Below are 142,232 nucleotides of genomic sequence, written 5' to 3'. Positions count from 1 at the left end.
CACACACAGACGATTGAAAGCTGTATTATACTGCCTAGGTGTGGGTTTGTGGCGTGTGTGTGTGTATGTGTGTATTTGCACACACCCCACTAATACTTAACATGTATGGATCTGACTAGGTGTGAAAAGCAGGCAATCATAAAACAATAGTTTGAGAGTGGGCAGCTCCTGGCTGCTGAATAAAAGCCATTCCCCGTGTCAAGCCCACTTGTACCGATGCAAACAATCCTCCTGTGCTCAGTTAGCAGTAAGTAAATTGCTCTGGGATTTGTATTGCTGGAATGCTTTAGCAGGTAATTCCTCTCTGTCTTTCATTTTGTTTGTCTGTGTTAAATTCCCACTCTGCCCCCATCCATTCTCACATCCAGTTCTCGGTCCATCCATCAATGGGCGCACTTTGTCAGTGCTGACTTCATCCTGGCTGCTGCAATCACATCCGAGCAGGGCCCAGCCGCCACTGGGGAGCTGTTTCACCTCCCATCTGCATCTCCCCGATCTGCTGACGGGGCCCCTGACGAGACGTGTTTTGTATTGCACAGGCAAGCAAAACAACACTAATGCTGCACCTCATTTCTCCAGACTACTCCCCTTCGCCGGCCTCCCTTCACTACACTACACGGAGGGGGAGAGAGAGAGGGAGAGGGGAAGGGGGGAGAGGGAGGGAGGGAGAGAGAGAGAGGGGGTGAGAGAGCGAGAGAGGGAGAGAGAGAAAGAGGGGGGGGGGGGGGGGGGTGAGAGAGAAAATTAGGTAAGATTGAAGGAGGCTGAGTATTTTCAAAAAGAATTCTCTCTCCAGTCAGACTGTAGCTCAATTTGCCTTCCCTACTCTCACGTACATCAATAGACTTCACAGAGAGAAAATGTATCACTAATTAAGGGTTGATGAGCTACAGAGAAGCAGAGAAAGACAGATAGGGAAAGAGAGACTATTTTACATTGTTGGGTACCTGTTAGCGCTTAGCACCAGATTTGCAAGGCTGAGTATTTTCAGACACCTGATGTTAGGTGAAAAATGTTTTTCACAAGTGCATGGTCACTCAGGATTCTTACATAATAGCCCTGGCCATGTCAAGTCTTATTTAAAGGATACAGTCAACATGCAATACTCAGCGTGCTAAAGCATGTACAGTATAAACAGTCAACGGCCCACAGAAAAGAACAGACAGATATAATATCATGTGCCTGGATGTAATCAAGGCGCCTAACATCATCCAGTTTAAACAGAGTCGAAAACAACAATGACAACAGCAATCATTTCCCAGAGACAAATCTATAAAGCTCTGCCAGTACCGAGTCCTTTACATCAGAGAACACTAATTAGACGGCGATGGAGGGTTATTAATAGGCTGGACATTCCAGAATGATCTTGTTATAAATGGGGCCTGTCAACCCTTTCCTCAGCCTCCAAATGAGTATTCTCACTTCACTACCCCCATCCCCAAGCATCAGCACCAGCGCTGGATAACAAATGATTGCTATTAACCGGATTGTTAGTAATGATGGCCAAAAAAGCAAACAAAAGGCCATAAATAACACACTGCAGGGGAAAAAATGAACCCATAAACTAGATGGATACGCAGCTGAAGTGAAACAACTGACACATGGGTCCCTGCAGAGCCTGGGATGAGGTTGTTTGTGAGGGAAGAAAGAAAATAAGGCGAGGTCTAGAGGTGTAATAATCAGTCCGCCCTCCATGCAGAAAAGGATTGGGCTAGCACAGTATGGGCATTGTATGAGCACATTGTAAGGGGTTTCCTATGCAGGGGTGTAATGTTATTTGCAGATTACAGCTTATGTAACACAAAAAGCCAGAGAACAGTCAGCCGAGCGGGCTTTAACAACAAAGCGGCCGTGCTAAAGTCGTTTAGCCGGACACAAAGGCAATCTCTCATATTAATTAAGCGCTGTCACCGCTGCGCTCGCTTTCCCTCGCCAAGCACACGTCCGCCGTGCTGATATGTGGGTTAAGTGTTTTCCCTGATGCTTCACTTTCAGCCTGCTTTTCACATAACACCTCCCCCAGTAAGACTCTCTGTTTACAGAGTCAGTTCCACTTACGTAAATCCCCTCCATGTAAACAATATCAACGCAGACTCCACGGGACTGACGCTGGATGTTTATGGGCCTTAAAAAAAATGTTTATCCAATTAAGCTGAACTTCAGCAACATAATCCTAGACCATAAATGTGTTTAACAAGATTACATGACCCGGAGTGAGAACACTGTATACACATGTTGTGATGCTCACTGGTTAAAGAAAAAATACATAATTCGGCTTTAATCTAAACCAAACCTAAATATGGTTGAGTAGGAGCAGAACATAGTGCTTTTTCAACAGTAGCTACCACTAAACACAGTCTAGCAAGGAGACTTCTTGCAGTGAAGGAATAACATATGACAGTTCAGACATGTAGCCAACATGACTCAACAAACCCACAACCAACACCACCATTCTTTGCAGTTACATTGATTCTTCATTCATCCAAAGAATGTGTCGTTCCCCCATCTGGTGTACACCCACCGCAAAAAAACATATGAAAAGGAAAAGATAGAATTGCTTTAAGTCTGGCCAGAAAACACCCCACCACAGACACAATTCAGTAATTCTGAGAACATAAACCAAAGCAAAATAATAGGACACATAAGACCCTAGCTCCATATGATGTGAAGTACACAAATATATGAGAGAGACAGTGTGTGTGAGAGAGAGAGAGAGAGAGAGAGAGAGTGAGAGCAAGAGAGAGAGAGAGAGAGAGAGAGAGAGAGAGAGAGAGAGAGAGAGAGTGAGAGCAAGAGAGAGAGAGAGAGAGAGAGAGAGAGAGAGAGAGAGAGAGAGAGAGAGAGAGAGAGAGAGAGAGAGAGGCATCAAAATAATGAAAGATTGTTTATGTATCCTGGCATGAAATGGGAGGGTGTTGTGAAGATGGGAGCGAGGGAGGGGAGATGGTGACGGATGGACAGGGCTGACAGTGTGGTATTCATCCTGCACGCTACAGCGCTCGTCCTGCTAGTGGCACTCGACAGAGCAATAAATCACAGGCCCTCCGTCCTGTATCTACAGCTTATTACATCCACCATGACAAATAAATAATAATCCTTGTCAGCGCAGCCCTTTTGCTCAAGGATTGAGTCTGAAACCTTTTGCTCATCACTCCTGCTCCTGAGGGAAAACATTGGAGCAGGGGAATTGAAGGCCATGGTTTACTGGCCCCCTGAAACTTTGAAAGGGGGAGAGGAGAGGCGTCGCACAGTAAAATGTCGGAGAGATATGCCAGGATATGACACTACCAGAGCAGTGAATCAAGTGACAGAGAAGACAGCCCATCTGAGGGTTAGGAAACAAAGGACCACAGTGTACTCAAGTCTGTTCCATAGATAATCAATAATCAAGCCCTCGTTTTGACAAATAACCCACACTGACAACATGCAGGAGTAGGTGAAGGACTTCAGGTCAGAGACACACACACGTCAGCACCTTGAGAGAGAGCGAGAGGCTCGAGGCCAGCAAACATCAAAGAGACGACGCACATGACGGGCAGGCCTTAGCCAAATCAAATATCATTTTTTTTGTTTGGATAGGTCCAGCAGTCATCTAATTGTTTAATCGATAGCTGTGCAGAGCTGTTGGCTGTATTGTTCTGATCAATACAAATTGATTTATGTGTGTCTGCAGAGTGACACATCACCCCCCCCCCCCCCCCCATTCCCCGTTCGCCGTTCTTCGTTGCCGTCACCAGAGTGCATGTAAAGCACATTTGCTTTTTCTGCCCACGTGCCCTTACGTTTCTGTAAATTGGGTTGGACCATTTAATCCTTCCTAGACGAGGAGCCATTTACTTTGCTCTGTCCTTCAATAAAAATTAAAAGCTCCCATAAAAAAAAAATAAAAAAAAATAACACGCATGTGGAAGGGGAAAGCACTGTCACCTAAATTACGGGCATCAGTCTTTTTGCAAGCTGATCCTGAATATTTCATGGCCCTATTTTATTCTGACATTTGTAGATGACTTGTAGTGTTACACAGGAAATAAAACGCTGATGAAAGAGTCCACTGTCATAAAGGTTACTGAATAGTGAATGGGCCTACGCATCTTGACTGATACTAGGAGCAGAGCAGTAAACATGGTGACGGATGTGGCTCCATGTCCTGGACGCTCCTTTAGGAATAGTATAAACATTAATCATGGAGCTACCGGGCCTTGCTTAATTGTGAGTTATACATCATGCCGATCAATTGCAGGACGAAGGAAACTCATTATTGCCGTCTCATAACATTGAGGGCTTCAATTTTAAACTCCTACGCACACCTGAGGCAAATTTCAAATCAGGGAAAAGTCATAATTCATGGTCTGACAAGATCATGTGAAGCTATCACCATGCTAAAAGCATCACCTATGCAATTGGTAAACGATAGAGCGTGACCAATGAACACGCCTCTCGGGCAGTTCAATAATTCGGAGAGGCAAACAGGCGATTATATTTCTGAAGTAGCCTATTGTTAATGTACTGCCAATGCCAAGAAAATAAATTAAAAGCTATGTCAATAGACAAGAAAAGGAGAATAGCAGATATTGCTTTTTATTGTTCTAGTTGGGGCTCTTGACAGTTTTGTACAGCTTAATATTAATCTTCTTTGGACCACAACTGAAAACCTACTTCACACAAACATCGAAGCCAGTGCATGTGTGAAAGGCCCTTTGAATACGTTATTAGAAATAATATATCAACAAGAAGTGACAGTTGGTAATTAACACGTTTTCGGCAAACTGTAAATCCAGCCCACAGCAAACATTGCTCCTAAATTCTGCCTTGGTCACAAGAAAGGCCAAAATTCCACACAACCTGAAGGAGTACTTTTGGCTAACTCATGAGTCTGTTTAACCTTAGACGATACTTCAGGGAAAGGTACGACCCGTTTAAATTATATATTTGGATTATAAATGTATATATTTTACAGCTACTTCCACACATTGGGGATATTAAACCACGATGCTGCTTGGACAATTTGTATTTACTAGTCACAATGCTAAGTGACCACGTCTTAGCTGCAGGCACGGCGAACAAGAAAAAGACTTGCCTACTACAGTGTAACAATAACATCTCAATTATAGTAGCTAGCTAATTAATGTAGGGTGAAAACAACACAATTCCACAGTGCAATATCTCAATTCCTCAACTACAGTCTTATCACTACTGTAACGTTTAAATAACGGTGTTACAGCAAGGAAGCGAAAGTGCGATCGCTTGCCAGACGGTGTAACAACAGGATCTCAAATACAACGTGCAGAGAAGGCAAATACAAATTTGCAGGTATCACAAGAAGTCATCCACTGCTAAGTGCTGCTTTCGGAGCCCTTAGTCCAAAAGAGAAGCTAGTTGAGGTTGAGACAAGCTCTTTCATTTGTTGGCCCTGCTTCTGACAAACTTTAGCCTACTTGAGTTATGTAAACAGTGTCGGCAATTATATGACTTGTGTGGCCATTGTTGCATCAAACATTTTCAAAGGCAAAAAATAAGGGATGAGATGAATTATGCCATGATATGATTTAATCAAAACGCTTCTTAAAGTATTTTTTTTTCTTTCCCCCCGAACATTCCTCTGATTTTTATGAAAACAGCTGAGAGATGTGGAGTAGGGCTGTGAGCCCTCGTGAATCCCTTCAACATTCTGTCCCCTCGCTGACACGGCCGTGAAAGGGGTATGGGTTACATTCAATCCCTGCTGGACAGGGTTGAGGAGAGGCCAGTCTTACCACCTGGGGAGGGGAGGGGCTGATGAGGTCCAGGTTCTCCACGACCTGTCGTGCATTAGCAGGGTCAGGAGTTCACACATGACACCTCAGCCCTCCAGCCCGGGATCTGAACCCCCTACCCACTGAGAGGGAGGGGTCAGCCACTCTTCATGCACAGTAGCTGCCTGCTGACTCCATGCCAGCACAGCACAGAATCCATGTACCAGTTAAGCCTGATACCATCTCCCTATAGGAGGAGCAGTTCAGCCCCCCACCACCACCACCCCCTCTGTGTTTATGGCCTAGTCTCTCAGTCCCCCCCCCCCCCCCCCCCCCCCCCAAACCATAAATCATGTTAATTGGTTTACTGTTAAAAAGTTTGTCAGGCTCCACTCTCATTGTGCCATGGCATCCTCAGTTACTGGTTAATCCCAGTCCTGCAATAGTTCATCTGTTTAACTGACTGGAGGTGAGCATTGTGGTGGAAAGTCTCCTTCTTTCCCAGTCAGCACACTGCAGCGTGAGATGCAAATGCTAGTCTTTGCTTGGTCGACATCAGTGATGAATGAGCCGAGTTTCAGAAACGGCTAAAACATGGACAACAAAAAAAGACATGATTGAGGATGGATTCGGTAATCCTTTAAAGTTTTTCCTTTTAAAAAGGTCTCATTGCGGTGTCATTGCAAGTTTAATCATCCTCTAGTGTAACATACAATAACAATTCCCTCAGACATAAACAAGTGTCACTAATTACTATTCTTAAAGCACCTTCTCCCGATTCAGCTGAAGGTTGCTCTACCACTTCTTCAGAGATGACAATATCTCATGATATAAACAATCAACACCGTCACTGGGACAGACACTAACGACAGTGGGCTGAAGAGAAGACTGCTTCTCTAAATGAAATGCCTTCGTCTGGGTTAAGACTTCTCAGTAAATTGTATTGACTTTCTGGCAAGGACAACTAAGTCCTCAGGCCAGACCTGTCCCCCAACCAGCAGATCGACCTCACACAGCCTCTCATTTACCTGTCAGATTAACTTTAGCAATGACTCTGCTGCAGGTCATATTTATCATGGCCGAGAACCAGGAATTGTACTTAGACACAGAACTATCTACCTGCTTTGTCAAAGCAAATTAATTCCAGTCAACCAGGCAGTCAGCAGCATGTATATTCAAAGAAGAAGTTGGTTTCTTGGCCTGGACTCAGAGAAGGTTTCTGACGTGGGTGTCTTTATAGCTGCCTGTCTGTCTGTAAGGACCTGGTTTATTTGTGTTATTTGATCTGGCATTGATTTTTTGTATGATTAATGGTTTAAAAGAATCTAGGGGAAAAAAGGTCAACCTGACTTGAACACTGCAGCTACAGAGGGAGTAATTAAGACACTTGTGTAAGCATGATTAATAACCTCAAACTGGCACTGTGTTCTGTAAACAAGATACAACCAGATGGTTTGCATATTCCATGCATAAATATTGTATACATTATCTTTCCGGTACACACTCGGGTAAGAAGTCAGTTGACAAGATTCCAATCGTGCCCAGTAATATCTCTATTTGCTCTAACACAGTGGCCTCTAAACTACAACAGAAGGAACAGAAGTCAAAAGAAGAGGTCTTGAAAAAAAAATCCATCCTTCCCTCCCGCCATCTCAACCCTTTATCTCTTCTCCTCTCTCCATCCATGTAACTGGCAGTATAGAGGTATCTGGTCCAGCTTTCAGGGAAGGCATGGAGACAGGTGTCAAAACGGTCCAGCAAGCAAATCTAACCCGTACTAATCAGCCCTGTTGTTCTTCTACAAGCCATGTCTAGTCCGCGAGTCTCATTCCGTATGAAAAACAATTACAGTGGTTTGAAGTTGAGCGTGCACTAACTCACCTGTCTCTTCTGATGAATGTAAGCCTGGAACAAAGAGGAGGGAAAGAGGAGAGGGCAGGGAGACAGTGCTCTGTGGTATACTGTAGGGCAATCCAAGTAGGGGAGATGGATATTTCACAGAGCTCAAAGCAAGTGCGCTTCCGTAGAGGCAAAGGATCTTTTGCTTTAGTTCAGCAATATGACTTGGAACTGCATGCTAAAGCAATAAAACCATCCGAAAACAATCCCAGCTCACGCAGGGGTAGCGGCTGAATGTCACAGGGATAAACTGACAGTTTACAACCGCTTGTAAACACACAGTCGATACACAGTATATAGATTTTGCATGCGACTAGCACCTCTTTTGGTGGGTCAATGGGTTGATCCACCAAACGTTCTATGCGCCCACGTGTTTGGAGCCACTGAGAATTCGCACTTGTTAAAAAATATCGGAGTGCCATCCTTTACAGTGGAGAGAAAGGAGTGGTAATGTAAGTACATGCACAACATCTGAGGTACGGCGCTTCAAAGGCGCTGGTATCAGGGAGCGCTGGCGTGTCGGGGTGAGCTGGATAGGGGAGCTTCAAAGAGAACAGGACAGACAAGGCTCCACACAGTCATGTATTGAAATAATAGCTGACAAAAACCCTCAGCATTTGTGTCAGTGTAATGCTCAGTGGCACCGAAAGCAGCGCGACTACCAGCCCTCTCGTTTAATTCGAGGTGATGGGCCTGGGACTCTTGCTGGGTCGTGGTGGTTTGCTGATGCGGTCCGCAGTCGTGCCTAATGCACGGGGTTGATGGGAGATGAGCGAGGGGGGGAGTGGGCCGGGCGGATGGGAGCTTACTGGAGAAGGACCACCGTGACAGCCAGCAGCTGGAGGAACTTTCATTCTCACTCGACAAGAGTCAGGAGTGAGCGAGGCCCTACTTGAGAGGTTTGACAGGGGGGTGTCGCAATGCTGTGATGACATGGCGTCTACGTGTGGACCTATCACCTATGCTCCTCGTGTCCGGGGGTGGGGGTAGGGGCAATCGTTGCCGATTGACCAATCAGGAACGTGACCCAATTTCATTGCCCAATTATATCATGCTGAAACTAACTAATTGACGATATATTTCAGCTGGCGCCATTCTAATAAACATGGCTGTGTGTTCACTTAAAGATTCAGACCTGCAGGTTTTTCCAAGTCATCCTTCATATTTTCTCCTCATGAAGTACACCTTTTGGTTGACAGCATCACTAATTCACATGAGTGGAGAATGACTTAAGACGTCAGTTGAATAGTGCCGCCTACCTAAATGGATGTCTGACCTGACAGGTGCTCTGCCAGTTCTGACAAGCTCTCCATAGAAAGCCGTGGATGTTGTAAAGCTTTCTGTTACCCTCTGCACCTTTCAGTAGCTTGGATGGAGAACTACTGAAGGCGCTGAAGAGTAACTCACTCAGAACAACAACAGGTTTTTAAGCTACGGTTGAAGTGCTTGTCTCATCATAAACCAATTTGATAACAGCCTTAAACTTCTTTCAACCTGTAACTTTTACATCTTACACTGCCGTTTTATCACAGTTTAAAGACTTGTAAAAAAGGAAAATTGTGGATTCCCATAGTTTTGGCGAAGGACTGTTTTTATTGTGTTTCCGAATTGTTCAGTGATTTGATCTCCCTCCCCACTGAATGGAACTACATTTTTCCCAAAGTAATTTCAAATAAAGTGATATGAAATAACTGAAAGTGCTTTTTAAGAAAACGATTAGTCTGGGTGGTTTACAGCATTGGAAAACATGCTTGGACGTAATTAGATGTTTTTTGTTTATGCTATAAAAATAAATAAATATATTTTAGGGGGTTCTTCCTTCTTTATTTAGAAACAGAGGAACAGATGACAGGCAGGATATGACCTCCGTGGTATCCACCCTACCCAATAAGCAACCAGCACAGCCTGTAATGTTTTTAAGGGAATTCAAAATGGCCATTAAAAATAAATAGAAACACATGATGCAGAGTGGTAAAGTAAAACCAGTCTGAGTATGTGATGACAGTGCGAGTTCTGTCGAACAATTTAGCAAGCCAACAGTAGCCTCGGCACAAAAATCTATGAAATTATTCTTCACACGACAACTAAAATCAGACAGTGTACACACAGACTCACGCTAGAGGAAACACACAGCTAACTCTGTGGGACGACTGCACTTACAGGGTCAGCAGACTTTCCAAAGTAACAAGCTGAGCATATGCCACAGCAGTTCCCCTTCTGTCCCAAGAAAGACCCAATTAATTCATCAATCTGGAGTCCTCTGTCACTGCCGACTTCACTTCAGCCCCTTACCAGTGGAGCGCCATCCCTTACCGGGGTCCCTTTCCCCTCCCTCCCTCCCTCCCTCCCTCCTTCCCTGTCTCTCTCTCTCTCCACCAGCCCGGGTGGTTCCATAATTACACTTTGCCTTGACAACGCACATGATTGTTTTTCTAACAGTATATTACTTCATTAGTACTTCTCCACACGGCCTATTTTTTTAACTGTCACTTTTCGCCAGACTCGCTCTGATCCGCACTCGTCTGTATATCATAACAATCATTAATAACTGTCACTCCCCCTCGTCAGTTCGACGAGCTGGCTGCCTCATTAGCATGGCCCAGCATTTGTTCTGTGGAAAGGCTGATTATTTTATACAACAGGCCAAGCCAATTACTTTACTGAAATGGTATCACATAAATCAAAACTTAACAAGATGGCAAATTTGAAAGTTATCTGATTCCAAGAGACACAGTGACTAATATGTCACTGTCAGGAATACTCCATGCAGGTATGCCCCGGTCATACCCGAAATGTAACATCCCACAGGATCACAGGTGGCTCCCTTTCTGTGAAATGATCATAGTGTGGAGTGTGTAACGGATCTTAGGACCTTACAGCTAGTTCTTTTACTGTCTCAGTTAAGCCACTTTACAGAAGGAGAAACAGTTGAATAGAGACTGGCGCTAATGTGTGTTTGGGCCGGCAGTGGCATGGCATGTCTGCCTTCTCGTAGCACTGAGACCTTTCTATTTACTCTGCCCTTGATTATGCTCATCCATCACCGCTTGGCAGCTGCATCAAACCTTGTAGAAACATGCAAAGCCCAGCAGTCTAAAATATGCTGACGCCACAAAGGGCTACACACACATAAACTACCTTTTCTCTCTCTCGCTCGCTCTTTTTAACTAGATTTTCCATCTGAGGAGGAAACCCCAAAGCCCAGAACGTGTGATGAAACACGGCTCGCTCTCTTCAATGGGCACACCAGAGAAATAGCAGGGGCTCAAAAACGAGTTTCTGTTTGCTTGGCCCCGTTACTCACAGAGGCGATGAACGATGAGCGTCCGACTCTCTCGGTGTCCGTTAAACTCAGATTACCTTTTGACTAAACATCCCCCCCTCCCATCATCATGGTTTCATTTGTCCCCTCCCCCTCCAACACCCCCCCCCCCCCCCCCCGGGATGAGCTTCTCCGTTCATTGCTCATTTTTAAGTGAAGACGGAGCAGATGGATGCAAACTCAAAGTTTCCTGATCTTTAGCAGAAGTTATGGAGGGTTATCTTTGGCTGTATATCTCGCAGCTCTGGCAGTGTTCCCCTGGTGATGAAGGATTAAGCACTGCAGCTGTCTCCTCCCCCGGATGATGCAGTGCACTGCTCCACGACACGACAGCATCACTTAATCTTAATGTCCGCTCCTCCAGAGCGGCCGCACAGGACAAAGCCAATCAGCATCACATGCCACAGGGATGGACCCACAGCTTGGCCCTGGAGTTTCTCACCTCCGCAGGCCTATTAATCAACTTCAGACACACCAATCCCAGAGTTCACTTCTCGCAAACCACAGCTGAGCCGGGCAGTGATGTATAGAGCGGGGTGGGGGTGGGGGGGGTTGAGGGGTTCTGGCGCACGGTAGAACACTTATCAGATTGCACATTATGCACTGCTTTGTGTTCCATGAGAGAGAAAAAAAACGGAGGGGTGGGGAAGAGGCAAGTGTAATGAATGCACTCCTTCAGCGCAGACCACCTATTTGCTGTGTTTAAAGAGATATCTGCTCAATAGCGTCCCAGCATTCAGGATGGGAAAAATCTAGAATAATGATCACTGCTCATTTAGATAGATTGCACTGGGGGGAAATCATTTGTAAAGCTCTGGATTCAGCTAGAGGCCTGAGAAGAAGCCGCATCTTCAAAACACATGGGTTCATTCCAGCAGGCTAACACCATAATCCAGTACATATTGTGTTTTTTTCCCCCTTGGTCTACAGAATACCATAACAGTCGCAAAGACCCTAAGAGAGACATATGTTTGTCATTTACTCACCTACTTAAAGCAAAATATTCTCATACAGTCATCACATGATGTAAGGCATGCAATATTCCTGAAGGTTACATGGTAAAGCTAGACAAAGACCCACAAGAGACAACGCATGCAATATGAGGTTGAGGTAAAAAACATTCGTAAAGGGCCATTGAGGAGAAATATTTATCCAATATCAGGAGGCCCGGGCCAGCTCTAAAGCAAAAACAGATCCGGCCTACTGTCAAGTGAAATCAAGAGTATCACTGTGGACATGATACTTACCCAGCCAGACTGCAGGAAAGAGCTCCTAGAGAATACACTGTGGTAAAGTTAGATCATATACTGTACTAACGTAGACTAGAAATATGAATCAGTGAACAATGTGATCCTGTGACATTAGCCTTCCCCCTGTAAAACAAGCACCTCACTGATATAGCCATCAGCCCCCAGTCTAAAACCGATAATAAAGAGATGACACATTTATGATAGCATAATTAACAGCGCTCTAGGATGAAATTAAATCAATATGCCCATCTAATATCATTTTCTCTAGTTATGCAAATCAAACATCCAAAGCTCCTCGGAAAGTGATATGAATTGCTTTCACATTTCAGTTCACACATATTATCATATCAGACCTCTCGGGTTTGATGACACAGAAGTCGAGGAGAGAGGGAGTCTTAACGATCTGAGGACCATGGAGAGGAGAGTGTTGAGCAGTGACTGCTGATTAGCTAGTAACCCACAAGACGGATGGAGACGGGCTCAGACAACTAGATAATAACGTGAAAATTGAATCTTCCAAATAAAAGACACCCAATCTTGCCTATTCTGAAGGCTAATAAATTATACTCGTTCGTCGTGTTGTGAACCATCTTTACCACAGAACTCAGTGGTACCTAATGAATGAACATTGCAGGGTTATTTAACAGGTGTAGATTTTGGTTTTGCATTCGGACTAAATGGAAATGGGGTCTGAGAGAATACAAAAACGGAAAAAATGACAACAGAATTCCCTAAAACACATGCTGGAGTCTTTTCATGTGTCCTCCTGTCTCAGCCATGAGAGGAGAGTTGGGAGCAGCAGGCCTTTCGCTCACAGAGAGACAAAAGGGAAGATTTGATGGCCGGGCGCAGACAGGGCGACCAGGGAGAAAAAAGCCTAATGGCCGTGATTAATGACAAGGGGCCAGAGGAGAGCTAGGACACAGGCGCTACATATATCATCCCTTCTCATCAGTCTCTGCACCTCCTCTGTCCCTACCCTGCAAACCTGCACACTACTGAGAAAGAGAGAGCAACACACACACAGAGACACACAGAGACACACACACAGACACACAAAAAAACAACTCCAATTCTCTCATCTGATTCCAGTCAGCATACCACCAAGAACACATTTCCTTCACATTCTTCATGGGCCCTGCCGATGACGGCTGTGCAGGAACACAACATGTAAAATAAGATGTACAGTAATGAGCATGCGGAGACGCCGCAAGCGTAATCGCTCGTTTTTCATGAACTGAACTCTTCCAGCGCGCTAAAGTCACATTTTCAAGGTCTAAAAAGCCATATGGAGAGATGAGTTATGGGTATTTATGAATAGGGGTAATGATAAATGGCGCCGCATTTATCTGCATAAGTAACTCAGACGTTCATGTTCAAGGCGCTGTAATGAACACTGCTTGCACCGAGGGGCAAGTCATTATTTATGAGTCTCGTAAATGTTATGTGGCCATCATCGCTTCTTCTCATTCCTTCAAAACAGGCCATGTGATAGGCAGTATCCTTATTCTACAGCTATCTCCTAATATCACCTATTCTCACCAGGCGTCCAGTGACGATAAACAACTAAATGGCATCAGCTATCAATTGTTTTATTTTTTTGTCGGTAAATATCCACGGGGAGTCTGTTACATCTAAAATCTGCGATTTTAATTACGAGGTGCATAGCTGGATACTAGTTAGCATATGACTTCTAAGAACACTGTAAATTCCATACCGAATGAAAACACTTTATGACTGTAGATTCGGTCATTATCAAATTCAATTCACTTTTCAAAAAAGGTGCCGTTGAGAGACTGGATCAACGTGACTACTGTTCTCTGTTGTGATAGGTGCAGAGGCATGGTAGGTCCAGCCCTACCCGATTGAGCAGCAGCTGAGCTGCCCTGTGCCTGACCTCCACAACCCCGACTCTTACGGCTCCCAACAGAACCCTGAAGCAGGCTTTATGGTTCAAATTCATAATAAAACGGCTCATCTTTCAGAGCTAGGCACTAAGTCAACTTTACAACCTGCCCAACTGAACAGTTTGACGATTAAACCTGACATGCACTTATATTTTGCCTGCCAGCTTTCTACATATACGAAGAACAGCAAATAACGTGAGAGGAATTAGCAGCTAGGACAGGATCAATAGCCGACAGAGTGCACATTAGAAAGGAAATAGTAAATCTCCTGCAGTCTGCCTCTTGTGGCGCTATTTAGCCTAGCCGTGCTTTGCTAGAGAAGCTTACAGTAGGCTACTGTGGACCAGCTCCAGGGCAGCCAATTTTTCAAAAAATCCTTTGAGTGAAATTAGGTGGGGCCAACCAAAATTTTGCTGCGTACAAAGCAACCCCCCTCCCCCGAGACGACATTTCAACTGCACCTCTTCCTTACCCTGGCTTGATGCCGTTACTTCATCCTCCATACCGCGAGGGACTCGGTAATGGCAGCCGGCTGCTTATCCTTAGGTCTTTTCATTTCTGCATATTGATCAAACTGAAGGAAGACAAGGTAACTCTTTGTCTTCCTGACTATTTTAGTTTTTTTTTTTACTTATTTGCTTCGCCTGCTGAGTATAATTAATATCTCACCAGAGCCAGGGGTTGTCATTTTTCAAATCGTTTTCCTGGAAATGTTCTACACCTCTTAATGGCCCTGCTAATGCTGTAGCTGTCATGTTTTGGACAGCTGCACTTTTACAAGACAAACTCAGCTGTGCCACGGGCCTCTCTGTGGATCTCTTCACTCCTGCCTCAGAGACTACTGCTGCCAGCTGGTGATGGCACTATGAAAATGTGATTAATTTTTACCTTGTGTTCATGACTGGTGAGTCACCTTCCAACAGCATCCCCAAGTGCCTCGTATTTCTCCCATTGTCTGATGGATGATGAGCTAAATGGCCTCGAAAACAAATGAAACCATAAGACTAATTAAAGGTGGCGTTGTGGCCAGAGGAGCAGAAAGGTGGGGTTTTTTGGCCGGTTGCCAGGGAGATTGGAACTTGACATCCTCAACGAGCCTTGTTACTCAGCTGGAGAGGAGTGTGAATCTATCTGACCGTGTGGGAGAACTCAGACGTAACCTGTCTGATAGACCACAAGCACATGGCATGGCTGAAAACAAAGAACAATCGAACTGATGACATTTTTTTTTTTAACCCAAGACAACATGACAACCCGGAGAGAGTGTAAATCAACAAGCTCCAAGATATGATCTCCAGAGAAGCACAAGTGAAGCTGTTTTCTTCATTTTCAACACTATCTCTTTCACTACTTTCATGAAAGCAGATACTGTTACAGAGAGATGGTTATCATCAATTATGGGAGTTCATCCTAAGTTCATAACAGATGTTTGCATTAAACAACAAACACTTCGCAGTCTGTTATTTCCTTATCAGATGATGGAGGACACATGAAACCATTGTTTAGACATGTGGTTGAGTGTATGAGCATGATAGAGATAAAGAATTTGTTCTCACATCTTGGGTCATGGCAACAATTTAACACTTGATCACTGCAGACTTCTGGAAATGGCAGCGTGCTAGTCATATGATGCAAAAATAAACAAGATCAAAAACTAATTTATGAAGGGTTGCGAACCCTACAAATTCTCTTGACAGCTAACCCCTTAGAATAGCCTTTCCCATCTGAATATAGCATCGGCTACACATGCTGTACTTTCCTGACTATCTACAAACCAGAGCCTTACGCCTAGGCCTACACCTCCATCTGTGATTTCGGCTGAATGGTGGCTGTTCAGCTCTCATCTATGAGAGGCTTAGACGTGGTTGTTTGATGAAGGCTTATCCCTCTGCTGACATATTATCGTTGGACAGGCCTCCAGCTGTGCCAAAAGAACAAGTTACGCAAAGGATTAGCTAGCACACTCGTGCTAATGCAGTCAAACTGTCTTGGTGATCAAAGCTACTCATTCCAGATTAAGACCAATTAAACCAGGTGGCCTTATACAAAGTAAGAACGAGAGCGCTCACCTGCTAAAAGGGAAAAACAGCTCACCTCCTATTGTTTGCTCTAAGTCCTCTCAACTAAAGAACTCTGTGAAAGCACTCAAGTTCCCTGCATTAATGAGCGATACTACTGTTCTAACAATAAAAATTTTCTCTGTATTTAGCTGACAATGTACACTTGGGGAAATGCAATGTAGTGAGTCAGGGCAAGGAAAGCTTACGTAACAGAGTGCGTTTGAGCAAATGTAAAGCGTTAATGGACGAAATTCTGAAGGGAAAGTCATTTCCTGGACTACACAGAGCGTGGAAAGGTAGAACTAGTAGCATTAAACATGGCACTTTCCTGTCCTCCTCTTCTGCTAAAATGGTAGATAGGATAACACAAAATAATTATGTAATTGCTGCCTTTATAGGAGCGATTTCACATAAATGTCACTTTGCTTAGAGACATAATTTCCTTTATTAGGTTTTGATTTAGCTTTTACAGTTCTTCACATTGTGTTATATTGCGCTACAATGCCCTGCAGAGAGACAGTTCTGAAAGCTTGCCAAATCCATTAAGTTCTAGGCAACATTAAGCACAACGTATTACTTCATCCTCATTGCTTTCCCCCCCTTATTCGGCAGGAGAAGGTCAGGATGGCTCTCCCTTCTTCAAACTATTTCCTTGGATGAAATACTGAGAGGGAACCAGGTCTTGTGGAGTGTGTCATGGTGATGTAGGGGTTAATAGTCCTGGTTATTACAGTAATGTGAATGTCTCTCGGTGAAGCATCTGAATCACAGCTGGCCAGACTGCAGGTCAGCCTAGGGCCAACAGAGGTTCCTCTGATCAAGGCTCTTGCCTGCGACGGTTGGGTGAATGATGACTGGAGAGTAAATGCCAAAACTATAAATTTCCTCCCACACTGACCCAAAGCTCCTCTAAAGTTTATTTACATTTTTACATAGCGTCCACCCTCGAATGTCCAGCGTTGAAGTATTTCGAGGCAGGATGAATTAGTGACCCGTTGCATGCTTTTCTAAAACACACATAGCTGGGAAAGTTTATTCTGCTCTGACATGTCTGTTGTGAGCGCTGCAGAAGAGTCAACTGAAAGGATCTTTCATTGACTTGTCTTTTCTAGTTATTCTTCCCAAACCAAGCGTAGGCCTAATCTAGCAACACTGAGTAGAACCGGGTGCAGTGTCAAAATGGCCCATGAAATACAGCCAAGGTCCATAAATTACTCGCGGTAATGAGCGAATGTCTGCTAAAGGAATCACAAAGCTGCTGGTTGACACATTTTTTTTTTTTTATGTGGAAAATAAATAAATAACTCAGACACCCTGTGGTTAACTTTCCAATGAGCTTTGCAGGGCTGTGTTTGATGTGGACGCCTACAGGAAAACTTGTTTGGACAGTCACAGGGTGGAGTTGCCAGGCTTTAAACTGGCCCAGAGAACCCAGCCCACCACGGCTCAGCACAGGGGGCCCTGTGTACCATCACCTGGGAGAGCGAGAGGGGGCACGGCAGGAGTACTTCCTGTTTAGGTCAAATGTTTAAGTGAAGCGGCTTCTAAAATGGTATCTTACACGTTCAAAGGTTTAGCTTGGACTAAACTGTGACGGCTACAGAAGATCGGCTGCATCACCAACTGTGAACAGTAAAGCAGTTAGTACAAACTATAATGCCCGTGTGTAATACATCAAAGTTAGATTTCCTTCTTCGTTTAACAAACCTTTTAGTCTTTTACTGAAATTATATGGCAGGTCTGCAGCCAGGAAACAGGTGTAATGAAATAATTTCAATGAGGATCTGTCAAAAATAGGGGGGGAATATATATTGTAATATATTTTGTGAGGGGATGGCGAAAAAAATTATATTGCTGCCATTTTATGATGTGGGAAGGATGCATGGCCTCGTTTGAAAAAAGGGAACATGCTTAAGTTATTACTACAGGAAGGCAATCTGTCAAAGGCAGGCTGTTTGGCATAGCACATGCCACTGCCGAGATCAGAGAGTCAGATTCTGCTTGCAATTACTGCTGAAGGACCTTGGATGCAGGCAGCTAGCTATTAATTCAGCGCCTGGCCTTAGATACTTCGACACATCAAACACTCACTATCCTCTCCTCCCTGATACACAACATGGCACAACAGACCTCAGCGGCCAAGCCTCACACTACAGCAAAACTCTTGCCATCGCGAGGGTGATTAGACTCACTCAGCTCACAGTTGGATATTAATTACTCTGCGTCGCATGAGAACTTAGTGCTGTGACATTTCATAAAAATATTGCACTTTTCACTGAAGAAAAAAGAACAGAGCCTGTTTGAGTGTATTCAATGTATTTTGACTCTTTTCAAATGATCCGTAGTGCCGTGTAAGACAAACAACGACTGCGCGCCAGAAACAGCTGACGCTCTCGTAACTTCTACATGGTCCCTTGTCTTGAAACTGAACACTCATTGTTTACTGTACAATGAGTTCACCAACATTTCAGCGAGAGATACAGGGAGCCATGAAGAGGATTACGATGTGTCAGAAGGTAGGGATTGGTCATGGTGTCCCCCCCATAACACCTGAGGGAAAACCTGCAGATGACATTGATCAGGTGAACGTTACTGTCAATGGCCGGGTTTCCCGGATTCGTTAAGAAGCTCTTAACGCTAAGAGCGTCTTAAGAACATTCTAAGTGCGCTCTACAACGCTCTTGGAACGTTCTTAAGAAGATCTTAGCGTTAAGAGCTTCTTAACGAATCTGGGGAACCTGGCCTATTGTGGTGAGACATCTTTCCTAAGGATTTCAAAGCTTTGTGTTTCTGATCACAACCATTAAAATATTATCTAAAGCCATGATTTGACTCACACATTGACTTTGAAGTACAAGAACCTTAGGATGTATAACATTATAAATTAGATAAATTCACATTATATCTGTGTGCCAAAAACAGAGTAATAAGTCTTTGAAAAACTAGAACTGTTCAAATGTGTTGGCGCATCTAAAATCTCTGTCAATCCTGTTGTCAAAAAAAAGGTTACATGACAAACCATGCAGAGCAATAAAACTTATTGTGGGGAATTTGAAGAACTGCTTTAGGGAGCTGTGTGAGCAAGCACAAGATATCCTGTCATGCTGGAGCATCTGAATAACTAGCATGACTCTCATGCAGATGGTCACAGGATGTGACCAGCTCACATCGGCTGTTCCCATCAATCTACTAGTAAATAGCTCCACTGACACCCTTGCCATTCTCTCTTTCCAAGGCTTCTGACTCGACCACCGCCATCTTGTAAACCTCAAACGGGGAATGAGGTAAGGTGGAGGGTGGGTGGAACTAGAGGGTAGTAAGCCATCGGCTTACTACCAAAAAAAAATGATCTTGTTTCAATGTTACGCAGCTTACGTAACCTATACATCCTCCCGGAACTTTTGACCCATTTCTGGCAGAGCCATGAGTCTTCTTGATATCGTTCCTTTGAAATCTTAATGTCCAACTGCCCTTCTCCCTTGCCCCTGGTCACAGCTAAATCAGATACAACTACTGTCCAAAGGCAGGGATGACAGATAGATTAATCTTCCCTTCATGAGTTTACATCTCTGGCATCTGGACTGCTGATCTGGCCCTAACAAGCACTGAGGTCTCGGCTTGCTGTCTTTTAAAGTTGATGTGTTCGTGGCTGGAGATGAATTACACTGTCATAGGAATCTATTTATACAGCAGTTAGAAGGGTGTGCCACCAGAACCAGGACATGGTGGTTCCACAAGGCCGGCAGCATCTGTTAAAGCAAGTCTACCACTGTCAGGACTGATGGACTAAAGTACATACCAGGTAGGTAGCTACCATCTCCTGATACCATCTGCAATGACAGTATTTGATATATTCATCAGCAGCAATCTCAAAGTATACATATGCATAAGAATCCAGACACCAAACACAAAATTTTAATCTCTGAGGCACTAAATTCATCATGGATCCCTTGATTTCCGTATGTGTATCAATTAAACACTAAAGGGCAACACCAACAGAAATGAATGGATTCATCCTTGTTTAATTAACAGGTTTACAAATTATAGTCGATGACAGCTGGGAAATGTTTGAAGAGGGATTGAAAGACAAGACCACCAGGACTGAGGTCTTCGAGCATGTCATTGTGGGTCCACCCCCCTCACTAACTAACACTCATCTCCAGCACAGGAACACCCTTGTCACCATCCTCCACTGCCTCCCTGACAAAAGCCACTTTGAAGTCATGCTCCCCTGCATTCGTGCCTCTGTTACCCAGCAAGCAGGTAACACTTCAACCATTCTTTTACGGGAGCACTGTGGCCCTTTTTCTCTTTCTCGTGTCTAATAACTAATCTGGTGGCGCTAGTCTTGAATGATGATAATATGACTGAGCTTTGAGCCCCCTCTTTTATATTCCAACGCCCCGAGAACCCTCTATGGGGTTTTAAAACTTCAAACAGTACCTCATGAAAAAGTCAGGAGGTGTCAGACTCGTGTCCCTCCCCAGCGCCACCCTCCCGCCCTCCTGCCCCCCCGCCCTCCTGCCCCCCACCCCGCCGGCTTGCCAACACCAAAGGCCAGAATAGATTTTGTCTGAAGCAGGACAGGCTCCTCCCCCTTCAGGGATCACCCGCCTCACCCCCGCCTTTGGCTCCACTCCGGTGCTCCTGCCAGAACTCACACAAGCCGCCGGAGATAGCTAGCTAGTCCAAAAACGTAAACACAACCACGTCTCTTCAAGATGGAACATTTCCAAATAAGTTTGACTTGGCGTTTTATCTAAAAAGGATGTATATTCCACGGTGTGCGCTCCTGTGTGGGGAACATCAAAGCAAGCCGTAAATGGTCACGGTTAACATTGCTTTAATTCCGGGAGGATGATCCTTGTGTATGAGCTAATAAAGAAAGGTTTATGAGAAACTCAAACACAGATTACCTGTAATAAGGGCACAGGCCTACAACTGAAGCTGAGCTTTAAACTTAGTCCTGCGGTACCAAAAATGCAGTTCACAGGGTCATAGAAAAGCCAACCAAGATAAAATCTGAGGTACCTTGCTTGTATCCTGATCCATATACAATCCCCTTTATATTAAACATTCTTTCTTGTCCATATACTTAAGCAATGACAGTGAATCCCTGTCATAGATTGCACTTTTTCAGACATTCCTTATTATTTTGTTCCCTATTCGAACATCCCTCCAAAAGAACAACACAAATATGTGGGGATCCTCTATATGCCCCGGACGACGTGGACGCCATGGCGACGGAAACGTACGCGGGGATAAGATTCTAGCCAGGTAGGATTTTTAGCCAGGTAGGTCTGTTTGCCTTACCTGCCAGGAGCAGAAAGCCCATCTTATGCCATCATTTCACAGTACACAAAACACCCTTGTAACCATAGGTTGCCTATGAAAACACATCATAGAGTGATGAAAAAGTTCAGAATGGAACATAAGGGTTTAACTGGGTGTTTAAGTAGTCAATTATGTACAGAAACCACATTTGAGTTCTCGTTATAAAGTCATTATTAAGTATTAAAACACTGCCTTATAAAGCAGAAGCATATAATAGCCTCTTTGTTTCCATCTTGAGGAAATGGCAATAATGGATTTTCGGTCAAAATGTTCCAAACTACTGAGATTCAAGCTTCAGTTTCTATGACTTCTAGTTGGCCTTCTGACAGTTTTGACAATCATTTCCCACGGACAAGCGGTGGTATTTACAGTATAAACATTTCTATTAAACCACATATGAAGCAAAGGGTGTACCAGCCCAAATAGGATAAAACAAAATAACTGGACTTGAAAATGGCAGAGATTGTGAGGTTAACTTCCATGTTGGAAACTGGCTTCCTGGCTCCCTTGGTGACTACCATTGGCTGGGTGTCAACCTTCCTGTCTAATGGACAGCCACAAAGCTGACAGGCAGTAAATCATTGGGACTATAGAAGGCCATTAGTGCAGCTATACACAATAAAAAACGGTAATGGTCTCATAAACCCAGCCGCACTACACAAGAGACATTCTGATGTTACTTAGCACGCTCTGACAGAGCCGTGGATGAAATAGAGAAAACAATTTCCATCATTCCACGCGGTCCTTTACATGATTATCAATGTCTTGTTCTGTAAATGAGAGCTTGGGGCTTGAGTGTTGAGACAGTGCATGTAATCTATAACGAGTCACCTGTTTGTGAAGAAGTCAAAATGAATCACGCACTACAGACAGCCCATTGATTAGCTGAGAGCTAGTCATAAATGAGAAATTAGTGTCAAAGTATCAAGTGAATTGCATACAATCGTCTGCTCAAAAGCCCACAGAGTCTGATATTTATAGTCTGCTACCTATATACTGCTATTTGATTTTACATATCGTCAATAACATTGTTTACGTACGTTCTAATGACAGGAATATGATACTTCAGTCATCAAAAGCATGAATATTTACGTTTCCCCTATTAGCAATATAACATCAAAACAAAAATCTGTAATTTAAAACAGATAATTCAGCTTGAAGGATAATGAGCTCAAAGGAAAACGGTCCTGATTATGCAAAGAAATATCACCTTTAATTGGACCTGAATGATCTGAGCAAAAAATTAAAATGTCTTCTAGTTAAACCTACAGGATGACTTGACACATTTCAAAATGGTATCCATAACATTTCAACTGACATTTTAGCTTCACTGAATGACAGGTTTCCCTCTGTTCGTTGTCACTTCCTTCCTCCAGACAGACTGCAGTCTCCTGCTGCTCTCTGCCAATAATAGCTGTTTAAAAAACAAGGCAACACTTCTTAGCACTAATATAAAGGCGGTGGCTTGTGTGAGGGACACTCATTTAAAGTCTCCTTTTAACACTTACGACTTAAGAAGCAGCGTCACAAATATGTGATTCTAACGTTCCCATTTCATATTTTCCGAAAGACAAAAATTGTGCGACAAAAGCTTTAGCAGGGTTTCCCGCTGCACTTTGCAGTTAAGGCGGCCGCCTTAACAACACACGCCTGCCACCTTGACTACGTTGTCAAAAAATAATAATATTAAATAGGGATATTCGTCGTGTTTCCGCCAGTTTTCTCCCTTTGATTCAAATGGCAGTCTCCCTTCTCTAGAGAACTTTGTATTTGGAGGAGAACCCCCCACCAACCCACCCCCCCCACCAACCCCCCCTCCCCCCCACCAACCCCCCCTCCCCCCCACCCCCACCTTGACTAACACATTTTCTGCGGGAAACCCTGTTTAGTATGGCTTCAGAATGTACTAATTAGAAGGCTAACAAGTAACACTAATGGTAGTAGCATTGCTACGAGAATCAAGCTAGGTAACTTAGCCCAGCAGCTAACTAAAGCTAGCTACTGTTTCAGAAAAATAACTCACTCGGCTAAGAAACAACTGAGGTAATGTACATGAGAGGACAGGTGAGGCTACAGTATAATAATACGGGCTTTCGATCGGAATACAGCTGACACATCTAGTAGGTCACAGACCCGTGAGGTTTTATTTTATTCAACACTTCAGTCATACCTCTTACTTTGTCTTGTTCTGTTTCCATCAGGACAGTAACATCTCGTTTTGATAGCCTGGGGACACCTGAAGCACTTTCATTTAATATGCAAGAGAGCTTACTTAAAATGCAAGATGACAGGGGGATGCAGGTTCTTTATACCTCACTTTATCAGCAAAATATATTGAGAATATTTGTTACAGCTTTTTCCAACTGTCCTAGTTTAATAAATAGTCTTATCAGTAACAAAAAAAATGATAGTCAAAGGCTAGTGTCGATAGTTCAAAGTGTTGGCTAATATGACCCCTGACCAAGGTACGTGATGCAAGGGAGAAAAATGGAGCCAAGACTTGCTGCTAGCGTTCAAGCCTTCCATCTGTCATGAATACCTTGCATGCCTGTCTCTTCCATGTGGGCTCTAATACCAGAGTGAAGCTTTCCTCCCGGTTATCCCTAATCCTGGATGTGAAATGTGACAAGATCATTCTTTAGAACTACTTTAGGCTGAATAATCTGCCTATCAGAGACATTCATCCCAACCTGCACACTCCTTCCAGTGTCACAACATGCTTCCTGTTCATTTGCAGTCCAGCTTTACCACATAAATTAAAATCTTGATGAGTAAATATGAGGATCTGTGAACGAGGCAGTACTGGATCTCCTTCATGTTCCTCGGTGGACCCCAGTGCAGACGAGAGGGTGGTCTGACACCGCATCTTATGGAGAGGCATGCGACTACGCTTCCAACACAGTTTACAGTTGCTCTTGCACTAGCACACATTACAAAAAAAGTGTAATCAAATTCATTAATCATCAATTATGGCAATCAAATTCCAAGTCCTTGGAGACCTTGAGAAGGCCGTCTCGAACCAACCAGTGCCATGCTTTGATGTCATTAAAGGAGAGCCTGATTCCATTTCCTTATCTCCTAAGGCTATTAGGGAGAGGAGATAGGTCTTATAAGCTTCCTGAAGTTTCCACAAAGTTCTGAGAGCAGTAATATGGCAGCTGTCGCATTCAGATGCAGCAACTGTGCAAGCCATTGGTTCCAGTGCTAAGAGGGAAGGAAGGTGAAGTCAACTTCACTCGGCAGCATGACTGCAGCATGCCAAGTTCCTCACCCACCTGGTGGCAAGTGGACGACAGCGTAATCTCCATAGGCTTTCCTACGTAGCGCCAAAAGCTTTTACGACCACAGCTTTAGCTAATTGATGAGACACTCTGAAAAAGACCCTTCACAGGTGTGATGTGGGTTTCACCTCAACTTTTCTAACTCTGTTAAAGTCATGCTACACCTCTGTCTTATCGCGAGAGTGAGTCTCGCTTAATATCAGCTTGGTGGTGAGTTTTTCCAAGTCATATCAAGGCAATTTTGCAAAGGGGGGTAGGTGGGGTACATGTCACACTGCAGTTAAGGTGAATGGAATGGGTATGGCTTCTAAGTATATCTTGTCCTAAAAGGATGGACTAATATATGTAATACCTCCTGACACACACTCCCAAGCATTTCCCTGACAGCTTCTGCAAGTTTTTTTGCTAAGAAGAAAGCTGTCTAGTTCCTTGTCATTTCAGCTGAAAGCCATCTCTCAACTCAGAATCTAATTCCCATACTTAAAGACAGTGATGCCTACCACATAGTGCATTAACATGCCATCAAGACCATCAGAGCAATTTCTGCCTGCCAGTCAGCCTCGGGAACATTGGAAAGAGAGATTTACATAGTGAAGGGGTTCTTGTAAAGACTGGATGCAACAATCTGAATCCGATGTTCACTCAACACCATTTACCTGGTTTTTGTGCGTAGGATTATGCCGCTAGATAATACACAGTAGGATTACTTCTCCATACCATCCATTAACTTCTGTTTTCCATCTAATGCAAAATGACTTCTAAAATCACTTGCTTTTGATTCTTACAAAAAGACTGACAGAACTCGACATCAAATGTGGTCCCATAATCCAGACATTTGGTCAAAACTATACCATCCCGTATATACGTTCAACAAAAGACTTATAGTAACAGAAAAGTATAATGCTATGCTCGTGCAAGAGACACCAGTTAGTTATGGCTGTTAATTTTCTGATAAGCGTACCATTCTGCGTGGCACACACAAGCCGTGCTTAATCATTATTAATGTGACAGCCTTCAGCGCAAAGCAAATCAATTAAACAGTGGCAAGCGCCATCCCACCCGATATGAGGCCTTTTAAGGGCGTTTTCCTGCGACAGAGAGTGCCTCTTCACTACACCTGACAGGTCAAGAAAGGTATGAAACAATAGCACCTTCTAACCATCATCTTCCCTTTTTACCTGTCAGATCAAGTCTGGCTCTCTCTCTGCCGGAGTGACATGCCCTGTACAGGCTGCCACAAGGTGAATTTTCATGTCATGTCGGTGAAATTTCTTATTCCATTTACTCCGCATTACAATGTCACATTTATCGATCAAATGCGTTCACACAAAACCAGAAGGGACTCACAGCTGCTTTTTGTGGAGTTTTTTTTTTTTGTACATCCTTCCACAAACTAACACCAACATTAAAGTGCAGGGCACTTAATGCATGCATTTGTGAGTCTGAAATTCTGAGTGGTGGTTAGTTGTGATACACCATCATGCTGATTGCAGGGTTAAACTGCAACAGGAATGTATTCCATGTGTTTCAGTGTCCTCTAGTTTTATTGTAACCATATTTTGTAGGGAATAGGGACAAAATTAGAAATGAAAATGAACCAAACTAATTGGCAGATGTATTTTTTGCCAGTGTTTTGGATTTCCACAGTTGATATTATGAAACTGCGTTGAAATAAGTTATAATTACTGGCCATATCATTGTCTGGGGAAAATCTATTCAAATGAGATAGCATTCAATGCATCGGACATAGCAAAATAAGAAAGTTACCCAACAATAAATACATTTAATATAAGGCCTAGTAACGTGTATGCATACTGTGCGTGATTGCAGAGGGACATGCCAACCACAGAGCATAAACATGCTCTGGGTCATACAACACTGACTACAGTCATAACAATAGCACCTGTCAGAGTGGATTTACATATCTACTTACCTACATTGTTAATCATTGATTGTTAGAATGAAAGCAAAGGGAATTTGCCTACATTGATTAAGTTAACAAAGAAGGCCATGTGTTTACCTCCCTTATAATATATATATATATATATATATTTATTTGGTCCCTAATGCGTCCAGCAGAAAATCGAGAAAGAATTGTGGTTCCAAATGTTCACTCAACTATGTAGTTATATTAACAGTTCATTTCAGAATAATTAGCAAACACGCACAAATGGAAAATGAAAGGTGCTCATTAACTGCAGCTACGTGTGATTTAGAATCAATGAATTCCAAGTGATACGTTTTAAATACAATCAGGTTTAAAATTATTTGACAGAAAATGCAACGTTCTTGTCTTAGTCATTCAAAAAGTTCCTCTTGCAGCTTTCAGCAACTGGTGAAAGTTATCCGTTACTCAAGCTGCGCTGTAAATAAACATATTTGCATGTAGAGAGTGATTCATTAACACGTCACCTTGAAATATGGTAGGGATTTCAAACTTTCTATTTAAATGTCTTGAATTATGGCAACGAAAAAATGTGTTCCCATTTAAGGATAATGCCGAGTATTTGGTGTCTGGTGCAATGGGCCATCCATCACGTGCACAATAAAAGGAGTTTTTTCCTGACGTTAGAAATTTATGGTCGCCCTTCTATGCCCTAATAACTCAAGCTCCTTGTCATTGCCTGACAGCCGTTGCTGAAAACAGCACCTCTGTTATCAATCACGAAATATCTCTGCACATGTTAACTTTTCTCTGATCAGCAAGATACTTAAATACGTTTTGTCTATGATGTAGATTTTGAGTTTTGATTTAAGAATATAGGTCGAACTGACATTTACGATTCTGTGGGGTTGGTATAATGACAAGAGTAGCCCTATAACATATAGGGCTACGAGGATTGACTGCGAGATTAATTATGAATATATAGTAAATAAGTGTAACTCATTCCCCTTGTACCGAAGGTCAGTAAGATAATAATTTCTTAGTTAGAGCTTTCCGTTTTGTTAAACACTTACCAAAAAAGGTTGATTTAAAATACAATTATGTGAGTGATCACGCAAAAATAAACGAAGTCTGACTTCAACCAACTCTGAAATAAACCGACTCTTAGATAGGCTACTTTATGGATTTATTGTATGGTCCGACACGTCCTTCCCCTTTCTAACTGCAGCGACTGCAGAAGAACTGAGTCCATTAGGTACAAATGACAGAAGTTAGAGTATGATTGAGAGGGGAATAAATTGAAGTCACTATTGTGCAGTAGAAGAGCTGATGTATACACGTGTTTAAAAGGAAATTAAAAACGACAAGAGATGTTATGTTAGCTAATGTTTATTTTGTGTTTGACGTTATATTTGACATGTAGCCTAAGTAAAGACTACAGTAAGCTAGACTTCATTTTCATCTTAGAGGACTTTTGACTAAATCGATATTAAATTCATACCGATGTGCCGTCAGTGAAACATCGATGTACTTATCCCCCTAAAAAAACCTTCCGTGTCTCTCCAAAACCATGTTAAGACATTATTGTGTCTGCGAAAATAAAGCTGATAAAGTATCCTTATGCGAATGTTGATATAAAAAAACAAAAATAAAATGCACGCCGTCTAAGGAATAACGTCACATTCCCTTGACCCTCCAATCACCTCAAGGTCTCATTTGATTGGAAGGCGGCAAAGGCTCTAATCTCAGGACTAATTCAGCTGCTGCTAAGGGGAGTGTGTTTTTGTACTACACCCGACGTGGAGAGCGAGCGCAGGGAAATACAGCCACTCTCTCAACAGCACCACGAGGATGAAGCCGTGCAGTCTCAACTCCGATATGTGCGGATTTTGCTCAAGCCATCACCAGCTCTGTTAAGGAATTAACTAACATTATTTATTAATCGTGTTCATAAGAGCGGTGCTATCAAGATATACTTCGACTCCTTGTCTACAAATGTATTTTTCTTCTATTTCGATGAGAATTGGGTCATGATCACATCGCCCACGGTCTCTGTCCTGAGAAATAGCACCAATCCTGTGTGGGAGAGCACCTCGTCGGCAGAGAAGGGCGCAGCTAAAATCAACAAGCCGTTTCACCACCCAGTCTCTCCTGCAGACCCATTACGGCAAGCTAATCGTCTTCCCATAAAGATTTTGAAAATGCTCACCACACGGGGAGGACACATTTTGCATCCGGAATATCTTCAACCTTTACCATCAACCCCTATCAGTCCCATTGAGGTAAGAACGGGGCGCAGAAAGGAAGACTGAGGATTTTACAATAATTATTGTTTGTTTGTTAAATAATATAGTAAGATTACTTTCTCTATACGGGTTGTTTCTGTTATCACTTCGGATATGATCTGTAAGTTGTACTTGAGATATGCAGGTTTTAAGATGGGCTAGGCGCAGTGCGTAAAGCGCGATGCGTATTTTGGCCAAACACAGACCTTTTAGCTAAATGCCTTTACATGAAGTTATAGATGCAACATGCCTTCATAACAAATACTACATATCTAACAAATGTTAAGTATCCAATAATAATTTGGATCTGTCTTGTTTTACAGCTGGATGCAAAGAAAAGTCCGTTGGCTCTTTTGGCACAAACGTGTTCTCAAATTGGTAAACCTGATCCTCCGTCTTCCTCCAAATTATCATCAGTAACCTCTGGATCTAACGACAAGGAGACAAAGTCAGGACCACTGAAAATGAGTGACATTGGAGTTGAAGACAAATCTAGCTTCAAACCCTACTCTAAATCATCCGAGAAGAAAGACTCGTCCAGCAGCGGAGATAAATCTAGTTTCCGAGTGCCTAGCGCCACCTGCCAGCCATTCACCCCAAGGACAGGCAGCCCGAGTTCCATTACCTCCGTATCTCCTTTGCCGTCAGAGGGCAAATCGGGAGACAAGGAGGAAAAGAAGGAGTCTGAGAATGGTAATAAAAGCAGTACAACGGAGAGCAACAGTCACAGTAGGATAAACGGCGGCTGTGGAGGGATTAACGTCGACGTTAACCAACACCAGGACGCCACATCTGGATCAAAGGCTATCACGTCAGACTCCACGTCTGTCACCTCGGCATCCTCCATGCTCGGGTCAGGGCTGGTCGCCCCCGTTTCACCCTACAAACCCGGTCACACAGTTTTCCCGCTTCCCCCCGCTGGTATGTCATACCATGGAAGTTTAGCAGGCGCATACGGAGGCTATCATCAGCCCTTTCTCCCTCATGGAATGACTTTAGATCCGACGAAATCTAGCAGTCAGTTATTAAGTGCACAATTTGCTGCTGCTAATTCACTTGGATGCAGTAAGGCTGGAACAAGCCCCATGGCCGGTGCATCACCGCCGTCTTTAATGTCTGCTAGTCTTTGCCGAGACCCATATTGCCTAAGTTACCACTGCGCAAGCCATTTATCCGGTGCACCCAGTGCCAATTGTTCGCATGACTCGGCGGCTGCCGCTGCAGCCGCCTCGGCTCTGAAGTCTGGATACCAACTCATGTACCCTACGCACCATTTACACGGCGTGCACTCTCCGCCATCTTTCACCGGACATCCGTTGTACCCGTATGGTTTTATGATCCCAAACGACCCTATGCCACATGTCTGTAACTGGGTTTCAGCCAATGGACCTTGTGACAAGCGTTTTTCTTCCTCTGAAGAACTTCTCAATCACTTGCGGACTCACACTGCTTTTGCAGGGACGGAGAAGTTGATATCAGGATACCCGGGTTCATCATCTCTGGCCAATGCAGCTGCGGCAGCCATGGCTTGTCATATGCACATGCCCCCCAATGGGGCTCCTGGTAGCCCCGGAACGCTGACACTCAGAAGCCCGCACCACCCACTAGGACTGAGCTCTCGCTATCACCCATACTCAAAGAGCCCCTTGCCCACTGGCGCACCCGTGCCGGTCCCCGCAGCCACAGGTTCATATTATTCTCCATACGCTTTGTATGGGCAGAGACTCACCACGGCAGCTGCGTTAGGATATCAGTAGATGAGAAATTATACGTGCATTTATAAAGAAGATTTTAAGCCTAATGAGTTTTATAATGGTTGTAATTCATGCAGGACGGGATCCATGTGGGCTCAATGTATTTATTTGCGATAGCTCCAAGCGTGATAAAAATAAAATAATTATAATATAATTTGCAAAAGGCTCAAAGTGCATTATTTCACAATTTAGATCGAAATGAACAATGCTGTTAAAGCATGAATGTATATTCTTTGCTGACTATAAACTGTAGGCTTCTAGTTATATTTTTGTATAGAAAGTTTTTTATTCTGATGTTATATTTGGGAGTGGTCTAAATATTTTGATAATACAAATCTTTCCATATGATCTTGCCCATGGAACTGTGGTAACATTTGAGTTCAACTGAGTAATTTTGCAAGGGAAATTAATTTCCTTATGAGAATAGGCCAAAACGTAACGCTACTGATTAGTCAAACATTTGTCTGAAATGTAAAGTTAATTTGTCACAAGTCTACTATTTAGGGAGACATTTCTGCGAAAATGTCTGCAAAATATTTTGGGCTACAGCATTTCACAGGTAATACTTTCCTTTCAACAGAAACCAGCTTTTCGTGTTCTCTTTTCAGAACACCACTATACAAAAGGTTTTTGTATAGCATACATATTTCCCAATTTCTACATTAGAAAGTAGGTTAGGCCACTGATTATCTCTGAAATGCAGTTGCTACCAGTTCGACAAGGTTCAATGGAGACAGTGCATGCTGATGTTAGGCCTACTTGCTCAGTGTAAAAATGTCTGACGCGGCAAGTTACTTTGCGGCTTCTATTTTGGATCAGTTTGATTAGCCATGGCCTAGGCCGTATATGCGCAGACCCAAACGGCCAGGCCACTGTGAAAAACAGTGGAAACACTTTTTAAAATACATGATATATCTGCGAGCATGGTTTGTATTTTTGTCATAGGCCATACATATACGAAATCAGTCAAAATAAGGTACAATGTAGGCTATTTCTACAATTATAATTCATAACGTTGGAGTGTTAAAGATGTTCCCAACATGAATGGTGCTATTGCCTTACAGTTCCCAATGGCTGGAAATTATAAAGCTGTTCTGGATGGATTGTTAACGCATCAAAAAATCAGTTATGGAACCAGTTAGGAAAACGACCATCTCACTGGATTTTAGGAGAAACTTCAAAAATGAATGTTTAAATGCTAATAAGCCGAAGTCGTGTGTTCCTGTGTGTTCGCTTATCTGTCTAAAATGTTTATACCGGGCTACTGATCCAATTTTGGTACTTCCAGGGTTTTTACGGAGAAATATTTAATTTCGTCCAATTATGGGGTCATGGATTAAACTCTCAGTAAAAATGGAGGAACAGGCAACTGGTATAAACCGCAGCTAAACTATGATTTATGATGACACATTTCCACAGCTTTTGTGATTGCAGTAATGAATCCGTGGACCAAGTGGCGTGAAATGAAGCAATGCCTAATAATTTTAATCAGCCCTTTTAACAGAGCTCCGGCATCAAACAAACAATGTCATTATCCATCCATAGTAAATCATTCTATTCTCTAGAGATAAGACCTACATCATTAACGGTCATATGTCATATTCATCAAATCGACCTCCACTCTCACAGATGAAGCCTTACCATAGCCTACATGATGTTTGGTAACGATGCTTGTAGCCGATAATTTACAACAGCAACTAGGCCGCTGTAAAGGGTCTTGTTTGGGTGTGATGTCTCTATCACATAGCCCATCAGTCTGAAATAGTAAAAATAAAAATATTACAGGCGCTCTGAATTTAATTTGCCTCTTTATTACTGGACAGTCAGGGCAGTTCACACCAAAATAACATTGCATCTAACACACAGGAAGCCCATTTTAGTTTCTTCTAACCTTGTAAAGTATATTATACAAAAAAAAAATAGTTGTCGAAGAAGTTAAAAAAGAAAAAAGAAAAGATGACCTGGTAAAGGTGTATTTCCCCATGTGGTCCAGCCCTGTACTCATCCAGACAGTGTGCCTCTATGTGTCCTCCATGACCTCTTATCCACCCCACACCCAGGACAGGTTATAGCCTCTCAATCACACCGCAATGACAGAGTCTGTTTTACCACATGCTCCAACCTCAAATATTGTCAGGACATAAGAGGGTGTCTGGGTAAGTGACTCCACACTGAATCATTGTAACTGCCACCTGTTTTGCTTTGAACGTTGGCACAGGGGAAGATTTCTGGCCCTTTGACCAAGGGAAGACTGCAAGTGTACGCCGGCTGGTCATAGACAAATGTTGACGTTTAGAATGGTGTACTCCACATACAGTACATACATTATGGAATGCCCGTCGCTTTGTGGACAGCTGCATGCCATGTGTCACCGTGTCCAGGAGTAGTTATTGTTAAAAGCATCTTCATCATCAACACCAAACATTGAGGTCACTGAACACACGTTAGTGTGTGTGTGTGTGTGTGCGTGTGTGTTGTGGGAGGTGCAAGGTGGTAGGTATATTCACTGAGTTTACGGGTCTGATGAATATTAAAGGTACGCTAAATGAATACAGTAAACACTGTAGTCCCTCCAAATACATGAGAGTCTCCAGTTCCCTTCACTGTATATTAATGATCCAATCAAGAGATTCCCTGTTGCTACATAAACCTCAGTGGTTTGAATAAACCTTCCACAGTTTTTATGTACTCTGGAAAGGGATTTGGATCGCTGTTTACAAAAGCTTAAGAAAAATAGATGACCTTTGCCATATTGAATTCACGAAAGAAGTGTGTCCTTAATCATCCAGAGAAACTGTGGTTAGTTTTTTTCTGGTGGATGACTTCACTTCTCCAAACAGGCTCCATATTTATTATTGCTCCATCACTTCCTCCTTCTGACAAGTAATGTAAATCTCAAATAGGTGTTAGTTAAATCTGTGTTTTACAACAATAACATTAATCGGGACCACCGGCCTTTTGACTATGAGGGGAAGTTCATCAAAAGCAACTAAGAAATCATACATTTTGGACTTTACTATAATACGCTACAGTACATCCAGTGTCAACATTAATGCATCAAGGAGTCTTTATCTGTGTGCGGTCTAAACACACACGTGTGTCTATTCAAGAGTGTGCAGTCGCAGGGAAATAAGTTTGGGAATTTTCCCTTTAAGAAAGTCTGTCAACGCAGAAACCCAAGGAAACAGCAACAGAGAGCTGAACAGTGAGCCCTTGTCTGTCAGCACTCAACATGCCCTGTAATTTACACACTACTGGCAGCAACCATTTTGAAGTCGGTCTTAGAGAGCAAACTTTTTGTCTCCAAACGTCTTGCTCTCAGCTAGCTGACTGCTGCTACGGCCGGTGATTAATGACTTATGGCCTTATTGTGCGGAGGCAGCTAATTAACTGCAGACTGACTGAAGACACGCTATGAAAACCTCCACTGATAACCTGAACTCTTTCCTCCCTTACAATCTTGGCATGTGGACACTCTTACTGACAAATTTGCAAGAAGCAGACCAGTTGAGTAAGATGAATGGTCTCCCAGAACAGTAAACAGCCTCTAATTTAACAGTACTTAAAAGTATGACATACTGGCTTTGTGCTCCTGCTCTGTTCGTGCTCTCGGTTTGGAACCACGGCCAAAGTTCCCCTGCTGCTGGTTGAAAATTAGGCTTGGCATATTCATGTAGGGTGGTTCTGAATACTGGGCTAGCGGGCATGTGTTCTTTACCTTTTGAAGAGTTGGTGAAACTCTGTAATATATCTGGGACAGGGCATTAGGTTTTATAACATTTATTTTGTTTTTAGAACAGAGAATTGTTTTTAATTCACATGCATTTAGTAAATCATGAGATTTTTAGAGGCCAGAACGTGCAAAAATGCAACAATACCAACAATATTACATTACATTTAGTCATTTAGCAGACGCTCTTATCCAGAGCGACTTACAGTAAGTACAGGGACATTCCCCCCGAGGCAAGTAGGGTGAAGTGCCTTGCCCAAGGACACAACGTCATTTGGCACGGTGGGGAATCGATCCGGCAACCTTCTGATTACTAGCCCGACTCCCTCACTGCTCAACCATCTGACTTGGGAAGCCATCTGACCCCTTAACTAGGGAAGGGGGCCATCCTTCAAGGTAACACTCAAAGCTTACCAGCCAACACATACCTGGCCAGATATGTAGCTAGCCCACACACTTTTTCATCACCTATACTATAATTAGGTTTGTTAACATACTGCCCTGTTTGCAGTTGTGTTGACGGTAACTTGATCCAGTTGCCTTCAAACGTGGGTGCTCTGCCCAAGGAGACTGTTAAAGTGCCAAAATGGACTTTTAGGGGTAGAGTTAGCTGAGGACAAAACAGTCGCTTTATCTTCCAGACTAGAATGATCTATTTTCATGTAATGACACTGATGGCAAATGGTAGTGAACACAACTGTTCTCAAATTACTTGGTATAAGGAACATTTTGCTTCGACCAAGAGTGGTACAGCATGCATTATGCTAGTTGGCAGATCATTACAGCTGATGGACATTTCACTTATCCAAGTCAAATATAACAGACTGGTATTCAATAATATACAGGAAGGGTTGCAGAATCAAGCCTACCATCTGGTTAAATGGACAGAATAATCTACCGCTCCTGATTAGGTCTAAAGAGGAGAGTTTCTCTTTAATCTCCTTCAGCTTTCAGAAATTTCCATCTGCGCCGTACAGAACATCATTTTTCTTCAAGATGAATTGACTATTTTCTCATGCTCCAAAATTAGATCAGCAGAAAACAATCAATCTTGTCAAAGCCTGGGAAAAGAATCTAGATTCAGATTTCATTTCTTTCGTCCTTGTTTTAGTGTCAACTCAGCCCCCCCCCCCCCCCTCTCTCTCTCTCTCTCTCTCTCTCTCTCTCTCTCTCTCTCTCTCTCTCTCTCTCTCTCTCTCTCTCTCTCTCTCTCTCTCTCTCTCTCTCTCTCTCTCTCTCTCTCTCTCTCTGTCTCTCTGTCTCTCTCTCTCTGTCTCTGTCTCTCTCTCACATCTTTTCCTGTTCCGTGTCTTAGTTTCATTGCATAGATGTCATACTCTTGCTCTGTTGATGAATACGCCAGGAAAATGTGCCTTAGCACGGTGATCTTTCTTCAGTTCTGTTCCCCGTGGCGCTCTACAAACAGATGGTGACCTGTATGTCTGTGACACTATAACCAACATCTACACAGAGGAGAAAAGAAAAATAACTCCAGTCATCCAGTCTGCAAATTAGCAAGACAACACAACTGTCAGGTGCCAGCCTACAGTGACAGTTGTCGCCCATTTTGGGAGCGGTGTTGTTTTCACTGCACAACAAAAGGGAAATGGGTCCGTTTTTTTATAGGAGACCTGTCTGTCAGCTGGCTCTCAAGTCATAACAAATCACCAGCACTCAGCTGAGGCTGAACATTCAGGGCGTCAGGAGAAAGATGGATGACCTGCAGGCCTTTGAAGTGCTTTGGCAGTTCAGATGGGTCCGCAACGCTGACAGAGAAATATACACAACAGAGCAACCAATAATGAGAACATTAAACATTCCAGCCACCTGACAGGCTGACAAAAACACCCTGGTCTTACATCAATCATCCGCGAAGACGTAACCTTGACAATTAGTCCCTTCTGATACTGCCAGTAACCCCTGGGCTTGCAGTGCACTGTGGCTCCACCTCACAACTGAAGGAACACTAATGGATGTTATTTAATTCGTTACTTGGATCGTAAGAAATACCAGGCCCAGAGCAGGGGAATGTTTGTTAAAGATCTGATCCACACACGACAGTTTGATATGCCTTAGAAATGGCAGTGGTGCTTGGTAACTTAAGTGAAAATGTATCTAGCATATGTTTATGATAAAGCCTGCACAAACATTTGCAATGATGATGATTCCTTAGCCTCCGGACACATCAAAGTCATACAACTTGAATTTCCAGTGGAGCCAAAGCTTGTTATGGCACTACTAGGTCTGAGAAAAACAATGTTCAACACAAAACATGGTATGGCCTTCATTATCTTTTTATAAGGTTATATGAAGAGGTACACATATGTGAACCTACTGTCAAAACCATAAACACTAACATCACTAGTTTTATTTTTTCCAGTATGACAAATGCATCATGTTAAATGACATTTCCTTTTACTTTAACACTTGCAAAAATGTTGACAACGTGACAAAGGGACAGATGGCACACTTCCAGTAAAGCACTGTATATTCCACTTCCACACTTACTGTTGAAACTAAATAAGCCAGCCAGCCACTGACTATTTACACACCTACCTGAAAGTGAGCTGCATAATTGTAGTGCCTGAGGATGATAAATGACTTCATGAGCCTTGGGGACTGTAGACTAAATGAGGACAGAGCTAATTGCCGTGCGAAATACTTTGGCATGGCCGTAAAAAAAAAAAAAACGCCGGCAAGTTTTGCGGCCAAAAAAAGGACCCAGTTGTCGTTGTGAACTCTTGCTTGGCTTTTTTGGCCTTCAAGAGTTCATTTGGCGACCATAAATCATTGGCTGCTTACAGCTGAAACTGCTCGGAGTCATCAACATGCAATAGTCTGAGTGACATATTCCATCCTGACTACATTAGCCCCCAGTTCAAACGAGGCTCCTTTTTTAACTCTTCCTCCATCTTGTACTTTACAGGAAATGAAAACCAGATGGCTTCTGAGACAGATTGTTGTGTATAACGAAGTTGGGCTCACACGGGTGTGTATGAGACACGAGAAAGGTTGAGACTACAGGGTTGAAGGGTGTGGCAGATAGGGGTTAACGAGGGTTAGGCTATCCTCTGAGTTTTTCGTTGGGTAATAAACTAGGTTCGTGGTTACCTACTCTAGGCGGTTTTAAAGAGCACGTGAATGAACTGATAGACAGGGTTGTGCACTAAGGAGTTGGGGAATTTTCTCTGTTGTTAACTGCACGTTTATGAGCTGTGTATGGAACTCACCATTGGCGTTGGAGACGGTGTTTAGAGGTCAACAAACAGTCAACTTCTGTTCAAGACGAATGACAGGAATAACGGTGCAACCACCACCTGCGGGATCAAGCTGCCGTTGTTTTTGTCATCAACGATGTTGCTGTTGTTTTTGGAGTTTTCGGAGAAGAATTAACACAATGATTTCATATAATTGTAAATGAAGCCAACATTGCAAACGTGACGAGTTGCTCAGTCAACCTGATATCCTACAGTCAACCCGTGAATAAAATGAGCAGATTCGCAGTTCATTCAGGCGGCGGTAAACTAGCCTACTATTACGCAGATGCACAGCCGTTTTACTTGGAGGGTAAACATTTTTGTGAAATTGTGAGGTGTGCTTACGTCGGTTGACGCTGAGACATTCTATTACATTTTTACAATATAACCTCCAAACCTATTGTTTGAACTAATATCAAACATCTAAACTTTTGGACGAAGATTTATTTTTCATTTGTGGTAGACTACATTTAGGGGGGGGGGGGGGGGGGGGGGGGGGGTGGTATAGGCTATGAAACGGGATGAGATATTTTTACATTCCCTTTAAGAGACGATTACTTTATTTTACAATCAAGGGGTGGTGCCTCATCATCACTGCATGAATTGAGCCTTTAAAGCAGGGGCGGTTCTACACGGGGGCCCACAGGGGCCAGTGCCCCTGTAAAAATGCCCCTGGCCCCCCCCTGTGGCCCCCCTGAGCTTTTTTTGCACGTTTTTCTACTTCTAGAAGTCATCATGAAATGAAGAAGCGACATTGCAGCCTTTTTTTGCCGCAGTAAATAAAAAAGTGAGAGAAACATATCAAGGTATTGAGAGAGCTGAGGAGCTGGAAGAGGGAGAGCCAGAGCCATTTGTATGATTTTAATGTAAAGCTAAATTAAAGTATTTAATGTTTAAATATAATTTGTTTCCATTTTTTTATGTGCCCCTCTGATTAAACACTGCCCCCCTCAGTAAAATGTGTCTAGAACCGCCACTGCTTTAAAGAACAATCTGCTTTTGATGTTTCTGCTCCAGATGGAAACACCTGCCCTGCTCAAAGCTAATATATTAATTCAGTAACTGCCCTAGCAGATGTTTTCTAGATAGCATAGCCCCAAGGCCTGTACACATGGCCCGCTTGTTTCAGAGAGTGCAGTATTTGCCAAGATTACATGATTTGTCTATCTGCTCACTAAATCTTGTGTTAGTAAAGCTAACTTGGGAGCAGGTTTTCACCACAAACATTCTCTGAGATATGTAGGCTTTAATGAACTGAGAAACCAAAGTCTTGGAGAGCTTTTGTCTAAGCTTTCATTTAAAAAGTTTCACACAAAACTTCGACACAATTACATACTTGGCCTCTACTGAAACCAGGAAGACAATAATTAACATGGGACAGGTCAGGTTCAGTTTGGGATGGTTAATTTTGCACTTTGGGACGGTACTGGGACAATGAGGAAAAAAGTAAGTTGCGAGCCCTGAATGAAACAATGTTTTATTTTATGTTTTGCTTTATTTGGACAGGCTAGTTAGAAAGTCATACACATTTGAGTTTTGAACTGTGACCAAGAAACAAAAAGGCTCACCATGATATACACATCCACTACCTTTTGAAATTCCATCTGCTAAATTGGAAAATCTTTTGGATCATCTGGAAAATTATCATGTTTTCCATAAGATTAGCTAAGTCTTATCAATTGGAAAAACACTGGAGCAATCCCTATGTGTTTGCTTAGCTATCACTCAGTGTGATCAAAGCTAGAATTTAAGAGCCTTGATGTCAGCCAGGACATCTACAACATCTTCTACTTCTATGCACTCAAGTCCTCACACACCACAACAAAAAGAGATGCCCCAAGTTATCATCCATCAAACCCAGCCTTTTATTCCCCATCAAAAGACAATGAACTGTCAGAGACACAGTGCTCGTAGCATGATATGACAGCAAATACTCCAGACAAAGATTAAACAGTCTCTGAAATGAAAAGGAGACATGGCGTTTAGATCATTAAGAAAACAGTACATATTATCTCATTAATCTTGACATGGTTTGAGGGTCAGAGGCATATAGACAAATATTATTATCTCTTGAGCTTTCCTTTCAGAGTAGGCATACAGATTAGCACAGCTATGATCAGAGTCCTCTTCAGTGGTATCCTTGGTGTCAGATACAACCGTGTCCATCATCGACTCAGATCCAAGGCATGGAAAGAGATTAAACAGGAATTCCAGAAAACGTATTGAAATTCAATCGTACCATACTTCAACAGAAGATTGTGGGCAGAGGCTGTAAGAGTCCCTGGCACAGAGAGAACACTGATGGTTTTGTACAAACAAGCAACAAGTCTTGACTCACATTGCTTTCTCCTCTCAAGTCAACCATCAAGCACTATGGCTACTGTAATGCAGGTACAGTTGCAGGGCTGCCCATACAGGCTGTGTGGGATGCACAACAATTTTGTAGACAGGGTGAAACAGAATCCCTCCGTGATCACACTGTATTCGGTCACTGATTTAGTGTGACAGCACAAATTCCCTCCAGAAGCATTGGGGTCAGGTGCCAAGGCTCGCGCTGAGCATGTTGAGCGAAACAGATCACAGTGGAAAACACAGGAGACCTACATCTAGATCTGTGTAGATAGAAGCAGGCCATTCTGTACGAATACGTCTAAGTATAAACAACTATAAACGTATGTTAAATGACTGGGTGCTTGCTAGCTAGCTTTATGGGGTGTATTACCTTACAGTTCTGCCTTTGCCGAGGCAAAAAAGATCAAAGAAGCTTATCACATCCTCTTCTCTAAGCGGAGCTCTGGAGACAGTAGCATATAGTGCAGTGTCAAACAGGGATATTTTTGCTCATGTGTGTTTTGGCAATGCCCCAAGTCCACATCAATGACCTATCGCAAAATGAATCAGTGAACTGAGCTCTGAGTGTCAACATCATTTGTCATCAGTGATCCACAGCAGTCATTCTTACGTCAGGTGCAAGGATGCTGCTGACAGAACTGTTGTAAAAATCTGCCAGAACTTTTTTCCCCCCCATAAACGAATGCATTTTGACACTCCTATCAGTGGCGCGGTGGCCTCTTCACAGCAGACAGCAGAAGCTAATCCTGGGCCCTGGCATTCCTGTTGGCTTCTCAGGACTCTTGTCAGTGCCCAGAGGTGCCGAAGCCTGGCTGTCAAAGGCACCTCAGGAGGCTGGATGAAAGGCTGTGTCTCAACAACCTCCGCATGTGATCTTGTGCTGTGTTGTACAATGGAAAAGCTTAATCACCGCTTATCGGACTGTGTCACATCACAGTGCATGACGTTATTCTCCAACACAATGTGCTCTTTCAAAGACTCTTATGACTGTTTGGTATGTGTAAATGTTGTTGTTTAATTAATTACAAGTTCCTTTTAAGGAGGTTTTTTATGGCAATAGAACTTTAATATGATGACTCATGCCAGTTATACTAGAATCCTATTTAGAGCTTTCCTACAGGAACAAGTAAGGAACATTTTAGGGGACAAAAGAGTTTGATAAGGGAAAGAAGGATGAGCAGCTGGTATGTTGCAAAAGGAGACCCTTTAAAGTGACAGCCCAGTTTAAGTTTATGGACGTCTGTTTTTGAGCTCAGCACTTTGAAAACAAAGGGAAACATTATTCAGAATAAATGCATTATTAAGGAGTAGACATAAATGACTAAATAAAACTGTTGAGAGCAACCAATGGTAGCCAACAAGATTAATAGCAGGGAGCCTAGCTTCAAGATTGGATTTATTTTCTCTTTTATTTCTCCTTTAATGACTAGCTGTGAACACCACTGTTAATATATCGCCCATGGCTCCAGATTGCCAGTGACTAATAAGGATTCAAAATGGCCGTTATCTACATTAATGTCTTTTCATTTGAAAAGTCAATACTGCCTGAGAGACATAGTCTAGTAAGGGTAACCTTGGGTAAAGTAATATGTTTTCAACTATTCAATTACAACTAGGTTTTTTAAGTGCCCCTGTCAAACATGAAGGTATTCCTGCCTCAATGGAAAAACACAGTGAAGCCAGCCACAGCATTTGTATTAATGGATTTCCACCACTGCTCATGTTACTCTTTCAGATAAGTACAAGGTTTTCTAATTTCATTTGTCACCTATGCCCACTTAACTTTCATCAGTGTATTTATTATCGCACAAACCACATCTAAATTATTAAAAGCTTAACGATGTAGACTATGGGAATATGTCGTCCTCTATTTTCTCAGCCCAGAATCAATGTTCTACATTAGTGGGATAAATTAAGTAATATTTTACCCGAGCATGTTGCTGCCTGCAGTGTGTTTTCTATGTTGGATGTATATTCTTGGAGCAGGGCTTCCAAAAGGCCTAGCTGTGGAATAAGACGATATAGATCATTTTAATGAAAGAGTCCAGCTTTGTAATGACCACAGTGATTCATGTATTAGTAAAGGAAATCAATTTCATAAGCTAAGAGCAGAGGCAGGGAGTATTGGAGCGTAAGATACACTGTACTGTGTATTACATGATGATTATGCCATTTGTCACACATGTACAAAACAAGACAGATTGAGTCTATTCTTGAAGTGAAATGGTTATACTCAGATTCAGATAAAGCATTACTAACAATAACTGGTACACAGAGAGCGTTTGCCTTAAGGCTCTGCTTTGACATCGCACTGTTCTTAGACTCAGCTATTGTTCTTGCCATCTGTGATTTAACACTGGGAAGCCAGGCAAAACAGCACCCATGAGAGGACTTGCTTTTTACGTTTCATAGTCTTTTCTACTGTACCTGTGTAGGATGATGATTAATGCACTCAAAATCCTCCCAAAGATGTTATTAAAGAAATGGTTTATCCACCCGTCTAGACTGCGCAGTATGCTAACATGTTCTAAATGATTGAAAAGGAACTTATCCTAAGTTGTGACTGATCATTTACCCAGAGCATTGGTATAGTAATTCTTCTATACAGCACAATCTGAAGTGCTCTTTAAGTGGACGGGTGACTACACTTCTGAAAGGTCATTACCATCGATACAGCAGAATGAAATAAAAATAAAAATACATATAACAGGTAGACGACCAGTCAACCTACAGTATTCATTTTGTTAAAGATTTCATTAAAGGGTTTAAGTGACAGTCCACTAGATATACATCGTACATAAACTGTACAGCTCTTGGACATTTTTTTGTGGGGACTGCACGTTTTCTTTCATTATTAATTAAAAAGGACAATTTTGAGGGAGGAGCAAAAGGGTAAAAATTTTGGGGCAACTGCAAATTTTACCCTTCTGTACCTCAGTCAAAATGATCCTTCTCAACTTTTTTTAAATGAGAGAAAAAGGTGCAGTGGCCTCCATTTTTTCCAGAGCTTACATAAGAACTGACAGACTGTTTGTGCCTGTTGCTGTGCGTGCTTATCAAATAGGACATTTCACAAGTCATATCCTTAAGTGAAGGATGGAGTCATACTGTCATTGCTCTTAGCCCCTTGCCACCTGCTTAACCTCCTACATGGGAAGCGCAATATGACATGTCTGACATTCTGGGGTCACAGTCTACAAGACGAATGCCTCCCAAAATAAACTTCAACTTAGTTATACTAAGAGGAGGAAGTGCTTCTCTGCCTCTTCCTTTGATTGATGTTTTGCTACTGTATGACAGACGGGACACCAGTTAAGCCTTTGAAGATATTGAAAAATCGTATCCAACCCTAGGCCACCAGCCAGCTCTCATAAACTCTTTTTGTAGATTTGATGTTCTGCCAACTACCGAAGAAAAGTACAAAACACCATGTTTATTCATGAATATGTTTTGTCACATAACTTGTGATTGAAAGGTTTTACCCAACACAATGGTTGACTCCAATATCAGCCCCAAACAATGTGTGATGTATGCACACGCTGTGTACATTCTCATTTATTCATAACACCTTTTCATCCATACTGTGTGTCACAAAGCAGGCTCAGAATTCTGCGGCTTTTGACATAAGTTATGGATGGATATTTTTGAACAGTGTATCATATTCACAGGCACTGTCGTCACATCAATCCACAGCTACGCTCCATCAAATAACAAGTATTTTCTTCTCAAAGGACCAAATCAACATCTTTCATCAATATTTCAAGAAATGTAAATGATGTGATTTCTCAAATTAGTTTAGCTCCATCTTTGATGTCATTATGAATTATCGCACACTACACTAAAACACACAGAGAGCTCTGGAAGCCTAATTGTATAACAGCTCTAGGTGCAATAGATCGAGTAGGTTTGTGGTGATGCCAGACTAGAGTATTAGATATAACCAAACAAAATTAATATTCAAAGAGTTTTTATTAGAGTCAGGTGGCTGAACGGTGAGGGAATCGGGCTGGTAATATGAAGGTCGCCAGTTCGATTCCCGGCTGAGCCAAATGGGCAAGGCACTTGGGCAAGGCACTTCACCCTACTTGCCTCGGGGGGAATGTCCCTGTACTTACTGTAAGTCGCTCTGGATAAGAGCGTTTGCTAAATGAATAAATGTAAATGTATTCAGAGCGAATGAGAAACCCCCCTCATCAAGGAGGAACACACTGTACGGCACGCTGTGGAGTTGAATCTGCAGCCTGGCCAGTGACTTGGAACTGAAACTGACATTGGTTCCCCAGGGCGAAACAAACAAGAAGCAGATCTCAACAAATCTACATCCTTTACCAGAAAAATACAATGTAGCATATGGAATCGGATTACAGGGTCTTATGCTTTGTCAGTCAATAATAAGACGATTGGTTGACGTTGGTGTGTCTTGTTAACTGGACATCCTCTTGGTTGACATTTAGCATTGCTCCAGGGTCAACATCTTTAAGGCAAACGTCACTGAGTTATTAAATGTGAAGGGTTTTGGTTTTTTCTTGGAGGCATCATCACACACGTTTTCACGCTAAAGTAACTAGCCTCTGCTGTACCAAACACGTCTTTGTTTAAACTAGGACATGCCGCACAAAGAAAAGGGAACAATATTCTTGAGGGTAGGCAAAAGAATGTTTCCATTAACAAGCCAATTTTTTCTACACTTCATATAAATACAACTGACAATTTCAAGAGACGCTTTTATAAAAGAGATTTGTTCTGTTTGTTTTCTCCTGAGAGATGTGATTCCTATTCTGACTGAACTGTGCATCTATTTCCAGGACACTGAGAGAGCTCTGACATCTGCTCTTAGGATTACCATTTAACATTCATACATCACCCACAAGATTTGCTGTCTTCTAATTGCAGATTGTCTGCAGGCAAAATATTGACCCTTGATTTACGACAATATTGAATAACAGAGTCTGAAAATAACTTGAAACTGGAGTCAGTTTGCAGATAAAGGAATTGGGTATTTGTGAAGCCAACACCCTTGTGGCTGAATCAGGAGCGGTACCTTTTTACTCTGTAGACTGGAGGCAAATAGGGTGCTCAATAAAAATACTGCACCGGCCCGCTCTGTTAAAAAATCAATATCAAGAGGACAAAGAACCTATAGTCATCACTTAATTCTCTTATCACTGTGATTTAAGGGACAAGGAGGATGTTAAATAACTGTAAATCCTTATCTTTGACTTTGTGGGTGGTTTATGGCAGTCTCAACAGCAGTTCACAGACAGAATGTCTATACCTTCTGCAGATAGACGATTTATAGCTTTATTACTCTTTGTCTAAAAGAGCAGAGAAACATATAATTGAAAGGAAGAGATAGCGGCCAGGGGCCCAGGGAGTCAGGGGAGGTAGCAGAATCGAGTATCATCATTGCTAGAGACATTTCATGGTGACAGCTTTACGACTGAGGAGATAGCCCTCTATTTTTGGGGCTCCTCTTTATGAAATGAGCAAGATCCAATTTTCTGATTCATCTGCAAACTGTTCTGGCTGGAGTTTTAGCATCCCTATGTCTGCCACCGCCCACGCAAGCCTGCAGAGGTCACAGGGAGGACTGGGGATGGGAGGAATCATGGGCACGCACTCGCACTGTCACAGGCCTCCTCATATGATTGGTCCTGCTGACAACTGGATTACTGTTCTCCCTGATAAGGCCACAATGCACACACAGTAATGGGAATTAGGAGATGTGTAAGTCACTGAGAAATTGGGTGACAGCAGATCAATAGATAGCTGCAGATTTCTTGCAGGCCCTGAGGGGCCATTAGGGAAGAGCACCCTTTGTTTGTCTAATGGCAAAAGCCTGGTGGCAGTGAAGGTAAGTAGGTATTCTAGGTGGAATTAATGAGCTTTGTAAACCAGATATACCATAGTCGTTGAAGACCAAAGGCAAACCAAGGTAACAGAAACCTGAAATTGAACTGAACTGACGCCCCGGGCTGTAGATTGGAAAACATGTTCCTTATAAACCAACATGGAGAACATCACTTACTGTGGTATGGTTTAAAATAAAGCCATCTTTAAAACGATCGTGTATTGAGTCCTGATGTTACCAGCATGTTCCTGGGTCGTGTGCTGTGAGAAGCGAAAGAACAGATCCTCATAGCATAGGCCCCCGCAGCCAAGCTACGCTGATGCACAATGGAAAAGCATTAGCCCGGAGAGTGTTCAGAATGATTACCCAGACCATGTGACAACTCCAATAAAAGAGATTCCCCCATTAAGTTCTTAAGGCAAATGCATATTGTGGCCATCACTGCAAGACTCTGCCTCTTAAACACACAGATGATTTGTTGTTGCATTGCATTACTCCTACTCTGTAAGTAGACACAGCAGCTAACTACAGCTGAGCGAGCAATGTGCCACAGAAAAAACAATATATTAATTAGTATATTATGATGGCGGCACATGCATTTTCAGAATTCATAAATTCCACCCCATCAAACTGTGATTTAATTATAAATTATGTAAATGGATGCCATGAATCATTTATGCATTTTATTAGCTAAATGGGGGAAGAAAATGGAGGCATATCACAATGATTAGAATTAACACTTTCCAAATGTAGACAGCAGAAGTAAGAGAATATTTAGTGACTGATCAAAACTACACATAGGGCTTTTGCTAATGGCAAAACACATTTCAGATTACAGATGAATAATTGACAAATAAAGCTGAAAGGGCCAGGTTCACTTGTAAATCCCTCTTCTGGCAGATAATGTGCCAAGCTTTACAAGTATGAACGTTAAATAAATCAGTGTTGTACAGTGTTTTTACTGTAATGCTGTGAAGGCCTGGTGAAAAGGTGAAAGCATCTGAAATGCACTTGAGTTTAAGGATATCTGCCTCATCAACACAATTCTTTTTTTCTCTCAATGTCAAGATGATGTAGTACCAGGAACAAGGAGTGTACTTAGTTTGAAGAGGGCTGTCAAATCAAACTGTCAGACTGCACTTTTTGATGGAGTCGTATCGCCCGCTCATCTGTCAATCAAGGAGAAAGACTGCTGCCAAAGTCAAATTCAAGAGTTGAGGAGTTATATGACAAGCTAATGTTTCACAGTCTGGGAAAGCAGAGATATCTGAAGGGCATTGTTAACACTTAATGAGTCTTCAGAAATACTCTGCAGATAATAACAGATTTGATGGCATTAATAACCTCGATTATAGGCCACAAATTATAATTTATTGGCACATTGCACATGCAGGCCTATGCAGTACAGCCAAACAGGAACAGTTACACTACATCATAGCATGCAGTAGCATATCACACGTTCTTGCATGTACACTAAATCATAGTATTTTTACTTCCTAAAATACTATCTTTAGTTCCCAGACACACTTAAAAGTAGTGTACCGCCTCTGGATCCATGTGTGATTTGTTGATCCTCTGTGTGCTCACCTAAGAGGAGAGGCCCTAGGCAGGCGCTTCACCTCACAAGCCCAGCCGCGGGAGCCCTAGTCCCCAGGAGAAATCCTCTATCCTCCCCTGCTGTCCACAGTCTGTCGGTAACCAGCAGCAGCTGCAGGCAGGCAGCCAGCACTACCCTGGGAACTAGACCCCGTGTCTGGGAGAAGCACGGCTGATGGGCCAGCCAACTCTTCATCAGCCTGAGAAGGTATGAATAGCTCAACCACAGAGCACATCTCGGGTGAAGACGTTGCCAGGTTTGTGTCTGCAGGGAGAAAAACATTCTCCATGTGTGATGTTATGGTTCAAGAAGACCCTGCAGTGCTTCAATACCTATGATGATGACACCTAAATAGACTCTTGAGATAAACATTGTGACCCATGTCTGATAGGGGGTTGTTGGTATTGACAGGTACTGGTAAAACTCAGTAGGTATTTATAATATGAATTAGTGATGGTACACAGTCTGGTGGGTCGACTGCAGGTACCATGCCAGCCTAGTTTAGACACTAACTCCCTCTAGTGGTTCTTCCTGGAACTACATACCTCTATTTGGGGGTGAAAACTTGTAATTTAGCCTACTCACACTGAAATTGCTCTGGATTATATTGGAAGAAAAGATTTTATGACGTTTAACAGACTTGTGATTCATGTTACTGAAATATTAGAAGAATTTAATGGTTATTTTCACAGCACTTAATTAATGCAAGATGTATATATATAATAAGGTTTTCAACACTATTGTTCCATTTACCCGCTTTAAGTCAATTATCTACACGACTTCCCTCTGACATCATGGCTAATAATGTGAGCTGCTCTTCACCCTATGCTCATGTGTTTTCAGATGAAATAGCGAGTTCCCCCTCATGACCGGCTTAACAGCAGATTTGGTGCGTGTCTGGGAGTGTTGTGAGAGCCGTGTGACACCCTCGGACCGGCTCTGGGTGCATGACCACGGCATCACACGATGTCTGGGGAAGAAAGAGAGGGGAAGAAAGGCCTGGGGAGAGGGCGACCTTTCACTGTAGATCCAGAGCTAGATCAGCCCCCGCGAGCCTGTTGTGCAACTCACAGAACAAGTTAATTATGCCACAGAGCATAAGTTTACACCGACAGTGTTATTAGGACTTTAGTTGTGGCTAATGCACCATGTTATTACAATGATACTGAAGAGAATGGGGAGTGGGGAGAAAACGAATTTCCGAGGTTTTTCAAAAATACGCTAAAATCATCGGAAAATATTTTAAAGGGGCAATTGACTGGGTTTTTGGGGTATTTCACACTGTTCCTTAAGGTCTCCAAATAGGGTATGTAACATTGGTTGGGTTGAAAATGGCCCGGGTGCTGTTCTATGCCCTCTGACAGATCCTCTGAAATGTTCCCGGGAAAAAAACACTAGCTTTTCTCCTTTTATGGTATGCTCATTAATATTTAGATAAGCTGCGCGCTGATTGGTTGGTTATCAACGAGTGAAGCTGGGAGCAAAAACGCAACACGGCCAACAGCAGCACTCGCTGAAACACCGAAGTTGGAGACTTGAAATAAAAACGCGCAAATAAATCTATTGTGTCTACACAACACTGTTTTCAACAGATTGACTATATATCATTTGAAATGATAACATTACTTGTTTCCACTTCTGTTGTTGAAGCAAACTGGATTGACTTAGGTGGGTAGAAGTTAGACTACAGCTTAGCAACCAAACCATATCGTGATTCTACTCGGCTTCAGTTAGCTAGCTAGGCTAGCTCTAGATATCTTGCTGTAAAATAACATGACAAAGATCTGGACAAACATGCATCGTGAATTGTAGATTTTCATTACACAGGTTATTTATTTGAATGAAACACAGTCAGGAACATGAATCAACGTTAGCCCCATTGCCAATAAACTAGGCTAAATTATCACACATTCTACCTATGCTCTTGCGTTAACTAGCAAGCTAAACTTGTTTACATCATGCCTACAGTCTAGGTGTTACTAGTAACAGTTACTAGCAATGCTAACGTATCCTGTATCTAGAACCTGCCTTTCTCAAGTTCTTTCAAATAGATTATCTAGACAGGCGTTAGCAATAAGCCAGACTGCAGTTCGTTTTCTGGCTATTTTTCGGAAGCTTCCCTTCTAATGCCGACTACAGCTAGTCTAGCTAGAGTCATTTGATGTGTGTAGACTAGAAACGTATTTAGCATTCTACCTGGTATGCTATATACAGGAAACGTTAGCATTGCTAATAACTGTTAGCACAACATCATACTGTCCTTATAGCTTGCGGTTGCAATGAGCATACGGTTGGAACAGCACCTCTTTCCAGGTTCAGCTTCCTAGCATATCCTGCTTGAAATTGTCCAAGGTTGTCAAAACTGTCTTGGGTGAAATGTTCAGAGCAAATGAATGATTGAGTGTCGAACTTCGCCGGGATCTTCTCATAGACAACAGCAGCCATGCCTGTTGAATGTTTGGCTCCTTGGGAAGACTGTGAGTGTTAGCCTTCCCTGTACAGCCTGGAACACAGCATTTACGATCGTGGTCCATTTTCAATATCCTTGTTATAATTCAAAACGTTCTTCTTTGTAATTCCTTATAAGTAGCCTACACAGAGCAGCGCGCAGCTAAACTAGTATCGGAGATAGACGCTACCTCGGGCTGGTCTGGATGTAAATTCTGGGGCGTGACAAAGATACAGACCAGAGCCAATAAGAGGGCGATCACCGGTCCTACGTAGGACCGGTGGCTTTGTTGAAAAGCTAGCGTTTTACAGCAAAAAAAATTCTTTTTGAGATTTGAATAGGAAAGAGGTGTCAATGGACTTTGATATTCACGGTATGTTCAGTTAACCCTCCGAACTGTCGTTTTTCAACAATGACAAGGTAAAATCGGTTTTGCAGTCAATTGCCCCTTTAACAGGAGTGCACTGACTGCACAGCACCGCCTACAGGCTACACTGTATAAATAAGCATTGTGCCCATTCATTTTGTATTCTCACTGTTCCACATTGTTCTTGAAAACAATATATTAAAACATATTTTTATTCAATTCTGTTGGCCTCAGTTGTGGTCAAAATCGATGATTACGTGACTGTTCACTTGACGGAATTTGCAAATATGTGCAAAACATGGGATAAGATCATTATTGGAAAAAGTCCAGGGGAGACTACAGACTATACTCGCATAAATTAAATCAAATGTAGAACTATGTAAGCAGACACATTTAAAAAACAACCCAAGAAACCATTCCAGTCTTAGCAAATTGATTTGTGTTTTGTTTTATGGTCATGTGTGTGAAAACGCGTGTTAAAAGCACATGACATCTTAGAGCCGGGCTGCATAACACAACGATTATATGGTTCACTGTCTCTCTATATTAAAGAGCGTCTTCTAAATGACTAAATGTATTAAGAGCGCGTTCTTCGGGGGGAATCGAGCGTTAAATTGATTATTCACCATCACAGACCCTCCTTCCTCCATCCCTCCTCGGAGGCCATTTTATTCAGTGGTCACGGCACAGTCGGCAGTTTGAACATAAGGCACCAGAAATAACTGTAAAACAAGCATCACAGGATATTTTCTGCACGCGGTAAGTAGCCTACGCTATACTGTAACATTGTTTTAGCCACCATTCTATCACCATAATTTCTATACTGGTAAATTATTAAGTGCTTCTTCATCCTATCTGTCAATAAAGCACTTGAATTGTTGAATTGTTGACCACATCCCAATGATCAGACACAATAACACGTATTCGATTATAAAAAGTTGAAGATGTCCAGAATTTGATTGTGGTTGCTTTTCCAAAGAGAAATGCTTGAATGATTATGGAAATACATTTTTTTTTTATGCAAAAAAATAATCAAAATATCACATTGTCGAGTGAAGGCTATTTAGTGTACTGAGTATTTTATGTGTCTTATTATTTGTATGTTTTTGACACCTGACTACACTGTAGCCACATACCCAGTATATGACCGTCACATGACTGCACTTTTATTTGACCAAAATCATTGTAATATAAGCGCAAGTCAATATTTCACGTCAGTGTCCACTATGGATTTTAAAGTAAGTAATTCAATGCGTCTGGTAATACGGCAGTGTGCTATGCAAACAAGGAAACGATGTTACTAGTCCTTGATCTAGTGATTAGACACGGTGCTTTTACACAATGTCACTCTACAAAGTATCGAGAGAAGCATTGATTGGATCTGCAACACTTGGGCTTGTCTTTGTTGCCGGGTACTACATCGGTAAGGCGAAAAAAGATTTGGGGTCCAACTTTGCTACTTTAGAAAAGTAAATGTCAAAAGTTAAATTGCATGTGTGGTGCTGCATGTTGGCTGTCAGATAAGCTGTGATCTTGCTGCAGGAGTGCCTTCTGTTTTACTTGATCTTACCATTCAAGCTTTTAGGGAGATACTTATCAAGCTGGCATGTCTTCCTCAGGCAAAAGAAGATCCCGAGTTTCCAGCATGGACATTTTCAAGAGCCACAGTGGAGGAAAAGATAACCCGTTGATGCAATATGTTATCAATCATTCGATGAGGGAGCATCCGGCCCTGAAAAAACTGCGGCTGGTAAATGGGATGATCTGATTGAACAGGAACCAGTGCAAACAAAGCCACCAGGAATATACTGTACATTGACCCTGAGTACTGGGGTTAAAAACAAAATAACTAATCCCTTTTAGTCGTGTTGTACAATAAGATTTGGGATTAAAATGAAGATCTTTCTCTTTCAGAGAACCATGGAGGATCCACTAAACTTTATCATGGTTGCCTGCGAGCAGTCCCAGCTGATGGCTAACCTTGCCAGACTTATCAAAGCCAAGAAAGCTATAGAGATTGGTATGCACAATATATATTAACATATATACTATACATACTTAATTAAGCACTTATGACCATGTGTAAGCCTGTGCACGATATCAGTTTGTGATAGTTATTTGAGTGATACCATTACAGTCTCAAAAATAGATCAACATTGTCGATTATGTAAATTGGCCCAATTAACTTGATCCTTGGTCACTGGTCAACAGGAGTATACACTGGCTACAATACTCTGAGCATAGCATTGGTTTTGCCAGAGGACGGCAAGATGGTGGCTTGCGACGTCAACGAGAAATTCACAAACATAGGCAAACCTTTCTGGAAGGAGGTAATCATGGGTTTGTTTCCTAAAATATAATTTCATACATTTCTCAGTTTGCTTGCCATTTTTACTATCTTTGGTGAAGCTAACAAACTAAGCTTGTGAAGATCATAAAAATATTTGGAGGTGCAATGCAATAGCACTGACTAGTACTATATTCCCACTATGGCAAGTGCTGAGTGCAGTGGATTGACTGGTTCCCAAGGTAACGGATACAAGTTCTGATTGAGACACTTGCATGTCATAATGAACGCCATCTTTGCTGGCAGAGTACTGAGTGCATCCTGACTGAAGAGTGCATGCTTTGGTGTCACGGGCATTATCAGTAACACACAATATGGCACACCTGAGTTAATCATTTATCATGTCTACCTCTAGGGATCATAATGATTAACTTTGAGACGTCATTAGCTGTGGTTATAGTAGTTTTGATGTTAAAGACCTGTCCAAAGGCATTGAATGGGAATGGAAATGTTTCTTTAAATTTTCATTTTTTAATATATATTCTTAACCAATTACTTTTCATAATCTAGAATCTTTTTGTTGCAGGCTGGAGTGGAAAATAAAATTGATCTACGCATACAACCTGCTCTGAAGACGTTAGGTACGGTATGCCATGTTTTTTTTACGCCACGACATACACTGCGACACGATCACCATGACAACAACGCTGACATGGCAGCCATCTTCCCCAGATGACCTAGTGGCCGCCGGGGAGGCCGAGACCTTTGACTTCATCTTCATCGACGCAGACAAGGCCAACTACGACAACTACTATGAGAAATCACTGCAGCTCCTGAGGAAGGGAGGCATCATCGCCATCGACAACGTGAGTATTCCTGCGTCAGTCCATATCTGTTATATAAACCTGGGTCAGACTACATTACATTTAGTCATTTAGCAGATGTTCTTATCCAGAGCGACTTACAGTAAGTTAAGTGCCTTGCGTCATTCTGATTAATAGCCCGATTGCCTAACCGCTCAGTCATCTGACCCCCCAGGATGGACTACACTAGGATGGAAGGATTGCTTTCAACCATTTGATGGGTGCTCTTGCACTGGGTTTGATGGGTGCTCTTGCCCTGGGTTTGATGGGTGCTCTTGCCCTGGGTTTGATGGGTGCTCTTGCCCTGGGTTTGATGGGTGCTCTTGCCCTGGGTTTGATGGGTGCTCTTGCCCTGGGTTTGATGGGTGCTCTTGCCCTGGGTTTGATGGGTGCTCTTGCCCTGGGTTTGTCCCACAGGTCCTGTGGAGCGGGAAGGTTGTCAACCCTGCAGAAGATGACGTAGATACCCAGGCCATTGACAAGCTGAACAAGAAGCTCCATCGAGATGTGCGGATCAACCTGAGCATGCTTACTGTTGGAGATGGACTGACACTCGCATTCAAATTGTAGCTTTTGCTTTTGTGTTTCCATTAAGTAATGACAATCAGGTAACTGTCCTTAATGGTAAGGCGGGTTTCTATTAGAATCCCTTTATTTTTTTACCATGTCTTATTATCAGGTCTCTGTTCCTTAACGTCAATGTTATAGCTCAACTGTTAAGATTGTGGATAATGTAATTGTTCCTTTGTGAGTACGAAAATGACAAGAGTATTGTGAGTGTGTACACACGGTACATCTGTTTAGTTCATGGAATACAAATATCAAAGCCTGAACGTGTCTACTTAATGTACATGGTTTGTTACTGAATGAGATCAATCTTTAATTAAATGCACCGTGACATACAACATAAACCAAAGTCTATTGAAAATGGTGCTGTACCTCTATAATACAGGTCTAGTTAGTAGTTAAAAACATTCTTGAAACAATAGTTGCTTCTGTTTAAAGACTTTATTGCAAAGGTAGACATACACACTGACTAGGTTTCTGATCAATTTCCCAATCAATTTTACACAACTATGGGTTGGGCATGTGGAGGAGGCACTCAGATCTGTACCATCACTCTAATCACACAGAGAAAAAAACCATTTGGCATCGTCTTGCAACTTCCATGTTCAACTAAGAAGCAGTTTGATCAAGATAATCGAGGTTGGGCCTACATTTGACCTCAGGGTGGGCAAGAATAAACATGTACTTATAAATACAGATCATCCAATCAAATAGTGTCTAGTTGGTAAGCATTTTTAAGTAGGAGCAGCCATGACAACAGGCAAAGCATTTTACTAATGAAATGCTAATACATGTGCAAACGATAAGGGAGAAGTAGGGTATAAATAAAAGGTAAAAAGGTGTCCACTAGTGTGCAAAATAAGTTCAGGTTTACATTCTATGTTCAGATTACATTATCACACAAGTAAAATCTGAGAATTCTCTTAGAACTGTACTTGGATTGTCTGATAAACCAAATCAACAAATACAGGTTTGCGTTAATTAGAAGGATGCATTTCATAGCAGGAACTGAACAGGGTTGAGGTACATGGCTGTATAAATAACAGACTCGGTAAACACATAATGGCGACAAATTTAGACAGTGGTTGTAAGGTAGGCCATCTAACAGTATCAGGACAGTGGGGGGGGGGGGGGGGGGGGGGGGGGGGGGGGGGTGAGGGGGGGGGGGGGGGGGGCATTGATCCCTGCGGGAGTGTGTTTTGCTGAGTGGGCTGGAGACACGCAATGCCAGTTTCTGCTGAAATTACCTTAACTGTGAGGTCACTGGGTTTGTGGACATGCTTAGGCCTCCAACTCTAGCCCCAAGCCCAGTTTGTGGCCTCCAGCATTGATGCTCTTTCCGTCCACCAGAGCAGAAAGGACAAGCTTCATACCTGCAAAACAGAGAAGACGTTTGAGTTTTCAAATTTGAGAAATAGATGTATTTATTTGCAACTATGAGGTGAAGTGTAAGGGGTGCTATGTAAACAAGAGCTAGTTTTCACCTGGCCGTAGAGTTTGAGTGTAGCCAACTCCCACCAAGCTGGCATTGTTCACTTTAGCCTTAATAATAAATTAAACAAAAGCAGCACAATTAGTTAACTAAAACATTACAAATAACATCTAAATGCAATGTACCAGACTATCGATTTCCCAATAGTACCCACTTATGACTATTATTAACTAGAAGAACAAGAACCACTTACAGATATGGAGGCAGTGGAGTCCAGCTGGTACTTGGCAGCAATGCCAAAGCGGGTGCTGTTGCTCCCTGCGGTCCAGGCCAGGTTCACAGCAGTCTCCAGCTTGTCGTTCACCTTCTGGTAGATGGACCCACCAAATTCTGTGCCATCATTACTGGAACATAGACATGAACCACAAACATTAGCAGTTCCTAGTCTGTATGTGGGGGGCCGTTGGAGATTTGCAGTCGCCCCCCCCTGCCATTTTCTATTTACTTTGTTTACCTCTCTTCTGTGAAAGACTAATGAAACGTATTCTTATTTCTATGTAAATGTTATATATTATTTTTTTAATTGCTTAGTTCTTAGAATTAGTTTAAATATTATACTTTACTTAATTTAAGATCCGTATATGTTTATTGATGGCAACTTCCTGCAACAGTAAATTCTGTGTTTGTGTAACATACATGGCGAATAAATCAAATTCTGATTCTGAAACTACATTTACATTTAGCAGACGCTCTTATACAGAGCAACTTACAGTAAACACAGGGACATTCTCCCCGAGGCAAGTAGGGTGAAGTGCCTTGCCCAAAGACACAACGTTGTTTGGCACGGCCAGGAATCGAACCAACAACCTTCTGATTAATAACCCAACTCCTTAAGCGCTCAGCCATCTGACCCCCCTCCAACTAGAAGAAGATACTTACACATTGGTGTGCAGCTGGAAGTCGCCGGTCTTGTAACCAACGGCAAAGTTGCTCTGGGTCATCTTGGATTTGGCCGTGTCGAAGGTCATCTGGTAGCCAGCCAGCCAGCCCTCGTAGCCTGCCACGGCAGCCCCATGAATGGCAGGTCCAGCAAAGTCAAAGTCTACATCGCAGCCAAGGTTGACATATTCACGCTTATAGGCGGTTTTGACCTTTCCACTCTTCTTCCTGTGAAACAGTACACAGGAAAATAGGTACATGAACGGGATCCCACAATTCACTCTGTATCCAGTACATGTATAGTTAGGTTACACAAAGCATTGGGATGGCTCCCTTGTCATTTTTCTTGCACATCCCATTTGACTGAAAGGCCTGGTGAGACATATTCAACTATGATTGATTGTTTTACAGCAAAACATACCCAGTATTTGGTGAGAATGTGGTGTCAAATGTAAGTTTCAGCCCTTTAGTAATCTAAAAAGGAGAAAAAAATTACTACATCAAAACAATTTCATTAACATTGATACATTCCCCAAACACACTCCATTGCAGTGCGTTTCATGAACGGCTCAGTCTTTTTCCTGCATACCTGGTCTTCCACAGTAATCTCTGTCCCAAGTGTGTTGTCTGTAGTCCACTTCTCTGTAAATGTCAACCCATATTCAGCCCACTTGTATTTGGTTTCCAGGTTCCCATTGACTTTGCTGGTGTCCGTGTTGGATGAGCCAGAGGTTTTGAATTCCTACACGAATAAAAGGATCACTTAGGACATGTAGAAGCTATAGTATGGCATTTTCACATTCCCCTACGTCACTGGACACACCATCCTTATTAGCTTAACTCACCACTCCACTTGAGGACTTAGTCTTCACATCAAGTTTCACCAATCCAAAACCTGGGAAAATATAACGACCACAACATTGTTCAAAGCAACTTAATTATATGGCTTTGCCAAAAGCAAGCGTTTGTGTGCAGGTTTTGTATTATATATATTTAATGTCAAAGATGACATGTTTAAAGGTCAGTCAATAATATGATCTAATTTTAATTAAACTCACCATATCCTTTATTAAAGATATCCTTCGCTGATTTGCCAAGGTCGCCGTATGAGGGGGGGACAGCCATTCTTCCTGAGAGAGAATAGTTAGAGGATTTGAAGACCTCTTATCAGGTACTCTATCTACTTAATGACAGAATTCTGCATGCCCCAGTTAGTTCAGTTCTTGATGACTAATAATGAAACTGAAAACTAGATCCGTTAACCATAGAGTTAGGTATAAAGGGCATATTTGTCGATAGAAGGTAGTAGGCGATGCAGCATTAGTGTAGCTTGTCACAAAATGTACTCACTATTGTCCCATTTTCCTGAATAGGAGATAAGATTCATATATCCTACCTATTTAATTGTGTTCTATTCATTTTAAGAGACAAGGCTGCTGTCTTATTTCCATTACATTTATCAGACTTTATAAAGGTCCCTCTCCAGTTACCTGTTGCTAGCTACTCGTTAAAAATCTCTTTTGACATGACAGCAGCAGGTTTGTCTCTTCTCCATAGGTAACTGCCCATGACAGCAGAAATGACTGTCGAGCCAGAGAGCTAGGTAGCTATTTTAGCTGGCCAGCTAACTGTAATTGTACGGTTTAGCAGTCGGTAGCTAGCTAGCGTTTTAGCGTTGCTGACCTTAGCTAAACTAGCTAGCCAACAACTGAAAATACACAATTTGGCTATCTATCTAATGTTACCACCGTGAAATAGCAGCTCACCTGCCAATATTTCTGAGATAAGATAGTAAGATAGTAACTGAAAAAGAAACTGGCTATAAATCTAGTTATGTACTTACTGACAAATGTTCGGGGAGACAGTCTGTGTTCTCAGCAAATCGTGTCCAGCTGGAGGGCGATGTGAAGGAGACACCGCATCCAACACCCCTTCTTGACCGAGGTGTGGCAGGACCCAGCAATTGTAGCAGTTCGATTTTTGCCTTTAAAGTAATTGGAAATTCAATGTATTTATATTAATTCAAGTATTTAATATTGATACATAGAAATTATTATTGTCTACACGTGTATTTTTTTTTTATTATACTAACTACTTAGCCGAGCAGAATTTTTTTTAAGAAATTATATATACGGCAATTGCAAGCCTTCCTTGCCGCCATGGCAACCACAAAGATTGGGTCCTTGAACAGACTGACGCTGCTGTTGGTTGCTAGATAACTCAGTGTACTGTAGCTAGCGAGGTGGTAACAAATATGGATGGTATCTGTTACTAGTTTCTTTCTTGATCTAGTGTTATGTCCCGCCTACTTTGTAGATTTATTTAGCGTGATTGTTTAGTAACGAGATATTGAATGAGAAACAAGCGCTGTTTACGCAACCAATACTTACTGTACAATTTGCTGTCTTAGCTACTGTACTAGGCTAGCCTACAGTCAGTAGTCAGACCAGTCTCATACTGTAGTGCTAAATAAACCAGTACTGACAGTAATCTCTTCAACCTTTTGATTTTGATTGGATACAGTAGGCAACTGTACTAATGGCTAAATTCACTTGACATACAATGACGACTAGGTTAAACCTGCCAACTTTATCATTAATAATGGCCTGGGATGAATCCTAAAACATCTAGCTAGCTATCCATCTACGATTGATGTGTATAGGCCAGCCATTCATTCCCAACCTTTTCCACATAACGGCTCATTTGCATAGCTCAAATATAATTGCGACAAGACATCCGTTCACTTAATTCGCGTTTAACACCACACATTGTAAAGGGAGGTAACTTGAACTACAACCATTCCTATAGTTCCATAGAACATATGTAAAATCACTGTACTAGGCTAATTACGTTTTTCCACCAATTATAACTGGTCAGAGTAGAGCATATCTCTGTTGAATTGTATGTTTTCAATTTATAATGGGATTAAGTATATGTAAATGAAAATCCTGTTTTTACCACAAATTCATTCACACGTGATTTTAAATTCAGTTTAATGATGGAAGAGAAGTATGCCATCAACTGGCACGACAACTAAGCCACAACATTGCTACATTTTTATTACATTGGTAGGAAATGACTGAATTCAACATCCTGTAGTAAAACTATAGTCCTAAACTGTTGTTCTGAACACTACACCAAACGCAGAACCACAAATATAAGAGCTATAACAACATATGTGTCTAACATTAGCAGTTATTTGCAATTAGCTAGAACTCATGAGCTGGGGATCCAAGACTATAATGGTTAACAAGGTGACATGAATGACTGTACTTTAAATTTGAGATGTGTTTACGTGATGGACTAAACCAACACAAGAACACGTTTAAAGTATTGGTCATATCTACACTCACATGCACACCCATGAATACCAGTTCAAGTGTGTTAATGCTGTTGTTTTTGTTGTTTTTCTAATGAGAGGAACATCTGAGATCAATCTTGATAATCAAAGCACATTGTGTTTCAAACATACACATAGTTATAAGCAACTGTAAACATATTTTTGTTCAAGTGCATGTTGCAAAAACTTAGTACATGAAATATAAAAAAATAACTATTGATATATCCAAAGTGAAATAAATTAAGACATTAATATAATAATACATTGGAATATGAGGGATCTGTGAAGGTGCTAAAACAATTTGAGAAAATATGTTGATTAATATACGTATAGTGTAAACCTGTCATGAAGTCTGCTCACTTAATACTCAATGTTACAAGCTAAACAACTCCACAATATGTAACATCTCATCAAATATGCTTTTCCTATGAATACACATTTATTTTTACACCTAAAGTAGTTGGCAAATGGAATGATTTAAACACAATTGTACACTTTCTCATTCCATTTTTGGCTGTTTTTGAAATGACACTGGTAATGGCTCTCTTTCTCTAAGATCTGCTTGGATCAAGGTATACTACCAAAATGAAAGAAACCAAAATACCATATTCTGTACTATAAGAACAGGTTAGAAATCAAGCATTCAACATTCAGGTAATACTGTTAAAACTACCATTGCTTAATTTGAAATGATGTATTTTTGCACTCCCTTACAACCATAATAATAGCCAGCAGTAATAAAGTAATATATGTTTCAACAACTTGAATGTCATGTTAACACATTTTCATATTAAGAAATTTAGCAACACTTTACATAGATCATGTTTCTACTATTGCTTTTAGGTGGTCCATATTAAGATAAAAGCTTGAGTCATTGAGTCAGAAACATTTAAATACCATATATGCTGACAAAGAATCTAGTCTTTAGAAAATAATTTGTTTTAATGATTATACAATTGTATAATCATGGATGTCAACTATTCATACTGATTTCAAAATAAGGTATTTGGTTACATATGGTGCCTGAGAATATATTTTTCATGGTGTCCCAAACCATCACGACTGCCACCACCAAGTCTTCTAGATTTGTTTTAATCTTAAGACTCTGCATATAAAGATGCTCCCAGCTTTGCAATGCACTTCGTATAGAGAGGAGTGGAGAATATTTTCACAATTCCATTCCTTAGAAACAAACAACAACCATAACCTACCCCAATAAGTTCACTTTTCAAGTAAAATAAGGGAGAAGGTGAACACTTTCTAACAAACCCCAGAGTCGACAGAAATTGTTTAATCCCTTTCAACATGCCAGCAGAGGTAGCACAAGTCACATAACATAAGGGGGTTTGGCTCATCCATATCCTGTCAAGACCATGGCACGACAAGGATCACGATCATGCAAGCCATTTCAACAGTTTCTTAACTATTGTAAATGAAAAACATCATATACCCACGTTGGCGACTGTGGAGAGAGCAGCCGTCTGCTCCCTGGGCTGCTGTGTTCTCCCTACCTGATGAATCTCCTCATGGCCGTGGGTCGAGAGAAAGGCCAGCAGTACTCGTTCGGCACTGGCCCGTTGACGTTGCACTCGAAGAAAGAGAACATGGGGAACCAGATGCGAGCGCGGCGGCTTTGCTGGTAAGCTCGCGTGTTAGCCAGAGTGTGGTAGTACAGGAAGAGTCTGGTAGTGATGTAAAACGCGATGAACACGTCGATTGAGTAGTGTTCATGGGCAGCCAGAATGAAGAAGATGCCAAACAAATTTAGGACCCAAGATAAAGTGTGAATGAAGTTCCAGCTCCTTGGAGTGTCTGTAAAACCAAGATACACATTTCAATGCTAGCTTGAAACAGTATGATAACGGTCTGTATTTTCACTGAATGATTATTACAATCTGAAGTACCACTATAAGACACTAGGTGGGAGCAACGAGACAAGACATCAGTTATCAAACAAAAGACACACAGGTGTGAAAAACTCACATTCAGTGACAAAGAAGTTGAGCATTGTTAGGACCACAGTGTGACCACTGAACATGTAGTCACCACATGTATGGACTCCTGTAAGGGTCATTCCAAACCCAGTCCAGATGGCCACAGCTCGATGTAGTTTGGCCCACACATCACCATATATCTGGGAGGAAGACGAGGGCAAGGATGAAGACAGGGTCAGAGAAAAGTACTCCCATTTATTCCCGCATGCATTCAGCTGAGCACGAGTCTACCACCGTCTGAGAAGAAAATATCCAAATCAGGTTTACGCTTCCATGTAACCAACAGAAACCAAGTGCTGTTGTTTTACATGTATGTGGGAAAATAAGTACCTTTCCTGAGCACTGCAGGTGCTGTCCAGGCACCGACAGGGACGTGACGAACATGGTGATGCAGCGCAACATGAACACTGTTCCCATGAGGCTGCACAGGCGACGCAGCAGGATTGACCTGTGATGGGGTCGTTTCAACGACAACGCTGCAGTGAATCCAGGACACAGTGTGTGAGTTCCATTATTTGATGCTGCCCCAGATCGTTACTCTACCTGTGCTTGTGTAGTAGCAGGACCACCAGCCAAATGTTGCAAAGAATGACTCCACATGCCTCGGCCATGGCAAAGGCCCATGGGATTCTAGGAACACTGGTTACAGAAAGAAATGGGTTTAATCTTCTTATTGCAAGCTGGTCAGATTCTTTCTCCCGATCTATTAAAACAAACATGTGTTTAGCGTCACAGACGAAACAAATAAACCAGATAAACCAGTGACCAGAGACACAAAATATAAAGTAAACCGAAGTGATATTTTACTATTTTCAACAATCTTTAAATTAGAAAGTCATATTTTTATACAGTTAAACATTCTAGGAGCTTCTTTTAATTTTCGGGAAATGTTCTCAACAGAGAGGATCTTAAATAAGCAACACAGGAGATCTAGAGAGCGACTTATTCCCTTGGTCATCTTGCCAGCAGCACTTTGGCATTTGCCACTGCATGAGAGTCTCAAATCGCCTTTTAGAATGTACTCTTGAAACTGCCTTGAGAACATTCCAAATAACAACTTAGCATAAACAACAGTCTTCGTAGTCTATGACCACACGCAATTTTAAATACGTGAATCTAAGAACAGACACGTGCAGAAAATAGGGCAGTGACAACGTTCATCTGGCCTGATATTCTAGCAGCTGATTAAAAAGGCAAAGCATTTCTGGTCTGACTCCCAGACTTGCCCCACCATCATATTCACTTTCACTGCTGCCTTTCAAGCACCCCTTCATGTTCCCACCAAAACATCACTGTTGTTGTCATTATAAACTACTATTTCGGTATATGGTAAATACTAAACAAACCAGCGCACTTTTCTCAAGTATTCCAGTTAGCAAACCCACCTGTCTAAGAAGATATCTGGCAGGGGTGGGTAGGTGCGCATGTCCGGCACCCTCTCATGCACTATGACCATGACGAAGGAAGTGAATCCGAACACAAACATCACGTATACGGAGCTAAGGGCTGTCTTCCAGTACTCGGGGTCCAGACGTCTCGTCTGCTGCTTGTACTTCCCGTTGGTGTACTGGTGGTACTCCTCGCCCACAGGAGCTGTCCTGGCGTGATCGCAGTCCGCGGTGGGGTCTCCGTTGTAGTGCCAGTCACCCCCACCGTTGCCGGTGGGCGAGTGCCCGTCGAAGGGCAAGCCCAGCTCCTCTAGGATGTCCGAGTTCTGTTTCTGGAGCTTGCGGAGGGACACCATCAGGCGTTTGATGTCCCCCAGCACCTTGAGCTCCAGCGGGGGAGAGCGGAGGTCGTATTCGCTCAGGGTCAAGAGGCTGGTGCCGTCCAGACGGTGAGTGTTACACAGGAGGTCCACGTAGTCACAGAAGCCCTCCTCCTTCAGCCACTTGGCAACATGTTTGGGGGTCCAGCGTCGGACGCTCAGCTGAGACATCTCCCTACTCTGAGAACTGAGAGAAGAAACAAGGCGACAGGTGACTTGCTGCAGGAAGTGACACACAGATACTGACCCTGGTATGGGTCATGGGTGACGCTACCAAGGAAATGTGACAAAGTTGTGTCTCGAGACAGCACCGAAGTAAAGACAAGACAAGATTTTGAGAAGGATCTCAGTCAAGATTTTGGCACAATCGCTTCATCTTTCAGGCCTATTTATGGCTGTTTAATGATTTGAGCAGGGGGGGGGGGGGGACTGTGTTAGTGTGCTGCATAAGAACTCAGGGCAGAAGTTCCACACCCAGAATAGGTCTCAGAGATGACAAACATGAAAATAAGTGGAACTACTGCAATATCTTTCTTTTATTCTTTAAAAAACAGTCCCGTGGTTAAGTCTTAGAGAACAACAGATTCCCAGTTTCGATTGAATCAGCAGAGTCAGTTTTTATCGCCTGCTAAACAACATTTCGTAATCATTCCAAAAACAGACCCAGACAGTTCCAGTAATGTCTGATTCTGAACTGGGGGAAGTCCAGACACTAGTGTTCTGATGGCTGAGCGGTGAGGGAGTCGGGCTAGAAATCAGAAGGTTGCCGGATCGATTCCCCGCCGTGTCAAATGACGTTGTGTCCTTGTCCAATTCACCCTACTTGCCTTGGGGGGAATGTCCCTATAGTTACTGTAAGTCGCTCTGGATAAGAGCGTCTGCTAAATGACTAACTGTAAATGTAAAGTGTATTCAAGCTAAAGGACACACTACTTCAAACCCATACAACTCTTATCTCTTACCCTCTTGTCTTGTAAGGAACACCTAAAAAAAACTAACATACAGAGTGAGCTTTTGCATTCAACTTTGGCCAGTCTGATGTTGCAAACTGTTGGTAACAGTTATGTATTTGAACGGAAAGCTTGCTGAATGGGGATCACGCCCTCTATTATTCTTTGTTATTAATTATAGCCTTGAAGTAGGTGAAGGAGTATACCAGTTGTTTGCTATTTAAACACCAATTAAATTAATTGACCATAGATTACTGTCAAATAAAGAATTTAAGGTTAGGCTATCAAAGCAAATAGAACTTAAAAAAATAGGTCAGAAACGCACTGTACTCATTGCTTTTGAACGACAGGCTCACCTAAGACACTATTCTCACTTACGCCTTCTGGCTTAGATCTGTATCGGTATGCAGTATCGTTATACAAATTTAGAACTGAATTTGCATCAGACAGAGGAATTAATACAACTGTGGAGAATCATGTTTATGCAGCATTGACATTGTCTTGAATAACTCCAGTAAGTTGGGATACACTGTATCAATTGTCCGTCAGTGCCAGTCAGCGAGATGCTTATCATTAAACTATAGTGCAGACCACATTGTAGCTTTCTCTGGCGAGACACAATCCATGTCCTTGACTATGTAAATCCGTAACACATGGGGGGGGGAGTGGGGGGGGGGGGCGCTATGCAACAGTGCTGGCTGCAACAAACGAACTGACAGCAAAACAAAAAACAGATGAGATGTTGGCTAGCATTAACACTAGCTCTAGACAGGTTAACGCAGACATCCATGTGTCAAGCTAGCTGGCTACGTAACAATAAAGCTTTCAACGTTAATATAGCTCTAACACACACAGCTCGTCTTACGCCAACCCAGAGAGATGATGGGAAGACTGAATATCGTTAGCTACCTAGCCACGTCAATAGCTAGTTAGCTAGCTGCTACCAAATAGTTGACCATTGTCCATTGCTAACAGGACTTCAGTTAATTAGGTGGTTGAAGCTATTTGGACACCCGTGGAAAATACTCACCGGATTCCAGTTAGAATCTGTTTTTGCATATACTTCGATGACAGGGTTGATGCAAATCATTTCTCACAGGTTGGCTACGCTACTTTACATCAGCGTTGACCACATAATGGGCAGAACCGTACCTATGAGAAGAGATGCGCAGTTATGTTACATTGTACAGTAGGCCTACATAGACCATGAAAGGGAATACTGACACCTGCTGGTCAACTATGCGTACTACCACACTTCAACTTTGAAACAATGATTTACATTTTCTACTTTCTGACTTAATGTCTTTCATATCAAAATTACATGTTGTTCATAATAAATTGCAGAATCCCCAAAGTCCCAAATGTAAACATGTGTAACTTAATATACACATTGGGTCACTATTTTTAGTTTTAGTCTACGGCAAAGACACCTGTCACTGTCACCCGCATGGTCGCATATTAACAGCCAAATGAGATGAATTGGTTAGATATTGAAATCTGATGGGTCACAGTTATGTGTAATGTCCAGAAGAACAATGTTTCATCTGACGCTGAAACAGTGAAAGAGTTGGAGAGGGTTTTGTACGGGGGTAAAAGGTTTGGCAATCACGTGGACGAAGTTTGGCCGAACTTGTTCATTGCGGACATGTAAGTCATTCAAAACCATTACTTATTGTTGTGCATAACATGCAAGGGAAGATTAATTTGATATTTGGAATGTAGCCTACTTTTGATGAGATTACTGTATTTCCCCCCTGTTGATTATGATCACTCAGGTCAGCGGCCAACGACCGATACGGTTTATGGAAGCTGGGAATCACGCATGTCCTTAATGTTGCTCACGGAAAGGCGTACTGTCAAGGTAGTAATGATTTCTATGGATCCTCTGTGGACTATCATGGGGTCCCGGCTGACGATTCTCCCTCTTTTGACCTCTCACGCTACTTTTATGCCTCTGCTGAGTACATACAAAATGCACTTGACACACCAGGAGGTAAAGAATCATCGAATGGAATAGCCTAGTTCATTAAGCCATGGATACCATTACGGTGCGTGTCCACTACAGCGTTGTTTAACGCTCTGCACCGCTTGCCTTCCTGCAGTAGCCCCAACACGCTCGGGGTGCGTTTCAGACAAGTTAGGCTGATACAGAGTTGTAGTTTTCCAAGGTCACTGTTGTAGTCATGGCCAATAATGTATTTTTCGCTAATATTTTTGATAATAAGTTATAAAAAAGTTTCCCCTCAAAAGTTTCAGGAAGATTTTTGAAAAAAGGTTGTGGAAAAAACCTACTGAGCAGTAGACATTTTTATAGCATATAGAAAATATTATTATTTCCACTACTTTTTTTTCACAAATATGTTTTCTGAAATATTACACTACCCGCCGCTCGCTCTGCTGTAGTGGACACACACCGTTAGTCTATGAATAATCATGGATGATTTTCACCTGTTGTTTTATTCTCCAGCTAGGGTCTTTGTCCACTGTGCTGTTGGAGTGAGCCGTTCTGCGTCGCTAGTTCTAGCCTACCTAATGATCCATCACCACTACTCCCTAATGGACGCCATTATAAAGGTCAAAGAGCGACGGTGGATCTTTCCGAATAGAGGATTTCTGAAACAGCTCTGTGCTTTGAATAGGAAATTACGCACAAAGGCTTGACCTGAAAACATTATCAAGGTATTGACCACAATGAAAAATTGTGTTTATTAAGGTTATGTAATCACAGATCATTTACAGTAAGCAGTACTGTAGCACAGGTGGTAACATGTTCTAACCACATGGTGGTGTTTGTTTTCCATCTGTTCAGACCTATCCTATTAGAATCCATATGTATTCCAAATGCAAATTGTTACTGTTTTCGATTTAGTGAATTATTAAGTGTCGTGTGACAAACATGGAACCATGCAGCCTACAGCTGAATGAAAATGCGCAGCTGGGTCTGTTATCTTACTGTATTTATGAGTAGGGACAACACACTAGCCTGAGCGCTAAATTTGGTACGTGTCCAATGGCGCTGACAGTAAACAAACACCTGCTAGCAACGATCATCTTGGGAGGGAGCAGAGGGTCTAGCGTTTACTCTGTAGCGTAAAGTTATCTGTTTAATCATTTAAAGTGTAATCTAGGGTTAAAATGACATCCGTAAACAACATGAGAAAGGAGTATCTGTCTGTGAAGGACCTACAAAAAGTTTTGGATTCATGTAACCTACAGCTGAATCAGATAGATGAGGTTTGGCCAAACGTATACATTGGAAATGTGTAAGTACAGTATTTTTCTCTCACTTATATTCCAATGCTCTTACACTAGTTTATAATAAACATTGAATAATAAATCTTGTGGTAGCCTACTTTGAAAGTTGTACATTATTCCAATGATGAAACTGCCTAGTTGTGTTGCAATAGATAGAAAACTGTTTTGGAATGTTATGTCATCATATTACCTTGTGTATCAGATTTAGGTTGATGGCTAGGCTTGTGTAAATACAGTATGCATTTTCAATACCCTTTCTGAGAGGTTTGGAAAATGATATGTACTGGACAGTTGTGAAGCAATCAGAACAGTTATTCATGTTTCCTCTCTTTGTCTTACCAGGGCAATAGCCCAAAACACGACAGCCTTGCGGAGATTAGGGATCACTCATGTTTTAAATGCTGCGCATTCCAAGCGAGGCAGCATAGGAAACCAAAGGTTTTATGGCAACGACTTTGTGTATTGTGGTATTCCAGCAGATGACTCTACTCACTTTGATCTGAATGTTTACTTCAAACCTGCTGCAGACTTCATTCACAAAGCTTTAAAAACATCAGATGGTAAGTTTTTTTTTTCTCCTATTGTCTATTTTGCACCAAACTGAACACATTTCAGACCTTTTGATGCAAATAAAAGCCTTGTACAAAAACATTTCAGGTGCTTCCTTTTTAAAGACAACTCTTGTCACCTGGGCTTACACTTATAATTGTATACTCAATCATATACTGTATGTTTTCATCCATAAAGAAGCAATAATAAAGAACCTTACCTTGCATAATGTCTATAAAGTCAACCATGGATCTTCTCCCAACTCCTTTTAGAAAGAGGACAGTATGGGATGAACCTGACAGCCTGGGCCTGTCTGCAAAGGGACCTTAAATGAACAAAGGCAATGAACTGTGGACACTATTTTTATCCCTCAGTAGGGACTGGAAGGGCCACAGTTTGAGACAAGCAGTCATGTATGATATTAATAAGACGGAGGCCTCTCGCTAATCCTTTCTCCCTTCCTTTCCCTCGCCTCTTTGCTCCAGGGAAGGTACTGGTGCACTGCATCATGGGAATGAGCCGCTCGTCCACCTTGGTGTTGGCATACCTCATGCTCTATCACCACATCCCCCTCCGTCATGCCCTCCAGGAAGTGGTGAAGAAGAGGGCCGTTTACCCCAACAGGAACTTCCTGGCACTACTGCTGGATCTGGATCTTCAGCTGAGAGGGAAAAGGAAAGCCTGTGTGATTCTTTAGAGGTGAACAAACTGCCACACCTTGATCTGGAGTGATGGATTACCTCGTCGTCGTTCGTCGGGCAGCAAATCCTTAGGAATGTCCCGAGTTTGAATCAAGGCTTTGGGAAGAGATGGAGAAGATAGAGGATACCTCTTCATCCTTGGAAAGATGTGATGTTCAACCTTATAATTGTCAGACTGTTTCACAGATAACTGAATGTTGATGTTGAAGTACTGTACACACAGTATGTCAATATACATGGACCAAAAATCTTTTCAAAAGGGACACTAAAATGTTTCTTATTCTCAAAGATCACATTTCCCTGGTCAAGAATCTATGCAATTAACCACAAGGCCGATATGTTCACTGAAAAGAGAATAGATACTAAAAATAACTGGTAAAAATAACTATAATTTTTTTTACTACTTTTCCTTTAACTACCTGAAACATATGTTTACCTCTAACATGAATTCTAAATGTTGTGTAAGATGTTACAATGTGTCTGAAAATAGAAATGACATAAAACTTAACACAACAATTGTTTTTGTTTTTATTGTGTTCGCTGTATTTCTGACAGGATAGATAGTACGCTTTGTGTGAAAGATAATAAATGCTTAATTTCAACGTGAATCAGATCGAATGAGGTCAACAAATGAGGTCATGGAGAACAGAGACTTCCCAAACATTGATGTACTCAAACAGCACATGAATCCTTGAGGGATGGTCTTTTTCCAATGCTGTGAAACAGCACCTATGAAGTCATTCTCTGGCAGTGTCCTCACCCTCCTTACACACCGGTATATATCAGATAACCTTCAGGGAATTCAGAATATGATGCCAGAATTATTTTGAGCTGAGATTCAAATGTTAAAATAGCCAAAAACGTTGTGAGGCAGATTACAGTGTGTGGACCTGCAGTACAGTACTTGTGTGCTGTTGACCTACATGTGGTGACTGAGAGACGTTTGTGAGCATGTCAGCCAGGCAAGTCTGCTATCTGGACTCATCTATTGCCCTGCAGGTTAGGAAAACACTGTATACATTATGTGTGAGTACACTGTTTATGCATATATGTGACCTTCATTTGCAAGTCAAATAGATCTCTGACATTGTTCTACAAAAGACTGTTTCTCGTGCCTGTACGAAGAGGCTGGAGTAGGTGATGAAAGAGGATTCTCATTCGGCCTTTGTGTAAACTGCAGGCTCACTTACTATCTTTAATTACTCTGAAGTGGAGCAAGGAAGGACAGGTTAGCCTTGAGGGGGGAAGGGTAGGGGGGGTCCAACACATTCACCAGGGAAATCAGCCCCCTCTACCCCCCCCCCCCCCCCAACTTCAGCCCGGGAGGAGGGAGGGGTGTACTTATAGATCAGGTACTGCAGGCACACGTTGTGCCAGAACAGACCCTAATCCCAGCTCTTGGTTTCACTCCCACACACTTCAGCACAATCACTGAGCACACGCGTAAAACGGTCGGATCACTCGAGCCTCACTGGTGTCTTGGCCGTGAGGAAGCGTTGGTGTCCACATCCCCGTTGTGAGGACGGCAAATACGGAGACACGCAAAGCCGTCAAGATGTTGGAGTGCAGGTCCGTATGTCGCACCAGCTTTACAAAAGGACACTGAAACAGATTTGTACTCAACAATCTCATCCCAGTAGACGTGAGCAACACGTCTCCAGATCTACCCAGTCTTGATACGCCACTAGAATAAAACTGCATTTCTAAGGGGCTCTTTACATTGACTATGCAGACAGTACATCTGTACGATGCCTGAAGCCGAATCATTCAAATCCGAAATAGAAGGAAATATTTACAGTATGAATAGAGCATGAGCTCACGTGTCTCTCTTGAGTGTGTGCATGCCCGACGGAAATGGACCGGAACGAAAATCTATCTGAAGAATTCACTGTTAGTTTTCTCAGGATCTGATACAAAATAAGACAACATTAACTATCTGGCAGCATTTTAGCGTGCCACACATATATCACAGTACATATTTTATGGCTGAATGGAATACATCAAAGAGATTTCTGGTCGAAATTCCAGACGTGTGTCACCAACAGCTAATAAAAGGCAGAGGTGGACCACCCAGACATGCCCCGGGGGAGCAGCTGCTTGGGGCGCACTGAGGTGGGGGAGAGCCGGTACGAGATGCCCCTGGCCTCCAGGCTTCAGAGGCTGATGTGGACCAAGCCTGGAACCCGCGGCCTTCTAGATGAGGTCTATCCCCAGATCTACATAGGGGACATGTGAGAATCTCTCTTTTAGTGTCACAGTAGAGTTTGTCTGGGATATATTTTTGATCAAAGGACATTGGATCCACAAACTACATTACAGTATACTGTGCATGGGCAAGCCATATACTGTACATACAAGGCAGTCACAAACCCAAATGGTGTTATTAAATACAAAAATGAGCATGTGCTCCTTTAAAGTGTCGGACACTTGTGCACTTAGGTATGCAGCCAAGGACGAGAGGACCCTGAAGGCAATCGTCATCACTCACGTAGGGAACGCCGCTGACGGGAAGTTCAACATGAACATCGGGCCCAGCTTCTACAGAGACACCAAAATCACTTACCTCAGAATAGAGGCTTTTGTTTTGACATGCCGTCCTTTGATATGAGCCCATTCTTCTACTCATCAGCCCAGTTCACCAGGACTGCCCTGAGCACACCCACAGCTACAGTACTTCTCTTTTCTATAAATACTAAAGAAACTCTTCAGTCAAAATCAAAAACGACATTTTGTGCTGTGAGTTTGTGGAAAAAGTCTCAAAGGGAAGGAAATTCACATGAACAGCACAGCCACAACTCTACCCATGTACAAATCAAGGTGTTTGGTGATGCATGATGTTGTAGAGTAGGCTATACCTGCTGACCCCACCAGGACTTAACACACAGCAGACAACGTCTTTCCTCTTTATACATACATCAGTTTGTCTGTCAAGCCGTACCACAGCAATCCTATCTAGCATTAGCAGTTAGAATGCAAATCAAACACTAAACACAATATCAAGCTAATATCATCCCTCACGGTAATCTCCTCATAAGCCGAGACCTTGGACGAGAAAATTGCTTTTAAATGGCTTGGCCCGGTAATTTGTAAGCAACACTTTCATTGGACATGGAAATTACACAATTATGTTTGTGGCCTGCTCTGCTCCTGTTATGCAGAGTGCATCTAATCTGAGACATGACAGTAATAAGATGAGGCCTCCTCCCTCCCAGGATGGTGGAAGACGTAGTCTTCGGTGTGTAGCAGGCCCTGCGCAGTAATCCTCAGAAGAAATACACAGCCTAGCAGACAGTTCAATTACGCGCTCCTCTGGGCCCTAATCCTCATGCATGATAAGAAACCCAGGATTACCATGTGTAGAAACATTTGTTGCAACATTGTCAAAACTTTTAGGGAGTAGTTAAAAACATTCCACTTTGTGGTACACAGGTCTGTAATCCACAGTGAAGTAACAAATAAGGCAATTAGTGTGAAAGGAACCTATGTTGATCTGCAGGCTGCTCTACAGGGAGAGGAAGGGAGGATCAGAGCTGTCTGGGAACAGTCTGAACTACGGCTTCGGTAGGAGTGGAAACCTGCAGCATGCCGTGACTAAAAACCATGTTGTGTTTCCTCCTCCTCGCTAGGTAAGGTGTTTGTCCACTGTGCCATGGGCCTGAGTCTCTCCGCTACCCTGGTGCTGGCGTACCTGTTGATCCATGAGGGCATGACTCTGGTCGAGGCCATCAAGGTAGTCAGCACCAGCAGGAACATCTGTCCCAACGCCGGCTTCCTGGAACAGCTCAGAGCGCTGGACAAATAGCTTCACTATCAGGGCAGATGACCACAGACACAATATCTTTAGACGCACTTTTAATACCAATTGAGACCAGCCTATCAGAATCACATGTAGCTGTAAAACAAATATGGCGGTAGAAGAGTAGATGTGTCTGCAGTATGTGTGCTTTCAATGCTGGCATGGCAGTATGTTCTATTCTAGGTCTGAGTGATGCAGAGTAAATAAAATAATAAGACTGCAAAAAAAAAATACTGTAAATCCCTTAATAAACCCCTTAAAACCTACAGTTGATATTGTATACTTCAGAAAGCCTAGAAGAGCTGTTTTTTTATTGAAAAGTGTGTCTGCTAACAATATCAAGTCTGAAACTTCAATTAGAGTTGCACATCTGGAAGCGTTGGTGGAGCTACCAGCACCTGCTGTTTCCTCCCAAGCTGTTCCTGGCTTCTGTCACAGTCACCAGCCGAGGCCACGCCCACCCTGCCTGGGCCAAGGAATGTTCAGCTGTCAGCTCTGGACAGGGAAGTGAGGCTGAGGTTTATAATGACCTCAACATCTACACTGACTATTGACGTTCCAGAAGATATGGAAAGATCTGTTTGTCTTCTACAGGGAAGACGCTCTAAAGACTGAAGGGAGAAGGCACTGGGGAAATAAAAAGTGTTGGTAAGAAAACACACAAATAGAGTGGAGTTCATGCCCGTTTCGTGTACCGCTAACATACCGAATAACATACCGAGGCAAGTAGGTTGAAGTACCTTGCCCAAGGACACAACGTCATGTGCACCGACGGGGAATCAAACTGGCAACCTTCAGGTTACTGGCCCGATGCTCTACCCGCTCAGCCACCTGACTCCCTGACTGGTTTCCTCAATGCTGTTGGTCACCCCACTGTACAACCAATTTTAAGCCAAACCAGCGATCATTCTTGTTTTTGCGTCTGTTTGATACATGCCAATGTAAGTAGAATATTAGACATGACAAGTGCTATTTTGGAGCAACATGTAACTTGAAGTGTATGTACCTATAAATAAATAATACCACACTCAAGTTCACTTTCACATAATCCTGTGTCTCAACTGCTGAAATACAGTATCGCGCTGTAAAATACCAAGAAGCTTTAAAGAGTCTTGATTTGAGATGACAGAAATATGCCAGTACGGTTCTGAGGGTGTGTACAGATTCAGGTCAAACTTTGAAAAAAGATGAAACAGTGAAGTTGTCCTAATAACAGATGCGCTCCAAAGCGCAGGGGGGGGGGGGGGGGGGGGGAGAGAGAGAGATGCTGTCATAATAAAAGGAATCGAATATCACAGCTCTAATGATTTCACTGTCAGAATGAATGATGGCAGCTCATGAAGATGTGAATCCAAAAAAAAGAGTGGAAATGTGATGAGTCTGACATGTTACCAGCTCCATTCAGACCTTCCACACTCTGGAATCATCATTACACTCTGGGGTTCACAGTGAGATCAAGGAATGTGCTATGAACTTCACACGGCTGAAAATGTAGTGTGTGTAGCATTTTCAAAAAGTCTTGTCTTCAACAGAGCCCAGTTACAGCGTGTCCCTTTCCTGGCAGTGAGAGTCTAAAAGGTTCAAAACATCCCAACAGAAGTCACAAAGCCCTCCGTCTTCTACAATGAGGTTTTAAAACCTTCTGAGGGCTGTAATATGTCAAGCTGAGAGACTATCGGATGACACCATTTAATAGAACGTGCTTGAGCTGAAGGTTGCAATGGCTGGGTTCACTTGACTGAATGTGGGTATCCTTTGGCAAGTGCAGAGATTTGGATAAGCACAGCTTCACGCCTGTGGCAGAGATTAAAGCTCCAGGCTCTGTTGAGTAGTGGACGGCGGGGTCTGGGACGAACGTTTCCCTACAGGCAAGTCATTCAGCAGCTAAGGTCAGGGGCCTGCCGCATCACAGCCCTAAAAATATCCTTCATTTGATGCCTGTCACAGACCAGTTACACAACCTCTGCTCTGGCTCCAGCCTCCAGCCTCCCAGAATTAAAAGTCAAGCAGTTCTGTAGGTTTGAAATGATAACGGTTTGACAATATGCTCTCCAAAGTACAATGTATGCCTTCTGTGAAAAGGATATATTTGAATCGTTTGGTAAGTAGTCTAGCATTTTTAACCCAGATTCTAACACTGTATAGAATTGGCAGTTGCTTTCCAAACAAATAGAAACAAAAGAAGATTGCTGACATTAAAAACAATGCCTCTTTCTCGTAGTAATGTTTGTGTGGAAAACAGAACGAAATCCGACAGCAAAGCTCATCATCCCGAGGGAGTGCATCATGTGTGAAAGCAAGCTATTGTGAGAGAAATGGCTTCTCGCCGTTCCAAGGCAGGTGTGAAGATGAATGTTCACAAGGCAGAAGCTTCTGATCCTGTGGATGAATATGTCACACCTGGGGGTTATGAGCTTGATAAAATCCTCAACCGTGGATGTGTGGCATACACTCACGTCAATGAGGTGTGGCCTAACCAGTGGCGTAACTATAGGGAGTGCAAGGAGTGCAGCTGCACTAGGGCCCGTGGCGAAAGGGGGCCCGTCCTCGATCTCATCGTAAAAGTGAGACAACCTGACCGGGCCCCTTAAGGCAATCTGACCGGGCCCCTTGCACCGCTGTAATACCGCAAGTTGAGGATCACATATGATCCAGTGTTATCAATTCGCAAACATTTCTTAATTATGGTGTCAGTTATTCAGAATTATGAGCTATCACCAGCCCAATAAACATTTTAAAAACAGTCAGTGTTAACAACAGCAAATAATTAATTTTTCCTAATTTGCCTTTTGCTGAATGAAACAAATGTCGTTTTTATTAAGTAATATTGCCCTCGAAAAATAGCAAGGATGTCTGGGTAATATTGTTGTCAAAGATTCCCGCCCACCCACACACGATTGTTCCCATCCAGTTGTTGGAATACCACAGACAGTTGTTGTTGGGATACTACAGTTGTGTTGCATTAGTGTTTTGAAGCGAATTAGGCTACCCCATGCCATGCCCTTTAACATAATAGTGGCTCCAGAAAGCGGCAGGAACGAAAAGAGCAAGATGTAAGGGTGGCAAAGCTGTCAAAACTATGCTCATTTGGATTGTGGCGAAGCGTGTTGAAGAGGACGCTACGTCTGACCCCCAGCCCGGCAACAGCAATGAGTGTGAAACTCAGCCACCAGGGTAGGCTAATAATTATATAACGTTTACGGTCTGGTGTATGCAGTTGACATGGCTATTAAACGTCATAAAAATGCACATATAGGCCTAGGCTACCAGGCAGCGGCCAGGTTAGATATAGTAAACTATGTGCAGGATGTAGTCGGAAAATAGCTAAAGCTAGATAGACTAAATGTAAACTAGCATATCTAACGAACATAAAATCAAATATTCACCATCGAAGTGACTGTTTTTTTTTTACTAGTACCCAGATAGCACACATGACAGATCGAAACGTCATTCATAACGTCGGATAAGCCTCGGTAAATGATCAGATTTTCTTCTCATCTCCGTGCTCTATTTCAAACGTCTCAGATACGTCGGCTCATGACTGACTGTTCCATTATGCTCATTCCGTGTTGTAGCAAGCATAATCTAGAGCCAGAGACTCGCGAGTCTGAGCCGTTCTTCTTTGAAAACCGTAATCTATCTTCACATAGAAGGAGCAGTCGTTACCCTTAATTGTACATCATGAGTAGCCTAAATTTCCTTGCGCATTGCTAAACTGAAAACTCAATAATTTCGCCTGACGATAGGTCGGTAAGGGGCCCGTTGGTGAGATCTGCACTCGGGCCTGCCAAGTCCTTGTTACGCCGCTGGGCCTAACGTCTACATTGGAGATGAGTAAGTGGGCAAGGGGGAATTTTTTTGTTTGCTATGAATTAGAGATACTCCTCGATGTTAAAGTACACACAGCTGTTATCTCACAGCCTAAAAGAAAAGGATAAATCACCAAATTGAATTTGACAGTTGGAGGAGGTCGTTCATTACAGCTGTCCACACATCCCTCGGCTCTAACCCCTAAAAATCTTGACTTTGACAGAGAGACTGCGAAAGACAAATACAATCTGAAGAAACTGGGAATAACTCACATCTTGAACGCAGCAGAGGGAACCTGGAATAACGTGGAGACGGGAGCGGGCTACTACAGCGACATGGACGTGGTCTACTATGGAGTAGTGGCAGAAGACATCCCCACCTTCAACCTCAGCCAATATTTCCACTCCTCTTCCCAGTTCATCCACCAGACACTCAGTAATCCAGAGAGTACGATAAAACATGTGTCTTACTTTAAACACAAGTGCCGATATATATATACATAATATATCTAACCATAAGACTTACGGATTGGGTTATGGCTATAACTAATCCCGACTCTGCTACCACACCTCACTGTAACCCTGTTGTTGACTTAGTTTTAACGTAAGCCATTTCCCTAACCCCCATTTTTAAATTTAGGGTTGAATTTAGGGTTAGGGTTAGACTTGGGGATAGGGTTTTGGCTATAACTAATCCTGATCTTGACTCTGCTACCACACCTCACTGTAAACCTGTTGTTGGCTTAGTTTTAAGGTCAGCCGTTTCCCTAACCCTAGTAGTACTCCCTTGTATCTCTTGTGTTTCCAGATAAGCTTCTGGTGCACTGTGTCATGGGGAGAAGCCGCTCAGCAACTCTCTTCCTGGCCTACCTGATGATCTGCAGGAACATGACAGTTGTTGATGCCGTCGACCACGTAAAACACTGCAGGAGAATCATCCCAAACTGGGGTTTCTTGAAACAACTCAGAGAGCTGGACAGTCACCTTCTGGAACAGAGGAGAGCGGATTCAGGAAACCACCAGGCGAAGGTAGAAGAGTATTAAGAGCAGAGCAGAAAGCACCCAGAGGGTAATTAATTTCATGTGGATCACTTCCACAGATGTGTACAAAAGGATGATAGTCAAACAAGTGGAATGTTTCCTATGACTTCAAACATCCATCTGTGGAGTACAGTAACTGTTTTATACGGGAGCGATGTTCTGAACTTTTGGGGAATCAAGAAGCTTGAGTTTTACATGAAACACACCATTCAAATCTTCTGCAACTAGTCTGATCTGGAGTCAAAGGAGTAGGAGCATGCGCATGGTCAATCATAATTTATTTTTATGCTAAAATGTACAGCGTTTTAAGTGACTGACAAAAGGAGAAAAGTCATAAATACAAGACTGTCATTCTGTCCAATTTTTGTGCACAAAGCCAGATTTTTCCCCCTGTCCTTACCGGCCCCTCTGTACATGTACAAAGTCTACAAAAGAGCAATATAAACAAAACACAAGCACAAGTTGCTTTTTACATGCAATCCGTTAGCTTAGCTTGGTCTATTCACACGCTCTACTCCTATACTTCTGTAAAATATAAATCCAACATTTTATAAAGATAGAAAACAAATCTACAGATGGAATGAAAATGTAACTTTCAAGGCATTATGTAAAATATTGACTTTGGACTAAATTTATATTTCTTTATTGTTACTCACCATATCATTTAGTAATTTTTGTAAATGTTTTATTCTGCCACATTTCTGGACATCGGTACGTTTTGAAATGTTTTAGAATTGTCAGGGTACAAACACAGATATGCTTTGTTACTTTGACAGAAATCAGTCTGCTTTATAAAACAGAAAGCTGCCTCAAGGAAATCTGTTACAAAAGACTTCAGAATTATACATACAGAGCAATAAAACCTCTCAAACAGTACTGGAAACAGGACTAAGTTTACAATTTTTTACATTATTAGAATTAACAAAATATAGTTTTATTATTCTCCCTGTGAGGGGAAACCTAGTGAAGGCCAGATATCTTTAAAATGGCTTGCTATTAAGCACAACACTTGTACAGTACTACTCAATGCACTGTCACTAACAGAGACTGAAGCATGCTAATTGTCACTTTACAAAATAAGTACAATAATTTAAATATACAAAGGCATGAGTATAGTACAAACTAATTGTCAGCACTGTTAGACAGGTACACTGAACAGATTCAAATATCCACTAACTCCGTTTGTAGCAGGCACATTAAATGGCTTCATTTGAGCTGCTACACAACTGCAATCATGCCGGTGGATTTCCTCCCACCCCCCCCCCCCCCCCCCCCCTGCTGCCCTCCCCTCCCCCCTGCTCCTCTCCCCCCCCCCCCCCCCTGCTCCTCTCCCCCCCCCCCCCCCCGTTCCCCTGGAAACCCACCAGCTCCTAGGAGACATGAGGGACACCAACACTAATTAAATAGAATTTCATATTTATGATGTAAGGCTTCCCATCTGTAGGAACAAAAATACTTTTACATAGCTTAAAAAGTCGACTTATTGATGAAGCTTTTTGCATTCTTTCCAAGTGCTGGTTTTACGTAATTATCAACAAATGACAAAAACAAAAGGCCAAATCTGTGCATCTGGGACTAGTAAATGCACGTGAGAACCGTCCAGTTGGATTGGGAGTTACCGTCTGATGAAAGGCCCTTTGAGGGTCTGTTTGGTCATGCCAGTGTTCATGTAGCCATGGTGACCAGCTGGAGTGTACATCATGTTGCCATGTGGCGGAGCCTGCATTGGCTGCTGGGGATATGGCTGTGTTCCCATCATCCCCATCTGCATAGAGTACTGGGGAGACTGGTTCATGTAGGCGGTGTGGTTGCCATGGTAGCTGCTGTTCATCATGGGCTGGCTCATACGGTATCCGTTCATGGCGTTGAGCGTGGGCATGTTCATGGAGTTGACGTTGTAGGCTGGCGCCGGCATGATGTTCACGCCCATGTTCATGCGGGGCATGGCTGCCAGGGTCCTGGAGGGGGCCTGCATGGAGACGGACTGGGGGGGCGGCCGGCCGTACATCTGCTGCTGCTGCTGCTGCTGCTGCTGCTGCTGCTGGTGGTGGTGGTGGTGGTGGTGGTGGGACAGCGGGGCAGACTTGGAGCGTATGGACAGGTGGCTCTTGGGAGCCATCTGGGTCTGGATCCTCTGAGAGGGGGGAGGGATGTTCATGTTGCGCTGCAGCATCATGGAGGAGGAGGAGCCGAGGCTGGGGGGAGGAGTCATGGTGGCCTGCACCTGGGGGGCGGAGACCCCGTGACCGTGGGGGGCCTGGGACAGGGACACTAGGCCCGAATGCTGGGATGACAAGGAGGCACTGTTTGCATAGGATGTGATGGGGTGCGAGGCCGAGTGGTTGAAAGGCAGCGAGTGAGGGTGGTCCATCAGGGTGTTGGTCAGCTGCTGCAGTTTGGCCAGGCTGAAGGTGGCCGAGGGCTGGGAGTAGTGAGCGCTGGCGTACTCCCCCTGGTTCATCCTCTCGTAGATGGCCAGGTTGGCATTGCCCGACTCAGGGATGTCAGCCAGCTGCATGGGGGTAGCGAAGTTGGTGGGCATGCCGCACTGAGCCATGCCCTGCTGCTGGCTGTGCTGGGCGTGGGCGTGGCTGTGCTGACTGTGGAGCGCGTGCTGACTGTGCTGGGAGTGCTGGGCGTGCTGATTGTGCTGGAGGTGGTGATTGTGATGGTGGCTGTGCTGGCTGTGGAGGTGGAGCTGGCCGTGCTGGTGCAGCTGATTGTGTTGGCTGTGCTGATTGTGAGAGAGGAGTCTGCTGTGGGGGTTCAGCTGGGTGAGCTGCTGGGCGTGTTGGGCGTGCTGGGCGTGCTGGCTGTTGCTCGGCGGCCTCTCTACCACTACGCAGCCCTGGGGTGACTTGACATTGCAGTGCTGCGGAGAGCTCAGGCTGTTCTGCTGGATCATGCCGCAGCCACCAGGGTTGACGGCGGCCATTTGCTGGCTGACGGCGCAGCTGCTCTGTGCCAGGCCGCTGGGCGGGAGGCTGCCGTAGGAGCAGCTGTTTTGGGAGGGGCCCGCCCCGCAGATGCTGCCCCCCAGGGTGGAGTCGTAGCTGCTGGGGTTGTCGTAGTTCTCAGTGGTACTCTCGATGCTGCCCAGGTCGCTGAAGCCGCTGTCCACCACCTGCTGCGAGTGGTCCGACACGGACGGCACGTCCATCATGGGGCTGGTCTCCATGTTGTGGAGCGAGGCCACTGAGATGCCCGCCCCGTGCTCAGGGCTGATCTGGGTGTAGCCTCCACTCTCCAGGAGGGACACGGCCGGGCTGCTGACGGAGCGGACCGACTGGCTGGGGTGAGAGTGGGCCGAGGAGAGGGGGCTGCTGTGGTCCGACTGGGGGCAGTCGTCGGCGGGGGCCAGCTGGGGGCTGTGGGCAGCCCCGTGGCCGTAGGTCTGGAGGTTCCTGCAGGCCTCCTGGGTCTCCACGCAGTCCTGGAACACGCTGCTCTCGGGGGGCTCCGTCTCCCGGGTCAGAGACTGGGCGGCCCGGGCCGTCTCCGTGTCGATCTCGGGGCAGAGCGGGGTCTGTTCTCTGGGAGGGGGCGGCGGGCTGGGGGGCCTGGCCGGGGGCTGGGGAGGGATCTGGGCAGGACTGGGGGCACACTCCTCCTCTGAGTCACCAGGGTGATCGGAGTCTACTGGGGACACGGACACTGTTGTTGCTACTGCTGCTGTTATTATTGTTGTTGTTGTTATTGTTGCTGCTGCTGCTTCAAGTGTGGTTACTGCCACTGCTGTTGTCTCGTGGTGCTCTTCTCTGGGGTTGGAAGGTACCTCCGAGCTACAGGACGCTACACTCTCCTCCTGACCTGGTTCGGGGTCGTCGGTGTCTTTCGGCGCTGGAAGAGGCGAAGCATATTCCTGGAGCTCTCTGGAAGGTTCCTGCTCCGGCTTGGCGTTCTCCGAGTCGGCCGTGTCGATGTGACTGTCGTCTTCATCGTCGGCGTCCTGGTCTTCCACGCGCCTCGCCTCCTCCTCCTCGTCCTCCTCCTCCTCCACCGGCCCCTCCGTGCTGGGTTCAAGCTGTCTGGGGGAGGAGGAGGAGTTGTCGCGCTCGCTGTCCTGACGGTCGACCTCCAGGGGTTCCACAGCCTCTTGGACGTCCTCCTCCGAGGGCGAGCCAGCCGGGGAACCCACAGGAGAACAGGCCGGAGAACAGGCAGGAGAACAGGCAGGAGAACAGGCCGGAGAACAGGCAGGAGAGGCCATAGGAGAGCCCTCTGTAGAGCTGAGCTTGGTAGAACCCTGGTCGTCCTGGCTGTCGGCCTCTGAGGGAATCATCTTCTCCAGCTCCACTTTCTGGCTCGACGAGTCTCTGCGGGGATCACTGTTCAGCTCTTTGACGACCCTCTGATGCTCTGCTCTCTGGCGCTCAGGGTTCAGGTTGTGGTCCAGGCTGGGTTCCTCCTTGGGTTCCTCGGTGGCCTGAATGTGGTGCTGGTCTGGCTCTAGCGGCGTCTCAGGAGGAGTGTACAGGTTGAGCTTGAAGCCCATCTTTCTCTCGTTCTTCAGACGCCACTTAGGAGGACCTCGCTTCACCCCTTTGGGCCAGCCCTTTTTCCGCTTCATGGGTCGAGGTCTGTCCGGCTTTTTCGCCATGGCGTCGTCTCCTGAAACAAAAATAAACGATTGTTAGAATCCCGTCTCGAACCCTCACATCGACCACACAGCAGAATCTCTGTGGTGTGGGTGGTGGACCTTTGTGAGGTTTGTGAGTTGTTAAAAAACCCCACTCATCTAATCCCGTTCCATACCTTTGTTCCAGCGCTCCCGGTTGGCCTTGTCTATGTTTTTCTGCAGCCTAGGCCGACCTCTCCTGCGCTTCAGCGGCTTCCTCTGGGCCTCGTCCTGGGCCTCGCCCTGGGCCTCGTCCAGGTCCTCACCCAGCCTGCAGGTGCGCTCCAGCAGGGGCATGGGCCTCTCGTCTTCAGAGTTGTCGAAGGGCTCGTTCAGCACCTCCGTCGTCTCCGAGATGGTCTCCGTGGTGACGCTGCTGTTGATCCTCTTGCGCTTGCGGCCGCGCCTCCGCAAGGCCAGGAAGGCTCTCTGAAACACACCCACACAGGACATGTCAGACTCATCCAAAAACATCCTACTCTTTCCTTCTCCAGGTGATACGGTCGATGCGATCGTAGAGACAGTGTTCTGTTCAGATCTCATGATTTTGGTCAAACCAGACAGTGAGAGCCTCAATGTTCCAGACCATTCCTTCCCACAGAGGGCAGTCTGCTTGTGGAAACCACAAATGACACAGGCAGAGGAAGACACATTGACAGGCTACATTCTCTACACAGTCAGGCAGTTTCCCACTAACTTCACATGACAAGCATGAAATGCTCTCCTCGTCGATACCGAACAAATAATGTGAAACAAATACTGTAGCTAATTTAACCAATGAAGAGCAATAATCCTTGCTATTTAGTTGTTTTTCCTGGAATCCCTCTCTGTGTTTCAGGGACTTTTAGACCAGGCCGTTGCAATATCAAATCTGACACAAGGGGGCACTGACATAAAGACTAAACAGATGAGCTGAAGAGGAGGGTGTTAAATAATCCATGACCACTGACAATGCTACAAGGTCTAGGCTGCACTACTTGACATCACCAGTGAAAACAACATCTATTATCTATTGCAGTGGGGCCACAAGGAGGCTGGAGATGAAATGGAGAAGCAGAAAAATCCAGCAGACCTTTCAGTGAAGCGAACATTGCCTCAGTAACACTTTGTACATGGCATGACAAGTAGAAATCTGTCACATCGGGATGGGAATTCATTTCAGTCCCGCAATCCATCATAGCACCGACACCACATGACTAAGACTGTGACTAAGCAGCCGTCCCTGGGCGGGGAGGGCCAGTGAGTCACCTCACCCAACAAAACAATCACCTTTCTCTTGACTCCGAGCATAGCGTGGGCTTTGGTCAGGATCGGAGGCGAGCCGTCAGAAAACTCCTCGTCCTCGTCCTCATCCTCGTCTTCATCCTCAGAGTCGGAGCGGTCCCTGTCCCCGGGGGCGTGGTGGCGCTCGTAGGGGCGGTAAGGGTTCTTGCAGCGGAGCGTGGCGGTGGCGGGGCGGCGGCGGTGAGTCATGGTGTACACCTCCCTCTCCTCATCCTCCTCATCCTCCTCCCAGCTGCTGGCCTGCTCCTTCAGATGCTCCGCCTGCAACCAAGAGAGACGCGTCAGAGCAGGGGAAACCAGGACACTGACGGGAAACAGGAGGTGTGTGTGTGTATGTGTGTGTGTGTGTGGGGGGGGGGGGGATGGTTGGAATTGACATCATGACAAATGAATCACCACAGGTTCCTGTCGATACCAAGGATGGCGCCCCTCGATTGGATGTTTGTCAGGAGACAGGGACATGTTTCCGTTAAGCAGCCGTGGAGAGATTGCATTTCATGGAATATTTAGTGCCGTTAATTATGTAGTGGTGAACTGATTCGGGCCAATTTTGCACAACATTAAATGCCTACTGACGGCAAACATGCTTTGCCCATTAATGGCCCTGCTTTGAACCTGCTGGCTGATCAAACAATGACTCTGCAAGCCTGTCTGCACCAGGACCAAGCATGGCCCAAGCCACGGTGTGTGTGTGTGTGTGGAGTGGGTGTGTGGTGTGTGTGTGTGTGTGTGGTGTGTGTGTGCGGGAGACGTACGTCCATCTTGGCCTCCCTCTCCTCCTCGGACAGGCCAGCGTTGAGTGCCACAGTGGGGGTCCAGTGGAGGCCATGGGGGTCCACCTGGTTCACCCGAGGCCTGGTGCTCAGCCTCTCCACGTGTCTTTGGACCAGACGCTCTCTCCGGATCACCACCAGCCTGCCAAGGAACACCCCGACACAACACACATCTTTACCAATGGCCGCACTGCTAGCATGTGTGTCCGTCTCTCTCTCTCTCTGTGTGTGTGTGTGTGGTAGGAACTAAAGAAGAGCAGCCTTTCCTCAGAACACCAGGTGCTCAGTGTCCTTGGGGCACTTAACCTGACTTACTTCTGTCAATATTCAGCAGCATTAATGGATGCCGCGTTAAAAATACCCACTGGCCTGGATAAGTCAGAGACGGCAGTGCAGGCAGGCGGCGGGCGGGCGGGCGGGCGGGCGGAGGAACTGACCTGCCATCCTGTCTGTCAATCATGCTGAGCTGCTGGAGAGTAGCGGCGATGTCATGTGGACACATCCCAGTGGCTCTGCTTATTCCTTTAACGCTGATGTGTTTATCTTGGTGCTTATAAAGGTACTCCAGTATGACACTTTTCCAATATGCCAGGTAGGATAAGCGACCCAGATCTGACAGGGGCTTCTCAGGGGAGCCAGCTTGTCCTTCTTGCCTGGTGAGAAGGTAACCTAAAAAAAAACGAGAGAAAAAAAAGAAAGACATTCAAACAAAAACAAAATGCTTTGGTGCTAGATGCTAGCTGGGTTGGTTTAGATTGCATTTCAATCCCCTTCCTTCTCTCCCCCCCCACCCTTCCGTCTCCCCTCCCCCCCCCCCACACACACACACGGCCCTCTTGAATATTGCATATTCATGTCGGATGTGACATGAAACCCTGGTCGGAGGAGCACCATTTTCACCTTCAAAGACTGGAACGGAAGGTGAGGCAATCAGTTTTCCTCTCTTCCACCCTACGTCAGATGCTATGATACACACTGGCAAGGGCAACAAAGGAGGTCTGACAAGGGGACGGGCATATGTGGGGTGTGTGTGTGTGTGTGTGTGTGTGTGTGTGTGTGTGGGGGGGGGGGGGGGGGGGGGGGGGGGTGAGGGCGGAGCGACAAAACTGCCGAACAAATGTAGAGAAGCAGCTGGATGTCATTGCTCACAAGAGGCTGTACTTAGCAGAGATAATGAACAGAAAAAAACACGAATGCTAAAAGGTATCTGTGTGTAATTAGTTTTATAGCAGTCCTGTCAAGGGTCATCCATTATAAGCAGCATGAAATTAATTAATGCCTTTTAATGTGCACCCACTACCAGGAAGCAAACAAGCCAATCTAATCACCAAACACTGAATAAATTATATTCCAGTGATTAGGACTATATTCATTACCAAAGCTAGGGCTTGGGGCCAATAATAACAGGCTCATACAGAGACAATGGCAAATATTAAAATGCTGACTATAGAAAGTCATTTTGTTCACATATGTATTACCATAAGTCAAATAAAAAAAGAGCATCTCTAAATCCCTTGAGTAATGATTAGGAAAGCTACGTTTTTCAAACAGGTGCTAAAGAGCTAATGCTCTTCCCTTGCTGCACTACCTGAGACAGTGTTCTTCTAATGCCATCCAATAAAAACAGAGAATCTAAATCTAAACAACTTCCACTTCTAAAGCCACATTTTCCAATAAAGTCCTCAAAGCGCTCAGATCTCAGCTGTGTTCAATCTCCCTTAATCCCTGTCTTTGTTATCAGCACACTCTCAATATCGCAGATCCTCTCACGTCTAGGTCTCAATGGCTCCCAAAGTGAACAGGAAATCAAATGCTCCATTACAACTCCCTTTTCTTCTCACTCGCTCCTCCATCCTTTCTCTCGCGTTCAAACACACACACACACACACACACACACACACACACACACACACACACACACACACACACACACACACACACACACACACACACACACACACACACACACACACACACACACACACACACACACACACACAACCTTTCCAGGGAGAAAACCCTTGAACTAATAAAAGGGCAAGGACAAAACTGGCCCAAATCCACTACCCAAACACAGAAAGCCACTCAAGGCAGCAGTTGTTATCATAAGTAGACCACAAGGCCTTAAATATTAAATGTGTTGCATTTTGCAGGACTTTAAACATTCAAACCGGTTCGACCCAAATACCTCATCAGAATTCAGAAGGGGAGTCATTTCAATGAGAAAGACCCCTTAGGGCACTAGCAAGGCTGATACTTATGGTTATCAAATATTAACGTATGCAGAAACAACCTAATGCCCCTTCAGCCCTGATCAAATGTGATTACTTAAGTATTTACATAGCCTTGATTCACCCATTTCAGTGACTTAACTGAATCAAATGTGTGCCCAACAACAACACTAAAAATCAGCCCCTTTAAACCGAGATTTGGTTTCAATTGTAAAAGATCAAGCAGGCATTCAGTCTTACGTTCTTAAACGCATTAAAGAACTTACTGAAATCAATAAGAAACCTTCCAAATCCTTGCCTTTGGTACTGAGGCATGATCATTATGCAGGAGACATTGTACTTCTGCTGGCAAAGCTTCTCCTGAGGGAACGAGAAGCAGATCAAGTATGTCAGAGCTCTGCTGAAGCTGGCAATTTATTGCACCTGCCACTGTCCTTGTCTAGAAAACACACACATGCACTAACACACACACACAGCTAGGATTGTGCTAAGCATTCATTAAAATATCAGTCCCTGGTGAACACATTTTGAAGACAAATATAGGACAGGCAGTGTCACTGCACAGTCTATTAAAATACAGAATCAACATCTCAGAAATTGACCACTGTTGTTTTTCCAAGCGATCATTCTTGGCATATTACCTTGGAGAAATAACCCACAAGATGACAGCCTTTCTCATCGTTCTTTGTGAGGATGTAGAACAGGAAAGGCTCCACATCATAATAGAGGGTCTTGTGATCCAGAAAAAGCTTGGCCAACAGACAGAGGTTTTGGCAGAACAGTTTGCTGATATTTCCATCAACCTAAACACGGAACAAAAAGAGCATGAGGACATTGTTCAAAACGCTGGACTGTCCAACCCTTTTTATTCCCTTCCTTCCCCACATCCTCGTTCAGCTGAACCTCATACAGTTATTGCTTTATTGCTGTAAAGAGCTGCTGACCTCAAACACGGAGAGGTCATCCTTTCGGTAGATCTCATTGGCTGGTGGGTGAAACCAGCCGCACTTTCTGCCGTGTCTCTGGAGGATGGTTCTGCTCCTCATGTACTTGAGGCAGAACTCACACAGATAAAGCTTTTGCAATCTGTCACAGACACGAGACAAGGGGTAGCAAATATTGAATTTCAGCGCATCACTCACCACTCTGTTGTAAACAGTTAAGAGTCATATAAAAAAAAAGGGTTTGAGCGAGGAGTTTCACCTTGAGTATTCTGGTGGGTAAGGCGATGAATACCAGGTCTGGATCTCATATGTCCCAAATTCTATGACGGAAGGGTATCTTCCAGAGTCGGGGTTCATCAACGATCCGGTTCTCTGATCGTGCCACATAGGGGGACAAAAGTAACATCAAAGAGTCACAAAGATTTTCAACAACCATTCATCCAACAATACTTGTTTCACTTACATTTGACATTTACATTGTAGTCATTTAGCTGACGCTCTTATCCAGAGCGACTTATACTAAGTACAGGGACATTCCCCCTGAGGCAAGTGCCTTGCCCAAGGGCACAACGTCATTTGGCATGGCCGGGAATCGAACCAGCGACCTTCTGATTACTTGCCCGATTCCCTAACCGCTCAGCCATCTGACCCCACTCGATTTAAAAATATACATTTGTATCCAAGGTTGTCTTTCACACGCATATACATGATGTGCATCAGGTGAGAGTTCAGGAATTTCAAAGGGTGAAACAAGGAGGGCTGTGTGACGTCTCCTCACCTGGCAGGAGAGCTCCTGGACACGTTGAAACATCTCCACATCCTCCACTGTCACGTGGTCCCTGGCCACAGCCACCACGGCAGCCTGCGTCTCCTGCTTGACGCGCAGCTGCCCTTCACAGCCTGTCACAGTCAACACATGAACACATCAGAGGAACGCCACTCAGAGGATTACAGCACCACTGGGGGAAACAACCCAGGCTAGAGAATTCACTCTAATTCATTTGGTTTCACTGCAGCGCTTACGCCGTACAGTCTATCGTTCCTCTGCTTTTCTCAGTCTGTTTCAGGCCATGCCTCTGAGGAATACCATAATGTATGTATCATCTCTGCATGTTTTCATGAAAATCCCTAATGTAATGGAGTGAAACTAAATCACTCTAATTGCATAACCACTTTCATGTGCTTAGTCATCCACCAAGACAGTTTCTCATGAATTAAAAAGCGAACGTGGTAACAGCTCAAGTAGACGATGAAAAGCAATGATGTTGGAAGGCAAGCGGCGGCACACAATACTCACACATCTAGACACTAGTTACCATAGAGACACAGGTGGAAATGATTGTACATAAAAAAAACATGGCGTGGAAATAAGTTTTACCGAATTGTTACCTTCTCACAGCCTGTTTGACTGACAGTTTGTATTTTGTTTACAGCCTTTTGAAATCAATATTCTTTCATCCAAGTTCTTAACCCAGTTAATTGGAAGGTAAAACTGTAAATGTAACTGGAATAATAAAGTAAACTTTGATTAAGCTTGTATGAGGGAAACATCGTGTGTGTGTGTGTGTGTGTGTTTGTGTGTGTGTCCACAATAGAATGGGAACAATGCTTAAGAGAGGATGGAATGAGAGGAGGAGTACTGCTGCGACTACAGTCACTACTAGCCAGCGATCACAATGGGCGCATTACTGTGTGTGTGGGGGGGGGTTAGGAACACAGCAAGGAGCAGCATGAGGTAGTTAGTGGGCCATGCACTATGACAAGCCGCCGGCCAGAGATGGGAACCGCTTGGATTATGCAGCCAAGTCAAACGCAACGGAATCGGGTTAAAATAAAATCTTAAATGAATCAAAATAGGTGGTAGAATATTAGTAGAAAACTGTTAAATGCTGAAAAAGCCAAGTGCCAAAATGCGCTTCTCGTTTGAATTAATACAAAAAATAAGAAAAAGAAAAAAAAGAAACATTAGCTCAAGTATGGAAGGAAACATCTGGCAGTGCCAAGCCTTGGCTTCAAAAACAAAAAGGTTAAACCTTTGGAGACGCACGTTCTGGTCGGAGCTGGGCGCCTTTTCTTACCATGGTTGTGCTCTGGCTTAATTCTTCCGTCTGTCAAGTCTCCCTTTCCTGGCGAGGGGGTTCCCTTCTGAGGGGTCACTTTATACCTTAGCCTGCCTAGTGTCCTGTGCTTTTTATAAAAGGGGTTACGCCTGAACTGACTGACCACCTTAAAGGGCCGCCCCCGTCCCTGGCCAGGCCCTGCGGTCGAGGACTGGCCTCGTGGCCTACTCTTTAGCTCTCTCTTCCCAAGGCGCTGAGGACACGGTTTGGACAGTGCGCAGGTCGAGTCCTGCTTACGGTGCATGCGCTTAGGCGGGGCGTAGCAAGGCAGTCCCTTTTTCCGTGATTGTCCCTGAGTGGTAAAGATATGCGAGAGTCCGTCAAACAGTCCCTTAAGTTGGTTGTTACTGGAGATGCTACCCAGGGAGGGGACACTAGACAGGCTGGAAGAGCTCAGAGGAGAGTTAGCGGAGGTGGTGGACACCTGGGAGGGGGGGCTTTGTCCAGGCAACGTGGGAGGAGGCAGGAGCGCACAAGGGGGCGGGGCTAGCTTTTGAGTAGCGTTTGTAGCCAAGGCAACCGACTGGGATGGTCTGGGTATTTGGGATGGGGCCTTCTCCCGAGAGCGAGGCTGTTTCGAGGGGTGTAAGGCTACTGCTCGCGACCTGCGGCCCACGGGGGAAGGGGTAAAGAATTTGGAAAGCCCATCGATAAGCCCTTTGGTTTTCTTGTTAACGGTGAGTGTGGCTGGGGTGGAGGTGGGCGTGAGGGGAGGGGTGGGGGTGGGAGTGGAGGTGGTGAATTGGGTGGCGTCACCCGCCCAACAGGGCTCTGCAACAGCCAATCTGTCTCTGGCGTCCTTCACAGATGCAGCATGACCAGATGAAGGTGTGGAACAGACGGAATTCTTTTGACCCCTACCAGGTGACCCCCTTCCTCCCAGTGTTATCATGGAGTCTTCACCACTTCTGACAGACCTGGGGGGGGGGGGGGGGGAGAAGACACACAGGTCAATTACCGCCAGCCGTAATCATTTCACACTGGACAAGTTAGGCTCTGGAAAACAACCGCATTATTAATATAATGATATGAGATACTGGATAGAGCTAAGCTAATGGATACCTGCCATGCTTTGTGTAGGCTGTGTAGATTGTGTGGGAAGCAAGGAGGGGGGGGGGGGGGTCATAAAGGGTTCAGCACTAAAAAAGAAATCACTATCGTTTGATAAGAGGTAGGAAAAGACTAATATTTAAACAGCTCTTGACAAACTTACATTCTTTGTTTGAGCTTATTTCTGGGCCTCCCGGTTGGCTTTGCATATCGACGTTTGATCTGATCGGCTTTTCTCTGCAACAACTTCTTCCCGTTCTCCTTCAGCCTGCAGACCTGGCACGCCCACGTTCCTGGATGGCGTCCAAACACACAGAGCGCCGGTTAGGTCGCTTCATCAATTCGGAGCACAAGTGCTCATCGGAAACATTTCCTCGTAATGTGGGCCGAGGCGGGGAGCGACCCACAGCTACTCACAAAGACAATCAATTACTCAGCACAAAAGGGAAAGAAATCCATAGGAAAAACATTAGGTCAATTCACCGTCCGCCGAAATAGACTTCATGTCAGCTCGTTTTGAGCAGAGCTATGCGACTTGTGTGAATTGTCTGGCAAATGGCCTACAACGTGCGCCATCATTACAAGCGTAGCTGTAGGCCCGGTACTGTAATCCAGAGATAGCAAATCTCCCCAGGGACACTGGGAATAACTTGATATGCATGCAAAGCTCCTAATAAGCATTGCTGCTTCAGTGTTGAGTGACAGGCCCAAAAGGCCTAGCCATAAAGGAAAATGCTTTGCATTGACAGAGGAGAAACAGAGAGAGAGATAGAGAAGAGAGAGAGAGAAGGAAAAAGAGAGAGAGATGGAGAAAGAGGAAGAAAGAGAGAGAGAGATGGAGAAAGAGGGAGAAAGAGAGAGAGAGAGAAGGAAAAAGAGAGATGGAAAAAGAGGAAGAGAGAGAGAAACCCAAGAGCCAGAGTAAACCCTAACCTTTTGGCATTCTGGAAAGCGGCGGGTCGCAGCACTCCATGTGAAAACCCCGATCACATGAATCGCAGAACAGCATCTCATCCTGAAAGGCACAGGAGGCATGTGAGAAGCATCCCTGCTGCATAGACGTAACACCTTCTGTCAAGTCAGGCTAAAGGAGGACATGTTCAATTGTTCACTGGGAAAGCACACAAAATCTGACAGGAAGGGAATGGTTTCCCTAAAGCTGCACAAAGACAGCTCATTGCTGAAGCAAATGGGCAGTGGGCAACCTGCCTGGCTCGTGTATCGACAGACGACATACGAGACCACCATTGGTTTCAGAGAAGGTTATTTTAAAATTCTCAATATATATTTTGTTCTCGTCAAATCTTGTGAAACAAAGAGAGTACTTACGGCATTTTTCCCCTGTATTCGACAGGAGCTACAGGTTTTGCATTCTATACATTGCCATCGCAACCTCTTCACGTTAGCGCTCAATTCCAGGGAGAACTTCAGACAGGATGGGTGCCCTTTAGGAAGTAATTAAAGATCCAGTATCAGTTTCACTGAGCAGCAGACAGGACCTTCCCATTCTGTTCACATAAGAAGGTTAAATATTAACATACTGCCTCATCAACAATGTTGTGCGCGTGTCCAGAACTAGTTCCCCCCCCGCACCCACCTCCCCCCGCACCCCCCCCCCCCCCCCCCCCCCCCCCCCCCCCCCCCCCACCCGTCTCCCCCCCCCACGCCCCAGAACACACCCCCCGTCTCCAACACATTGCTGTGGCTAAAAACAGTATGATCAAACATCTGAGCTGCTAATTAAAGATAATTTGATCTTAATGAGGCAGAAACGGTAGCAGCACTCAGTCTAATGGAAGCACAGCCGTGAAAGTCATGTGAAAGCTGGCCTTCTCCCTGCTCCCAGTCCCACCCGCCTCTCTCTCATGGTTGTAAAACAGCTGTTTTACAGTGAGAGCACAATTTGTGTACACTACGAGCGGTTAAGGAAAACCACCTCAACGCTACTTAGTCAAATTTGAGCTATAAAAATGTCACCGGGAGAACAATTCCTTACGGCATTTAAAATAATTGTTCAACACAAATGACTCTTTAGGAGAGGTAATTTTATGGAGGGTTAGCAATTTTGTCTGGAACAAAAGAATAGTCAAGAAAAATGCCACCAATCTGCAGTTAGCAAATGGCTGATCTTTGATCCTGTCTCGCCTGTCTAGCTGGCAGAGGAGGATGCATTCTCAGAAGAACTTGACTGACTTGAGGGTATTTCACATTCTAATGGGCACTTTAAGTCAATTCTGCTTGTCCAAAGTCTATCATGGCTTGTTAGCAATTTTGATCGCCACAAGTATCCAATTTCAACACTGTCCTTCCAATAAATCATTCCAAAAAAAGAAAAAAATAAGATGAATTTCACTCCGAGAGCAAAAACATGCTAGAAGAGTGTGTCACAGCAGTGTTTGCTGCCATCTTTTGCAGGGTGTCACAACGATCACCCACGTCATCACCCATGCCATCACAGACTGCCCTCAGATAAACCTCCAAAGGGACTTTCTTCTCTAAAAAGGTCAGAGGGGATGAACTTAGGGTCACAGTGAAAAGCAACTTACTTTTGACACTTACTATCTCATTTGACACCTACCATCTCATGTCCCGAAATGGTCAGAAATTTAACAAGACGTAAAAATTCCATGACACGCTGTTTTTGGATGCTTTATATATGTCTTAATGGTCCCCTAAAACTGTATCTAAAGTCTCTTTCCCAAAATTCAGCCTTGGTGCAGAATTACAGCCACTACGAGCAGTCCCACTATGAGCTTTCCTCAGGACGTGCCGTTTCTGTGTCCGTAGCTGTAAATGCTATGAGGAAGAAAGAGGCGGGGCTAACTGCCATGCTTCGGGCGTAAGCCATGATGTCTCGAAGAAAAAACTATATCGTCGTATCTCATTTTCTCATTGGTGGGCCAAATTCTCTGTGCGGGCACAGCAGGGAAAGGGGAGGTAACCTTCCCTATTGTGACGTCACATTTTCAAACTGAACGTTTCAGCTTTCATTTTCTCAAAAGCGGAGAAGAATACCCAGGGCTTGGTTTACATGTATCGACATTTCTAGCCACTGGGGGACCAAAGGCAGACTAGGGGAACTCATATTAATGTTAAATAACCTCCTTGCTTAGGTTGCTGCCCCCGTGACCCGACCCCCGGACAAGCGGTAGATAACGACGATGACGACAACCTCCTAAAGTGAACATTTCATGTCATGGGACCTTTAAGAGAACGATAGCTTATAAAATGTGGATTATTTACATTTAGTCATTTAGCAGACGCTCTTATCCAGAGCGATTTACAGCAAGTACAGGGACATTCCCCCCGAGGCAAGTAGGGTGAAGTGCCTTGCCTAAGGACACAACCCAATTTTGCAATCGAACCGGCAACCTTCTGATTAATAGCCCGATTCCCTAACCGCTCAGCCATCTGACCATCTTGTCATAAGCGACTCACAACACTCTTAAGTCCAATTTTCCCAAAATAATTGAAGATCGTTCTAAATTCTCTGTTGCCTTCAGTTCCAGAAAAGCCTTGTGTAGCCTATGTAGAAACTCAGATCCACTTCACAACTACATACAACATGAAGGAAGAGGAATGTATACACTCTATTTTAAGCTTCAAATGGTCTTAAGAGGCTTGTGGGTGGCCTTAACCTTTCTATTGGCTTCCTCATATCATATCTTGACATCATTGTCAAGAAGTCATACGGCCCAACTCTTACATTTGTATTCTATAGGAAATGAATACAAACACCTACAGCGTTGAGAGGAAATAATTGCGCAAAACATCCCTTTCGTCTGAAGGACTGCGTGCCTCAGAAATGCTTGATCTGTTATCTGTTCACTATAGAAACCGTTATGAGATATAGGGTGCGTCACTGCTGTCGAGACGTTGTTCTGTGACATGAAAAGACGCCCCTTGCATCATCCTCTCAACCGCGTTTGAGAAGGAGCTGAGGGGAAGGCACAAACAAAGAATTCAAGGGAAGCATTTTTAAAGTCCTTCAGGACACCGGAACCTTGTTTCTGTGTCCACACAGCCTGTAACCTTGCTCTGCACATTGTTTCAGAGGGCTGGGTCCACGAGGACTTCCCCAAACCCTGTGTCAAGTGACCCGGCGCTCAAGGCAACTTACCACTGCTTCCACAGTCGGCACAGGACAGCAGCTCCTCTGGCCTCTTGTCCCGATTTGACTCTTTTGTCCCCAAACAGAAACTGCATATTGGGATTGGGTCAGCTCGTAGCTGGGGAGAAACAGAAATAGAAAGTGTTTTAGGATCACAGGAAGAGACAGACACTAACCACACTGCCGGGCTCTGCATATGTGCCTGTATGCAGGTCGAGTAATCAGTAGGTCATTTCCTGTTTGTTAACCTCCGTTTGGATGTCATCGGGCAAAGCTTTCACAGAAGTGGTGGAAGACTTTCCCAAACCAGCATGGAACTGAATGTAAGAAGTAAAAAGTGACTTTTTCCAAAACCTAATCCATTCCAGACATCTGTTCATAAACACCAAAAGATAAATAATGAACACTTCCTGGCAATAGTGGAAGTGTACTGTACCCAGAAGATCTTCCTTTATCCAACTAAAAATCTAAAAGGGTATGTGATGATTACAGTTTAAGGGCTTAATCCCATTCAAAAAGCTTACACTGCAGTTTGAAAGGATTAACCAGCATGTAATCAAATTATCTCAATAATAAAACATGTTCTCATTGTCGCTGAAATGATTCAGATCCATTGTAGGCGCTGAATGTCTCTGAACAAACAAATCACTTTAGGGCTTAAAATGAAGTTCAAAAGTAGTCGGAAAATATGAGCTCGTGGTTTAAGAGGATTTCCCATTGATCACACAGTACTAGTAAGGAAGCTACACTCAACATGCTACAGATAGGAACATCACTAGAGCTTTGATGTATAGTATTTAAAGTATTTCTATCCAGCTTATAAAACTTAGCATCTTTACAAAAATCTGACCATACATTAGCATTAAACAAAATGGTTTAATATTATAGACATGTCTTTGCTTTCAGATAGGCCCAAACAGCTTTTAATCAACCACCTTAGAAAACGATAATACAGCCACACACAACCCTCTGGAGCTGCATCAAGCAAATTGCCATGTTCTCTCAGAGGAGGTTCTTAATGGAAAATAACCCTCACAGGGCGTGTCCATAAATAACTCGCCTCATCATGACTTTACACACAAACGCCTCATCAATTGACTGGGGCTTTGAAGAGTGCCCAGGGGATGCCAATAATGAGTTTCCCCTTAGTACGAGCCACATCAGCATCCTGACCTAAAAACGTGCGTTCGAGCCACCAAACTGCTCCGTCATGACCTCTCTGTGACCCCCAGAAGTGATCTGGGGGGGGGAGGGGGGGGATCTGATTTCAAGGGGCAAGCCCTGGCAGACGCGACAACGTGACGCTGTCGAAATAAAAGCAGTGAAAGGTAAAGAGGGAAACAGCTAGGATCTACTTATTGTTCTTGGCTGTTGTATCAATTGATTAATGCGGTGGGAGAGGGCAGTTTACAGCTTTATCAATGATTACTCCATTTTCCCAACCGCCAGGTCAATACCAGAGTGCTGGTGCTCACGTCAAGAGCTGATTGCTGTTCACACAGCCTTGAAGCAGCTTCGGCCCACTTAACAACAACCTTGCAGGCCAGAGTGATGACAGTCCTAAACCTGTAGCTCGCATCTCTTCTCCCTGGTTAGCGCTCGTTGGCTGTGTGTAAACGTCACCCATTCACAAGGGTAGATTGTCGTTTCTTGTAGGGTTTCCTGCATGATAAGTGTTCTAGCAATAAATGCCTTGAAAGCCACTTAAGAGAAGATGAATGGTCTACTGAAGTATTCCTTAGTACTACAGCCTAAGGTATTCACTGCAGTCTACAGACTGGAAGCAGGTCTTTCAAAACAGTTCATCCCTACTTATGTTTTATATATATATATATATATATATAGCCTAAGACTTACATATTATAAAACAGTCGTCTATACACAAACCTCACTGTCACAAACATTCAGTTAGGTGTGTTTTGGCTTTGGTTCTTGTTCTACTAGAAGAATATCACTATCGGTAGGTATCAATTTCACTTTATATCCTCCAGAGGCAGTAAATCTAATTTGGATTAGACCTAAAAGATCTGGGTCTTAGACAAAACCCACCTGCAGGGATGCTGCGACAACTAACCGACACGACCCAACGTTATGATAAGCTAGTGGTCAGACTGCATGCAAAGGGAAGTCTTTGTAAAAGACAGACTTTGCTCCAGTAAAATACACCCTAGCCTGTATTTACTTAGGGCAATGAGGTCATGATCAACAGGACTTCCTGATGAGCTTTTAGCAGGCCTAGCCTGGGGTGAATCACACAGGTTGTCTGCCTACACTGATGAACTAACCACATCTCATCCCCTGTTGAGTATTTGCAGACTGCACTTCAGAAAATCCCTGTTGATATCCATTTCAAGAAGTTTACTTCTAAATGAACTTGCAAAAAAGATTAAGTGTAGTTCACGGGTCATTCAAATATTTCTTTCTAGGGTGTTGCCAACTATGATTTGCCTCCACTGAAAGAAATCTGTAACAATCAGAAACAACTCACTCACCCACAAACAAAACAAGATGGCACTGACCAGGGGGGTCCAAATTAACTACCTTACAGGAAATTACACTGCTTCAAAGCCAAGATTGAGTTTGGTAAAGGGGGAGGGGAACCATTAGAAGGCTGCAGTTCTAGAGAGCCGAGATGGTTACATAAGACATGCGAAAGAAAAACAATTCCTAGCCTTTGTTCCTGCCAAACTCACTTTAGAATTTAATAAACTTTGACCTAAGACTGCTCTTTTTCCAAGAATTTCTCATTCCCCATACCTGAATGTCATGTTTCATTCAACAACAAGAACAGAAACTCCTCATCTTTTAAAATGCACACTAAACTGACTGATGACACTGACTAAAACATGTGAACTGAATTGAACTTCACTCGAAGTTGTGGGCCTCATCTTTCACACAAACTTTACAGGACACAGTCTCCGAACAGTTCTCAGTTTCACTTTGTCTGACCACAAACACAGCAGGTTGTGGCTGCAGTGTCATTTCCTGATAATCATTATGAAACCAACCAGGGGAAGATTGATCAAGCCTGTGTAAGTCAAATTCCCATCTGTATCATTGCAGCGAGTGTACAGCATTGCATGAGCTGCAAATAAAAGATTCCTTGCAACAAGGACAAAGAGAAAAAAGGTATTAAGTGCAAAAGTGCTGTCAATGTAGAAGTGGTGACCTGCAGTGTGTCTGTACTTCTGCTGAGTGCCAGTGATGGAGACGCAATCTCTGCAAACTGAGAAGCCCCAGTCTCATTTGTCAATGTCAAGCGGAAACAATGTGGGCTAAAAGTGTGTCTTTATGGTCTCAGCTTCTAACCCCCTCTAATGCACCTCAGGCAGACAAGTTAGATCAGCTGTGCGGGCACTTTACAAACTTGTTATCGCACAAGCACAGTCGCTAGCTCATCTGCTCTTAAAATGCATGGCTAATCATCGAAGATCTTTTCTATTAGCCCCATAGCTACACACAAGAAGTGCACTGTCAAAAACCTGCCACACTGATGAGATTCAGATGTCTTTGCATAAGACCAGTATACAATCCTTCACAACTATATTTCGTTGTCTGTGCAGACAACAGGAGACGAGTCAGGTGATGAGGAAATGGCAAACAGCATGAGGTGGCGAAGGTGTTGCGGAGGTGATGGAGGTGTTGCGGAGGTCTGAAGTTTTGGTCTACCTGGTCTCTCTCGTGCGGAAGCAGCGTCACAGACAGAGACGGCAGGGAAACAGCAGGACATCTGAATCCCCTTCCCTCTGCACCTCCATGGTTCAGCCGGTAACGTGGACCGTCCTTCAGCAACCTGCCGTTGTTTACGGCCCGTTTGGCCGCCAGGCGTAACCTCTGCTGAAAGGCAGGGTTGTCGAGAACATCTCCGAGATCATCCTGGTTTTTAAGGTATCTTTCGATGTTCTTCAATGACGAGCCGTGAGTATCGTCCAAACCCTCGATGGCAGTCTTGAGGACTTGATTCCAATCGACATGGCGCAGATCACTTGAATTCCATATAGATCCCTTTGATGGCACTGAGTGGTTTGCAGGTGGGAGCGATCCAACTCTCCCAGGGTTTCCGGGGTCTTTGTACGACGCGCTACCCTTGTTTGTAACTTTGAGAATGGAACCATCGTGAACACTTAATTCCAACTGTTCCAGAACGGTCCTCTTGTCCAAGCCGTGTGATGTTGACACAGCATGACATATTCTCTCCTCTGAAGGCCTCTGCTTTTGCCTTTTGATCTTCTGTATTGCTTCAAGAATCCACTCCGTATAGAGAGGGTTTGCAAGTTTTACCATGGTTAAACAATTAGATTCAGGAAAAAGTGATCCATAGAGATTCCCCTTGCTCGTGGCTAAACCCTTGGTACATCCACATCTTTGAGAAGGTCAAAAAGTTATTTTCCACCTCAGCATCAAGACACTCACATTTGTAAATCCCAGGTAATTCGCATGAAACTTCACAAAAATAAATTCCTCAAATGGTAAGGACTTCACCAAATGACTTGGAAAACCAGTCCTTCAAGATCCAAATGAAACCTATAGGCAAAACAGAGACAGTGGTGTGAGACTTTATAACAATATAATAAAATTCCATTCAAGAAAAAATATGGTTAATATTATAAGTCAGAAGGGGGCAAATTATTTCTCATCATTATTGCCCATGCTCCTCTTGTGTACATTATACCCACTTTGATAGGCCTCGTTGTGTTTGAAGTGCGTTTTATTATGAGTTACTTAAGTTAAAACGACATACTGAGGCATTCTAGACAGCAGCAGTCTGTTGAAAGACACTCTTCAGACTTGTCAACAGCTAGGTGGTCAACACTGAGAGCCAGATGGATGATAAACCTATAGGATAGGCTACAGATGGATTGAGAATGCAGACACACTAAAGAAGTCAGCGCTTAATCCATGGTCTGATAACATAATCCACAGACCAAAAGGGGTAGCGCCTCATTTATGATAGATTTAACAGTAAAATCAGACCAATACCTGACTGTACTGTAACAGGAACAGACAACTACACTTACATTTGTCACTGTAGTCTATTATGTCTACCTCATTTTCTTTGCAAAATATAAGACGACTTGGAGCGAGTTTCTCTAAATTATATCTTTCTGTCATATCATTAGGTTGACTTTAAGAGCTACTACGGTGTTTCGTTGTGAGTTTCTCAGTTTTGACAGCGGGGATACGTAACGGGCAACTATCAGATTTGTTAATTTCAGCAGTTAGCGCGAGCCAAAATGTCACTGCATACCTTCAATTAATATTGTTACACTTTTTGACAGCTGTCAGAGAGATGGTTACTGGAAATTTATTACGGCAATCCAATGTTGAAACTCGTATGAGACACGAATGAGCGATATTATAGCATGTAACCAACCTTGACTTCTGTTAGTTGAGAAGCGAAAAATAACATTGTTGCCTGCATTACTGATGTAACCTAAACAGTCGCCATTTTGTTACAATGTTGTAGTTTACATGAATCCGACATGACGCTGATTACAATCCAATGGAGTCTCATTAAACCTTACCTACACTAATGTGCCCTCCCTAGCAACTTTAATATTGGTTGTTAAGAAAAGATCCGATTTCTGGTTTGATAAAGCACATGTCAATCTTTATATATGAGCTCAGTGTAAGAGGAACAGCGTTGGCTGAATGATCTGTCACTTAACTCAATTGACCCGCCTCTTAAGGTGCTTTCTCGTTTGATGGATTGATATTCAATTGACTCCGAGCACTTATCAAAGTTGAATTGACTGAATCTGCATTCATACGCTTAAATAAAAATATACTTCATACTAACAAAATAGTTTAATGGGAAATTCAAGGTTAAATTGATGAATTTATTCCGTGTTGAACACCAGCCTACCTTTACTGAGACACCTCCTTGAACAATTGGTTACACTAGAAAGTGATTTGGATCATTTTAGACTTTAATTGGTTGTTTGTTAAATCCATCATTTATTTGCATTTAATCTGCAAAGACGACTGCCAAATGAATGCAGCATGTTTTATAGCCTATGATGTTAAGGTTTTACGTTGCTGTTCTAAAGCTGTTCAAGACATCCGTCACTTTCCCCTCAAAATACATGGTTTTCTCTTATTTTCCACTCCTTGCAACGTTTCAGTATCTTCAAATGTACAGTTCAGAGATTGTACCTATTCTACCCTTTGATAAAACAACAGAATAAGCAAGGCAATATCTGTAGCCTCTTTAGCCTCCCAAGCGACAATGTATGTACATAGCACTTCTGCCAGCCGAGGTGATCAACATTCTACCGTAGATCATGACATGACCTCTTTATCAGCATTACATGTCCAACATTTCCGATGAGAAATATTAAACACACGAGGGAAATTTCCATATACAATCTGAGTAATCGGAGCGGCCGAGTAACCGGAGAGTAGCCTATCACTGTTCCTCAATAATGTATCGCTACAGTTTCTTGCTCCGTGTCTCTGTTGGTTCCTTCTCGTTTTCAGATTATATTAGTCAGTGATCTACAACCTCCTTCAATTTATCCTACATCGTTTACTACATGCGTTGCCGCTGGGCAAGGAGGCAAACAAATTACGCAAGTTTCATGCAAGGATGAACATGTAACCAGTGTGGAAAAAGGCATAGGCTACCGTAAATATTTGCTGGTAGTTACCTCTTCAAGTTTTTCCCCCGGATACTCCTCTTCATTATCAAGATGATTGAACCGTCGAACAACATATACTCAGCGGCATATCCATTCGGTTTTCTTGTATTTGATCCCTAAACGAACGTTGAAAGCTTGCGCTGAGAAAGAGAGGACCTGATAACAACTAATTGAAAGGTTAATCTACATAGCAGCCTGTGACAAAGTGGTACCCTCCCCCTTCTTCTTCACTGTAGACATCCATACTTCAGTGTAGTGGAGCGGACCGTCGTCCCTGTGCGCTCCTACAATGATCATAGAAAATGCACTGTCAATTCCACTTTTCCCATTAAAATATCCTGACGGGATGTCTATGGGAATGACACAAAACATTTTTTCAGTGTATCTAGATGTCTGTATCTAGTCAGACACTGATTATTCTGTAATAACAAATACATGCGCAGACTAAAATTGGTGTTAATTTCCACTAGATGATAACGTCTTAGACATTTATTAAAGCAGCGTTTTACAGGCTATAAGCCAGTAGAAAGGGCTCCTTGGAGACATTATCAAAAACAAATAAAAACTGGCTCGACTATTATTTTTCCAATAAAAAATTCGATATGGCAATTAATACATGTTACATTGCCCTTCAACCAGAACCTAGAAATAACCTGATAATAAATATCATATTTGACCCTGGCGATCTTAATTAGCAGCTACTTAAATGCCATGAACAGTACGAAATTAACAGTGGGCAGACAGTAGCACTATTTAAGATAAATACCCATGATGTTATTGTCATGCAGTGCGTCATATCTAGTATGTTGCATTTATATAACATCATTCTCACGTTACAGGCATTAAGTCATGTGTGTAACCCAAGGTCGACATGTGTTTTAGTCCATACATAAAGACAGGCAAGCAATTCATAATAATGTGAGAAGAACATTTTATCATGTGGAATCTTTGACCAGAATCACTATAAGGATTTTGACACAAACATGTTGATTTATTCATCTCAAATTACACATTCATTAGAAACCTTAACAATAATTCTGCTTGCAAAACCCATTGCCAGCAACATGATTCATGAGTGGATCAGCACGCACGTATAACACAGTAGTTAATCCCAGAAAACATCACCTTAATATGGGCAGAAGAGGCGCAAGCTAAGGGTCCAGGGAGGCAGTGGCTGGACCCGCCTGCGTCTAGATATAATGACTGTCACCCGAGGCCCTAGCAGGTCCCACTCTGCCGCACGGGCCCACGGATCATTTGAATTGGAGCATGTGCCATCATCCTTGCCCATCCCCCCACCTCAATCCCTGCCAACTGCCACACTGCAGCTCAGAATCACTGCTGTCCATCTGCGGGGCAAAACCTTGGCTGCTGCCCCGGTCCATTCTCTGCCTGGTGGGTAAACTAAGAACGGTGGTCGCAAACTCACCAGAGCCAATACAAGTTGTTTATTTTATTTTTACTAACATCATGCTACTGCAATTCATGTCCAAGATCGCCATGATCTTCCAGAAGCTTCTTTCATGCCGACAGAAATTCTTAATGAAAATGAAACTCTGAAGTTTTCGACTTGGACACTGATGAGTGTCCAGGAGATGTTTCAGTAGAAACTAGATCAGTGAAACATTACTTTATAATTTTCTATAATGTCACGTTTGAGTGCCTGAAATTTTTTCTTAGATTTGTTCCTTCTTGTGCCAAAGCGAACTGAGATGTGGTTAATAGTTTTCTTATCATGGTAAGCGTTTTCATTGCTTAATCATGGCTGCCTCTTTTTGTGTTTGTGTTTTGCCATCTGTCATCTTGAGAGGCAAATGAACCAGCTGCCACGTAGTGTGATCTGGTCCAATCAGAAATGTGGTCCTTTTCAAAGCGCATCTGTGTGAAACCTTAAAAATGCTGATGAGAAAAAAAGTGTCTCAAAGTTGTTAATAACATTTTGGCTAGAACACGCTTTCACCTAGATGACCCCGATTAGCATAACCGCATAAACCCAGACTCATTACCCACACCGGATCACACATAAGAGATTTGTTGGAAGTAGAGCTCCACTTCACATTTAATGAAGCTGAAATATGAGGGTTCGCAGGTTGTCAGCTGTACTTTCAAATACAACCAAACCAGTATAGGGACTACCGTGTTTTCAGAGTGGGAGAGGGGAGTTGGGGTTGATCTCAGAACATTTCTCAAGTCTTCCACCCAACGCTCCCATTAGCACGTTCGCAGGGGGAGGGGCAGGGCCTCCCTCTGATCCTGGTCTTCAACACCCGGCGCCGGCACAGCTGGCGACCAAGGATCAGCCTAATTTTCAGGTCCTTCTAATGATCACCATGAAGAGCAACCCCTAATCCCATAACTGGGAAAAACGACCTCCTGCAGCAGTGCAATTGAGACCCAGGGACTATGGGCATCCAGTTAGAACCCCACTGTGCCGACTGGAGAACCCTGAGGAGAACCAGGCCACGAGGCCCGGCCAGCCCTGGACCCCCTCCTGCTGATGAGGGGGAGGGGAGGCCCACTGTGCCCACCACAAACGCTTCACTTGTTGCTGCCTCTTTCTGTCAAAAGGTGAAAAACAACCCGCCGTTTTGTACGATGACACATTTTTTGTTGAAATGTAATGAATGACGACATACACTGGGACCACCCATGGCTGTGTTGATACTGAAGGCTCCAGGAAACATGGTGCGCTGTAACACAAACTTGATCTTTTATTTTAAGATTTATTTTATTCATTCAGCAGACACCAATTTTTTTTCTCCAGACTCACACTCTTCATGTGAGAGTGATCACTTATTGGACACAGTAACCTATAAATAGCCTATATTGCAATAAAGGTCTGTACAGAAAATGACATTTAATAATGCCAATATATGGCACACAAATCTAGTGGCGTGTTGCTTATGAAGTTACCTACTGAAGAAGACCAATGCTTTGTTTTTGTTTTTTTAAACAACTTCCCAAAATAAATGCATACAAGTAATGTCGACGATCCATTCATCGTGGCATTACTGTCATTGTACAAACTTTACACAACGTTCAGGCAAACGTAAAATTCAGGTGTCTCATAAAGAAGACATGAAGCTGCTCGGAGCTTGGATACGGAGCTTGGATACGGAGCTTGGATACGGAGCGTATCAGTGGAAGTCTGGCTTCTCTGGGAAGGTGCACCCCACCCGTCTGATGATGACGTTGGCTGCGTAGTGGCCGGCGCGTATGCAGTCCTCCAGCGGTCTCTCCTGCACCAGCTCTGACAGGAAACCTGGGAGCACAGGGGGTCAGAGGTCAGCTGAGCGCCTCCCAGCGTGTGTGGGGGGGGGGGGGACGGGACATGAGAGGCAGCAGCAGTGGGAATAACAGGGGCAACCTCATCCTCTTGGGGGAATCAATGAATGACTGTGTCACGTGACCACAGGACCGTTTCACGCCGAGCAAACCCAGCGAGATAAATGTCACGTTGGCGTGATCTAGAGATGCCACCCTGTTTCCTTGGTGATGAATCAGAGGTTAATTGGATATGGGACGCGAGGACCCAGCTGTGGTGGCGGTTAAGTGGCACAAACAAGACCAGAACATGCCGTAACTGTACCTCCCACGAAGGCATCTCCTGCTCCGTTTGTGTCCACTATGTCGTTCTGGTCAATGTCCAGCACGGGGAACATGGTCACCTTCTCACCTGCGGACAAGCACAGAAGAGTCTTGACATGCTGAGGAGCACAGGCTAGATCAGTTAGGTCAATGACTGAGTTAATATTTGACGAGCCACATTCAACCCATAAATGAGATGTGCTTCATTAGCGGAGAATACTTTCATTTATCATAAAAACAGACACCACCTGTCCGACCCTCCCTTTAATTGAGCGCGGCGCGTTATCTTCCGTCGGAATATACGGCTTCAATTATCGATAGCACATGCTCTTCAAAGAGACTTCCAGTTGAAAAGGAGAAACCAGGGGAGGAAGAAAGGAGAGACCACGTCTACTCGGATGACAACGTCTCCAGGTGGAGGACGACATTAAATCACCAACTTGGGTCCGTACGATTGAAACCACACACAGGCTCTTTAAACAAGGCCGGTCTCCGTGCCGACGGGAACCTTCAGACAAGGTGTGGGGAGACGAAAGACTGACACACGGGATGAAAGGAACACTGGGAGGCCGACCTGTTCCTGGGAGAGGGAACCTGGGAGATTAAGGGAAGACAACAGGAGCGCCCTAATGAACCCCCCTGCTAACGAAACACAACAGCACACGCCTCCACCTTCTGAGCAGCGGACACCACCCACCTGACCAGCCTGACTGGAACACCAGCCACCTGACCAGTCTGACTGGAACACCAGCCACCTGACCAGTCTGACTGGAACACCACCCACCTGACCAGCCTGACTGGAACACCACCCACTTGACCAGTCTGACTGGAACACCAGCCACCTGACCAGTCTGACTGGAACACCAGCCACCTGACCAGCCTGACTGGAACACCAGCCACCTGACCAGCCTGACTGGAACACCACCCACTTGACCAGCCTGACTGGAACACCACCCACCTGACCAGTCTGACTGGAACACCAGCCACCTGACCAGCCTGACTGGAACACCACCCACCTGACCAGTCTGACTGGAACACCAGCCACCTGACCAGTCTGACTGGAACACCAGCCACCTGACCAGCCTGACTGGAACACCACCCACCTGACCAGTTTGACTGGAACACCAGCCACCTGACCAGCCTGACTGGAACACCACCCACCTGACCAGTCTGACTGAGTCCGTGTTGCGTCTGACACTGTACGATAATCAGACGCTGTTGTTTGACTGGCCAGATGTCAAACAATTTATTATCCTGGATTAATACTACCCATGTAGAGGAGTGACCAGCCACATGGAGAATACTAACAATCGCACGTGGCTTATTTGAGAGAACCGTTTCCCTTTCAGGAAAGCAGCTGATTACACTTTGATAATAAACGACTCTAGTCCAGGATCATTTTAGGATCAGCTAATTAGTAGCATAACGACTTTGCTTAATTAATGCTGCACATCAAGCTTGTGATCCCTCCTCCCTTTTGAAATGATTAACTGCACGTCCTACATGTAAATTGCGCCAATAATAAATCAGAGTTGGTCAATTATTCCGCAGTTAAAGATTGAAATCATTAATTGTGAGGCTGTTTACATATAAAGAGGGGTCTAATTCAAAACACCAACACAAGACACTGCTAAAAGGCCCAGGTGTTGCATGGAGAGCCATAATAGGAACTGCTGTAATTATTGAGCATGGGCTGTGCTGTTCAATAGCCCTAAGGCTCTGAAAAGAACTTCAGATGGTAAATCTGTTTACACAGCTCAAAACAAAGGTTACTCCTTCATGAGGGTTTCCAGTGTGGGTGGCAGGGGAGGCAGATGGGAGACACACGGCAGAACACGCTGATGGAATATCAGCATGATGTTTCTACATGCATGCATACAATATCACATATAGAAGTGTACGATACGCTACACAAGGGTCCTTCAAACTCCCGCTAATCACACATGAAGGCTGACGCGACACGCTGTGATGATTATGTGTCGTTGCGGGAGAAGTCCGTAACTGTTTCCCTGCTTAATGAAGAAGAATCTAACACAATGTGATTGCTGATTAAATACATGCGACTCCATGGTTTTAGCATGTCTGGTGATTAGATGAGAGAATATGCCTTATTCCACAGCCAACACAAGATCCTTACTCTACCGTTTGTATGTAGAGGAGATTGTTAAAATGTGTTCTGCCTGAATGATAGACTGGCCTTGACCAGATTATTATACACAATCATGTTTATACGATTACAAACGACACATTATGAATAAACAGCATCCTCAAGAAGACTTCCGACATACTCGTCAAAGTGTAATGTGGACCCTGAATGTTCAACCGTCACTTCAATCACAGTGAGTGACCAGTCATAAGAAATACTGTATATTAAAGGCTGTATATTAAAGAAAACACAAGAAACATAGTACACCCTCCACCTCCCCCCTCCTCTCCTCCACCTCCTCCTCTCCCTGCTCCACCTCCTCCACCTCCCCACTCCTCTCCTCCACCTCCCCCTCCTCTCCTCCACCTCCTCCTCTCCCTGCTCCCCCTCCTCCACCTCTCCCCTCCTCTCCTCCACCTCTTCCGCCTCTCCTCCTCCTCTCCTCCACCTCTTCCTCTCCCTCCTCTCCGTCCTCCCCCTCCTCTCCCTCTCCTCTCATCACTGCCAATCCCCTGCAAGTGAACAGTTCCCAGAACTTCTTCTGAGGCAAATGATTAAACTTGACTGACAAGTTAGCTCAGGTTACAGTCCGCCTGTTCCCTTGCCATGTGAAACACAAAGAGCTCTTTGGCAAAGGGCGCTCATGGAAATGGTCATAAAAACTCCCACTGCCAAAAAAACTCAGCGACTGTTGTTACTGGCTTGTAGCATGTCTGAAAACATCACTCCACGAAAATCAGTTCACATTTCACTGTAATGAGGGCAAGGTCATTATTTGCACTCATTATAACTCTGCTACACTCTCTTTACAGGTTCTTGTAGCGCTGGAAGTACAAGTATAATAAAGGTTGATTGTGTTCATTGAAGCAGTGCAGGGCGTGTGTGAGAGCGTGCCTGCTCTTCAACAGTTAACCTGTGGCATTGACAAAAGCAGGGATTTGTTTAAGAATTAAATATCTCCGAACAATAATTCGCAATTATATGCTTTTGTTAATTCACTCCTTGTTACTCCCTCATTAACAACTGTTGAATGCTAATGATTTTACTCGAGGAATCATTTCAACAGACGAGACTCTTTGAAATTTGTATCAATTAGGGCCTTTGTTAATGGTTATTCTACGGAACAATGCAAATTCTCACCGTTCCAGCAGGGCAGAGTTATTCTCCTATGGTCTGAGAAACAAGGCTGCAAATAAGACACCGCATACGATTTGATAATAAGCACATAGAACTATAGTTTGAAATTATTACATGCTTGATGTAATTCTGTTTACTTTCATTTGTGACTGACATCAGGTTGAGAAAAGGGCTTGCAGGTTAGCAAATGTAAGTTTGTCAACATCGCTACACAACACAAGCACGGTCGCTCAAGAAAATCTAGGAAAACTGAAACACGTCAAGTCATCGAATTAGTTTTTTGCTTCAAAATGCACATTCAATCATGCAGTTTAAAGACAATATTTCTCAGCAACACACCTACCCAATAACCCTAGTGCTGGAACAATTCCTCCCTGTTCCACCCAAACTAGAATCTCCAAGAAAAGGAAGGATTTCCAATGCTTTCATGGCAATGCTAACAGGTTAGCAGCAAAATGACATACAATCTGTTTCTTTATGGTGCCTGTCGTCTGTCTTCACTGTAACCACTGGCAGAGACATGGTACACCAACATGAGTCAGCGCCAAGCGAGAGAGGAGAGGTCACTCACTGAGGATAAGCTGCTAAATGGTTCCATCTTTCTCTCGAGAGAAAACCCCCCCAAACAAAACAGGGCCTTTTCTACATCAACAATTTAAAACAAATCTCTTATAGCTGATTATAATGCTGAACAGATGAAACTACCATAATAAATCGGGAAACCCGTAAGAACAGCGCAAACGTCAACGTGTAGACACTGTTTTCTCTCCACTTCCTGCCTCAAAGGAGGGGCTATTTCTCATGCCCAGGAGCTGCTGGCTAGTAGCCTGTATCATCAGGGACTTGAAATGACTTCACCTCATTTGATTAACGCTTATAGACCTGGTCCTTTCTTCCAGAGTTAAAGCCCTCCCAGCCAGGACCTGTCCTCCGGGGGGCCCTGGAGAGCCCTAAACCCCAGCAGAGAGGAGGCTGGCTCAGGCCTGATCTAGTCCTGATCAGCGTTCAGAGCTGCCCACCCCCTCCCCCCCCCCCTCCCTCCCGCTGAATGATCGTTTATTAGATCTCATCGTTAAGGTTCAGGGCACAATGATCTTAATTAGCGCTTTAATGGGTGTATAAGCAAAAGCACGGAGCAGTTCAGCGATGTCAGCGGCTGCTAAATGAACGACTGTTTCCCTCCCTCTCAGCTCTCTGTAGGCATGTTGGGAGCTGGCAGGTGATGAAAGACTAGTTGAGTATCCAAATTAAGGGCAGGACAAACCAACAGATAACAATAACAAATTGACATCTCTTTTTAGAGAATTATACCACAGGGGAAGGCATTCTCCTGTCCTTAATCACTCTCAAATGGTTTAACATGACATGCAGGGGCTGGCAAACGATCAAATCCTGACAGGAGGACAAATTGCAAACAAAATGAGAGATCAAGTTTATTAGAGCACTGCCTCTGGGAAATGAAAATCTTTAATTCTCTTTTTACATTGACATTTATTTGGCTTCTGTGAATCACAGTATTCACACGCACGCACGCACACACACACGCACGCACACACACACGCACAGCGATTCTGCCACGCCTGCGTCTGTAAGCGCCTCATCCCACTGCTAGAACATTCCATGACATTTATCATGTTTGCCTTTGTAGATGACATCAGAAACACATTGTCTTTCATGCCGCCTGCATTCATCATGTGTTTTATATGGAGTTCACAGAGACGCAGAGCTCTGTCTTCATGCAGGAGCAACGAGAGAAGGCGGCAGGAATTATCCATCACTAGGAAACACCTGCACGACAATGGATGGCTTCATTTCCCTTTGAAGCGTTGGGCCTGGAGGATCCCACTCAAACCCCCATGTGAGGGAAGCCTCTTCCAATAACCCTACACTTGTATGAAGAATGACAAAGCCACAAATTCCCTTATTAGCTCAATATAATGCCATCCGTCAAAGTGGCATAAAGGGATGTGCGTTAATCTATATTTAAACACTACTTAACCAAACCTCTCTGTTTTATTTCATATGAATGGCAATTGATGTATCAATCTTCTAACTTAGATGAAAGATTAATACTAGTGATCTGTGATTAAGTCTGGTTGCCTACAGGGGTGTGCGCCAGCCGTTGAATCCCACACCAGGAGCTGAGGAGGGGGTTACGCTGCTGGATCGATGCTGTGGGGCGCTACGGTACAAGCTGTCTAGCGGCGCCTGGCTGTACTGTGGTAGCCTGTCTAGAGGCTGGGCCTCAGGTCTAGAGGCTGGGCCTCAGGTCTAGAGGCTGGGCCTCAGGTCTAGAGGCTGGGCCTCAGGTCTGGAGGCTGGGCCTCAGGTCTGGAGGCTGGGCCTCAGGTCTGGAGGCTGGGCCTCAGGTCTGGAGGCTGGCTCTGAAGTCCCCTCCATCCCTGTGCACGTGTCAGTGAACTGAACTGGCAGGGCACTGAGGAGAGACACCCCCTGGCTCCAAACAAAGGCAAAGGCTCCAAGCTGTAATCGGAGACCATCACCCCCCCCCCACCGCCCTCCCTCCCCCAACAAAGAGCTTAGCCCTGAAACCCCATGACCAGTTACGATGATGCCGTCGTTTAATGTCTACTAACGCCGACAAATATGCTCCCTGAGAAGGAGCTGAGAAAAATAAGATTCAACAGACAGAAGAAACCCCCCCCCCCCCCCAGGTGTGAGAGAGCGAGAAAAAGGGAGCGAAAGAGAGAGAGAAAGAGAGAGCTGACATGTTGAGCTAAATCACCCAGGACTGCTTGGGAATGTGCCCAAGACAAGGTAAGAAGTACTTCACAAATCAATGCTTGCCTCCTTCATCCTACACACCTCTTTTGTACTGAGAGAACAACATGGCTTATCGCAATGCCTTTGATTTTCTATACATCTGGTGTCAATTTTTGCGGTTCGCTTCAAAGAAAATATTGTTGCCATTTGCACTTGTTGCATGTAGCTATTTCAAGGCAGTGTTCTGCACTGGGAAGAGACGAGAACCAAGTGAAGGAAAACAACAGGTGATCTACTGCAGGTGAACATTTGATTCTCCATCTGAAATGAGTTGGGAAATGAGCTATGGGGGGGGGGGGGGGGGGGGTTGGTGGGGGGGAGGTGTTTCCGTACCAACAGTTGCCACGGTGTCGTCCTTGCCCTGGGTGAAGACCACGACTCTCTGCCTCTTCTTGTTGACTTTGGGCAGGCTCTGGGCCTGCCTCGCCACCTCTGCAATGTCGTCCGTCTGCGAACACACAAGGACACCAGCATGAGATAATAAGGTCTTCCATTAGTCAAATGAACACTGTAGCCTAGAGTCCAGGAGAGAGCCAATTTCGGGAGAGTTAATCAGGGTTCGAAATAATGATTTGAGGGAGGGTGGTAGTGGGTGAGTGAGTGGGTGGGTGGCGGGGGGGGCTTTCTCCAATACCGGACGAGAGATCAAGTGATAATGAAAATAGATGGGGTGTAAAACAATTTGAGATAGAGATCGAGAGGGATCAATGTAGGTGCTCAATGTTTTTCTAATCGAGAAATCGCGAGATGAATGAGAACTTCAGGACTAGCGGTGTATCACATTCCATGGCGGTGGCGGGGGGAGGGGGGGAGATGAAAATAGCCGGGTGCGAAGACTTGGCTGCTGTCACACAGAGCTGCTCATGAGAGTGGTTGGGGGATTGGCACAGTGAGGAAGAGGCATCGCTCTCTTCCTGAAACAGGCCATCTCTCTGCAGCATCTGCACAGAATGGATATTTGCCTGGAGACCACGGAACTCTCCGGAGTGCTTGCCTTTGATCATGAGAGGGATAGAAAAAAAAACTAGAAAAAAAAAAACTCCACACCTGTCAGTTGTGCTTTATGATTAACTCATCATGATGTACTATGACAGCATGGGCTGTCTTCATCAGCACCTCACAGTGGGCCAGACGCCTACATTGTCCTAACACACCAGGCAAACAGGCTCTCGGGAGCCCTCTCCCTCGCTGGCACCCGTGTCATGGCTTACACTGAGGACCCCCCCGGGCCGGGCGAGCGCACACAGAGCAGAAAGGGAGTCATCAGAGAGATAGGATCCAGCCCAATAGCGGCAGTCACAGTGGGCACACTCTAGCCAATGAGGTTTAACACCTATAAATGCTTCCCAAACGTCCTTTAATCAGCCCTAAGAGGTCCGGAGAGACCTTGGGCAGAGGAAAAATGGGTGTAACACCCTAAGTAAGTGCTAATGGCGAGGTTAATACAGAGGCTGTTAGCAGGCAACAGCAAAGAAGCAATTTGTCACTGTGACTGAACGTAACCACAAGCACTCCTCCAGACACTGAATGCTAAACCGCACAGAGCTCCGGCATGTTGTCACACTTTGGTTTTATGTTCGCTGACATTAAATCCAGGAGGACGTCAGTGTGGAACCTGAAGGCTGGAAAAGCTGGAGGTGGGAGGGTAAGTGTTGTGATAGTTTAGGAGGGCACACCACAAAATTAAACACAAACAAGATGTTATTTCACCCGGGAGGACGGTCCTCTTACCTGTTTGCGTCCTACGGCGACACAATGCAGAAAACAAATAATGTTCAGCGTGAGTGCATATGAATTTGGGCGAGGGAGGGAGGGAGGGGGGGGGGGGGCGAGGGAGGGAGGGGGGTTGGGGGTAGATTCACACATGGTCAATTTAGTTTACTGCTGACAAACGGCGGAGGCCTGATCGTGCTTATGATTGATCAGGCCCAAATCTGCCACGTGTGCGTTTTGCTGTTTCTCGGTTCGTTTTCGACCGTAAAATATGAGGGTGCTAAATTTTGTTTCTGTATCAAAGCCACTGAAAAATGTGTCCTCTCCCCAATGCAGCTTGCTTCTGAAAAAGAGCCAGGGACAGATTCAATTACGGCTGCTCTACAGATACCTCCTCTCTGACCGTTTAAAGGAAACTGATCACAATCGGGCGGCTAAATGTGGTTGGATTTACTGATCGTGGGTGTTCTGGAAGTGGAGGAAAGACTATCTCTCGTTGGAAAACAGTCAGTAGACAAGCTTTCTACATAAAAACACCCTAGTGTGCGTTTGAATAAGTATGTAAGTATATATATATATATATACTCACACACACACACACACACACACAAATACAGCACAAATATGTTGAGATGAGCTTTCATTCAAATACTTTATCACAATGTCGGTTCAAAGTGGAAGGAGCTGCAGAGTAATTCGCTCATGTTTTCTATGTTCACCTTCACACGACCCAGACCAAAACTGTTACCCCAAAAAATACAAATCACAAATACACGACAGAAGAGTCCACTTCAACTGCTTGAACCATCTGGAAATACTGTAAGTACATACTAGTGATGTTATCTGAGAAATCACATTCGTCCAATGCAATTTCGCAGAGTGTTCTGACAAATCAAGTTGACACAGAAAATGTCACAGGATTGTCACTTGCTGGAGTGTCTGTGCTTTGCCCTTTATATTTACTTTTTGTGATGTGAGCCCCCCCCCTCCCCCCTCCCCACCTCCCCCTCATCCCTTCCTCTCTAAAACCTGTCACAGTCACCAGGATTGCATTTCTATTCCAGTCACGTTGATCACACCGTAAGTGATTCTGGATGACAATTATTCACCCAGAGCTGAGCCATTTCCAAGGGAGCTCCACCTTTGGAAAAAATATATAAAATAAAGAGACGCCACTAAAAACCCCTCTGCCCGCTTCAGAACTCTCCTGTATTTGTCTTTGTGATTTTGTGTTTTAGGGACCGATGGAGGACCACTATCATTCATCCTCCACTTAAGACGCAGCCCCCCCCAATAAAAACACGCATATTCTATGTTCTAACAAGCCCTGTCATATTCGTGTTTGCATAATCTGAGGAACCACAGGTGGCAGTCATGGGGGCTATTAAAAGGGCTGTCTGAGCTGTAGGACGAGGCATGCTGCTGCAGAGGAGACCTGTGTCCTCTCTGGGTGTAATGAAGCTAACGAGGCCCCTTCTTAACCAGGCAACCTGACCAGCCCGAAGCCTGGAGAGGAAGGCTTGAAACCGTGCCCAACTTCTCAGCTTCCCAAGAGGCTTTTCAAAATTCAATAAATAACATCTGTAGGCGATGTTGGGTGCAGACCTAGCTGAGTGCGTCATAACACAGAGCTGGCTGAACAAAGAAACCATGACGACTGCCAGGTTTCCATAGCAACTGCTGCAAAGCCTGGAGAGTATAATAGCACATCAATCACTGTCCAAAAAGAACTTCATTATCAGCAAAAATAAACCTTTCGGATCTGTTTAGTGTGCAATTGGCGGTCAACTCACCTCAAAGCCTTGCTCTTTGGCGAAAGTGGCCGCCTCCTGAACAAAAAAAACGACACAAAAACAACAGAAAGGAGCAGTTAATTATAGAGTGGAGGAGCAGAACAGAGTGTCACACTACCAGCGGCACACAAGAGTCAAGCCATCTCACTGTCTCCAGCTAGCAGCTAGCAGCTACAGTAGCATGTGTGCTGTGTGGCACTGACGCTTGAGGGGTTGAGTCACTGGAGGTGACGGGGAGGCAGGCTGCTTCCTGATTTAGACCACCAGCAGAAGCACACCCATTTAATCCTCTGGCCCACTTTAACTCATCTTACAACCAGAGCGCGAGGGGAAGGCCACACCATTTCAGCCCAGAGGCCGTGAAACCACCCAATAGGAAATGGAGGAGGGGAGGGGGGTTCCCCTACTAGTGGAATTCAATGCTGACCACAGTTTACAGTGCATGATACAGCTTAATACAGCAGGTGATTCTCGCTCTGTGGATCCCCACTAATCAACAGTAGAGGCTGCGGCACGCCAGGGGCCATGAAGCCTGCACAAATCACCAGTGACAAGCCGGCACACTGGCTTCCCTCACGACCTCAGACAAAGCAATAAGTCGATGCTATGATGCTAAATGATCCAATTATATGAAAGGGGCCGGTGGCTTGCCTGGCAGTGTGACCTTGGGGACAGGATGACAACCTGCTCTTCATTGAGGTGGAGCAGGGGGAGGAGGGGGAGGGGGGGGGGAGGAGGGGGAGGAGGGGCAGGAGGGGGAGGAGGGGAAGTGACATGGAACGATAAGGTGACTGGTCCCTGGAGGTGAAGCTCTCCTCACGCCTCCCTGCCCTGGATCGACATAACCCCAGCCAGGAATATGTCAATGTATCTCACCCACACACACACACAGACAACACACACACCCACCCACACTTCAGAGAGCTAGTCAATGACTGTGGCCACTCAAGCCCTTTTTAATGAGCAGAGGCTTTGGTAAGTTGAGGTTCGAGGTGCTCACATTTGTTTTCATTTATTTGTGAGCAGTTATTGACGTTCCTCCTCTGGAACATGTCATCACAGGCGAAACCTCTCGCCGGGCTTCGTGCAGCTTGACAAACGTGTTGTCAAAACAAAGATGTGTCTTCTCGAGCTCTTCAGGAAAGCTTTAAAAAGGGACGCTTGAATGAAGGCTGAATAACGCTGTCGTTGGGCGGCAAGACTCCATCTCTATCTCCCCCCCTCCCCCTCCCCCCCCCCCCCCCCCCCCCCCTCTATTACCCTCTTCAGTTAGCATCTGTGTCGTGAGGAAAGGCTCTTCAGGAAGAGTGGCTGTCAGCAGCATGGAACATCCAATGGCAAACCTTCCTACAAGCCACCTGTGTGTAATAGGCATTTATGAATTTCAATGAAGCGAAAGAGAGTGTTATGGATATTCACTGTTTGCGTAGAAAACCCTTGCCAGTGTTATTATGCAGATTAGCTAATAAACATGGCATTACGTGTATCTATGCACCGAACAGCTGCTGTGTGAAGTAAAGTCGCATGACGTTATCTTCGCGTTTACGACCATGTTTTAAGTCGTTTCGTAAAACGTCTTTTCGACGCTAACAACAACTAGCTAGGCTACCACAAGCGCTGAGGGGGCGAATGAGAGCACATAAAGTGATGAATCGTGTGTTTTCCGTAGCGCGCTCATTAAAAAAACACCCTAACAAGATGACCACAGATTGCATGTATTCTGGTTTTATGAGGAGCCTGTTTGGAGGAGGGCCGGGGACTCCTTGTGAAGGACCACAGTATGTTCCTCTGCAGCTGTCGCTACAATGGCAAGTGTCATCAAGAGGCATCTGGGCCAGATCTTCCAGTCCTCAGAAAGCCAGCTCATTTGTTCAACCAAGGCTGTGATTACACATTCCCCGGGCCCAGTCTGGTTCCTCAAGTCAAGATGGCATCACGCTGGACCGGGGTGGGGGAGGGGGGTGTTTCTGTGTGTGTGGGGGGGGTGTCGGGGGCAGTGCAAGGTAGGGGATAACAAGCGGGGCTTACAACCTCCTAGCCCCTGCCTGTGTTGCCATGGTGGTTTGGATAAAGCTCTCCGAACATGGGGAGATGGTGCCAGTGCTGTCAGAGGCTCATGCAGTCAAAGGGGTATTTTTAGAGAGCTTAAGTTAATAATCCAAAACCCAGTCAAAGGGTTTGGGGTGGGGTGGTGGTGGGGGGTGCTGGAGGAGGAGGGGGGCAACTAAGATTTCTTGCCAAGTAAAATGAAACAGGAAATAGACTACACGCTTGATGCAAAAAAGCTTTTTGTTTTGGTTCAGTTTTTTTTTTTGCAACACACACTTTGGTTGTTCGCCCCAGGCCACTCATCAGAGCATGGAGAGAAGACAGATTTCAATACACAGGGAGTCAGGTGGCTGAGCAGTTAGGGAACCGGGCTAGTAATCAGAAGGTTGACGTTGTGTCTTTGGGCAAGGCACTTCACCCTACTTGCCTCGGGGGGAATGTCCCTGTACTTACTTTAAGTCGCTCTTGATAAGAGCGTCTGCTAAATGACTAAATGTAAACCTTGAGGAAATTCCCAAACCTGGACCAGATCTGCCGCTACATGTAATAATGCTTCTCACTGTAGAACAGGTACTTTCATTAAAAACAGAAGCTGAAAAAATACAAACTACACGCAAGAGGCAATAAAAAGTCAGTGCGTCTGGGAATTCAATTTGTGATTACATATATAAATAAATCTGAATTCATGTGTCAACAGACCCAATTCCCTTTGGGCCAACGGTGGGGTGAAAACACAACTCTGTTTGACTGCTTGTAATGTCAGTCACTGTGATAGGTAAGGATATCCACAAGGCAAGCGGGAAAATGCAATTACAGAAGTCATTGGCACTCAAACCGAAATAATAAGGTTAACAAACCACAACAACATCACATGCTGTTCGCTCTCTTCCTCTGTGTAACGAGCTGTCAAGCAGATGTCACAGGACCGAAGAGAACAGCGTAGAGAGGACAAAAGATCCTATTTCGGAGTTTCAGAAAGAATGTAAATCAAAGATCAGGCCTCGGTGTTAAGGTTAATAAAAGTTGATAAGCTGAGTAGAGCAGTTTCCCCTAGGCCATTCAGAAAGAAGGGCTTTTCTCGACCGTGTTCGCCCCGGCTGAAGCTGTGGTAGATATTGAATTGTGTTTGACATTGAGGAAGGGTGGGCAGGCGGGGGGGGGACTGAGGGGGGGACAAGGGAAGGCGGCCCTGACAAGTTATTTACAGCCGGACTTGTGTTTAGTTGCCCCTTTGTGGACATTTCAATAAGAACCCGTTTTTTCCGTTTCAGTTTCTTTTCTCCATCTGGGTTTGGATTTGGCTGGGTTTACAGTGGGCTTGTTATGAAACATAATGAGGCAAGATTAGAAAGCATTCCCTCTCTGGAAGTACTGAGTGTACTCTAAGAAGCAGAGAAAGCAGAGAAGTAACAAAAGGCACAGGAGAGATTGTTGACACTGATAAATACCTGACTGAATCACTGACAGATCATTGACATGAATTCGCACAAAAATTAAGTAACAAATAAGCCTTAAGACAAACGGACAGCTTTGCCAAGGATCGAGTGTATCAAGTATGGAATATAAAAATAGAGCACATGACAGTTTCCTAGAATGAATGCAAGAGTTAGAAACATCACTGAAGTGTCTCTAGCAGCTTAAAAGCAGAGTGAAAACAAACCAAAACAACAGCTGGCACTCTGCTCAAGTTTTACCCACAGCATAAACTCATCATTATTACAACACTGTTTACTCATTCAGCATACTTCAAGAGGGGGGGTGGGTGGGGAAGATTCAGTACAGAACAGAGTGAACATCGTTGGTGGTGGAGGTGTGTGTGGGTGTGTGTGGGGTGGGTGTTGCCCTGAGAGTTGCCGAAGGTCACACCTGTGCTCTGGTTGTGGAATGTTGACCGCCCGGTCTCCCCCCTCCCCCTCCCCCTCAGCACAGGGAGGCAGTGCACGGGAGATGCCACACCCCAGATACTGGTGCCCAGAACAGCTGCATGGGGCTGATAGGATCATGCAGCCCCACACTGGGCTCCCCACTGCCTGACTGAAGGAGGAGAGGGCCGGGGGAGGAGGGGTGAGGATGAGGTGGGGGGTGAGGAAGAAGTGGGGGTGAGGATGAGGTGGGGGTAGCAGGCCAGGGTGGTTGCTCTGAAGGAGGACAGAGGAGGACGTAAGGTGTGTTGGGGCTGTGAACTGCCGGGGCTAGCTAGAGAATGCAGCATTTCTGCTGGAGCATGACATGCCACAAACACAGCCACCTGCCAAACCTGACGTGCAAAGGCACACATCGGCATTACCGCCAGTGGGAACTCCATCTAGTGCACTTTATGACCCTGTTGTGTGTGTTTTCTGCACCTCTGGAACTCACTTCTGCAGAACGGTCTGGCAAGGAAGTGTCTGTGGTTGTAATTAAAGAGATATGACAGGACTTTCCAAGTGTCTGAATGTCAGTCAGATCCAGCCTAGATAGACAACATCAGCGTGTCCATTGAAAGCTGTTCACCACAAGTGACAGACACAGACAGACACAGATAAAACAGCCAGTTTCTGATTGGACGACACAAGCAGCCATGATGGTTTTGAGGCTGTGCCTGACGACCAGGCGTTCCAAACAAACACGGCTGCTTAGCAACCGAGGAGCCTGGGGGAGGGGGGGGGGGGGTCCACCTATGCTACCATTGGGTCAGTTTCCACACGGTGCCCCTGAGGGGGCCACCCCGCCCCCCCCCCCCCTGAGGAGGCAGGGGGAGCGGCCTCTTAGCGAGTGCCCGCAGGGACCACGGTGTTACCTCCAGCACTGGTCCAAAGGTTTAAACGATCGGAAACATGTGCAGTCCATAAACATCTCCCAGCTGATAGGGATCAGGGAGGAGGAAACGGGGGAGGGGGGGGGGAAGAGGGGGAGGAGTTAACGGCACAGGATGTGACCTCACGCTGCAAGCTGGTGTGTCTGCGGCGCTGCGGAGCGACAGTCTGATCCAGGAGGGGGGGAGGGAGGGGGGGGGGGGGGAGGGAGGGGGGAGGGGTTTCTCAGTGTGATGGTCTTATCAGCAGTGAGGGCCTCTATCACAGATCTCACCCCCGGGGCTTTTTACACGGGGTCAGCATACGAACCCGGGCGCCCCACCGACTGACTGTCAGGAAGTGGAATGAGAGGGCAGCAGGAGATGAGCTGCTCCCCGCTGCAGAATCGGTTAGAGGAGCGGCGACCACAGCGGTGGGTTCCATCTCGTTATTTAAAGCTCCGTCGCTTCTCGCTCATTATATGATCCGGGGGGAAGACTCACTGCTTGGTGCTGGGGGGGCTTTGATGGCTGAAAAAGGTCAAGACAATAAACAAGGTTTTTTTTATTTTCTTCATCAGACTGAATTGTGTCCAGCCTTTCCAAAGAGAACAGCGACTGTGCCCTCCTGTGGATAATAAACATGTGAGAGTTTGGCCCCGTTCTGTTTACCTCCTAATGAGAAACAAAGATCTGATCTTCTGGGATTTGAACGCTTCAAACAATAGGGGTATAACAGCCCTCAACATAATTCAAACCATTTGCGTGTACGAGAGGGGGGAGATGAGAGCTTTTGTTTGGATAAATTCTCCATATGAAACAGGAGATGATGTCTAATCTGTTATCTGTTGATGTGGCAAAAGATGGCCTCTTGCCAGACGAAAAGCAGAGCTCTTTTGGGAAGTCAGTGACAAACCCTGTTGCTTGTACACACGTGCATGTGTCTGGTCATGCTGGCCGAGGTGCTGCCCTGGAGAAGAAAAATAACTACAGGGCTTTGGTTTTTCTTTGAAGGAATGCCTCGGAATGCTACAGTCGGCCCCGCAAGAATTAAGGTCACAAAAACAAGCGAGCCAGCCAGTCAAGTTTGAGTGAGGAGAGAGAGAAGCCAGGCAGGGAAGTGAGGTTTTCAAAACAAGTCCAAAAAAACAACCTCCTTGACCGCACATTCATTTGATATCATTTAATTAATTTGGGGGATAGTAAAAGTCATTAGTCATCAGCTCAACTCCTAACCCTATTTATCCAGCTCCCCCCAACACACTGAGTTCCATACATTGGACTTCTGTTTGACCTCCATATCCTCTGATGACAGTGGACTGGAGGAGCCAATCAAACAGGAGAACAAGGGACTGGAAAACATGACAGCATTCCCTGGACTGTGGGAATAGGCCCTGGTAGACAAAGGGCAGTTCTCCAACATTGTGGATAAGGGGATGGGTGATAAGGAGGGGGAGGGGGCGGGGCGGGGGGTGAAGGTTTCACGGGATCACAAGCAGGGAACCAGGAGAGTGTTCTGAAGGTTTCACGGGATCACAAGCAGGGAACCAGGAGAGTGTTCTGTAGGGTGTTAGGAGTCGGCTGGGGTTCAAACTTGCGTCGCTCCGGCAACAAGATGACATCCTGCGCTGACCCCCCCCCGCTGTGACAGAAATACACTGACTGGCCTCAGTGCCAGCAGAGCACGGCTGTTATCGATCCGCCCCCAGCGCTAGATCTCCTCTTACATCCAGAATTATTCTCCTTCAGAGGACTCCACCGTGAGAGCCCAGGATGACCTGCCTGTCTCTCTGGTTGGCTGGTTGGCTGGCCGGCGGGATCTCTGTCTATCATGGCAGCTTGTTAAAGGTGCTCTCTACTTTGCCGTGGCGTGGTTGTGAAACGCCTCCTCTTTTAACCCCGGCAATTTGTAATATTTCATGGTTCAATCCAGAAGTTTTGGGAGCCGGCCCTGGACTGGCACGATTACAGTGGTTAGCTGGACTCCTCCGGCGGAGCCATGCTGGCTGCTGAAGTGGCCTCCCCCCCGACAGGCACCCCAGGCTGGGGGAGGTAGGGCAGGCACCCCAGGCTGGGGGAGGGCAGGCACCCCAGGCTGGGGGAGGGCAGGCACCCCAGGCTGGGGGAGGGAGGGCAGGCACCCCAGGCTGGGGGAGGGAGGGCAGGCACCCCAGGCTGGGGGAGGGCAGGCACCCCAGGCTGGGGGAGGGAGGGCAGGCACCCCAGGCTGGGGGAGGGAGGGCAGGCACCCCAGGCTGGGGGAGGGCAGGCACCCCAGGCTGGGGGAGGGAGGGCACCCCAGGCTGGGGGAGGGCAGGCACCCAAGGCTGGGGGAGGGAGGGCAGGCACCCAAGGCTGGGGGAGGGAGGGCAGGCACCCAAGGCTGGGGGAGGGAGGGCAGGCACCCAAGGCTGGGGGAGGTAGGGCAGGCACCCAAGGCTGGGGGAGGGAGGGCAGGCACCCAAGGCTGGGGGAGGGCTCCCCTACCGGAACTTCCAACTAGAATTTCTCCCTCGCTCACGGACGACTCTCTCGAAAGGCGAAATAAAAGTACTGAGAACCCCAATATGTTTGAGAAAATATGGCATCAGTTCTTCCAACATGTTAGGGGATGAATGTCCTCACTCGTTCCTGATTGAAACTACTTCAGTGTTTTGGAGGGCGATTGATATTGGATTTGTTGTGATCTGCTGCGGTACTATTAGTGTCTATCACTGATATGGTTTGGTTTAGTTTTTCACTGTGTCTGTTTGTTTTTTCAAGTCTTCGCAAGCTCTTATGGTGTTTCGCAATATGTCAACTGTCACTTTTTTAAAATAACAGTTTTCTATAAAAAGCACTTTTACAAATGCTCCGATGACAACAATCTGGCGAAACCCAATAAACAGATAAAGTAAGGAGATCCAACACAGTTGGGTAAACTCTACGTTTACTCCAAATGTAGGGCTTCCAACGCGTGGCAGTTAAAGTGTTGGATATGGTGCACAGACACGTTCTGACACGGTGGCTTACTGTGTGGGGCGGACTGGGCCTGCGATGCTACTCCATGTGATGTAGGCTCCAATTAAAACAAGACAGCCATTCACATTGAGCTCTCCCCCTCGACTGATGGCCACCGTGCGCGTCACTGATGCTCCTCTGGCGGCAAAGGTCAGCCTGCTTGTGCAGCGACGGCGAGAGCGCGTGACTCAGAGAAGAGGGCGCGTTCAATTAGACGCCGACCACACCAGAGGAGAAGAGCAGATCTAATGCTTGATGTCTTCTTCTCCTCGGTTGACACAGTTTCTGAGGGAGGAGATGGGAGTCAGGCTGTTAAAGACCTTCCAGTTGGCCTTCCAGTGCCGTGTGAAGACACGACAAGGCTTATGCCTCAGGTTCCTCCGTCTCTCTCCACACAGCCGCACACTGGAGTCTACAAAGGAGGGCTGTTACCGCTGATATGTTAATCTGTCTCTCATATCTCTTTGTTTTAGCCAGTGAGACAGGATCTTTTCCCCGAGCTACTGTGAGACACACGTCTCCCGTCCTGTGGTTGAGCTGTCAAGAGGGAAATACCTTCCCTCTGACTGTTCTTTTTTTTTTTTTTTCTTGTAGCGAGAACACCCCTTCTACCCTCAGGGGTCTTTAGTGAACTTGCCATCACCCACACACCCTGCCGGCGGCGAGCAGCACTCCCCGCACACGTCACGGCGGCGATAACCAGTCACAGGCTTCACCATGGAGATAAGGCTTCCTAGCAGTCCGTCAAACAAACAAAGCTGGATGACGAATGTGGGAGGTTTCCAGAGAACGCCGCCATGTTGGTCGTGTCTCTGTCTCTCTCTGCCTTTACTGCACGTGTGTGCGTGTGCACTCACACTCACACACACACACACACACACACACGCTCACACACACACGCTCACACACACACACTCACACAGACACACACACAGACACGCACACAGACACACACAGACACACAGACACACACACTCACACACACACAGACACGCACTCACACACACACACAGACACACACACAGACACACACACTCACACACACACAGACACGCACACTCACACAGACACACACACTCACACACACTTCAGCCTGTCCTGGAAAAATCATTAAATCCCCCTGCACCTCACACACACTGCATGCAGATGGAGAGGGCTGAGAGCCAAAATGCCTGAGGGGCTTTTCATGACAATAACCTTCTGTGGAGCTGGGAGCCTCCTGCCACCTTCATCACGGGGCGGCGGAGGGGACGCATGTGAAAACAAGCAAGAGAAACGGCACCAAATATCAGGTGAGGAACATTCATTAAGTACAGAGGAAGACAGAATCTGTGTCATTTTCCCCTTATGGCCCGGGGAGTAGGCTGGCTAAAGGCTCTTAAAGAACAGCTTGAACACAGAAATGATGATGATTCTTCTCGTCTGGACGAAAAGTGCATTAATATGGAGCCGTATGCTGTTTCCACTTGTGTTAAATGGCTAGCCTATTGAGGATTCAATTACAATGGCTGCCTGTCGTTTTGGAGGAGCGGGGACCGTGGGCCACATCCATAAGAGAGGTGAGGGGCTGAACGGAACAGACTGAACTGGGAGGCATGCAGAAGGCCCTCCTGCAGGAGGAGAACCATGTCAGGTCAATGGCAGAGGAGAGGGAGGAGAGGGAGGGAGGCAGGCAGGGAGGGAGGGAGGGAGGGAGGGAGGGAGGGAGGGAGGAGAGGGAGGGAGGAGAGGGAGGGAGGGAGGAGAGGGAGGGAGGAGAGCGAGGAGAGGGAGGGAGGCAGGGAGGGAGGAGGGAGGGAGGCAGGGAGGGAGGGGAGGCAGGGAGGGAGAGAGGGAGGGAGGAGAGGAAGAAATATAGACAGAGAGACAGAGGGAGAGAAACCAGAGAGAAAGATTGAGAGAGAAACTAGGAGGGGGGGGGGGGGGGGGTGAAGGGGATGGAGGGATTGGCTCTGGGGCCAAACCCTGAAGCTCCTCATCTGTGGTTGGTGGGGTTTCACCAGGAGGGGGGGGGGGCATTTTTAAATCATTCAACTGTTGCTCCTACTGCCCAGATAAAAGCCCCCCCAATTACTTGAAGTGATCTAAATCGAGCAGGCTATGAATTCCGGCTTATAGAACATCAGTCAGGGTGATTAATTCTGGCTCAATTAATCGTTCCATTTGTCTATGATATGTCTAAAATTCCACAATACAAATCCGCTGTAATGACCCAATCCTTTCCCCCCACATTGTGTGGTTTATCTTCAACGCTCAAAAGGCAAAAAGCACATTTGTGGCTAATTTTATCGGGGAATCCGCTGGAGTGTGTTTTTTTCCCCTTTCTCCGGCAGTAATGATTCCCTCATTCAGGCCTAATTAACTGTGGCCATTAAAGGTGGGGAAATGTAGTGCCCTGGGTTTCATGTCAGGGAGTCAGGAGACGACAACACAGGAGGACTCAATTAGGCCTGCTCCGAGCCAGGGTTAGCACACAACATGTTTGCCAATTAAGTGGAGTTCAGTCTGATGTGAGTCTGACTCTTCCTACTCCTCTGTCCTCTCCATCTCAGAGGCCCAGGCACCAAAGAAACAGCCTGTCTATCTGTCTGCCTGCCTGCCTGTCTGTCTGTCTGTGTGCTCCCCCCCTCCCCCTCTCCCCCCACAGCAGAAGAGCAGATGTCCCAAAAGGCCATAGTGCAGCGTAGTGCAGTCAGTAATTACAGTGTCATGTAAGGCTGGACAGGCAGACAGACAGACAGACAGACAGACAGACAGACAGACAGGCAGACAGACAGACAGGCAGGCAGGCAGGCAGGCAGGCAGGCAGGCAGACAGACAGACAGACAGACAGACAGACAGACAGACAGACAGACAGACAGACAGGCAGGCAGGCAGGCAGGCAGGCAGGCAGGCAGGCAGGCAGGGAAGAAGGCAGGCAGGCAGGCCCTGCTTGCTGATGCCAGGATTCAAACAAGTACCAGCAGGATTAAGTTCCAGTAGAATTAGGCAGCTTCTGTCAGACACACAGCAGAACAGCAGAAGCAAGTCAAATAAACTGCCATCTAAATGGAGCATTATTTTATTATATATTATATAGCAAGACGTTATAGTGCATATGATTGAATGTCAAGCAGAAGAAGAGAACATGCTATTAGTGGGAAGTACATGGCACGAAATTGGAAAGTCTTTTCAAATCTCAGTAATTTATATGAAAACAAATGTCAATTTGTTTAAACTCAAAGTGTGTTCAGTTCTATGCACGTTGTATTGTAAACTCCACTCAGTCAGTGTGTGGGAACAGGGAGTGGACGGGCCCGGGTGAGGAGGGAAGGGGAGGAGACACTGAGACACATTAGCTTTTGCTCCTGGCATCTTCTCCAGGCTAGGGGGGGGGGTGTGTCTCTGTGATCCTGAGTGTCATTGGCTTGTTATGAAAGCACTGTGAGCAAGGGCTGATCCATCGCTGAAGCTGGGGGGCTGTGTGTTTGTGTGTGTGTTTGGGGAGAGTAATAGGGGGCCAGAGTGTGACTGATCCGGTGCTGCTGCCTGTCACTCAGCATGCCCGCTGTATGATGGCCAGCCCTGTCTGGCTGGGGCATGGTGGGAGGTCTGCCTCCAAACATATGAGCAGCCTCTCCTCCACACTCCACACAAGCAGCCCACACAGGGCAGGCCAGGAGGAGACCCAACACTCCACACAAGCAGCCCACACAGGGCAGGAGGAGACCCAACACTCCACACAAGCAGCCCACACAGGCCAGGAGGAGACCCAACACTCCACACAAGCAGCCCACACAGGGCAGGAGGAGACCCAACACTCCACACAAGCAGCCCACACAGGCCAGGCCAGAAGGAGACCCAACACTCCACACAAGCAGCCCACACAGGCCAGGAGGAGACCCAACACTCCACACAAGCAGCCCACACAGGGCAGGCCAGAAGGAGACCCAACACTCCACACAAGCAGCCCACACAGGGCAGGCCAGGAGGAGACCCAACACTCCACACAAGCAGCCCACACAGGGCAGGCCAGGAGGAGACCCAACACTCCACACAAGCAGCCCACACAGGGCAGGCCAGGAGGAGACCCAACACTCCACACAAGCAGCACACACAGGGCAGGCCAGAAGGAGACCCAACACTCCACACAAGCAGCCCACACAGGCCAGGAGGAGACCCAACACTCCACACAAGCAGCCCACACAGGGCAGGCCAGGAGGAGACCCAACACTCCACACAAGCAGCCCACACAGGCCAGGAGGAGACCCAACACTCCACACAAGCAGCCCACACAGGCCAGGAGGAGACCCAACACACGTTGGACAGGAAACAGGAAACAGCCCTACAGGCCCGGGAGGACTTCCTCCTCTTCTTCCTCTTCTTCTGCTTCTTGGAAGAGTTTCCATTTCCTGGTGTTTACCATGCTGGCTTTTGACTAAGAGGCCCAACCAAGACTTGATTATAGGGCACAGGCCTGGACAGGGTCTCGCAAAAGACAGTGCATTCTCTTCCAAAACACACACTAGAGAGTAATTATCAGAGTCATTAAACGATAATGACTGGAAGGTGTGTGCACAAACAGTTACAGTACCACCCACCAGAAAGTACAGATGATTTGTAAAATGTACAGTGAGTGCAGCGTGAGGCTGAATCGTTCCTCACAGCAATTAGGCAGCGAGAGACATACAAAGAGAGAGGGAGAGGCAGAGAGAGAGAGATACAGACAGAGAGAGAGAGATACAGACAGAGAGAGAGAGAGAGAGAGAGAGAGAGAGAGAGAGAGAGAGAGAGTGGGGAGTGTATGCAGAGGCAGGTCTTCAGGAGCTTGGGGGGGGGAATGGGGGGGAAGGCTGAAGTCAGCATTACCCATAAATCCTCAACCCTGCGAGCACTTTCTTCCAGTTCCACCCCCCGCTCTGAGGACCTGCTCTCCACTGAACACACCAGGCCCTGTTTAGTGGCTTTGGCAACGGGGGAAGGGGTGTAGGGGAGGCTGGCTGGCTGAGGGGGGAGGGGGTGAGAGTACAGTCCAGAGCTGCAGTGGGCCTCTCAGGCAAACTTGTTTTCCCAGCTAGGGGACACTTCCCTGCAGCAGCCCAGTCTGTGACCATAGCCTGACCTCCAACACACTGCTCATTTCCACATGGGCCAGGAAAAATCAATAGATTAACCGGCATGAAATGGTGACACGATTAAGATGAATGATTACAGGGCTAATTCTTATCGGTCTCTTCATTGGGGCGGCTGCAAAGTGAAATGTTAAATGGCTGTTGGGGTGGAGGGGGGATAGCGGGCGACGAATTGAGAGAATTTGATGCTTTAACTGTTATGTACTCTAAACTCCCCCTCCTCCCCCTAAGACTGCCACACACACACACACACACACACACAGGCAACCGACCCCAAAACAATGTGTTTTGAACTGTGCAAACAGCATACATCATTCCTAGAAGTCTTGACAAATGGTCTGTTTGGCTCACCGTCTCGTTCCCAAACAAGATGTCGACGTACGGCATGACCTTCATCATGGGCTCCTTGAAGAACTGGCTGATGAAGGGAGCGGAGAGGTTCAGGCCAAAGAGTTTGTTGTTTTCAGAGGCGTGCTTTGCCACCTTCAGGATGGACTCTGGGGAAACGGTCAGGAAGAAACCCTGAAAACAACAAGAAAACAAGATTCTCAAACTGTTTTTTCTTTCTCCCTCACTGCTTTCATCGTCAATGCCCAAGAACCAACAAGGCCGCCCCCCCCCTCCTCGTCCCCCCCCCCCCCCCCAACACTCCCCAACACCAGACAGACAGGATCGTTTGTGGTCTGACAGAGAACATGAGCCAAAGTAGATGGAAGCGGAGACTACCCTATGATCTTGTTGCTAATTTGTGGCTTTTGGACTTTGACAAGGTAATTTCTAACGGGCTACAAGGTGCGGCATTAAATACCACAGAGAGTCAGACAGCATGAGACTGCATAAACGTTTAACTCCAATCGCTTCTTGGAACATGTATACCGTCCAACAATGAGAGAGGGCAAGAAAGAGAGAGAGAGCAAGAAAGAGAGAGAGACAGAGAGAGAGAGGGACAGAGAGAGAGAGAAAAAAAGAGGCAGGAAAAATACATTCAGGACAAAGCTTGTGGCTGAGGTCCAAGACCTGTACTAGAGGAAGCAACATGCACGTATCCGATGATAGCAAGAACAAAAGTCTCGTCTGGACTCTCGTTACTTGGAAACAAGAGAGGCAGGTCCACTCATTGTGTGAATGAATACAAATCAGGTAAGAAAACACCTTTGTGTTGCAGGTTGAAATCCGAAGCGAGACTCTCCTGCGAACCCGCACAAAAACACTGATCCTTTGATACCGATCTCCTTAACCTTGTTTTTCAGCTACAAACTTGTCTTTAAAACCACTGTGTCACAATAGGGCTGGAGAAGAGATGGTGGGGAGAGGAGGGAGCGATACAAAACAAATATATATATACGTTCTGCATGACGACACATTTAATCTGCTTCCATTGTGAGCACAAGTGCAGCGCTCATTAAAGCATGTATGACATTTGCAACAGAGCAGTGACCTTCATGTAAAAGGAATTGAGGAGAATGCTGGTGAATGGGGGGTAGTCTGTGTCGTTGATCAAACGTACAATATATTACATGGCACTAAGTGGCTGAATGCTTAATTACATATTCATGCAGTCTCTCGCTCTCTAGGCAAGATTTCTCATGACTTTACAGAATGGTGGAGGAAGACATCTCTACCACAGGATTGGGTCAGTTCCCCTCGGTTGCTGTGTTCTGGTACCATCTGTTGTAAAGGAGAGGTGTTTTGAAGGGACTAGCCAACACAAAGGAGCTCACTCTCTGCTAATGGCCCATCATTGACCCTGACATTTCTCTTTTGGAGTGTGCCAATGTGTCGGCGGAGGGGAGATTGTTTTCTCACATAAATGGGCTTTTTGTAGTTGAAGATAAACTGTCATGGTTGCCATAATGTTAGCAGTGATCAAAGGCCCGGGGCTCTATCAAATGTCCTGAGGGGTGATGAACTTTAAAAGCCATGCCACTGCCTCTCTAATCACACACTGGCTCTATGTCATTTACCTCAAACTACACCAGCGCCTTCACAGACACTGGGCTGGCTGGCACTGCCTGCTGGTACACCAGAAACTTTAACCTCACAGGTTGCACTGTATATTTGGTGAGTAGTTCTAACCTGATGTGTCCACATCAGCAAATATGGCAAACAGCGAAAGGCCGGAAGATCGGAAAACTATTTGTGCTGGACAGGACTTGTGTAATGTTCATCAAAGTACTGTGGAGAACTCGACTTTCAGACGTTTCGTTTTCCAACACAGATTTATACATTCCAACACAGTGGCCTCAAATCATCAGCCTAAACCATACGTCAGCTTTGATGCATGGAAACGTGGAAAAAACGATTCCATCCCTATTAAAACCTTTTTTTTGTGTTACCGTGTTTGAAGCTACAGAAATGCCCTGGGCAGCGCTTTTCATCAAATACTGCCTCCCCCCCCCCCCCCCCCCCCCCCACTTTCTTCAACTTCTCAGCTTTGTGAGTCTAGTGGCTTGTGGGTAGAAAATAGAAGCCTGTGCCATGTGAGGTTTCAGTTCCCATCGAAGGCTTGACTTCTGGAGAGCAGAAACAGAAGAAGCTAAGTCTTTAGCACTGCGGTGGAGATCGGGTGTCCAGGACTGCAGATCTGGTTTCTCCAGGTATCAGTGAGTCTTGTGAAGTGTCACCTTTCCAGGTCAGGAGGATCAAAGTGCTGGGGACACTTTGTACAATTTCCATCCAGCCAAAACATTTAATAAGTCATTCAGAGATGCCTTTTCTTGGCCACCGATGATGAAGGAGCTGTGTTTGGCCATGTGAAGCTGTAATTTGAGCGAGGACTTGGAATCTGTTCTCAGTGTTTAAAAGGAACGATTTCCACTTTAAGAAATCTGTCTAAATGGCAGTGCAAGATCATACTAATCTGGTAATCTGACCACATAACTCTCGACTGGACAGCAGTATACTGTTGAACACGTTCTATAGGTTGTATCACAGTAGGATGGCTTTATAGCTTCTTCACATCGGAAACCCTCTGTGTGATGGATGATACAATGACGCTGTGCTTAAAATAAAACTGGACATCTGAAGGGTAAAAAATGGTCTATTTTGGGAAGGGCATTTTCCTTTGTGCCACCAGAGGAGTTTGTGGAAAGGTTTGTTCCTTCTTCACAGGGCTATTTTCATTCTGCCGGGGTAAGGGGGTGTGTTTCAAATACTGTATCATGAACGCTTTTCTTGACACGTCCCATTACTCATAAGAATGATGGAGAGAACACGTACTCTTTACAGCCCGAAGAAGTCTAAAAACCGTAGACCCTTAGTGACTAAATTCCACCAAAGGCCTCCCATTGCCATCCTTAACTGTGGCACTTGCTCTGGCTGTAACGTCCACATTGCTAGCGAGCTAGCTGGCTTAAACGGAGTGCTTCCATCAAAGCTGTAGGAACGGCAGCTCTGCCACGCTCCCCCCTGTCATTACCATGGACAGCCCTCCCATCATGCTCTCTGGTGCGGAGGGGTTCATTACACCGCCTCAGATGTCACACAGATCAGAGGGTGTGCCACGCCACACACTGCTCTTCCCCGCGGCTGTCTGTGCGGAGCGGCGTTGCCAGGCCGATCGATAAGCTCAGGTTTGGAGCTTCATTAGCTCAGTACGACTCCATCTCCATCAAGACACCTCCGGCACACTACACCAGTGTTCCGAGATGCCTTTTACTCCCTGATATTGAAGGGCCTGCTGTGTTGCGTGCACACACACACACACGCACACACACAAACTTTCGAACACATGGAGAGGGGTGGAGAGAGAGAGAGAGAGAGAGAGAGAGAGAGAGAGAGAGAGAGAGAGAGAGAGAGAGAGAGAGAGAGGAGATGGCTACAGCTCTGTAGATGAGAGGAGAGAGGGAGAGCACATGGGCAGAGACAAGTGAGTAATTGTACCGCGGAGTGAGTCCTGAGTGGATAAAAATCACAAAGACGACGGTAGTGCTTTTTAAAGACGACTTTATATTCCTCAAAACACTTTCAAAGGCATATATACACGAGTGTGGCGAACTAGGGAAGGATTTTATAGCGCTAATGATGTTTTGTTCCAGCCAGAATGTCCAGTTGATTTCATTTAGACAAAAGTTCAATTAGGCCAATGGAGACGAGGGCGGATGAAGAAGAGTCAGACTGACTGTGGACCCCCGAGGTCTTCACAACATGTTTAATGTGACTGGCACGGCTATCCAAGCACACTGATAGCATCTGCTTCTTCTTTGTCTTACGCTAAGAATCATGTTCTGGAGGACCTTATCAGATATTTAGGAATCTCTCCTCTTCTGAGTGAGCTGGAGCATGGCCAACTGCACTGGAAACTAAGGAAGGCCAAGCATCTAAGGGCCCCTGTGCGATGGAGAGAGGGGTATCAAATCAGTCATGCTGGGCTCTCCCGGGCAACATAAATGTGCCACAGACACTGGATTTAACAACTGGGGAGAGACATTACTTACTCACTAGCTGCTACAGTATTTATTCCTTGAAATTCCTCTCTGTTTTTCATATCATTCGGTTTTCCGAGTAACAGATTTACTTTTTTCTCTCCGGAACTCGCCGGAGTTCCCTCGTGGTCTATATGAAATATGGAGATGCAGCTGGTAGGTCATTGCGATGCCCCGACGTACCTGGCCAAGGTTACCTTAATGAGCCTGGGTAAAACAAGGCATTAGACCTAACCACAGACCACTTGAGGGGGAGGTGTGTGTCATACCACCATGCCTGCAATTTGTACAACCATTGGAGAACATAATTACATTAACCTCTGGTGCCTTGGCTGCATAAAACTAATGGAAGAAAACGACCTGAGTGAGGGGTAAAACAAAGAAAAACAAATCAAGAAAAAAGCCCTGTATATAACCCCACTAAGAGGTTCAAATGTGGCTTGCATCACAATTATTTAAGAGTTGGCAAGATTAGGGTGCTATCTTGCTAATGATATTAGGAGATCGGCTTCAGGGGGGTTCCTCAAAATCGCTGGCTTAAGCTCGCCAGTCACGCCCCCTGACTTTCAGCAATGTGTTGGCCAGGGCATGAAGCGCAGTGGAGAGAGAGAGGGAAGGCCAAGGAATGTACTTAAGATCTAAACCAGACAACATGCAAAGCCAAGAGCGTTCGAACGCCAATACTAATCCACAAAATAATTCAGTGCATAGCAAAACGGACTCTCCTTAAAGAATACCACATGTTACCTCTGTGAAGAGACAAAAAAACAAGCATTCCAGTAGAAGAACACATCTCTCCTCCCCTTCTCCCTAGTTTCAGTCCTAATGAAAAAAGGTCCATAACTAAAAAAACTAAAAAAACTTTGCCAGACATAACAAAATCCCCCTGGTGAGCGTAGCATTGTTGTACCACTGTTTTGCCATCATTACAAGAGCTAACTGTTTGGTTTGCAGGGAGTTAAAACTCGCTAATGTATACACTTACAAGTGTCCTTGTCGGTCACACACTGCACTTAATTAGCATTTCAGCGCGAGTAGCTCTCTCTCCTTCACTACCTCTGAAGGAGAGAGGACTTAGTGTGGACACACTAAACACACAGAGGGGCTTTTTCTTGTCAAGCTGAGCTCCTAAAGTACTTCAGTTCAGGATGGGGAGAGAGAGAGAGACAGAGAGAGAGAGAGAGAGAGAGAGAGAGAGAGAGAGAGAGAGAGAGAGAGAGAGAGAAGGGGGGGAGAGAGAGAGAGAGACAGAGAGAGATAGAGAGACAGAGAGGGGACTGGGAGAGAAGGAGGCGGGGGTGGCCGATGGAAAATGGAATAACAGTCTGCAGAACACACCTATCTAGAAACAGATGTTCAGACTTCAGAGCTTTCTCCGCTAGACTGCCTCGAAAAGGACATTTTAATATCTGGGTCAGATGTACAAAGCAGTGGGATAGTTTTGGGGTGTCTGCTCTGCAGAGAGGGTGTCTCGTTACAACAGCCTAGTAACCACAGAGGCTGAGACACAGGCAGAAACCTAATCTGCACGGACATCCCCTCAGCACTGTTGCAACCAAGTGAACATTTCCAAATGTGCCACTCCAGAGACGTAAATGAATTAGGCGTGTCTACCTTCCCACACTTGGATGTGGATTCAAGGCAACTTTTCACTTTGTGCAGGTCTGTCTGGTACAGGTCTAAGGATCACATCAGAACATTGCAGGTAATCACTCAGGGCAGTGAGTCATATTCAGTTTTGGTTGACAGACTAAAATAACAAAGCGCTGATTGCTGAAGAGACAAGGGCAAACTCTGCTGGATAGAGTTAATTTAATACATATTTCTCCTTGTCTGCAGAACGAGAAAGAGAGAGACCTTCCCTGTCACCCTTAAAACAATTCATAAGCCATATTGTATTGAAACAGCATGAAAAAAAAAGTTGCTTCACTTACAACCAACCCTTCAAAAATATTGTTGTATGAAGGCTGTCAAACTCAATGCAATAGGTCAACACCCACTGTTCAGAACACTGCTGTTTGAATCCACTCTAATAATAAACTTTGTCTGTTTCAGTCTAGAACGGGGGGGAGAAACCAAAACAAACAGAGCACATGGCAAAAGCGCACCGTTTAATTATTCATGCCTGTTTAAAAAATCATCTAATTGCTACTGTAATATAATGGGCCCAGGATGAAAACAAAAACAGCTCGGCTATCAACAGCTTTTTGCTTAATCACCAAATTATAATTTGAGATGAGGGCAGGAGTGTGAGCCTGATGGCAGCATTTCAATAATGTGCAAACTTGATTAAGGTTTAAACAGTCTGGGGTTTTCCCCGAGTGCACAACCTGAAGTGTTTATCCAGCCTCCTTTGGAACCGACACGGGCCTGTATGTGTGGTGCACAAGATGATGGACGTGTAGCATCCAGCCAATAGGGGCTGACACTTCAACGACGTGACAACTGAAGAGAAACAGGCGTCCAAAGTCCAGAGAATCTGGGGACTGCTTTCATTGACTCACGCTTGTGTTTTCATCCAGGCAGTGATTTGATGATGCTGGGAGTCAACTCTGATCCTCCTAGGGGGGCCCTGGAGAGGAGACTATGGAGTGCAGTCACATGTAAACATGCACTGAGGAACAGTACCGGACAAGAACAGGCTGGGGAACGCTGCTCGGTGCAGAACCTCGGAGTGTTCCTGTCAAACCGATGCATGGCAACGCTGGCGAAATCTGCATCTCTTACCCCCAAAACACAGCATGACTTTTCGGACTTTGGCCTCGCATGTTAGGGCAGTCAGCCAAAAGAACCAATTACTTTGAAGAGTGGAGTTATAACGAAATACCTTAGCTGTTTACTTTGTATAACTAACCTTGTTTTTCCCTGGCAGGGCAGGCCTAAGACATAGTACAGTGCTACTGCCTGAACCTGGGGTAAGGTCGACCTGTGGTCACTATCAGGTGAACCTGGGGTAAGGTCGACCTGTGGTCACTATCAGGTGAACCTGGGGTAAGGTCGACCTGTGGTCACTATCAGGTGAACCTGGGGTAAGGTCGACCTGTGGTCACTATCAGGTGAACCTGGGGTAAGGTCGACCTGTGGTCACTATCAGGTGAACCTGGGGTAAGGTCGACCTGTGGTCACTATCAGGTGAACCTGGGGTAAGGTCGACCTGTGGTCACTATCAGGTGAACCTGGGGTAAGGTCGACCTGTGGTCACTATCAGGTGAACCTGGGGTAAGGTCGACCTGTGGTCACTATCAGGTGAACCTGGGGTAAGGTCGACCTGTGGTCACTATCAGGTGAACCTGGGGTAAGGTCGACCTGTGGTCACTATCAGGTGAACCTGGGGTAAGGTCGACCTGTGGTCACTATCAGGTGAACCTGGGGTAAGGTCGACCTGTGGTCACTATCAGGTGAACCTGGGGTAAGGTCGACCTGTGGTCACTATCAGGTGAACCTGGGGTAAGGTCGACCTGTGGTCACTATCAGGTGAACCTGGGGTAAGGTCGACCTGTGGTCACTATCAGGTGAACCTGGGGTAAGGTCGACCTGTGGTCACTATCAGGTGAACCTGGGGTAAGGTCGACCTGTGGTCACTATCAGGTGAACCTGGGGTAAGGTCGACCTGTGGTCACTATCAGGTGAACCTGGGGTAAGGTCGACCTGTGGTCACTATCAGGTGAACCTGGGGTAAGGTCGACCTGTGGTCACTATCAGGTGAACCTGGGGTAAGGTCGACCTGCGGTCACTGGCAGGACTGCAGCCTCTTCACATGAAGGAACACCACTATAACTGAAAACACGACCGTGTACATGTGAGACCTCCCACTGAGTGTGTTCCCTCCAGTGTCCTTTTACTGTATACAACTCCTTCAGTCCAACACATACTGTAGCTGCTTCAGTCTTTCCTCCTGCCAGGACAACGGAGGCCTGGAATCTTCTCACCCGTTTACTGGAAGTGCCTTGGAGGCAGGCAGGGTGGCCATCTTGTCTATGAAACCCATCCACATCCATTTCTCCAGTATGTCACACTGCTTCCGATCCCTGAGCGAATAGAAACCCTTCAATTCACACATAATCCGCAAAAAGGGACAATTTTCTCTGGAGTAAACGGGCTATGACCAGCTACTGTATGCCAGTAGAGATGGCAAAACTACACACATTTTTTTAAAAGCTTTTTCCAACCTTTAAAAACTGTTTACCAGAAAACTTTTTTCAAAAATATTTTTTCAACCTTTTGAAACTTTTTTCCCCAAAAATATTATTCTTGTTGCCTTCTGCCTTGCTTCATAGCAGCTTCATAGACTAGCTTACGATTGACATTGCATGGCCGAAGCATGATCATTACTCAAAACACACACACAGAAAAAGATCTCCTGAAGAAAGCATTTGAGGTATAGAAAGCCAGCGTTAAGAGCTGGAGGTGGAAGGTTGTCTCCTAATTGCTCCAGGGGAGAGAAACCATGTAGGTAAACATAGTTTGATCGATGGAAGGGATTATATCAGAAAAAGCTTTTGGCCTTTGGCCAAAGCGAGCAAACACACTGTTCTCTGTCTACAAACGTAAAAAATGGCACCAGGAAAGAGCCGCTAAGCTGAAAGCCCTATATTTCACAGTTGGGGGAGGAGATCGACCACAACACTAGATATGACATGTAGGCAACTGTATCACTTCTTGGCTATCCCCTATCTGACAGAAATGCTGGGAGATAAGAGAGCAGTGCGGTGAGTTTGATGGAAGGCTAGCGTGGCTAGGGGCTTAGCTCCAGGTCAGGTTTTACAGTGCTCCCAGTGCAAAGACAGGGTAAGGCTGTGGTACTGTGGGCTAGTGTGTGTGCTAAACTTCTCCCATCACTGAAAGCACAAGTTATTAAATGCTCTGCTTGCTGACAGGTGCCAGCGAAGTGTATTCCATGTATTGCAATTCACATAAGCCACTTAAAGAACTGCAGAGAGAATGGTATAAAACTGAGAAGGGCTTAAGAGTTACTGGAGCCCTTTAAACATCAGGGCTCCTCATCCAACTGTCATTCCTTTTTCCAGACTTGTTAAATGAGTTCCTTCTATTGCCTCTTAATCCCTGTTAAGGTATTAAAACTGAAAATAACATAATTCATTACCTATCTTAAACCTGTAAAATGTATATGGTTGAACACTTTTGAAGCTCCTTTGGTCTTAAGTTATTATTTGTATTACACGGATGTGGAATGTTTTTCTACACAGTCAAACCAGTCTTACATAAGATCTAACCCAGTCAAACTGCATGTCAACCAAAAATAACCTAACATGCAATTCTATACCCAGTATGATCTATGACAACCTTTGAACTAATATGTCAAACTTTCAGCAAATTATCATTCTCCTTGCCAACATTACACACATATTTAACTATTTTCTTGCTTTGCTTGATTTGGTTTCCAATAGAGAAATGTTATCACATACACAAAAACATCGCGAGTCAGTAAGCAGGGCGTTCTTACAGCCTAGACAAGCAGGTGATGTCTTAGAGAAAGGATTGATTGTATTCATTAAATCCCAAAAGAAATTAGGCGAGATTGATGAAAGCATGTATAGACTTCCTACAAAGCCTTGGGAGTCTTTAAAAGCCGTTACCATGGTGGTATCCCATTAGAATAACAAACATTTCCCCTGGATGTTGAACATTGCTCCACAGTGAGCACAGCCCCTCTCTGAGTCTCTCGACACACAAGCACCTGCCTTCACATTTTCCACCTCCTAAATTCCAACAGCCACTTGAAAATAAGGGGAAATATGAAATGCAGTTACGAAAAAACCTGAGTGCCAAAAAAAGAAAAAATAAGAAAAAGGAAGACTTTTTCTTCAAACCAGTAATAACTTTCCATGGGAATAGGGTGAGAAACTTAAAAAGAATAACACTTCCCCTTGATTTTCTACTCCTTCCACTTTTTTAAGCAGGCAGTGAATTTCCTGGAGTGATAAGGGCTTAGCCAATGTAATCCTCAGAGGGCCCTTCTCCGGCATGCCAGGAATAAAGAAACCTTTCCCTCTCTGAAAAAACGAGAGGCAACAGTAGGTTCGAGAACAAGAGAGGGGGGGTTGGGGAGAGGAGAAAGACAGAGAGAAAAAGACATAGAGAGAGAGAAACAGAGACAGAGAGAGAGACAGAGAGAGAGAAAGGCAGCATGCCTGGCATCCCCCACACATGCAAATTAGCATGTGTGGAAAGAGCAGCCGGACTTGTCCCTGCAGGAGATCAGCAGAGGAATATTGATATGACAACGCGAGGGGTTTCCCTGGCCGAGGATGCAGGGGCGGTGGAGGCTGGCCTAATTGGCCCCGTACTGAGAGGGCACCTAGAAGTGTTTCACACCGTTCGCAGGGATTGATTCATTAACGTGCGGCTCGACAGGACAGGTGGGCCTCTCCACGGTGTACCATCTTGAACTGGCTCAGTGTAAAGTCACCGTTTCCATGGCGGCCTTGATACATCATCCCAACCTTTCGCTTTAGATGTTAAAATCAGCAGCGAGCATGTGACTTTATGCCCAGTGGCAGTTCTAGACTAAGGTTATTGGGGGGGCCAAGGGGGGGGGGGGGGCAGTGTTTAATCAGAGGCGCACATAAAAAAACGGAAATAAATGATATTTAAACATTAAATACTTTAATTTTGCTTTACATTAAAATCGTACAAACGGCTCTGGCTCTCCCTATTCCAGCTCCTCAGCTCTCTCAATACCTTGATATGTTTCTCTCACTTTTTTATTTACTGGGGCAAAGAAGGCTGCAATGTCCCTTCCTCGTTTCATGATGACTACTAGAAGAAGAAAAACAATGTGTAAAAAATAAATTAAAAAAACATTCAGTCGGCTCAGAGGGGCCACAGGGGGGGCCAGGCACGTTTTTTACAGGGGCACAGGCCCCTGTAGGCCCCCCATGTAGAACCGCCCCTGTTCATGCCACACTGCTGGACTGAGTTATGGAGCTGTGTTATAAATACCACAGTGGCGGGGTCCTGAACCGACAGGAGTCAGACCTGGAGAGGATATCAATAATTCACCATCCCTGCACTCAGGATCAGATATTACATGATGAATGATTTTTACATCTAAACATGTTGGAGGGGACTGAATCAACCTAACAAGTTGAATCATAAATAAACCCAACTGCTGCTGGCAGTAACCCTGACACAACATGGCTCGAGTTCATCATAATATTCTATTAAACAAGCCTAGCAATAGAGTATCCAAGATCAATGACATATTCTGCCGTGGCTATAGACAACCATCTCCTCCGCTTACTGATCAGAACGGTTGAAAGGAATCCCCATACGGTGATCCTTAATCTGAGCATTGAGGAGGGCGTGAGGCGTCACGTGCCTGGTGTCTCTACAGAACACCCTCCCAGCCAGTTAAGCCTTGTGAGAAAGAAGCGGAGCAGCATCTGCAGCGCTCTCTCTGGGTGGCTGGCTACATGTGTTGACACATTCTGCTTCTTCAAAAGACCCTCACAGACGAGCACAACGTGTGAGAGAATGTGTGTGCGGCATGTGGCCCCTCCCCCTCCGGTCCCTCTTTTGAAGATGACCCCTCCCCCCCTTCCCCCGCCAACCCCTACGACCATGTCATGTTAAGAGTTCATACATATATCCGTTGAGCGTTTTCATCGCAAATTGGTTTGGTATTAAGTTGTAAACTCATGTTGTGGAAGACTGGGTGCAGCAGTGTACTGCTTATTCCTTAAGAGCAAGTTTGAGCCTTAGTTTGAGCTAGTGTGTTAAAGCAAGGTAGTGTGTGCTAGTGGGAACTAATATGAGTTAGCGTGAGCTAGCGTTCTAGTGAGAGCTAGACCGCAACCGTAAATCAAGGACGGTAGGCCTACATGCCAGATTTTATTTTTTTACTGTGCTGCATGTTACTGGGGCTAAACACTTATTCACTCCGAATCTGTTCCAAAGAGCCTGAACGAAACGAGAGTGCATTGTGCCATAACACCAGTGAGTGTGTGTGTTCTCTGACGTGCGTAAATTACAGAAGAAGCTCTCGGAAATTAAACATGACGTCTGTGAAGAGCATCATCCCTCGGGCTCGAACCTCACCAATCTGCGCTTTGAACTTTTCCATTCTTCCCCACCAAACCGCTGCAATCATGGCGCGGTAAAACAATCGTTCTGACATTAGCGAACACGCTGGTTCGCTAACGTAGAACCGACAGGAGGTTCCATTACAGCTGAGCGTGGCGTTTGAATCCCGGTGGGCCCGAATCTAGATCTACCAGGGGAAGACTCATATCCGCTTGTGCACGAGGAGCTACGCTGATGTGGTTTCTCTCTAAATCAAACCGTGAAGCAAGGTTCTCCGAACAGATTGATCTCCCCTAATAGCGTTTGTAGTGGATCTAATCTTGGGAGGTCATTTGTTATGAAAGAGGGAGGAAGGAGGGAACCAGCTGTACTTCAAGGAGGGACCATTCAGCATCGTCTTTTCCTGACACTCGTCTGATGAGAGCGCACATCCGAGTGGGATGACAGACCCATGAGATCCCAGGATGGAGAGGACACTCAAACACTGGCCCCGGCCCACGTCCTGAACAATCTCTGGAACACACGCACACACACACAATCTTCCCTTGAGCTTTTGCTCATGCACGATTCGGCTTGCGTGGAAATGAATTACCTTTGCAGTTTGGGACACTTCCAAGACTTCCATGGAGTGTCATTTGGTCCGCATGCTCGCCGACTGTGAACGCGGCCAACTCAAAAGAGACACTTACAGCAAGAAAGACGACCAGGGTCGCAGACCTCAACTGAACCGGAAAAAGAATGAACACGGTGACTGGGTAGAGAGAGAGAGACTCTGCTCTGAGGACACGGACTAAGGCCAAACCCTGAGCCCTGGGGAGGAAGAGGCCGAGTGAGTGAGACACGTCTAAACAGAATGCCTTCTCCAAACAGAGACCGAGAATTATTTACGCACAAGACTAAACATGAAAAAAGCTGCTCATCCTCGATGAAGCCCTGTTTACGTGCCTTAATGACGCGTGAGTAATCTGCATGCGCCGCTCCAGGTCGAGAAGCTTCCGACGCCGTCGCCTACTCTGCATGCTACATTATTAACACCCGCAAAGACATGACATGGATATATTATGACAACTGTATCACAGGAGGAGGCGGAGGAGGAGGAGGAGAGGGGAAAAGGAGCTGAGTGGATGCATTTTTCATGAACTGCAGTGTTCTCCAGTCAAAAGTTCTCGTTGTGATGCTTCACTTTCAGAAAGGGAAGGATGAGGGGGGGCAAGAGAAGCAAACACAAGCTGTGCTCCTGTCTGACAACAAACAGGGACGTCGTACCGTGTGATTACAATGATCTGCTACCGATAGCGACATGCCGACATTGCTGACTGCTGGGGGAAGGTCTCCAGGTCAGCTTGCGTCTCTTCCACTCTCCTGTTGAGTGCGTCGTCCTCCGGGTTTGAAATGCTACTTTCACTCACGAGAAGCGACGTTTCTTCACAGTCGCCGGATGATAGTGCTCAACGGTACCGAGCGAGGGGTTCTATTTTCATCTAGCATTTATCCGGAACCTTCTGAAGGAGGGTAGAAGCACCGCAGGGCCGTGTGGAGGGTCCAACCTGCCTCTGGCCTCAATGTGGTCATTCAGGGCCATGACCAGACAACTGTCACTAGGGTTGTCAGCTGTCCCGTATTAGCCGGGACGTCCCTTATATTGGGCCTAATTGATTTGTCCCATACGTGACCTCCCTTGTCCTGTTTATTGACTGCCACGCTGATCTAACCACTGACTGACACAACAAGAACAGCAGCAGTGCTGATCACGACACTTGAGAATGATCACCGACACCTGTCATCGTCCAATCACAGCCCAGCCCTCACGAGCATCGGTATACGTTAAGTAAATGCGCCAATTCGTCTATTAGCTATCATAATGGCCAATGGCCTTAAACTGTATATTGGCACAGAATCATACCCCCACTGCTGCAGCAACCGTTTGTGCTGTATTTCATGGTGGCAAAGTTGGCAACCCTAGCTGTCACGGTCACTCTGTCCCTCCACCCATCACATCGCCATGGCAGCCCCTGGGTCTGTCTCCAGACTCATAACTAAATCACATTCTGCACACACGCGGCCAGGACTGAGCTTGCACCTACTGCATCTAATCTAATCTGTTCATCTCCCTGTGTCCTCTCTCTCAGACACACACACACACACACATACAGGAACTACAGACAAGATTTCTGGGGAAGGCACGGTTTAAAATCCTCATTTGTAGTTTCCTTTGAGTGTGCCGTTGAAGGTTGGGGATGGAAATCAGAAAATGGGGACCGGCTTCATAATTGAGGCGTCATGAACTCATTAA

The 142,232-nt window shown here is 45.0% G+C and overlaps 9 protein-coding genes across 18 annotated transcripts; 5 read left to right on the top strand and 4 right to left on the bottom strand.

The window, feature by feature from the left end:
• The first annotated feature begins 28,449 nt into the window (after window positions 1–28,449).
• On the top strand, window positions 28,450–30,863 carry LOC124475258 (zinc finger protein 503-like). Its single transcript, XM_047031720.1, has 2 exons — window positions 28,450–28,952; window positions 29,279–30,863. Exons 1-2 carry the CDS (start codon window positions 28,701–28,703, stop codon window positions 30,710–30,712), a joined length of 1,686 nt encoding a protein of 561 aa, XP_046887676.1. The 5' UTR covers window positions 28,450–28,700; the 3' UTR covers window positions 30,713–30,863.
• A 20,108-nt stretch (window positions 30,864–50,971) lies between these two features.
• LOC124475287 (catechol O-methyltransferase domain-containing protein 1-like) lies at window positions 50,972–54,854 on the top strand. Of its 2 annotated transcripts, none has more exons than XM_047031776.1 (7): window positions 50,972–51,071; window positions 51,932–52,062; window positions 52,227–52,332; window positions 52,524–52,642; window positions 53,186–53,240; window positions 53,332–53,465; window positions 53,880–54,854. In XM_047031776.1, exons 2-7 carry the CDS (start codon window positions 51,958–51,960, stop codon window positions 54,030–54,032), a joined length of 672 nt encoding a protein of 223 aa, XP_046887732.1. In that variant the 5' UTR covers window positions 50,972–51,071; window positions 51,932–51,957; the 3' UTR covers window positions 54,033–54,854. The 2 variants fall into 2 exon arrangements, with proteins under 2 accessions (XP_046887732.1, XP_046887731.1); XM_047031775.1 differs by lacking the exon at window positions 50,972–51,071 and adding an exon at window positions 51,560–51,735.
• LOC124475284 (voltage-dependent anion-selective channel protein 2) lies at window positions 54,456–58,347 on the bottom strand. Its single transcript, XM_047031768.1, has 9 exons — window positions 58,244–58,347; window positions 57,459–57,530; window positions 57,246–57,295; window positions 56,990–57,142; window positions 56,822–56,874; window positions 56,401–56,628; window positions 55,715–55,865; window positions 55,514–55,571; window positions 54,456–55,402 (listed from the first exon to the last, which is right to left on the bottom strand). The coding sequence occupies exons 2-9, from the start codon at window positions 57,523–57,525 to the stop codon at window positions 55,311–55,313; spliced, it is 852 nt and encodes a 283-aa protein (XP_046887724.1). The 5' UTR covers window positions 57,526–57,530; window positions 58,244–58,347; the 3' UTR covers window positions 54,456–55,310.
• A 1,035-nt stretch (window positions 58,348–59,382) lies between these two features.
• Window positions 59,383–65,571, bottom strand: LOC124475271 (sphingomyelin synthase-related protein 1-like). The gene is made up of 6 exons (XM_047031739.1): window positions 65,483–65,571; window positions 63,120–63,689; window positions 62,278–62,373; window positions 62,065–62,182; window positions 61,724–61,874; window positions 59,383–61,552 (listed from the first exon to the last, which is right to left on the bottom strand). The coding sequence occupies exons 1-6, from the start codon at window positions 65,509–65,511 to the stop codon at window positions 61,248–61,250; spliced, it is 1,269 nt and encodes a 422-aa protein (XP_046887695.1). The 5' UTR covers window positions 65,512–65,571; the 3' UTR covers window positions 59,383–61,247.
• Window positions 65,572–65,597: 26 nt separating this feature from the next.
• Window positions 65,598–69,460, top strand: LOC124475296 (dual specificity protein phosphatase 13-like). Of its 6 annotated transcripts, none has more exons than XR_006956901.1 (6): window positions 65,598–66,099; window positions 66,228–66,445; window positions 66,920–67,131; window positions 67,581–67,715; window positions 68,184–68,267; window positions 68,742–69,145. XR_006956901.1 is itself a non-coding variant. In XM_047031789.1 (6 exons), the coding sequence occupies exons 4-6, from the start codon at window positions 67,588–67,590 to the stop codon at window positions 68,951–68,953; spliced, it is 558 nt and encodes a 185-aa protein (XP_046887745.1). In that variant the 5' UTR covers window positions 65,598–66,099; window positions 66,228–66,445; window positions 66,920–67,131; window positions 67,581–67,587; the 3' UTR covers window positions 68,954–69,460. The 6 variants fall into 6 exon arrangements, 3 of the variants coding, with proteins under 3 accessions (XP_046887745.1, XP_046887747.1, XP_046887746.1); XM_047031789.1 differs by having other exon boundaries at window positions 68,050–68,267; window positions 68,742–69,460; XR_006956900.1 differs by lacking the exon at window positions 67,581–67,715 and having other exon boundaries at window positions 68,742–69,088.
• Window positions 69,461–70,315: 855 nt separating this feature from the next.
• On the top strand, window positions 70,316–72,759 carry LOC124475840 (dual specificity protein phosphatase 13-like). The gene is given in 5 exon segments (XM_047032682.1): window positions 70,316–70,526; window positions 71,003–71,188; window positions 71,397–71,538; window positions 71,541–71,627; window positions 72,589–72,759. Coding segments are annotated over 4 exon segments (555 nt in total). The 5' UTR covers window positions 70,316–70,526; window positions 71,003–71,033.
• Window positions 72,760–74,683: 1,924 nt separating this feature from the next.
• Window positions 74,684–78,874, top strand: LOC124475293 (dual specificity phosphatase 29-like). The gene is made up of 5 exons (XM_047031786.1): window positions 74,684–74,854; window positions 74,975–75,222; window positions 76,563–76,587; window positions 76,787–77,010; window positions 77,371–78,874. The coding sequence occupies exons 2-5, from the start codon at window positions 75,069–75,071 to the stop codon at window positions 77,604–77,606; spliced, it is 639 nt and encodes a 212-aa protein (XP_046887742.1). The 5' UTR covers window positions 74,684–74,854; window positions 74,975–75,068; the 3' UTR covers window positions 77,607–78,874.
• A 77-nt stretch (window positions 78,875–78,951) lies between these two features.
• Window positions 78,952–101,655, bottom strand: kat6b (K(lysine) acetyltransferase 6B). Of its 4 annotated transcripts, none has more exons than XM_047031663.1 (17): window positions 101,362–101,655; window positions 98,404–99,258; window positions 94,744–94,852; window positions 91,953–92,068; window positions 91,557–91,638; window positions 90,787–90,916; window positions 89,532–90,490; window positions 88,232–88,353; window positions 87,713–87,825; window positions 87,454–87,595; window positions 87,151–87,312; window positions 86,776–86,869; window positions 84,716–84,947; window positions 84,261–84,420; window positions 83,491–83,766; window positions 82,359–82,650; window positions 78,952–82,214 (listed from the first exon to the last, which is right to left on the bottom strand). In XM_047031663.1, exons 2-17 carry the CDS (start codon window positions 99,016–99,018, stop codon window positions 79,219–79,221), a joined length of 6,600 nt encoding a protein of 2,199 aa, XP_046887619.1. In that variant the 5' UTR covers window positions 99,019–99,258; window positions 101,362–101,655; the 3' UTR covers window positions 78,952–79,218. The 4 variants fall into 4 exon arrangements, with proteins under 4 accessions (XP_046887619.1, XP_046887617.1, XP_046887620.1 ...); XM_047031661.1 differs by having other exon boundaries at window positions 101,385–101,655; XM_047031664.1 differs by having other exon boundaries at window positions 90,435–90,490; window positions 101,385–101,654.
• Window positions 101,656–104,063: 2,408 nt separating this feature from the next.
• LOC124475306 (adenosine kinase-like) lies at window positions 104,064–128,028 on the bottom strand. The gene is made up of 5 exons (XM_047031807.1): window positions 127,821–128,028; window positions 114,537–114,572; window positions 111,364–111,478; window positions 104,965–105,051; window positions 104,064–104,637 (listed from the first exon to the last, which is right to left on the bottom strand). The coding sequence occupies exons 1-5, from the start codon at window positions 127,866–127,868 to the stop codon at window positions 104,513–104,515; spliced, it is 411 nt and encodes a 136-aa protein (XP_046887763.1). The 5' UTR covers window positions 127,869–128,028; the 3' UTR covers window positions 104,064–104,512.
• Window positions 128,029–142,232: the final 14,204 nt, after the last annotated feature.

This window comes from Hypomesus transpacificus, chromosome 13 (genome assembly GCF_021917145.1).
Source record: "Hypomesus transpacificus isolate Combined female chromosome 13, fHypTra1, whole genome shotgun sequence".
NCBI lineage: Eukaryota > Metazoa > Chordata > Actinopteri > Osmeriformes > Osmeridae > Hypomesus > Hypomesus transpacificus.
Note: the sequence above shows the minus strand (reverse complement) of the source record. Positions and strands in the feature narration are given on the sequence as shown.

Bases quoted from the DNA above. Each gene is read 5' to 3' on its own strand.
- LOC124475258 (XM_047031720.1), top strand. From the start codon at position 28,701: ATGATCACATCGCCCACGGTCTCTGTCCTGAGAAATAGCACCAATCCT. The intron at 28,953-29,278 runs GTAAGAACGGGG...CTTGTTTTACAG, and splicing joins CCCCTATCAGTCCCATTGAG to CTGGATGCAAAGAAAAGTCC.
- LOC124475287 (XM_047031775.1), top strand. From the start codon at position 51,654: ATGTCACTCTACAAAGTATCGAGAGAAGCATTGATTGGATCTGCAACA. The intron at 52,063-52,226 runs GTAAATGGGATG...TTTCTCTTTCAG, and splicing joins CCCTGAAAAAACTGCGGCTG to AGAACCATGGAGGATCCACT. The intron at 52,643-53,185 runs GTAATCATGGGT...TTTTTGTTGCAG, and splicing joins GCAAACCTTTCTGGAAGGAG to GCTGGAGTGGAAAATAAAAT.
- LOC124475284 (XM_047031768.1), bottom strand. From the start codon at position 57,525: ATGGCTGTCCCCCCCTCATACGGCGACCTTGGCAAATCAGCGAAGGAT. The intron at 57,296-57,458 runs GTGAGTTTAATT...ATATTTTCCCAG, and splicing joins TATCTTTAATAAAGGATATG to GTTTTGGATTGGTGAAACTT. The intron at 56,875-56,989 runs GTATGCAGGAAA...TCTCCTTTTTAG, and splicing joins AGATTACTGTGGAAGACCAG to ATTACTAAAGGGCTGAAACT.
- LOC124475271 (XM_047031739.1), bottom strand. From the start codon at position 65,511: ATGCAAAAACAGATTCTAACTGGAATCCG. The intron at 62,183-62,277 runs GTAGAGTAACGA...ACCCCATCACAG, and splicing joins CTGCTACTACACAAGCACAG to GTCAATCCTGCTGCGTCGCC. The intron at 61,875-62,064 runs GTACTTATTTTC...TCTTCCTCCCAG, and splicing joins ACCTGCAGTGCTCAGGAAAG to ATATATGGTGATGTGTGGGC.
- LOC124475296 (XM_047031789.1), top strand. From the start codon at position 67,588: ATGACATCCGTAAACAACATGAGAAAGGAGTATCTGTCTGTGAAGGAC. The intron at 67,716-68,049 runs GTAAGTACAGTA...TTGTCTTACCAG, and splicing joins AACGTATACATTGGAAATGT to GGCAATAGCCCAAAACACGA. The intron at 68,268-68,741 runs GTAAGTTTTTTT...TCTTTGCTCCAG, and splicing joins AGCTTTAAAAACATCAGATG to GGAAGGTACTGGTGCACTGC.
- LOC124475293 (XM_047031786.1), top strand. From the start codon at position 75,069: ATGGCTTCTCGCCGTTCCAAGGCAGGTGTGAAGATGAATGTTCACAAG. The intron at 75,223-76,562 runs GGCCTAACCAGT...GTTACGCCGCTG, and splicing joins CACTCACGTCAATGAGGTGT to GGCCTAACGTCTACATTGGA. The intron at 76,588-76,786 runs GTAAGTGGGCAA...TGACTTTGACAG, and splicing joins AACGTCTACATTGGAGATGA to AGAGACTGCGAAAGACAAAT.
- kat6b (XM_047031663.1), bottom strand. From the start codon at position 99,018: ATGGTAAAACTTGCAAACCCTCTCTATACGGAGTGGATTCTTGAAGCA. The intron at 87,313-87,453 runs GTCAGCAGCTCT...TTCCGTGTTTAG, and splicing joins ATGACCTCTCCGTGTTTGAG to GTTGATGGAAATATCAGCAA. The intron at 86,870-87,150 runs GTAATATGCCAA...TCGTTCCCTCAG, and splicing joins TTGTGGGTTATTTCTCCAAG to GAGAAGCTTTGCCAGCAGAA.
- LOC124475306 (XM_047031807.1), bottom strand. From the start codon at position 127,868: ATGATGAAGGTCATGCCGTACGTCGACATCTTGTTTGGGAACGAGACG. The intron at 114,573-127,820 runs GTGAGCCAAACA...TTTTTTGTTCAG, and splicing joins TCTTGTTTGGGAACGAGACG to GAGGCGGCCACTTTCGCCAA. The intron at 104,638-104,964 runs GTACAGTTACGG...CTGTGCTCCCAG, and splicing joins AGGAGATGCCTTCGTGGGAG to GTTTCCTGTCAGAGCTGGTG.